The 144,179-nt window shown below is 32.1% G+C and overlaps 1 protein-coding gene and 2 long non-coding RNA genes across 3 annotated transcripts; all 3 read right to left on the reverse strand.

Annotated features, from left to right (window-relative positions):
• Window positions 1-9,234: 9,234 nt before the first annotated feature.
• Window positions 9,235-31,166, reverse strand: LOC145239930 (uncharacterized). Its single transcript, XR_013862419.1, has 2 exons — window positions 30,896-31,166; window positions 9,235-11,613 (listed from the first exon to the last, which is right to left on the reverse strand). It is a non-coding gene; the product is annotated as an uncharacterized LOC145239930 (long non-coding RNA).
• Window positions 31,167-57,143: 25,977 nt separating this feature from the next.
• On the reverse strand, window positions 57,144-75,248 carry LOC145239931 (uncharacterized). The gene is made up of 2 exons (XR_013862420.1): window positions 74,601-75,248; window positions 57,144-60,254 (listed from the first exon to the last, which is right to left on the reverse strand). It is a non-coding gene; the product is annotated as an uncharacterized LOC145239931 (long non-coding RNA).
• Window positions 75,249-140,391: 65,143 nt separating this feature from the next.
• Window positions 140,392-140,934, reverse strand: LOC145240322 (uncharacterized). Its single transcript, XM_080103903.1, has one exon. The coding sequence runs from the start codon at window positions 140,932-140,934 to the stop codon at window positions 140,392-140,394; it is 543 nt and encodes a 180-aa protein (XP_079960029.1).
• Window positions 140,935-144,179: the final 3,245 nt, after the last annotated feature.

A 144,179-nucleotide genomic window follows, 5' to 3' on the forward strand; every position in this document is an offset into this window, starting at 1 on the left:
ATATATATATATATATATATATATATATATATATATATATAAAAGGCAAAATGTGTGTGACCATTTCGTGTATGTCTTCAAAAGGCTTCTTTCACACACGCTCCCGGGGTCATTACTATCGCTTAAAACTGTCCTATATAATATCTAGGAATTAGGAAACTGCGTAGCGTGTAGATTTATTTATGTCGATTTTTACAAAATTATTGCTATTTTGGCTTCTCGCGTATTGATTGGGCTTTTTAGTATAAATAAAGTGAAACTAAACTCAAACGGACGTGTTCGCGGCATTGCGCCAGGAAAAACGTCCAGAAGCAATCAGCTTTGATCAATCTTGTATATCAGACAGTCAAATTTCGATAAACAAACTCAGACGCTTACGCTGCGTGACTTCTATTTGACCTTCTTAATTAGGTCAAATGGAAGCAGCAAAGTTAACTTTTATTACGCACGCCTGTTTGTATAGTTACATAAATAAATTCAAACACGTCTACGCTGTATGTCACGGTGGCCCAATGGTAACATCGCACTTTTTTTTTTCACACATTAATTTCCAACTCAAGGGTACGGGTTAGATTCTCATACTCACCTACCAAAACATTTTTTTATTATTATTTACCCCCGGAGTTTTGATTTACCTCAAGACACCCGGGCATTGCCGGGTACCCCCCGCTAGTATATATATAAAAGCAAAAATGTGTGTATGTTTGTATGTATTTATGTGTGGTTGTATGTCCCGCAAAAACTTTCGATACGGGTCACGGATTTTCATGAGATTGGTATCATTTTTAATTTCCAACCTTCGCCCGACAAGTATAAAAAATTGGCCAAAAATATTTATTTCTTCACCCTAAAATCATCAGTTTTCTACAGGGAGGGGTCAGCAAAAACCGTCCTCTCATGATAAGTTCGTTTCTACGCATGCGCAAATGACATCGGAACAGAATTTAGTTTAAATATTAAAAAAAACGATCCAATTTTGCCGACGTCATCTTAGGTCAGTTGCTTAGTGGGCAGCCTCATTATCTAAAGGTTTTGGGTTCAAATCGTGGTGCGAGGTGTCTTTTTCGATTTTGTTTTAAATTTTAATATTAAAACAGGGTTTGGTTTTTATTTTTCAGATTTTTTAAAGAAGTTTTAACGTTCGTTTTTCTGGTTTATTTTTCCATCACATTCGCGTTTTCTTTTTTCCGTTTTTTCCCATTTTTACATTTAACATCGTTCGTTTGCTTTACGTTAGTTTTTTTTTCGATTTTTTAAAGTTTTAACATTTTTTTTAAATATTTTCTTCGCTTATTCTTATGTCTTGATTAACACCCCCGCCCGAGCACACACACCTCTAAACACCCGGACAACGCCGGGTACCCCCCGCTAGTATATATATAAAAGCGAAAATGTGTGTATGTATGTTCGCTTTTTGTGTATGTCTATAAAAGTTTTTTTTCAGTGGACTTCTTGGTCGGCTCCTTCCTTCTTAAAACTTTTTATATCACGTCTAAATGATAATATCTAAGAGTTCACAACGAGGGTCGCATGTCTATTTAATTCGCTCGACTTTGAAAAAATAAATATCCAACATTTTTCGATCGTCGTATGTGCATTAAGCTTTTTTGTATAATAAAAGTGACACTAATTCTGGCGGCATTTTTCTGGAAACGTCCGAAAGCAATCAGCTTTGGTAGTTTCTCTTTATATCAGACAATTGCTATTCAATTTGGACAATCCCCTTTTATGGGGAGTTGGTTTTCCCCACAACATCTTTGGGAAACAAAAAAAAATCCTACCCTGCAGTAAATAAAATACTGTACCACAGTCAAAGTTGACCTCATTAAAAACGGGCACCTGCTAACTTTTAATATTTAAATAAATTCAAACATATTTCCGTCACTATTTCGTGGTGGCCCAGTGGTTAACATCGAACGTTTTTTTTTCACACTTTAATTTCCAATTTCGACTCAAGGGTTCGGGTTCGATCCTTCATACTTACCTACCAAAAAATTTTTTTTATTTTACCCCCCACCCGACACAAATACCCGGGTGTGTTGATTTGCCCCAAATCACACACACCTCGAAACACCCAGACAACGCCAGATATCCTCCACTATTTCTATATAAAAGAACGTAATAATTGTTTTCAATAACTGTTAATAGATAAAAGGTTGAAAAAAGTGTTTGCAATAAAACTTAGTTAAAATGTGAGAAACGCTTTCAGTAACAGGTAGATTATGAGTTAACTCGTTTTTAATATCAGCGTATTCCTAGAGTACCCTCACTCAAATCAGTTTGCTTTTGTCTCACGTTAAACGGGCTCATGCCACTCTTGCTTCAGTATAAATCTCACAACAGACGTTAGGTACGCTTATGGGTTCGGTCCAATATATTTTCTCACATTGGCCTTATCAAATCCAACCACCGACAACTAAAATACTCTACTACACACTCCAACCCAATAAAAAATATCATTCATTATAACCAAACGACTCGTTGTATACACATTAAAATCATCGCATGATAAGCTTTATCTCTGAGCATATATACCATTCACTTGACAAAGCAGAGGAGGGTAGAGCGGTAGCTCTAGATATATCTAAGGCTTTTGACAGGGTATGGCATGAAGGTGTTCTCAGAAAATCAGTTCATATAGTATCACTGGAAGAATACTTAACCTGATTAAATCCTTCTTAGATAAGAGGAAAATCCAGGTTGTCCTCGATGGTCGTACATCTAAACAATATGATATAAATACGGAGTGCCTCAGGAGTCTATCCTTGGACCTCTATTATTCCTAATATTCATAAATGACTGTGAGATGGGTATATATGCTGATGACACCACGCTCTGTAACAGACACGGCAGGAAAACAAATGAACACATATCTAAAGAAATGGCAGAATCACTAGAGGACGACCTCCAATCTGTAGTGGAATGGGACAAAAATGGATGGTCACATTCAATGCTGCCAAGACTAAACTTGTTTCCATCAATAACTACAAGAAACCTTCTCTACCACCAATAGCAATGGCCAAAGACTTTTTATTTGAAAGTACTTCTTTTAAACTCCTCGGCCTAACGTTCACAGGACAGATGAGTTGGAAAAATTACATTGAAAACTCTGCCAGGACCGCTGCAAAAAAGGTAGGTTCTCTGTACTGTACTAGAAAGCTACTAACGCCTGAAAGTATCCTGTACCTCTATAAGGCCACCATTCGTCCATGTATGGAGTATTGCTGCCATATTTGGGATGATGCATCTGCTGATTGTTTCTACCTCCTAGACAAGGTTCAAAGAGAGTCGCCAACCTGATAGGTCCTGAACTTCAGCCTCTGTCCCATCAACGAAATGTAGCATCCCTCTGTCTGTTCTACAAGTACTTTAACGATGAATGCTCCAACGAACTGACGCACTTGCACTCCTTCGATGTAAATACCCCGGACAAGCAGCTAAATCCCACCCCTTCACAGTAGAAATCCCTAGATGTAAGACAGCCTTCTACTCCAGTAGTTTCTTCCCCAGAACCGCTGGACTTTGGAATTCCCTTCCGGGTTCCTGCTTCCCCAACTGTACTGACATGCAGAAGTTCAAGTTTAACGTCAACTGACATCTTGCTGCCCAACTCCCCACATAGTACCCCTGTAGCTTATGTCCTTGATAGTAGCCCCCTATATCAAACTGGAAATGTGCCTTGTTGTGGGTGAAATTGTAATAAAAAATAAAAAGAATATCAACATTACACACCAAACATTTTATAACATTTATACAAAGACGTAATAAGTCGAGATTTACTAATATCATCTCTTCAAAAATTAATTCGTTTATTATATTGTGTCATGTTCATTTTCTTACTGGAATTTCCCGATGTCTTTCATATTAAGTAGGTTATAATAATCATTTATTATATCTAAACACACGCACGCGCGCGCGCGCACACACACACACACACACACCTATATAACAAATAAATGACAAAAGTCTATATTACAAATTTGACGATGCTGAATATCTTACAATTTGTTCCTTTAAATAATTAAACATATTGACTTTTGTCATTTATCTGTTAGGTATCCAGCGTTGCCCGGGAGTAGTGAAAGGTGTGTGTGAGGGGTAAATTAAAACAAAATAGAAAATACAGAATAAGCGAATGTCATAAGCAAGTTTACCTATTGTATAAAAAAATGAACGTGATGCAGAATAAAGAATGTTAAAACTTAAAAAATCGGTAAAGCAAAAACAGCAAACCTGATGGAAAAATAAAAAAAAAGAATGAAAAATGGCATATATCCCTGTTTCAATGTTAAAATCGAAAAAAATCTGACATCTCGAAAAAAATCTGACGTCTCGACTCGAACGTGCAATCTTTAGATAAAGACGCTGCTACTATATCGATAAGTCTATGACCGCGTGAGCAAAATGAAGTCATTTTTTTTAATATTTAAACTAATAATATTTTAATGTTTTCTGCATGCGTATATGGGTAAATTGTCATGAAGGAACGATTTTTTGCTACCTCTGCCTGTACAGTTGAGGGTGAAGGAATTAATGTCTTTAGCCAATTTTCCGATATCTGTCATCCGGAAGGTCGAGCTTCAAAATGATACTAATATCATGAAAATCCGTCGCCTCTGTGGAAACTTTTTGCGAGACATACATACATGCAGCAAATAGGGAAGTAAAAAGGTTAGATAAAGGGGTGCCGCATGAATTGAATGATAAAAAAATCGTCACTGTGAGGTGTCTTAGGTGTATCAGAATTTTTGTAGGAATTTTTGAAACCCCCAACACGAAACTGCGAATAAAATATAAAAATCTCGGAATTTCTCTGTTAAAAGTGGGTTATTTATTTTCTTTATGGATTATACTTCCAAAATAAACTATTAAAGTTGTTTTAAAAGTAATAGAAATATTTTTTTCTTTTTTTTAAAACAGTAATGAATTTTCCGAACTCAATATTTTTCAATTTTTAAACTTTAAAAATCTATCAAAATTTTTCTATTGATTCTATTTTTACGATATTTTCAGGGTCAATGTGAAATTTTATGTTCTTTCCAATAAACCGAATATAATATTTTAGACAAACGTTTTTTTAAATTTACATCCCCCCATTTTCAAGTTTCTATTAAAAAGTAAATAATTAATTAATGTTTCAAAGTCTTATATATCACAAATTGAAGAGAAAAGGTCAATAAATAATATATTCAAATTTAAAACAAACGAAGTAGTGTTTTTTAGAATTTTACCTGTAAAGTTTGAAGTTTAAAACCTTTTTTTTAAACCACGCTATTTTTTTTTTTAAATACAACCTTGGTCTTTGCTCCTTTAATTGAAAAATAAATTAGGGCTTGAATTACATTTTTCGAGGAGTTATAAGCTTGGAAAGACAGGGGGTCGAATAATTCACGCCTCCAATTTTGAATGTCTATTAAAAAGTAAATAATTAATTTATGTTTCAAAGTCTTATATATCAGAAATTGAAAAGAAAAGGTCAATAAATAATATATTCAAATTTAAAACAAAAAAAGAACGTTTTTTTTAGAAATTTACCTGTAAAGTCCGAAGTTTAAAACTTAAAAAAAAACGTTGTTTTTTTTGTTTAAGTTTTTAATGAAACCTTGATCCTTGCTCCTTTAATTGAAAAAAAAATTAGGGCTTGAATTACATTTTCCGAGGAGTTATAAGCTTGGAAAAATGGGGTGGAATTATTCACTATTTTCACGAAATTTCTGACACACCTAGAGGTGTCTTTTACATTTCTTCTGCACTACACAAACGACCGATTTGACGTGGGATGAGTTGATCCTCTATGACAACCAGCAAGGTTCGGCATGCTGGTTGGATGCTGGAGAAGATCCACAACAATTTCAAAAGCCAAATTGCACTAAAAAATGTTATGGTGACTGTTTGGTGGTCTATGGCTGGTTTTATCCATCATATTTTCTTGAATCAGGGCAAAACAATTACGGCGAAGTACTGCCGAAAAATTGAAAAAATGCATCAGAAGTTTTAACATATGTGCGCAAGATTGGCCAACACGAAGGGACCAATTCGCCTCCATGACAACGCTCGTCCGCATGTTGCTTAAATGACCCTGCAGAAGCTGAAAGAATTGGACTACGAGACTCTACCTCATCTGCCATATTCAAAGAACCTCTAACCCATCCATTATTACGTTTTCAAGCATCTCCACAACTTCCTTCACAAAACATGCTTCAAAGCCAATATGATGCCGATTTGGCCCTTCCAGCACTCTGTATTTCTATTCTAAAGTGATAAAAAAACGTCTTTCTCGTTGGCAAATATATGTCGATTCTAATGTGTTTTTTAGTTAATAAATAGAGTTATGATCTTTAAAAGTTAAACGTCAAAAAACAATATTATTTTTGCATAAGCTAACATATATGTAAGAATTATACAATTATAACTTTGCTACTATATTCTATTCTGTCCATTCTTCTACGTTTTATTTTACTTCAGTCGAAGTTCTCAGAAATCAAGGGGCCCACGACCTGGGGCTGACACTTGAAGTCTATATGAGATACATAGATATTCGAATGTTCCATTAAAGTTCTTTATCTCTCAAGCACTGAGTTAGTAAAGAAATTGAGAACATAATTTTCTTCTCCCCAATTAACTTCTACTGGAATGGCTTTATGTATTTCATATTAAGTAACTTATAAAAAGCATATATCTTATCTCAACACAGGGATATATATATAAATATATATATATATATATTAGACATACATACTATATATATATATAAATATATTATATTTATATATTATATATACATATATAAATATATTAGATATACATACTATATGTATAAATATATTATGTATACGTATATATATATATATACTAGATATACATACTATATATATAAATATATTAGATATATATTATATATACATATATCACCATATTATATATACATATATAAGTATATTAGATATACATACTATATATACATATATGAATATATAAGATATACATACTATATACATTTATTTTATATACATATACATATATAATAAATTAGATATAAATATATGTATTATACAAACATATAGTGTATATACATATATTAGATATACACATATGTATTATATATACATAAATATATAGAGAAATTAGATATGCGTACTATATATATATACATATTATATATATATTATATCTACTGTTATATATCATATATACATATTATATATGCATATTATATATACATAAAATATATATATATTCATACATATTATCTACATCCATATATTTACATATTATATAGATACATATAATATACATATATGTTATATATATGCATAGATACATATTATATACATATATACACATATATATAATATACATATATAAATATTAAATATATACATATTATATAGATACATATAATATACATACATATGTATATACATGTTATATAGATACATATAATATACATACATATTATGCATATACATATTATATAGATACATATAATATACATATACATACATATTATGTATATACATATTATATAGATACATATAATATACATATACATACATATTATGTATATACATATTATATAGATACATATTATATAGATACATATAATATACATATACATACATATTATATATATATATATATATATATATATACAATGAGGTAAAGATTAATGATTGTAAATTACTGATTGTAAATTATTTATCAGTTCCAAAAGGAATAACAAAACAAAATGAAATTGAGTGTACGATCGTTTCGGAAACGATATTCATTTTTATAATATTGACAAATTAAATTTTGAAGAACAAAAATAATTACCTTTATGGTGCAATGGATGCCTGTAATTGTTTCTAAGTTTGTCACTATATATATAGGCATAAACAAATACACTGAATCACTATCAAAGGACTAACGTTATTCAAACTTCTGAGTATGTTAAGATATACACATTTCGTTAATAACTTTTTCAAATGTTCATCAATTTAATTTATGTGTATATATATATATATATATATATATATATATATATAATCTGCATATATTCGTGTCAGATTTTATATATAACCGTGTTCATATAAATGTGTTTCTTCATGTGTATTTTATTTTCTGTGGTTTTCTGTGTGCGGGCGTATATACATATTCACATTGTTCATAAATGGGACAAATACCGTATGCGAGACAGTTTTTTTTTACACATGAGGAATAGATATCTTTGTGTGGCATATCACACAAAAGAGAAACATAATGTAAAAATAGATGATATGCCATAAAACAAAAACAACCAACCAAATCTATGTCCCTTTTAACAAACCACAGGAATGATCTTGTTAATTAACACCTGCTTCCTGATCGCAAAATATTCTACTTGTTTTATTTTGTACCCTACAGACGAGAAATTGTTCATAGATATTGTATAGTATCAGGTCAGGTAAGAGCATTCGTTGTAGTATATTGTTGTGTATAAAGACATACATACATACATAAACGAGCATATGTTCGTGTCAGGTTTTATAGCATCTGTATAACTATGTTAATATAAATGTGTCTCTTAAGGTCAGGTAAGAGCATTCGTTGTAGCATGTTGGTGTGTATGATGATTGCAACGTCTTGTCAGACGAGTGCCACTGCCTCAGACATTTAAAATCCAGGAGCCCAAATGTCTGACGGAGTATCTATACAAATATGATGTTACAGAGTCTTAGCTTTGTACGACAGCTAAGTCTCTCTCTCGGTTCAAAATGTTGAGATCCAGCAACAAGCAAGAGTTGTTGGTGTGTATACATAAATACATACATACATAAACGAGCATATCTCTGTGTCAGGTTTTATAGCATCTCTATAACCATGTTAATATATGTGTCTCTTAACGTATGTATATTTTCTTCTCTGTGTTTTTCTGTGCAGGAGTATACAGATCTTAACATTGTTCACAACTGGGACAAACATGCGAGACAGTTTATTTTAACATGATGAATAGACAACTTGGCATGGCACATCACACAAAAGGGAAACATATCTTATCTCCTTGTCCTTTGCTCTCTTGGTGATTGTCAAGCTACAATGAATGCATCACAAAGGTATATTATTATAAAGATCCATGACTGTGACTTTTCTTTCAGATGCACTCAATTCTAATCATTTCTAATTGGTTCATTAACTTACAAGGCTTCCAGAGATAAAAATCTATATTCACGTCCACTAGCCAATCCAAACTCTAACTAAATAAATTCTGTCTGACTTACTCTCTGACTATATGATAAGTCGTATTGTTTATTGTAAAGTGTATATTTTTATCCCAGCTTTAAAAACTATTTGTAAGAATTTTATTTTGATCAACTTTGTTTATTTTTCTGAACTGAATTTCAACTGTTATCGTTTATTTGGTAACAGTTTTCTTTATCTAAATATTTCATATTGAACAACATCTGACGACGGAGTTTTTCCGCTTCAATCAGGCAACCTGCCGCTGCCTGGAATTTAAAATATGCAACAATGCTTGGTATTTAGACAGTATATTCATCTCTATTGTTTAATCACATAGTGTCTTACTCGTTGTGGATATGGAATTTGTATCGCATATTACTTTGACTTCATTTACAATAACCAGTTTGTTGAAACAGCATTTAAACTAACAATAATTTATGATAAAAAATCCACACTCTTCACAAGAATGTGGCTTTTCCCCAGTTTTAATTCTCATGTTTCCAGAACAAGAATATCCACATACTTCACAAGAATGTGGTTTTACTATTATTTTGTGTTATTTTACTGGTGCTAACACTTTAACTCCAGTATGTATTTTCATATGTTTCACTAGATTTGCTTTTTCAGAACAAGAATATTCACACACTTCACAAGAATGTGGTTTTTCCCCAGTGTGAGTTCTCATATGTTTCACTAAGTGTGACTTTTCATAACATGAATATCCACACACTTCACACGATAATGGCACTTCTCCAGTGTGCTTTCTCATATGTCTCACCAACCTTGACTTATTACAACAAGAATATCCACACACTTTACACAATTGTGGCTTTTCCTCAGCATGAGTTCTCATATGTGTCACGAGCATAAATTTTCGAGAACAAGAATATCCACACACCTCACAAGAATATGGCTTTTCTCCAGTGTGAATTTTCATATGGGTTAGTAAATTTGATTTTTGAGAAAAAGAATATGCACATACTTCACAAGAATATGGCCTTTCGCCAGTGTGAGTTTTCATATGCCTGACTAAATCTGATTTTTCAGAAAAAGAATATCCGCACACTTCACAAGAATGTGGTTTTTCTCCAGTGTGTGTTTTCATATGTTTCACTAAATTTGATTTGTCAGAACTGGAATATTCACACACTTCACAAGAATAAGGCTTTTCCCCAGTGTGAGTTTTCATATGCCTTACTAAATTCGATTTTGCAGAACAGGAATATCCACATAATTCACAAGTATGTGGTTTTTCCCCAGTGTGTGTTCTTATATGTTTCACTAAATGTGAGTTTTTAGAACATGAATAATCACATACTTCACAAGAATATGGCATTTTTCCAGTGTGAGTTTTTGTTTTACCAACCTTAACTCATGAGAACACTTTACATATGTCACTAACGTATCTTTTTGAGAACAAGAATAGACTTCAGAAAGAATGTGGCTTTCCCTGTTGTCTTAATTTATCAATTTCTTTATGCTGGAGATGGGGCATTCTCCCGGATGCCAATCATTCACCCATTAGTTTAGTTAATCTGACTGCAGTGAGTTTTCATATGCCTGACAAAATTTAATTTTTCAGAACAGGTAAATCCACGTTGTTTTTCCTTAGTGTGTTTTCTCATATGTTTTTTTTTACATAGGCATCACCACATTATCAAGGCCAAGAGACCACTCAAGGATAAGGGTTAAAGAGTGTACAGTAGCAATTGGACAATATAGTAATCATTAGTAATGAAAATTTGGTAAATTTGATAACTTATATGGAACGGCTCATCAAGAACTTATTTACGTTAGACTTGAACACAACCATATTGTAGTCAGCCGGAAAGCAGGAAAACGGAAGATAATTCCACAGGCGTGCAGTTCTAAGAAAGAAGCTTTGTTCATGGAATCTATGTTTAGGTTTAGGCACAGATAAAGAGTGGGGGGAATTATTGATAGTGTTTACAGCTAGACGAGTGTTTCTTGTGAAAGTTTGGCGAGGGGGGACCATAGACTGAAGCTCAGTCGAACACTTTCCATGTGTCACTCAATCTGATTTTTGAGAACAAGAATATCCCCACACTTCAAAAGAATGTGACCTTTTTCTCACTGTATGTTTTACTAAAATTTATCCCTCAACAATATTATCAATGAATAGAATTTTATTCTAGCACCTTCCATTTAACTTACAATGCTTAAGCAAATCTTAGAAAATAAAAACCCTTTTTACAAGAGTACAATAGTTATCTAGTTTGACAGAGATATTTCTTAGTGGAATCATTGTCTTTTCAAAAGCCGCATACTTTTCTGCAATTTATGATTATATTTGTTCATACCTTTTCATTTATTTTAACATTAAAGCAAATTTTTTGCACACATGTGTGTTGTCTTCATTAAAATTTAGTAAAGGCCTTTAAGCAGCAACATCTGTAAATAAAAGAAATAAATAAAATTTAATATTTTTAGTGTCGTCCACACAGTTTGGTTTTTTGTTGTTAGAGTTATAGAATAGAAATCGCAAACTACAGTTTAATTTAATCAAAAAAGTCAAATGACACAAAGAAGAAAAATATTCGGGTATTTTCTAACTTGATACACAAAGAGATGGTATAGATGTTTCTAAGGATATAGTCTAGAAACAAGTATATCTAGAATTTTTCTATGATTTGCATTATAGTGAAAACACAAGAAACATTAATATATATGATAGCCACTTTGGTTGTGCGTGGCATATGAGGTTTTTACAGTAAGATTCTTCACTGTTTCAGTGATACTTTCATCGTTCGGACATTACAATCTCACCTGGGATTTCTTTTGTCACTTTGATATCTTTCGATTTTCGAAGGCATTGCATGAGAAAGTCGTCAATTCCTAGAATGTTACAGTTTAAAATAAATCCATGTTTGAAACTTTATCAGAGAAAAACACTGCACATTGTCTGCACATAATTCTGTTTGTAAAGATAAGGTTTGTCAATGTGTCGTCAGAATGGTCTTTAAATGTCTTATCTGTATAATATTGTTGTTAACACAGCCGCTTTGTACACAGTATTTTAATTTTAAGTTTAATAACACGCTCATCCACAGTCGCTGCATAAGTTTTCCAAATGCTTCACTGGCCTTTGCAATTCAATTAGAAATCTTATCATCCAGTACTGCTGGATGCATTGATTTTGCTTCAAAAAAAGGTAAAGGATTTAACATATTTCTGTTTTTCTCATCAACATAAATAGGCAGTGAAGAAATGTACAGGCGATCTGTTTTAATCTAAGAACTTGTTTTACTGTTGACTGGGGTGTATGTAATTTTAATTGTCAGTCCAAACACGTTTGATACTGTTGAAGAAAGAGTGACTGGGCTTCATTCATGAGATGGATTAACTATCTTATGATGCTGGTTTGATAAAGGATTTTTGCCTTTAATCACTAGTATTTAAAACACTAGTTTGAGCATCACATTAAAAAAGCAGGACCATTAAAACTAGGGCAATAACACATTATTGTTTGATACCATTACTCACATAAAAACGATAAGACCCCATCAGAGACAACTTAAGCTTCTGTACCTTCAACATATTAGGAAATCAGAATTTCTTTTTATGCCATCAACATATCAGAAAATCAGATTTTTTAGGACCCACTACAAAGGCATTCTATTTTGCACCTTCATTAAAGGATATGATCTTGTTCAACATATTAGAAAATCAAGGCTCTTTACGAAGGTGTTCTATTGACATTGTGACTCAACAAGGTATTCATGATTGAGTATTACATTAAATATCATGTTATTATTCTTTAATAACTTTTTCGCTGTTGGCTGAATTGATGTAATTTTAATCATCCAATCAAAGAATGATTGAGCATGTACGTTTATGAAATAATATGACGATGTTGAAGATCAGAAAATAAGGGTCCCTTACAAAGGTGTTCTATTGACAGGTCTACATACATCTTTGTTAAGTCTACTTACAATATGCAGTGCTCCTCATTCATAATTCCCTGCTGTGATGGAAAACTACATTGTGACTCAAGAAGGTGTTCATGATTCTCTATTTAGTATTACATGAACATTTTACCAACTATGTTTACCAATTAAATTCTATGATCATTACTGCATACTCTTTAGCTACGGTTCTTCTTGTAAATGGCCCTGTCGGTGGGGCATTAGAATACGCCGACTGCCCCCTGCAGAGGGTAAAAGTCCCTCAATGGGGATCCTGGATATGACCTTAAACTATATCCAGTGGTGAGGCCCAAGCTTGTGGGCTTTGGGGAGTGTGGAGCCATCCTTTAATTACCATTGCTCACAGGTCCACTCTGACCCAGAGTGGTAGTACCTGTTAGGGTCCCAACTATGGGTTAAATAGAAACCGACGTGAAAACAAGAAATATATTCTATTAAAAAGATTTTTCTTCAAAATCTTTGGATTCGGCATTAAATAACCCGAAAAGGGTTGATATGCCGTAAAACAAAAACAACCAACCAACCAAAATCTTCTTGTAAAAGTGGTTTATTATTATTGTGTGTTTAAAATATTGCGGAACAAATCCTGGTCTCCATATCTGTAGAAACAGTTCATGAAGCTTTTGTATCAATGTTTGACAACCACATTTAAAGATCTCCACTGGAATCGAATCTTTTCCTGAAGCATTACCACACAATAAATCTTTTATAGCTTTCAAAACTTCTTTGAAAATGTCTCAAGTCAAATAATTATTATGAACGGCAATTGATATGAAATTATGCAACTGAGAATTGTTTGTTTCACATACCATATCTTAACCACGTTTTGTATTATGTTAGAATTAAAATTATATTAAATTATATTAAAATTATAAAATTAAAATTATAAAATTTTGACATCAGACATTATGACATTCATAAATATTTCGTTTTTTTTTACAGAATATGGATACCATTTTTGTAAGTTAAAGATAAGTAAAGGATTAATATAATTTATATAATTAATATAATTTATATAATTAATATAATTTATATAATTAATATAATTTATATAATTAATATAATTTATATAATTAATATAATTTATATAATTAATATAATTAATATAATTAATACAATTAATATAATTAATATAATTTATATAATTAATATAATTAATATAATTTATATAATTTATATAATTAATATAATTAATATAATTTATATAATTTATATAATTAATATAATTAATATAATTTATATAATTAATATAATTTATATAATTATTATAATTTATACAATTAATATAATTTATATAATTAATATAATTTATATAATTATTATAATTTATATAATTTATATAATTAATATAATTTATATAATTTATATAATTAATATAATTTATATAATTTATATAATTAAAATAATTTATATAATTAATATAATTTATATAATTTATATAATTAATATACTTTGTATAATTAATATAATTAATACAATTTATATAATTAATATAATTTATATAATTAATATAATTAATATAATTTATATAATTAATATAATTTATATAATTAATATAATTTATATAATTTATATAATTTATATAATTAATATAACTTATATAAGTAATATAATTAATATAATTAATATAATTTATATAATTAATATAATTTATATAATTTATATAATTAATATAATTTATATAATTAATATAATTTATATAATTAATATAATTAATATAATTTACATAATTAATACAACTTATATTATTAATATAATTTATATAATTAATATAATTTATATAATCATATATAATTAATATAATTTATATAATTAATATAATTTATATAATTTATATAATTAATATAATTAATATAATTTATATAATTAATATAATTAATATAATTTATATAATTAATATAATTAATATAGTTAATATAATTAATATAATTTATATAATTAATATAATTTATATAATTAATATAATGTATATAATTTATATAATTAATATAATTTATATAATTAATATAATTTATATAATTAATATAATTTATATAATTTATATAATTAATATAATTTATATAATTAATATAATTTATATAATTAATATAAATAATATAATTTATATAATTAATATAATTAATATAATTTATATAATTTATATAATTAATATAATTTATATAATTAATATAATTAATATAACTTATATAATTTATATAATTTATATAATTAATATAATTAATATAATTTATATCATTAATATAATTAATATAATTAATATAATTTACATAATTAATATAATTAATATAATTAATATAATTTTTGTAATTATTTTAATTAATATAATTTATATAATTAATATAATTTATATAATTAATATAATTTATGTAATTAATATCATTAATATAATTTATATAAGTAATATAATATAATTTATACAATTAATATAATTAATATAATTTATATAATTAATATAATTTATATAATTAATATAATTTATATAATTAATATAATTTATATAATTGATATAATTTATATAATTAATATAATTTATATAATTTATATTATTAATTTATATAATTAATATAATTTATATAATTTATATAATTTATATAATTAATATAATTTATATAATTAATATAATTTATATAATTAATATAATTTATATAATTATTATAATTTATATAATTTATATAATTAATATAATTTATATAATTTATATAATTAATATAATTTATTTAATTGATATAATTAATATAATTTATATAATTTATATAATTTATATAATTTATATAATTAATATACTTTGTATAATTAATATAATTAATATAATTTATATAATTTATATAATTAATTTAATTTATATAATTTATATAATTAATATAATTTATATAATTAATACAATTTATATAATTAATATAATTTATATAATTAATATAATTAATATAATTTACATAATTAATACAATTTATATTATTAATATAATTTATATAATTAATATAATTTATATAATCATATATAATTAATATAATTTATATAATAATATAATTTATATAATTTATATAATTAATATAATTAATATAATTTATATAATTAATATAATTTATATAATTAATATAATTAATATAGTTAATATAATTAATATAATTTAAATAATTAATATAATTTATATAATTAATATAATATATATAATTTATATAATTAATATAATTTATATAATTAATATAATTTATATAATTTATATAATTAATATAATTAATATAATTTATATAATTAATATAATTTATATAATTAATATAAATAATATAATTCATATAATTAATATAATTAATATAATTTATATAATTTATATAATTAATATAATGTATATAATTAATATAATTAATATAATATATATAATTAATCCAATATAATTAATATAATTAATATAATTTATATAATTAATATAACTTATATAATTTATATAATTTATATAATTAATACAATTAATATAATTTATATAATTAATATAATTAATATAAATAATAAAATTGATATAATTAATATAATTTATATAAATTATATAATTTATATAATTAATATAATTAATATAATTAATATAATTTATATAATTAATATAATTAATATAATTTATATAATTAATATAATTAATATAATTTTTATAATTAATATAATTAATATAATTTATATAATTAATATAATGTATATAATTTATATAATTAATATAATTTATATAATTAATATAATTTATATAATTTATATAATATAATTTATATAATTTATATAATTAATATAATTAATATAATTTATATAATATAATTAATATAATTTATATAACAAATATAATCAATATAATTAATATAATTAATATAATTTATATAATTAATATAATTTATATAATTAATATAATTTATATAATTTAGATAATTAATATAATTTATATAATTAATACAATTTTAATTAATTAATATAATTAATATAATTTATATAATTAATATTATTTATATAATCATATATAATTAATATAATTTATATAAGTAATATAATTTATATAATTTATATAATTAATATAATTAATATAATTTATATAATTAATATAATTTATATAGTTAATATAATTAATATAGTTAATACAATTAATATAATTTATATAATTAATATAATTTATATAATTAATATGATGTATATAATTAATATAAATAATATAATTTATATAATTCATATAATTTATATAATTTATATAATTAATATAATTGATATAATTTATATAATTAATATAATTAATATAATTTATATAAGTAATATAATTTATATAATTTATATAATTTATATAATTAATATAATTAATATAATTTATATAATTAAAATAATTTATATAATTAATATAATTTATATAATTAATATAATTTATATAATTAATATAATTTATATAATTAATATAATTTATGTAATTAATATCATTAATATAATTTATATAAGTAATGTAATTAATATAATTTATACAATATATATAATTAATATAATTTATATAATTAATATAATTTATATAATTTATATAATTAATATAATTTATATAATTAATATAATTTATATAATTGATATAATTTATATAATTAATATAATTTATATAATTTATATTATTAATATAATTTATATAATTTATATATAATTTATATAATTTATAAAATTTAGATAATTAATATAATTTATATAATTAATATAATTTGTATAATTAATATTATTAATATAATTAATATAATTTATATAATTAATATAATTAATATAATTTATATAATTAATATAATTTATATAATAAATATAATTAATATAGTTAATATAATTAATATAGTTAATATAATTAATATAATTTTTATAATTAATATAATTTATATAATTACTATAATGTATATAATTTATATAATTAATATAATTTATATAATTAATATAATTTATATAATTAATATAATTTATATAATTAATATAATTTATATAATTAATATAATTTATGTAATTAATATCATTAATATAATTTATATAAGTAATATAATTAATATAATTTATACAATTAATATAATTAATATAATTTATATAATTTATATAATTTATATAATTTATATTATTAATATAATTTATATAATTAATATAATTTATATAATTAATATAATTTATATAATTTATATTATTAATATAATTTATATAATGAATATAATTTATATAATTAATATAATTAATATAATTTATATAATTTATATAATTAATATAATTAATATAATTTATATAATTAAAATAATTTATATAATTAATATAATTTATATAATTAATATAATTTATATAATTAATATAATTTATATAATTAATATAATTTATGTAATTAATATCATTAATATAATTTATATAAGTAATGTAATTAATATAATTTATACAATATATATAATTAATATAATTTATATAATTAATATAATTTATATAATTTATATAATTAATATAATTTATATAATTAATATAATTTATATAATTGATATAATTTATATAATTAATATAATTTATATAATTTATATTATTAATATAATTTATATAATTTATATATAATTTATATAATTTATATAATTTAGATAATTAATATAATTTATATAATTAATATAATTTGTATAATTAATATTATTAATATAATTAATATCATTTATATAATTAATATAATTAATATAATTTATATAATTAATATAATTTATATAATAAATATAATTAATATAGTTAATATAATTAATATAGTTAATATAAATGATATAATTTTTATAATTAATATAATTTTTATAATTACTATAATGTATATAATTAATATAATAAATATAATTTATATAATTAATATAATTTATATAATGTATATAATTAATATAATTTATATAATTTATATAATTAATATAATTTATATAATTAATATAATTTATATAATTAATATAATTAATATAATTTATATAATTTATATAATTAATATAATTTATATAATTAATATAAATAATATAATTTATATAATTAATATAATTTATATTATTAATATAATTGACATAATTTGCTGTTTGAAACTTTCTCTCTTATATAAATGCGTATTTGCTTTACTTAACTATTTTTTGTTTTGTTTTTTACTTGTTAGGAAATTACAGCTTTATCCACCACTATTTTGCCTCGGGAAACAGTATGTTAACTGACAGTTACATAGCAGACGCTGGCATATTTTTCCGACAATGTAAGGTTGGTGTGCCTTGCTTCCTTTTCTCGAGTGGGCAGTTAGTAATTGCTTCGTTTTTGTGATAATTATTTTTTGACAATTGTATCAAAAGTAATTATATGCGTGCTGTTCCACACGTAGCATAGAGTTGTAGAATGAAGAAGGTTGTCGATATGTCCTATAAAATAAACATTGCTACAATATATTTAATATATATTTACAAAAAGTAATTAAAAAATTGTAAAATGTTTTTGACTCCTAATGGGGGTATGGGATGAATGGATTTGCCAACCATTTTTATAACCACCGGCTGTGCTAAACAAACAATGAAAACGTTTCAAAATTATTATAAAAATTGTCGAAATTTGGATTCAATCAGTTCACAGTTAACTACGCCACGGACCGCATTTGATTCTTGGCCGCCATCTTGGTTACTGATCTGAACTATGCTGCCATCTTTGTTCAACACAATATCTCAGAACTTAACAGGTTAACTATGCCATGGACCGCATTTGATTCTTGGCCGCTATCTTGGTTACTGATCTGAACTACGCCGCCATCTTTGTTCAACACAATGTCTCAAAACTTAATACTTTTTTACTATTATGTTTGAACAGTCTTAAAAATATTCACAAAAAGTAATTAAAAAATAATAAATATTTAATAGTTCAGAGTGTCAGTCTCTTTCCTATTTTAAATGAAATGTTAACAATCAAAGAAGTAATAATTAGCAGTTTTTTGGGAGGAGTGGCTTATATTCGTTTTGACTTCCATGTTTTCTCAAAGGGGATGGTGATTATAGTCCACATGTTATTAACTATTTTGTACTTTCACTTAGCATTTTAATAAACTAAAAATACCGGAACAATATTGTTGTTAGCTTTCTTAAATTTTAATATTCAAATTCATATTTGATATTTGAAAAAACTGTCATGTATTTTGTTTTATATAAAAAGAGAGGGGAATCAACTTGTTAAAACTGTAATTTTAGTCTCCCCTCATTAATAATAATGTTATTATTTAGAAAACCATTCTTAGCATGTGAAAGTGGGTTCGTACTAATAATTTATACTTTCACCTAAGATTTTCATAAATAAAGTAGAAAAAAACTAAAAACTGGTTAAAAATGAATGGAATCTGGATAAGTGTTTTAACTTATTTGCACACGTTTACTTTGAAAAAAAATCATACGGAGTCATACATTAAAATAAGAAAACAATAACTGACATGAGAGGGTCATCTTGTTAGATTCGATAATCGCTTAAAAATCGAAAATGAATCAACATAGTTGTAGAAGCCCACCCAATAAATATCATAATCATACTTTTTGCAAAGTTTTGTTATGCCAAAGGATATTTTATAATATATTTTGTTATTAAATTGTTAAATGAAAGTACAGTATTATTAACAAAAAATAGGCTCTAATCCCCCTTCAGGAAAAAAATTGGTAAAGAGCAAAATCCATTACGAGCTTATACTTGTAAACAAATGGAAACTGAACGATTACATGTCTTGTTAACCATTTAATGGCCATGAAGTGGATGTTCATCTTACATTAAATTTATATAGTTTGGTTGTTTTTGTTTTACGGCATCTCAACCTTTTTTAGGTTATTTAATTCCGAATCTAGTTATTTTGAGGAACGATTTTTAATGAAGTATATTTGTTTTTTAAGTCGGATTCTATTTAACCCATAGTTGGGACCCTAACAGGTACTACCACTCTGGGTCAGAATGGACCTGGGAGCAATGGCAATTAAAGGGTGGCTCCACACTCCCCAAGGCCCACAAGCTGGGGCCTCACCATCGGATATAGTTTTAGGTCATATCCAGGACCAAAATTTATATAGGAAAGTGATCCCAAATCAAAAATCTTAAAAAGCAAATAGTTTTTTAATTGCATCTTTGCGGATTTGAAGTATAATAGCAAAAAAGTTAAATGTTTTAGTAAATTAACTAATGTATAAATTAACTAATTAACTGCTGGGTAAGATGAAAAAAAATTACAAATATTTATTTATTTAAATTAACTATGCTGGATAAGATTTTAAAAATTTATTAATATTTATTTTGGTAAACTTTTAGAAAAAGCATGAACTCGAAAAGATTTTGTGCTGAAAAAGAATCTGAAAACCATATCAAATAACATAGTCATATCTATAGCAAATTAATAGTTTTGGAGATATTTTTCGAAGGGATTAGTTTCATTGTAAAATCAGCTATAACGACGTAAGATGGATGACTGAGCATGTGCACAGACAAAAATCCACAATAAAAATGATTCATGTTTTTTCCGATACATCATTAAAATTACTTTTATTTGTTTTTTGTTTTTGTTTATAATTTTTTTGTATTTATTTTAAATTTTTTTATAATTTCTTTAGCTATTTTTTATAATTTTTGTAATTATTTTTTATAATTGTTAAAAATCTATTGTTTAAATATTTTTAATGATTTCTTTGTATTTATTTTATTTTTACATCGTGTAAACGACTTATTTCTGTTTTTATTTTGTAATTATTTTTTAGTATTTTTTAAATAATTTTTGTATTTATTTTTTTGAATTTTTTATAATTTTTGTTAAAATTACTTTTTTCGTGTATTTTTTATATTTCTTGTATTTATTTGTATTTTTTAATTTTTTAATAGATGAATTCTTGGTAAGAACCGTAATCTCATAAAATAAAAGGGAGGTGAGGGTGTTTTGTAATTATTCTGTACTTTCATCTAACGATTTAAAGTGATTATGCCTGAACACCCTAAAAACCTGACTGAAAGGAAACACTTTATTTTGAATTTAGAATGAGATATCAGATTTAGATATTTAAAAAATCCAATACATTAAGAAGCATCGTCCTGTTCTTCCTCGTTGCTGAATTAATTGATGAGAACTGGAGCAAATACACATTGTTGATCACCTTGGGGAGGGAAAGGGATGTGCAGGCTGAATTTAAAAAAAATGGTGTAAACAGCCCCCTTTTCACCTTGATCTTTTATAAATAAGTATCTTGCTAGATACTGGCATAGATAGTTGTCTCTAATGCCTGCTCGTTTGTCCCACTCTTTAAGAGTCGTTCAATGTTTTGCATGTGGACCTTGCTCTCTGCTGGATCCACCAAGTTTTCTGAATGATTCACGACATAGTGAGTGTACCCCTGGCCCTTCAGGAAGTGATACGCCCCCCCTCCCACCAGTCACTCACTATAATGGATTCTCCACATATGTATTTTTTGATTAGAGGGAGTAGAGTATTTTGTCTTTCATGTCTCCGACAAGCCCCATGAGTGGGATAACAAATTTTTTTGACACCTGCTCTATCCCCCCAAACCCCAACCCTAACCCTAACCTGCTCTATCCCCCCAAAGATCCAAATTTGTGGTAGAGGTCGGCCTTTCTGGTTTTTACAGCACACCAGCGAAGAATTTGTCTATTTTGATGACAGTGCTTTGCCCACTAATAGAGTCCTGGTTCGCAAACCAGAAGTCTGTGACCTTGCTGCAAAAAGACCACCAGTCCACATGTTGCAGTAGATATAGTTAAGCAATCGGTGACTTTCTTGTAGTCCCACCGTTTTCTCAACCAATGATTCACATATACAATTATTTTCCATGTGAGAATTCTGCAAAAATGTGCCTTTGTAGTAACTTGCATAAAAAAGAACAATGGCACCGTTTTCCGGTTTTATGGGTGATGAAGGTACTGTTACATCATTCACCAGTACCTTCATGCTTCCTAAAGGTGCAGTCTTTGTCACAATGTGTGCACCTGACGGCTGTTAGTATCACAGTGTCTTTGCAAAAACTCTAATGACATGAACGAATTCTTATAGAATATATAAATATTTTTGAAGTAGTTGTAGGAGCATCCATCACAGGCGGATATCATTTTAGAAGTAAAAAGAAAAACTGAATTAAGGTAACAAAAACTTAAGTTTTGGAGAAGTGAAATAAAAAAGAATCCAAAGTTGTTCGTAGCAGTGAAATCCAAATTTGAAGAATTCCAAATTGTGGAAAGAAGTGAAATTCAAATTTGATTTTGCGAGTAAAATTGAAATGAAAAGTTAATTAATTAATAATTTCGTGAGAAGTGAAAGAAATTAATAGTTAATCCAAGTGAAATTCAAATTTAAAAAATTCAAAGTTTTTGGGTAGAAGTGAAATACAAATTTGATTTTGTGAGTAAAACTGAAATGAAAAGTTAAGTAATTAATTAAATAATTAATGTGTTATGACGTTACCAGCTGTGTCAATGTAATTAGAGGAGCCAACCCAAATTCTGTGGTATTTGGACACTGGTGTCAAGGGAGAGTGCTACATCTATGCTGTCAGAGACATGATTGATTATAGCAGTCCTGGGTTGATGGAGAGCGATAAAGAAAATACAGGTAGCTAACGCTATGTTGTAAAATTAGTTTAAAGTACATGAAGGGCTGGTCACCTGATTCTAATTTAGATTCCTTAGACATGGGGAGGGTGTTACAAGTATAGACTCCAAGTCCATGCATATGTCTGTCAGAGTGCTCACGACAAAGTAGAACATAACCAGACATGTTAAAGGTGTTAGATGGGATGGAGGAGTGCAAGTTTCACTTAGTGCTAAGATAGAAGAAAATTCTACATCATCTAAGTTCTAAGTCATTTGATATTTGTAAATGAGAGGCTCAAGGGAGAAAGCGCATTGCTTGAGTGTGTGTCTGGTTTGAACATTTTTTTGGATTGAGCTGTCATTTCATTTTATTTCATAGTTTCAGACCTAGGGTGAGGTTCAAGGCAAAACGGATGTGCATAGCCACTATCATGGAACACGATTAGACCATCAGCTGGCTCCTCATCCACAGGAATGTGGCCTTGGAAATGCCCACCAGAGATGAGTGCAGGGTCCCTTACCATGCGAAACATGTCACTACAAACATCCTGATATCATAGAACTGATGATAGAGCAACCACTCTAAGTGCTACCAAAGAGTTAGAGCTCCTGTACTGTCAGTCGGAAGCAGCAACCAGCAACTGTCAAACTTGTACCCTCAAACCTGTCTGATAGTTTCTAATGAGTCCCTGATACCGCATCTCTGCTTCTGGCTAATAGACAAAGAAGGAGTATGAAAATCAGGCGATAGGCAGAGCCTATCTACTCCTTAAGCAGTTTAGGTTTGCAAACCGGTGATTTGATCAAGTCTCCAGATCTAGGAAGGTTGTCATCCAGGACTGAAGAGGCCTCCCTCCCCCATTCGGTGCCAAGACGTTTGAGGTCAGTGACACAGGTTTACAAATGGAGTTTTCCTTCTCCTAGATGGATGATCTGATCAGATCTACAGGTCCATCAGTACCAAGACGGGTTTCCTCATGCCGGGTTTCAAAGCCAGGTATTTCTATGCCTCCACATGGATAGTTAGGATTAATAGAGTTAGTATCAAAGAGTATCTGCTTTGAAGTTACACTCCTCAGAATAGGATTAAGATTGGAAGATGTGGTCACGTTTTGAAAGAAGGTATTATGAGTATGGGGTATAGATTTGAGCTTACTATCTACTAGGGTTAAAAAAATCAAATTTGAATTAGTGACTAATTGGAAAATTATAAGGATTAGTGTGCGTTTCGAAATGTGCTTGGGGTTAGTTTTCATGTAATTATAATCACCAGTACGTTTCCCATCTAAGTGAAAGAAAGATATAGTTTGCTAGTTAATATCGATGACTTGTAGTTTGGGCAGAAACTGTTGCTAATACATATCTATTTTATAACTATTCCAGGTTTTTTTGCCCACTAGGAAGAGGAGAGATGATATACTTACAAGAATACAGCATTAATATACAATATAGATATATAGGGATTAGGGGAGATTTTAGGAGTATAAGAGCTTATAATGTTTTCATGCAAAACAGACACAGGTAGGCGTCTTGGAGGCAATGTATTATCCTTTTACAGCAGCTCGTGTTTTTTTTTTCTAAAATAATACCTTTATATCTACATAAAGTTTCTGCTCATTAGTAATAGTCAATAAATCGGAGCTCACTTTATGTAAACTTTAAGTGATCCCAACTAGAAAATCTTAACTAGTTATTATTTATCTTTTTTAATTGCTTTTTTGTTGGTGGTTTTAAGGTTTTGAAGTGTAATAGCCGAAAATAAAAAAGATGACAGGATTTTTGGATTCATTTTTTCTTTTAGTGAATTAACTACGATGGGTTAGATAGTAAAAATTTACCAATATTTTTTCTACATCAAGTTTCTGCTAATTACTAATGGTCACTAAATGGGGGCTCACTTTATGTAAACTTTATAAAAGGAAGCGATCCCCATTCTAAAATCTGAAACTGGATAAAACATAAAAAATATAATGGATAAAACGCAAAAAATCAAATGGAAATATCTGGCGACATATTAGGTAAAATGTAGACAGCAATTCGATCAACTTAAAATTAAATTATTGTGTTTATGGGGGGCATTATAATTTTCTCAGAAATAACGTAAGTTTTAATTAAATAAACACATTTTTGGACTAATATCTAAATGTTAGATTGAATTTTTAGAAGATTTTTTAATTGGCGATTCATAGGATCTGCCAAACGATTGTGAAAAATGGACCACATGTTTTCGTGGCATCAGACTTGTGTTAACTATATGAACTATGGAAAAGCAGCAGCGACTTAATGATTTTTTAAAACCTTTGTTTTTCTTCTTCAAACTGCAATTAATAATTAATATTTGTTATAATTTTGTTAGGTTTTAAGATTTACACATTTTAACGATTAATAATATTATAAACATTTGTATATTAAATATGAAATACGGTTTTACTTAATATGTACGATTTTTAATTACCAGCTTCCATATTTTGTTCGGTAAAAAGAGACACACAAAATGTGAGGGGGGGTCTACAAAATGCTTAATATTTGTGCAATAATATTTTCAAATCGGTTTAAATATGGCGATAAAATAGCTGACAAGAGCCATGTTTATATAAAAATGTAATATTTTAAGAAAAATTATACACAATTAATTAAAAATCTATGTTGTAACGGGATATTTTTAAATATTGGAATTTTAATCGTTTCAATCTTTTAAAACTTAATTGTCAGGAAGTTTCTTTTACTTAGCAATTCAACTGATTAAAGTATATATTAATTAGAAAAACGCTGTTAAATAAAACATAATATTAAATGTATATCAATTTTTTAATTGCAACTTCAAGGTAAGTTTTTGTTCAATATGTGTATTCAAATTTTTAAAAAATAAACATTTTTTTTACTTATTTGAACTCGCATGTCATAATAAATTGAAATTTCAATAGATTTAAATATATTTTGTTCAAATTTCGAAAAAACAAATATGGAGGGGGACACGCGCTAAAAAAAGTATTTCCATTCATATATTTTGCAGAAACTGCATTTTATATGTAATTTCATTCTAAACTCAGTAAGCAACAAAATTTCACGAAAAGCTGACCATTAGTTGATTTTTGCTAGATTTATTAAACACGGGTATGTTTTCATGTTCGAAATGTCTACTACATGGGAACGTTATTTTAAAGCATCCATTATGTAAACACGATTTTGTCTGGCAATTTTATTATTTTCGTTCGATGAAAAAAATTTTTTTTTAATTATTACTAGTTTATTTTACCCTTCTTTTAAATGGTACTAAAGTTATATTGATAATATTAATTTATAATAATGTTACATCGTTTTACATATAGGGGGGGGATAATTCGGTGGTGAATTTTGGAGGTGCTTAAAGATTCATATTTTGGGGGGAACTCTTGACTCTTTTACCTCCCAATTTTTTGTCTGCTAAGATTTTAGTCACGTGAATATGATATAGCGTCAATAAAATAAACCATTAATTCAAGTGCCGCTTGTTATGGCTTTAGCTGAATAAGATATTAAAAATTACTTTATTGGTACTTACGCACTTATGTGAGCGGGTTGGCGGGTGTATTGTAACTAGTCTGTGCTTTCACCTAACAATTTAATAAACAAAAAGATATTGTAAAACTCGAAGGACCGTTTGAATACATTGATTTAAATTTAAAGTGTTATGTTAGGAGTGCCAGAAATTTCGTGAAAAATATTGAATAATTCCACCCCATCTTTCCAAGTTTATAACTCCTCGAAAAATGTAATTCAAGCCCTATTTTTTTTCAATTAAAGAAGCAAGGATCAAGGTTTCATTAAAAAAAAAAAGAAAACAAACAACGTGTTTTTTTAAAAGGTTTTAAACTTCGGACTTTACAGGTAAATTTCTAAAAAAACACTACTTTTTTGTTTTTAATTGTTATATATGATTTATTGACCTTTTCTCTTCAATTTGTGATATATAACACTTTGGTGAGTAAATTAATTATTTACTTTTTAATAGAAATTTCAAAATGGGAGTCGTGAATTATTCGACCTCCTGTCTTTCCAAGCTTATAACTCCTCGAAAAATGTAATTCAAACCCTAATTTTTTTCTTTCAATTAAAGGAGCAAGGACCAAGGTTTCATTAAAAAAAAACAAAAGAAAAAACAAACAACGTGGTTTAAAAAAAAAGGTTTTAAACTTCGAACTTTACAGGTAAATTTCTAAAAAAACACTACTTTTTTGTTGTAAATTTCAATATATTATTTATTGACCTTTTTTCTCTTCAATTTGTGATATATAAAACTTTGGTGAGTAAATTAATTATTTACTTATTAATAGACACTTGAAAATGGGGGGGGGTGAATTAAAAAAAACCGTTTGTCTAAAATATTATATTCGGTTTATTGGAAAGAGCATAAAATTTCACATTGACCCTGAAAATATCGTAAAAATAGAATCAATAGAAAAATTTTGATAGATTTTTAAAGTTTAAAAATTGAAAAATATTGAGTTCGGAAAATTTCTATTACTTTTAAAACAACTTTAATTGTTTATTTTGGAAGTATAATCCATAAAGAAAATAGACAACCCACTTTTAAAAGAGAAATTACGAGTTTTTTTTAATATTTTATTCGCAGTTTCGTGTTAGGGGTGTCAAAAATTCCTGCAAAAATTCTGATCCACCTAGTGTTGTGTAATTATATATAAAAAAAAGTCAGTTGCGCTTGTGCAATTTTGAATAATTTCACAATTATGAATGACTTCACAAATACTTTTTAAAAAGTGGTATTTTAATCAGATTATTATCGATTAGACACTAAGCTGAAGCTGGAAAAGGGATCGGAAATAGGGGTAAGCAAGGAATTAGTAATTCAGAATTCGGTACTTATGCACTAATGTTACCGGGCTGGCAAGTGTATTGTAACTATTCTGTGCTTTCACCTAACAATTTATTAAAAAAGATATCGTAAAACTTGAATTTAACTTGAAAAAACGGCGTTTAAAAAAATAGCACGGCAACATTCACCACTTTATTTTACATATTTCTTTTCCAAACGACTGTTTGAATATATCGATTTAAATTTAAAATATTGTGTAATTATTTCTAGAAAAATGGGTACTAGTGCAATTGATCCGTGCTGAAATAATAACGTTATTATTTAAAAAGTCATTCTTGACATGGGGAGGGGAGGGTGTTTTGTACCTATCCTGTACTTTAACCTTACAATCGAATTAAAAAAAAAAAACATATCATAAAACTTGGAAATATGATTAAAAAAATAGCGCGGATCAGTAAGTGCATTAGCACCGAAAGAAGTACTAAATAATTATGAGTAATGTAGGTAGAAGAGTAACTTTTATTAGTCATAGTATCATTTATTTATTGTATATTTTTTAATACTTTTGTTAGTTCGCTGGCTTCTTTGCAATATATGTGAAACCAAATAATAACCTGATTAAAATACTACTTTTTTTTGTACTCATGCAGAGAGTGATCCGTGCTGAAATAATAACGTTATTATTTAAAAAGCCATTCTTAACATGGGGAGGGTGTTTGGGACCTATTGTGTACTTTAACCTTACAATTAAATAAAAAAAAAACATATCGTAAAACTTTAATTAAACGTGGAAATATGATTTAAAAAATAGTGCGGATCATCACTGTCCGCATTAGCACCCTTTTTTTTTAAGTACACGCGCATTCATTCATAATTGTGAAATTATTCAAAATTGAAGAAATAAAGCACAAGTGCGACTGAATTTGTTTAATAACACGACACTTTAAATTTAAATCAATGTATTCAAATGGTCCTTCAAGTTTTACGATATCTTTTTGTTTATTAAATTGTTAGGTGTATAGTTTATTTTATTGATGCTACACCGTAATCACGTGATTAAAATTTTAGCAGACGAAACATTGGGAGTCAAAAGCTTAAGGATAATCTTTTTGTTTATTATTCACGTCTGTTATAAAACATAATGAAATCAACATTTGGTACTTGTACAGTTTAGTCAAGGCATTAAAAAATGAAATTATCGAAAAAAAAGTTTAAATTGTATGTATCCGTTATAGAACGAAGTTTTCCGGGGGGAAAAAATTCACTTAATTTCATCAAGTAGTGTAGTAGTTTTTTTTTTTTGTTTTTGTTTTTTTTACAGCGGAAAAACACGTTTTTATGAGAGCGCGTTGAACGCACGCAGCCATCTTGGATTAAAAAAAAAAATTGTTTGTATTTTAGAAATGCCAAAGGGAGATAACTCCAGTTAAAGCGCTGACACCCCTCCCCACCTTTAATACTAGCTTTTCTTCCTAAAAATCGAACATTTTGCTCGGTATCATAACAAATTATTTTTTCGCTGTAAAAAAAACAAAATACAAAAAAAAAAAAAAAAAAAAAAATATTTGATGAAATTAAGTAATTTTTTTTTTTTTTTCCAGAGAACTTCGTTCCATAACGGATACATACAATTTAAACTTTTTTCGATATTTTCATTTTTTAATGTCTTGACTAAACTGTACATGTACCCAATATTTGGTTATTGGAATGCAATAAAAGTAAACCTGTATTAACGTTTAAGATTAATTTTAACGTTACTGAATTAATTGTTTTAAAGATGTAAAAGAATCTGGTAAAATCCACGGTCGGTGATTCTATGAAAAAATAAAGCGGTGTACGCATTATAAATGTTTCTTTTCTGTGTCTTACGCTATACATTAGTACATTAGGGGTCATTTCGAGTTAAAAGTTTATTTACTGCACTCATCTGGACTAGAAAAAATCATGATTTTAATGTGTATGTCTCGTCTAAATAACTAACGATAATTCTCTGATATGGCCGACCAGACGAGTGATCAAAAAGTCCGATCGAGCGTACCGGAAAACGAAATGAGATCAAATGAGGTTTCATTTCGTTAGTCTCATTTCGTTTTCCGGTACGCGGTACGCTCGATCTGACTTTTTGATCACCCGTCTGGTCGGCCATATCAGAGAATTATGGTTAGTTATTTAGACGAGACATACACATTTAAATCATGATTTTCTTTAGTCCAGATGAGTGCAGTAAATAAACTTTTAACTCGAAATGACCCCTAATGTACTAATGTATAACGTAAGACACAGAAAAAAAACATTTATAATGCGTACACAGCTTTATTTTCTCATAGAACCACCGACCGCTTTCAATGGATTTTACCAAAAATCTTACCTTGCATTTCAGGAATTCATTACGAAAAATGACGGGATGAATTCTTTTTTTTTTTTTTTTTTTTACAACAGAAAAATGTTTTGTTTGTTAGGATTTCTTTAGTAAATTGATACAAATTTTGTTTTATGTCCAATTCATTAAGAAATAAAATCTATGAAAATATAAAAGAATTAAAATTTAAAAATGAAAAACACGATTTAAACGTGAAATTATTTAGAGAAAATCAAACAGAAGAAAAAAAAATCAACTGCAAAAGAACAATGATTACACCGTAACACGGTGTAATCATTATTTCGTTCCTTGCGTAAAAAATAAATGTCCGTTCATTAGTGTGTCTTACTATCAAGTTTCGTTTATATTTTTCAAGGCGTGTTCGGATTTCTTTTGCAAATTTCTCTTTTGTGTGTCCAATTCAATAAAAATAAAATGTATGAAAATATGAAAAAAGAGGGTGCTAATGCAGAGAGTGATCCGGCGGAGATCACTGATCCGGATCCGCGCTATTTTTTTAATTTTTGCCCCCCCTCCATATTTATTTTTTCGAAATTTGAACAAAATATATTTAATTTTTTTTATTTCCAAGTTTAATTAAAGTTTTATATGTTTGGGTTTTTTTTTTAATTCAATTTTAAGGTTAAAGTACAGAATAGGTCCAAAACACCCTCCCCATGTTAAGAATGGCTTCTTAAATAATAACGTTATTATTTCAGCACGGATCAATCTCTCCATGAGTACTAAAATGAGGCTTATTTTTGTAAAGCTCAAAAACATTCAATTATTATTTGGATAAATCTAACTACATCCACGATGAGAACAGTACAGTACTCCGAATAATCTATGTAATCCTCGCATAAAAAAAATGCAAAACTGAATATTTTACATAAACAGCTCAAATAAAAGAAATTGCGAAACGGCGAAATCAACAATTCAAGTAATGCATTGGCGGACGTACACGAGTGCTACCGCTCTAGCGAAATACGCATCGTCTCTGATGTTGTATGCTGTTCGATTTAGGGAGCGCCTAGTTTTTTTTTCTTATTTATCATGGCTTTTTTTTTTTGTCGTGTTCGGATTGTTTTGTTATTTATTTTTTTATTTTTTTATTTTTTGGCTTAACTTTGCGAATTATTTTGTTATTGTATGATTTTTGAACTACATATCCTTGGCCTTTTGGTCAAGATCAAAGTGTAGTATCTGTTCTTCAGATGCTGCTGCAGTGCTGCACTCTGCAGTGCTGCCTGCAGTCTGCACTGCTGCTGCACTTCTATTTCTTGTTCTGTTTCGGTGGAGGAGAAATCCTTCACGACTGAGACAATTTTTTTTGTACCTTTTCTCCACGTTAAAAAACGACCCTGGTGTCTAACTCTGTCCCGTGGGGAGGCATAGTAAATAGGTAAATATCATGATCATCAGTAGGAGAAATGAATGGTCTCATGTCGATGAGGCCAGTGAAAAAAATATTGGATAATTTTAAAACATTTTTTTAGAGCACGTGCATGGAAAATGTGGTAATTAAAAAAAAATCCCAAATAAGCTTTAGAAAAAAACATGTTTTGAACAATTGAAATTTTTATTTTTTTTATTTTTGAATAAAAAATAAAAAAAAATAAAATAAAATAAAAATAATAAAAAATAAAAAAATAAAATAAAAAAATAAAAAATAAAAAATGAAAAAAATAAATAAAAATAAAAAAATATATAAAAACTAAAAAATACAAAAAAAAATAAAAAAAATAAAAATAAAAATAAAAAAAAATAATTAAAAAAAATAAATAAAAAATAAAAAATAATAAAAAAAAAATAAAAAATAAAAAAAATTAAAAAAAAATAAAAATAAAAAATAAGAAATAAAAAAATTAAAAAAATAAAAAATAAAATATTTTTTTATTTTTTATTTTTTTTATTTTTTATTTTTTTTATTTTATTTTATTTTTTTTTAATAAAAATAAAAAATATTTTTTATTTTTTTTATTTTTTTATATTTTATTTTTTATTTCTTTTTAATAAAAACAAAAAATAAAAAAATAAATAAATAAAAAAAATAAAAAATAAAAAAATAAATAAAAAATTTAAAAAAATAAATAAACTAAAAACAATAAAAAATAAACATAAAAATAAAAAATAAACATAAAATAAAAAAATAAAAAATTAAAAATTAAAAAAATTAAAAATAAAAAATAAAATAAAAAAATAAAAAATAAAAAAATAAAAAATAAAAAATAAAAATAAAAATAAAAAATAAAATAAAAAAGATAAAAATAAAAAAATAAAAAAAATAAAAAAATAAAAAAATAAAATTTTAAAAAAAAATTTAAATTAAAAATAAAAAAACATCCCGGCCGGTTTACGTCCATATCGACGGAAACAGCGACCGAAGATGTGTAGAGCACATATTTATTTTGCAGAAGAGGCTCGCACATGTAAGCCCTGGTGTAAATAGCGAAAGAAAAAGAGCAATTTACAAATGCTACCTAATTCGCGCCCCTCCTCCCCCGCCCCAAGTGACTCGGAAAACTAGACAGGCGGACTGCGTTTGCTCCAGTAGTGCCGCCGTTATTACAAGTCTCTGCCAAAATAGGAGCATCTAAAGTATATTTTATCATAGATACAGGGGCCAGTGTTTCCATTTTACCACGTTCCGTAGTAAATGGAGTTACCCTGGAGCCAACCCCTGTGCATATCTCAACCGCTAACGGGGAGAGTATAAAATGCTATGGTCAAACGAACTTAGAAATAAAAATTCCACGCTTGAGAAGATTTTTCCAATGGAGTTTCGTGATCGCAGATGTCACTAACCCTTTGCTAGGATTCGATTTCTTGAACAAATTTCACATCATAGTGGATTGCAAAAATCGACCCATCCTTGATAACATAATGGAGCGTGAAATTACAGTGAATGCAGTAACGGGAACCGGCGATGTGGTAGTGATTAATAAAATCGACCATGAGGATTATATTACCGATGTATAATAATGTACTTTCACCACATAGCGACACAAACAAAAACTAAAGCCAGATAAATTTCCGGCCCTAAATTAGACGCAGCGCAGGCGGAATTTAAAAAGTTATTAAATACTGGAGTCATCCAGCCTTCCAGTAGCGAGTGGGCAACCCCGTTGCATTTGGTAAAGAAGGCAGATTGGTCGTATCGAGCTTGCGGTGATTTCCGTGCACTAAGTAGCATTACGAAAACAGACCACTATCCGATACCAAATATAAATTCGTCTGCACGCAGTTAACTAGCAAACAGTATTTTTCTAAAATAGATTTAATCTCGGCGTATCATCAGATTAAGGTACACCCTGACGATGTGCTTAAAACAGCAGTCGTGATACCTTTTGACTTGTTTAATTACATGCCATTTGGTTTAAAGAATGCTGCAGCTATATTTCAGCGTTTTATGGACAAGATATTTTTAAAGTTAGACTGCGTATTTATATACCTAGATGACATATTAGTCTTTAGCGATAGCAAACAACAACACAAGGAAGACTTAGATAGAGTATTTAGAATCCTTAGCAATAACAATTTAAAGATTTCCTTAGATGTGTGTATTTGGAGTACTAGAGTTAGACTTTTTAGGCTTCCACGTAAACAAAGAAGGTTTATTGCCTACTTCAAGGAAAATTAAAGAGTTGGAAAATTTTCCAGTCCCGCAGGCTATTTTCAACAGTTTACATAGCTTGGCGCATCCTGGTACGGGAGTATCTATTAAACTGGTTAAGTCCAGATACTTTTGGCCTAGCTTAGATAGAACAATTAAGCAATTCTGCGCAGAAAGTGTAGTGTGTCAACAAGCAAAAGTTCAGAGACACACAAAGTCTGTGGTCCAAGAATTCGAGTTACCATCTGCACGTTTCGAGACGGTACATATTGATTTTGTTGGTCCCTTGCCCTTAACGTGCAATGAGTCTGACCCTTACCTAAACCCTTACAAATACTTGCTTACCTACATCGACTGTGCAACTTACTGGATTGAAGTACAGCCTATGACTGAAATAACTGCACAGTCGGTAGCAGAGGCATTTATCAATGCATGGATACTCAGATTTGGAGTCCCACTGCATGTGGTAACTGACAGAGGTAGTCAGTTTGAGAGCGAGTTCATCCAGAAATTAGCCAAGGTAGTAGGTTTTTACCGATTGAGGACAACTTCGTATCACCCTCAAAGTAACGGGATGATCGAAAGAGCACAACGTACTCTTAAAGCAGCTATAATAGCTCGCAAAGAATCATGGATGAAAGCCATACCGGTGATTCTACTTGGTATACGTAGCACCCCTAACGAATCAGGTTTTTCCCCTTTTACATCTGTTACTGGAGCTGAGTAATATTTTTATTTTTTATTTTTTTTGTCTTCTCTGCTATGTTCGACGTCTGTACGGACGATGACGGTGTCTGGTCTGTTTACTGTTAATTTCTAGTACTTACTAGCATCACTTTGTCACTGTGACTATTTATCTGTCCTGTTTACACCATCAAGATGTTTATTGATGACACGACGGCTACTACTACTACTGTCACTAATCTCTCTACTGATATGGCTGGTCTACACATGGGGGCTCCTGAAAGACTCGTATTCGGCGGGAATAAGGCTGATTCATGGAACTTGTTTTTCAAAAGATGGTCCAACTATGCACTGCTAACCCGACTTGACCGAAAACCGAGAGAAATACAAGTGGCAGTGCTAGAAAACTGTTTAGGCGATGAAGCTATGAGGATATACCAGAGTATACAGTTCGACTCCCCAGATACAGACCGCACTGTACAAGATATACTACACGCTTTTAATGAATATGCTGTAGGAATAACGAATGAAACTTACGAGAGGTTTGTTTTTCGTCAGAGGAAGCAGGAGGAAGGTGAAGCTTTTAATGGTTTCTATAACGACTTAAGACTCTTGTCACGAAGCTGTAATTTTTGCTTTAAATGCTATGAGTCGATGCTCAGAGACCAGCTTGTGGAAGGCACCCGGAATCAAAACACAAAGCAGGACCTTCTAAAACTCCAAAACCTTACCCTGCAGAAAAGTGTAGACATTTGCAGGGCAGCTGAAAAGGCCTCTATACAAAGTCAAAATATGGGAACAGAGGATGCTACTGCCCGGATAATGAGGGTCAGTGAAACCAGTAAAGCTTGGGAACCAGCTCAAAAGAAGAAATGCTCCTTCTGTGGTTACTTGCATGCAGCAAAGCGCAGCAGATGTTCAGCTTTTGGTAAACGATGTAATGCATGTATGGAGAGAGGCCATTTTGAGCCAAGGTGCCCCAACAAGTCCAGTAAAGCTATGGGACAATGGAGCAGCACATCAAAGAATAAAAAGTACAGTAGGCCACGACCACATGTGCACCATGTCGACACTTCATCAGAGGATGATGAGGGAGAATATACCCACTGGGTGAATGCAGTGAAGTCAAATAAGAAGCATAGGAAAGATGCTAAGTGTCTCATGCTCCTCGACAACCAGGAAATTGTCTTCCAGATTGACACAGGGGCAACCATCAACACACTTCCTGCAAAGTTTGCAAATGAATTAACACCATACAATGGAGTTCTGACAATGTGGAACAAATCTCTTTTGAAACCACTCGGAATATGTCACAAAAATGTTAAAAACCCTAAGACGAACAAAACATATTCAGTGGAGTTTGTCGTATTCAGAGACGAATACGACTGTCAACCATTTATTGGGCCTACCTACAAGTACGCATATGGGCCTGGTTGAAATAAAACAGCAGAATTTCCACCGTGTTGCAGCAGTTAACACAGACAATAACTATCAAGAAGTGTTTGATGGAAAATTGGGAAGGCTACCAGGAGTTACAACCCTACAACTCAAGCCAGATGCTATTCCAGCTATAATGCCGAACAGGAGGACACCTGTGGTGGTACGACCAGAACTAAAGAAGGAACTAGACAGACTGACAAAAATGGGGGTCATCGAGCCGGTATATAAGCCTACTCCATGAGTTAGCCAACTAGTCCTCACAAGGAAGAAGAATGGAGCCTTAAGAATATGCCTGGAGCCGCATGAGCTCAACAAAGCACTCCTACGGGAACACTACATCATGCCTATCCTCGAGGATACCCTCCACGATATGAGGGATGCAAAGATATTCAGCAAGGCGAATCTATCTTCAGGATATTGGCCTGTCGAACTTGATGAAGCCTCCAGCAATTTGACCACATTCCAAACATGTTTCGGCCGATACCGTTGGCGTCGACTACCTTTTGGTCTAAACTCGGCAGCCGAAATATTTCAAAGGAAGCTGGTAGAGCAATTCCAGGACATGAAAGGAGTCATTATCATTGCTGATGACCTGGTGGTTTATGGAACTAACCAGGAGGAACATGACAGACGACTTCACAGCCTTCTAAAAAAAATGCCAGACAATAGGGATAAAATTAAACCCGGAAAAGTTAAAAATAGGCCTAGACGCTATCGTTTTCATGGGGCATCGCATAACCAAGGAAGGTATAATGGCTGACCCAGAAAAAATCAGGGCCATTACTGACATACCAGTGTCGTGGGGGCAAGAAAACTACCTTCCCCCACTCCACCGTGTTTAAACACGCGTCATCTCTAACATGAGCGACGGAGAAAAAGAGAGGCGAATGGACGAATAGCCTCACCTAAAAGGCAAGGTCAGCAGCTGACCTACTTATGTCTCCCTTCCAGCATCTCCGCTGTTAAAGGGAAACACTCATAAAAATTAATCTTTTACAATTAATAACGAAATGATTGTCTTTTTGTTTCAGACGGAATGAAATTAAATACAACTCTCAAACTGCCAAACTAAGTTTGACTTGTAAACATTTCGTCTGGAATTAATGACTTTCATTTATCCTTTTTCCGAGACCGACGCCAGTTGTAACACCCTGTCTCCACAAAGAAAGCGCCTCTCGGCCAAATAAGTTATTCCGGCTAGGGGGCTACGAGTCCCCTGAATTGGAGATCCAGTCACACTAGCCGACGGATCTCATGCGGTAGCAGCAGCGGTCAGGAAACACCCGAGAACCAGAACCAGTGCGTATTCAAAGAGCCCTTTTCAGGGCTAGGTTCCTAAGAAAGACCTACCACTTTGTTTACTCTGTTAGCCCTCCTCAGAACCACTCCAGGACCAGCGCCGATGCAGCTACAGCAGTAAAGACCTACCACTTTGATTACTCTGTTAGCACCTCCTGCCTGCAGCTTCCAGCTTCCTGCATCTCTTGCCTGCAGCTTCCAGCTTCCTGCATCTCCTCCTGCAGCCTCCAGCTTCCTGCAGCTCCTGCCTGCAGCATCCAGCTTCCTGCATCTCCTGCCTGCAACCTCAGCTTCCTGCACTGCACTGCATCTCCTGCCTGCAGCCTCAGCTTCCTGCACTGCATCTCCTACCTGCAGCCTCAGCTTCTTGCACTGCACCCGCATCTCCTGCATGCAGTCTCAGCTTCCTGCACCGCTACCTCGCTTGCACCTCTGGTCCGCTACCTTGCTCGCACCTCTGGTCCGCTACCTCGCTTGCACCTCTAGTCCACTACCTCGCTCGCACCTCTGGTCCGCTACCTCGCTTGCACCTCCGGTCCGCTACCTCACTTGCACCTCTGGTCCGCTACCTCGCTCGCACCTTTGGTCCGCTACCTCATTCGCACCTCTGGTCCGCTACCTGGCTCCGTACCTGTCGTCCGTTCCGAACACTGATCTCTCCATTCTCGGCGTTGTCAGTTCCTCAACACTGACCCCCGAGCGCTCAGTGTTCACCCTGCGTTCCGGATCGCCCTGACGCCCAGCTGACCGTTTCCATACCCAGCAAGCACCCTCTGAACCACACTACGTCCAGAATACCAGTCCGGACCTCCAGACCTTGCCTCCAGTGACGTGCGACCTTCCAGGCGATCAGCACCCGGATTTGAACATTTTTGTTTATATTCTAATAAAAGGCGAACCCTCGTCTTTAAATCAAACAACCTGTGTCTGTCATTCTTCTTTGCCTTGCATGCTGTTCACCTTTTGCCTGTGTTTATTTTGTTAGTTGTTGGGTCGATTGTCTCCGGACGACCGGCCCCCACAACAAGTGGTGACCCCGACGTGATCCTTAACACAGGCAAAAACAGCTGGCAGAGAAGATTGCTAAAAATACAGACGGACTCGACGCGACTTTTGATACGGGCAAATAACTGACACAGAAGATGGCGGAAGGCACCGAAGAACACGAGATTAACGCATCAACTCCCTTCATTCAACTACCGCCATATAACCCCGTGAACACCAGGAGTTGGTTTATTCAACTGGAGGCGATTTTCGCATCCAGGAGAGTCACACGCCAGGACACCAAATATGCCGCAGTGGTACAGGCCCTACCTGCAGCCGTTGTGGAAGAAGTGGAGGACATCCTGATGAATACACCCGAACACCTTCCCTACACCCACCTCAAAGATGCCATCCTTAAGCGCACAGGCCGCTCGGATGAAGATCTTATCAGAGACCTGTTCTCTCACGTGTCTCTCGGCGACAGAACCCCATCCCAGCTCTTGCGCCTTATGAAGAGTCGCCTCGGAAACAACACCATGGCCGAGCCTATTCTCCGAGGCCTATGGATGGATCGGTTGCCCTCGAACATCACTCAAGTGTTGGCCCTGGTTCCTATAGAAACTCCCCTGGAAGTGTTGGCCGATTCAGCAGACAAGGTCTATTCCCGGGGCCATGAAAGATTCCACCAAGTGGACGACACCCACGAAAGAGTCCACCAAGTGGAAAGGACTCACCAAAGAGACCACCAAGGCGATAACAGCCCTCAAAGCCTTGCACGACGCTTCGAAGAGGAGATGGCTCAGATGAGAGCCGAACTCCAAGAGCTGAAACTCACCTTACTCCAGAGGCAACGAAACCCAGACACCCACACTCGCGGTCGAAGCCCAGCCCCACGCACGCGTTATAGAAGCCGTACCCGCAGTTCGAGCCAGAGACGGAGCTATAACCCCAACGAATGCTGGTACCATCAACGTTTTGGTGACCAAGCTCGCAAGTGTTAACCTCCCTGTACACGCCAAAGGACACAGGGAAACGAATAAACCAGCAGGCAGTGGCGACAACCCCTGCTGGTACACACATGCATAGTCGTCTTTTTTATGTGTGGGACCAGAACAATGGCCTAAGATTTTTAGTCGACACCGGTGCAGCCATCAGCGTCATACCACCCACCAACAAGTCAAACCTAAGACCCGCCCATTTCAACTTCGGGCAGCAAACGGTTCCATCATAGAAACCTACGGGAACCAAGAACTAACTCTGAATATTAAGCTTAGGCGTGACTTCAAGTGGTTATTCACGGTGGCAAATGTCAAAACCCCCTTGCTCGGTGCTGATTTCCTGGCACACTACAACTTGACCGTCCACATGAAGACAAGGACCCTATCCGACAACATCACATCGCTCAAGGTTATAGGGACCCCATCAAGGTGCAACACAACCGGGATTAGCGTAGCAACTCAACACGACCAACGCTACGCGGAAATCCTGTGCCGGTACAAGGACATCACCCAGCCTATCAAGCCTACCGACGCAGGAGAACATCAAACCCAGCACCATATAAAGACCACTGGAAAACCCGCATTCGCATGGCCACGACGACTCCCCCCACACAAGCTGGCATATGCCAAGAAGGCTTTTGAAGAGATGTTGGCGGACAACACCATCCGTCCCTCAGACAGCCCGTACGCATCGCCACTACATTTGGTACCCAAGCCTGATGGGGAGTTCAGAGTCTGTGTGGACTACCGAAAACTAAACGCGTCCACCGTGCCCGACCGGTATCCAGTTCCACACATCCACGATTTCGCATCGGGCCTACAGGGGGCTCGTATCTTTTCGAAGATCGACCTGACCAAAGCATACTACCAGGTACCAGTTGCTCCAGAGGACGTACAGAAGACAGCCGTTACAACCCCTTTCGGACTGTTCGAATTCCTAAAAGTGCCTTTTGGACTACGTAATGCAGCCCAGACTTTTCAAAGACTTATGGACGAGGTTCTGCGTGGCCTGCCATATGTCTACGCCTATATAGACGACATCTTGGTGGTCAGCAGAGATGTGGAGACCCACGCAAAACACCTGGAAGAAGTGTTTCGCCGTCTGAAACACTATGGACTCCGAATCAACCCAGACAAGTGCGAATTCGGAGCACAGCACATAGACTTCCTAGGACACCACACCGATGCTCACATGGGATCACTCCACTTCCGGCGAAAATAGAAGCGATACGGGGTTTTCCCATGCCAACATCCATAAAACAATTACGACGTTTCTTGGGCATGGTAAACTTTTACCGACGTTTCATCCCAAAATGCTCAGACCTCCTCACCCCCCTGACAAACATCCTCCAGAGAAAAAACAAATCCATCACTCTGGAAGGGGAACAAGTAAAAGTTTTTTACGCAGCAAAAGCTGCTTTAGCAAACTTCACAAAGTTGGCACACCTGAACGAGGACACCCGGACGCACATATATCTCACTACAGACGCCTCAGATACTGGAGTAGGAGCTGTCGTGGAACAGGAGAGTGAAGACCAACGCAAACCTATAGCCTTCTTCTCCGCTAAACTTTCACCAGCTCAGTCGAGATACAGCACTTTCTCCAAAGAGCTTCTAGCAATCTACCTCGCTATCAAGCACTTTCGCCACCTACTCGAGGGCCGCAGGTTTACTGTTTTAATGGACCATAAACCCCTGACAACTTCTTTGTCCAACAACTCGGACAAATATTCTGCCCGTGAGATCAGGCACCTGGACTACATCTCCCAGTTTACCTCCGACATTCAATATGTCAAAGGCGAAAATAACACTGTTGCTGATGCCTTGTCCAGGTCCAACATCAACGCCTTGGAAGACAGCCCGCTCAGCCAGGACCGGATAGCAGAGGCACAGGACTCTGATACAACCCTCCCAGATGTGTTGGCAAACACATCCCTGCAGTTAAAGGAATTCCCTGCTCCCTTCAGTAGCAGAACCATTTACTGCGACATCAAACTGAGCCATCCCAGACCTTACATACCTCCAACACTCCGGAGACAGATCTTCAACCATCTCCACGGGATGTCACACCCCAGCAAACGGGCCACAGGAAAACTCATCACCGACCGCTTTGTTTGGTCGAATATGAACTCGGACATCCGGAATTGGGTGTCAACATGTCTTGAGTGCCAAAAATGCAAGGTACACAGACACACAAGATCCCCACCAGGCACATTCAGCAATCCCGACGCTCGCTTCAGTCATATTCATATCGACATAGTCGGGCCTCTTCCAATGTGCCATAATTACCAGCACCTCCTCACTATTGTGGACCGTTTCTCCAGGTGGCCAGTGGCAGTTCCCATCAGAGACACCTCGGCTAACACGGTAGCAAAGGCCGTCCTGCAAGAGTGGATTGCAGTATTTGGTGTGCCCGGCATCATCATCACCACAGACCGCGGTGCACAGTTTCAGTCCCTACTCTTCCAGGAGTTTACCCAACTACTTGGCGTCAAGCACATCAAGACCACAGCCTATCACCCTTGCGCCAACGGCCTCGTGGAAAGATTTCATCGGACACTGAAAGCTTCTCTGACCACAAGACACCCCACTAACAACTAGGTGGACCAGCTACCTCTTATCCTCTTGTCAATTCGAAACTCACTGAAAGAGGACCTAGGTTGTTCCCCAGCAGAAGTAGTCTTCGGCACGACACTTTCTCTACCTGGCCAATACTTCGAGGATACCACGCCCAAACTTACTTCAGCAAGCCCTTTCACTCAAGAGCTACGCCATAAAATGTCCCAACTCATGTACTCACCACCCAGGCAACCATCATCACCAACCGTCCACATCCCTCACCAGCTGCAGGATTGCGAATATGTCTTCGTACGAAACGATGCAGTAAAGAGACCACTAATACCAACATACCAAGGTCCATTTAAAGTCCTGCAGCCTACTGAAAAACATTTGACCATCAACCGAGGAAATCGGAACGACACCATTTCGATCGACAGAGTTAAACCAGCTTTCCTGGAAAAGACATCGCAAGGGGCAGAACCCGTCTTAACTCAGCCAGACGCCGAACCAGCCCCAACAACAACACAATCACAGCCAGCTCGCCAAGAGACAGACCAAACTCCAGAAGCGTCCAGCCCTCCCACCAAACACACCAGGCGTGGAAGAAAGGTTACCTTTCCAAGTAGATATAAGACGTACATCTACTACTAGCGGATTATACCCAAGTATCCAGAGAGAGGGCATGACCAAAAAAACCCCCATATTTGTAATTGAGTATGATCAATTATCCAGGGAGAGGGCCTTGTCGTGGGGGCAAGAAAACTACCTTCCCCCACTCCACCGTGTTTAAACACGCGTCATCTCTAACATGAGCGACGGAGAAAAAGAGAGGCGAATGGACGAATAGCCTCACCTAAAAGGCAAGGTCAGCAGCTGACCTACTTATGTCTCCCTTCCAGCATCTCCGCTGTTAAAGGGAAACACTCATAAAAATTAATCTTTTACGATTAATAACGAAATGATTGTCTTTTTTGTTTCAGACGGAATGAAATTAAATACAACTCTCAAACTGCCAAACTAAGTTTGACTTGTAAACATTTCGTCTGGAATTAATTACTTTCATTTATCCTTTTTCCGAGACCGACGCCAGTTGTAACACCCTGTCTCCACAAAGAAAGCGCCTCTCGGCCAAATAAGTTATTCCGGCTAGGGGGCTACGAGTCCCCTGAATTGGAGATCCAGTCACACTAGCCGACGGATCTCATGCGGTAGCAGCAGCGGTCAGGAAACACCCGAGAACCAGAACCAGTGCCGAAGCAGCGACAGCAGTATTCAAAGAGCCCTTTTCAGGGCTAGGTTCCTAAGAAAGACCTACCACTTTACTCTGTTAGCCCTCCTCAGAACCACTCCAGGACCAGCGCCGATGCAGCTACAGCAGAAACTCAAAGTGCCCTTTTCACGGCTAGGTTCCTACGAAAGACCTACCACTTTGATTACTCTGTTAGCACCTCCTGCCTGCAGCTTCCAGCTTCCTGCATCTCCTGCCTGCAGCTTCCAGCTTCCTGCATCTCCTCCTGCAGCCTCCAGCTTCCTGCAGCTCCTGCCTGCAGCATCCAGCTTCCTGCATCTCCTGCCTGCAGCCTCAGCTTCCTGCACTGCACTGCATCTCCTGCCTGCAACCTCAGCTTCCTGCACTGCACTGCGTCTCCTGACTGCAACCTCAGCTTCCTGCACTGCACTGCATCTCCTGCCTGCAGCCTCAGCTTCCTGCACTGCATCTCCTGCCTGCAACCTCAGCTTCTTGCACTGCACCCGCATCTCCTGCATGCAGTCTCAGCTTCCTGCACCGCTACCTCGCTTGCACCTCTGGTCCACTACCTCGCTCACACCTCTGGTCCGCTACCTCGCTTGCACCTCCAGTCCGCTACCTCGCTCGCACCTCTGGTCCGCTACCTCGCTCGCACCTCTGGTCCGCTACCTCGCATGCACCTCCGGTCTGCTACCTCGCCTGCACCTCTGGTCCGCTACCTCGCTCGCACCTTTGGTCCGCTACCTCGCTCGCACCTCCGGTCCGCTACCTCGCTCGCACCTCTGGTCCGCTACCTCGCTTGCACTTTTGGTCCGCTACCTCGCTCGCACCTCCGGTCCGCTACCTCGCTCGCACCTCTGGTCCGCTACCTCGCTCGCACCTCTGGTCCGCCACCTCGCACCTCCGGTCCGCTACCTCGCTTGCACCTCTGGTCCGCTACTTCGCTCGCACCTCTGGTCCGCTACCTGGCTCTGTACCTGTCGTCCGTTCCGAACACTGATCCCTCCGTTCTCGGCATTGTCGGTTCCTCAACACTGACCCCCGAGCGCTTAGTGTTCACCCTGCGTTCCGGATCGCCCTGACGCCCAGCTGACCGTTTCCATACCCAGCAAGCACCCTCTGAACCACACTACGTCCAGAATACCAGTCCGGACCTCCAGACCTTGCCTCCAGTGACGTGCGACCTTCCAGGCGATCAGCACCCGGATTTGAACATTTTTGTTTATATTCTAATAAAAGGCGAACCCTCGTCTTTAAATCAAACAACCTGTGTCTGTCATTCTTCTTTGCCTTGCATGCTGTTCACCTTTTGCCTGTGTTTATTTTGTTAGTTGTTGGGTCGATTGTCTCCGGACGACCGGCCCCCGCAACACCAGCACCAGAAACTATTGGAGACCTACGTAGATTTCTTGGCATGGTAAACTATGTTGGGAAATTTATCCCCAACCTGACGACAATCTTAAAGCCCCTCCAAGACCTAACAAAAAAAGATGTCACGTGGACGTGGTCAGAGTCACAGCAATCGGCTTCCAAGACAGTCAAAGATATGATATGCAAAGCACCAGTGCTCTCTTACTTAAAGAACTCACACTTGAGAATGATGCATGTGAGTATGGGTTGGGAGCAGCCCTGATCCAAGAAGGGCAACCAGTTGCTTATGCAAGCTGTTCCCTATCGAACACTGAAGGAAGATACGCCCAAATTGAAAAAGAGATGCTTGCAGTGGTATATGGTCTGTTCAAAATTTCACCATTACACGCATGGAAGGAAAGTGAATGTCCTCACTGACCATAAACCACTTGTGGCGATCTGCCAGAAGCCACTAGCGAAAGCACCTAAACGACTCCAAAACTTGCTGCTATGGGCTCAACAGTATGATTTCTCTATCAGATACAAGCCACGGAAAGAAATCCCATTAGAAGACACTCTGTCACATGCGCCCATAGACAAACCAAAATCAGAAGAGCTCATGACTGTAAATAATTTGACGATGCATTGCATCCCATCAAAGACCGCAGACTTTCTGAGATCAGATTCAAGACACTGGGGGATCCTATCATGAAGATATTAGCCGAGGTTATTGCGACAGGCTGGCCCAGTGAAAAAAATCTGTTGCCCGACTCAGTAAAACTTTTTTTTTACTACAGGGACGAGTTGAGAGCGCAAGATGGACTAATACTAAGAGGACAAAGAATAGTCGTACCTCAATCTATGAGAGTGGAAATGAAACAAAAATGTCATGCGGGCCACCTAGGCATAAACTCTTGTCTCAGAAGAGCGAGAGAGCTATTGTTTTGGCCAGGTATGTCCGCTGAAATACGCCAATATGTCCAAGCCTGTGCCACATGTGCAACATATGCAGACCGTCAATCAGCGGCGCCCCTCATAATCACAGAAATACCAAAGAGACCCTGGCAACGAGTTGCTACCGACATTTTCTCATCGGGTGGAAATGAATATTTGGTCACGGTGGACCAGCATAGCAGTTTTTTTTTTAGGTGGACAAGTTGAATGGCTCAACGTCAGATGCAGTGATCAGTCGTCTTAGAGGCCATTTTGCTAGATATGGTATACCAGACATCTTCATTTCTGATAATGGACCCCAATTCTCATCTAGCATGTTTCGGAAGTTCGCAAAAGATTGGGCGTTTACCCACGAAACAATATCCCCTGGGAACAGTCAAGCAAATGGTGCTGCTGAGGCAGCTGTGAAAATTATGAAGCGTCTAATGCGAAAGTGCAAAGCTTTGGGAGAGGACCTATTACTTGGGTTACTGAACATGCGAAATATACCCACTGAAGGTCTCAATACTAGTCCAGCACAGAGACTGCTAGGCCGACGGACAAAAGCAACAGTACCAACCACCGAGGCCCTACTGAGGCTCAGCTACACTTACTCACATTATGAGGCACAAAAGAAAGAAGATAAGAAGCTGAGGCGGCAGGGCAAAGGCAGAGAACTGAGCCAACTTCATGTGAGCAGCAATGTCTGAATCCAGCCTCTAAGACCTCACGCAAGAGAGTGGGAGGAAGCCACGGTAAGAAAAAGGTTGACTGGTCGGTCGTACGAAGTTAAAAATGCAAGCGGACAACGATACCACCGCAACCGTCGTTTCATACGCCAAACAATACAACCAAAACACTCTTTCTCCATACACCAACCAAGAGGCACCATCTACAACCACTCTGAGATAGAAAGACTCACTCCAGACAATGCAACAAATAGACAAAATGAGATGGAAACACCAGCAGATCAACAAGACCCAAACGAGAGAACAATATCACCAATACAGACAAGATAGGGCAGAGTCATAAGAAAGCCTGTCAGATATTGTGAATGATCTACCTGAATTTTGAAAAGGACACACTTTCTCTCTTCTCCTGTAAGGAGGGAGATGTTACGTGTATAAACAATACCCCCCCTTTAGGTGTTATACTCCTAGTAGAGGTACACTTCCCCTACTTACCTTTCTTGGCCGGCATAACTTACCTTGGTGTGGGGTGTCTGTAAGATAGCCATTATGGAGAATAAACTACAATGTGAATCTTGTCCCTAGCATCCGTGTTTGTTGTTCATATTATATGCATATCTACACACATAACACCGGTGCGCGTTCAACCAGCCATTTTTTTTACGTATGAAATCAATTGAATTTTACGAGTGAATTTTTTTTCAATTTTCAAACTTTAAAAGTCTATCACAATTTTTCTATTGGTTAAAGTTTTACGATATTTTCAGGGTCAATGTGAAATTTTATGCTCTTTCCATAAACCGAATATAATATTTTAGACAAACGTTTTTTTTTATTCGCCCCCCCCCATTTTGAAATGTCTATTAAAATTTAAATAATTAATTTGCACACCAAAGTTTTATATATCACAAATTTAAGATAGAAGATCAATAAATAAAATATTCTAATTAAAAAAAAAAAAGCAGTGTCCTTTGGAAATTTACCTGTAAAGTCCAAAGTGTAAAACCTTTAAAAAAAAAACACACACACATTGATTTTTTTTTTTTTAATGAAAGCTCATGTTATGCAGATCGTCAAGTAAATACCGGATGCTGACGACAATTTTTCTATTTCATTCAATGTTTTCTTTTTTTAAATATTAAAAAAAAATCACTCGATAAAGTAGAAATAAGATATAATAATCAAAACTCGTGTATTTCATTAAGAGAATTTTAAAAAATCGGTCGACTGGATTTTTTGTTTAACGGAAAAAATAGCTGACAAGAGCCATGTTTATGTAAAAAATTAATATTTTAAAAAAAATTCAAACACAATTAATTAAAAATCTATGTTGTAACGGAACATTTTGAAATATTGGAATTTTAATCGTTTTAATCTTTTTCTTGGCAATTCAATTGATTATAGTATATATTAATTCGAAAAAAAAAATGCTATTTAAAAAAATATAATAAAATTGAATTTATATCAATTATTTAATTACAACTTCAAGGTAAATTTTTGTCCAACATGTGTATTTAAACTTTTAAAAAATAAATATTTTTTTTACTTATTTGAACTTTTATAATAAATAGAAATTTCGATAGACTTAAATATATTTTATTAGAATTTCGAAAAAAATAAATAAAGGGAGGACACACGCACTAAAAAATAGTTTCCTTATATATTTTACGGAAACTGCATTTTATGTGTAATTTCATTCTAAAATGGATAAGTATCGAAAATTTCACGAAAATCTGACCATTAGTTGATTTTAGCTAGATTTGTTAAACACGGGTATGTTTTCACGTTCAGAATGTCTACTAGCGCCAATTATGTAAACACAATTTTCGTCTCGCAATTTCATTATTTTCGTTCGATGACAAATTTTTTTTTTTTAATTATTACTGGTTTATTTTGCCCTTCTTTTAAATGGTACAAAAGTTATACTGATAATATTAATTTATAATAAAGTTACACCGTGTTACATATAGGGTGGGGTAATTCTGTGATGAAATTTGGCAGTCCCTACAGTGCACAATAAAAAGATATATTAATTCTGGCATTTATAAGTCACCGTAAGATAATCTCGAAAAAAAATCACAGATTTCTCTCTCTTTATTTGCACAATCAATAAATCTGAGTTCGCGTTTTTTTTTTAAATCCTTGTTTAAAAAAGTATTTTATTTAAAAAGGACATGGAATACAAGTATAAATATGGATATATTCTTAACAATGAACAATGGAAGTACACATTAAATAGAATTTTTTATAGGTAAGTGATTTTTTTAAATTTATATGTATTTTTATAATCGAACTAAGTAAAATTTCGTTGATTTTCTTTAAATCTTTTTTTTTAAAGAAAACCGATTAAAAAAAAACAAAACAAATATTGCCGAATTTGCTATTCAACTTATTTTTTTTTTTAAATTTGGTCTTTGCTCCTTTAATTGAAAAAAAAAAAAAGTTTGAATTAAATTTTGGAAGTAGTTATAAGCTTCGAAAATAGTAAGTTGATGTATTCAAGTTTATATACGTCATTTTTAATGGCCGATTTTAATACACCTCGTCTGTCGCAGCCGATGTTTATAATATGATGGTATTATGTTTAAAATATTATGGTATTATGTTTATAATATTATGGTATTATGTTTATAATATTATAGTATTATGTTTATAATATTATGGTATTATGTTTATAATATTATGATGTTTTAATTTAATTCTTTTCTGCGTTCCGTTTTAATGAATAGAAGTTGTATAGTTAAGAAGGAAGTGCCTCACTCATAAGGGAAAGACAACAAGACACAGTAGTTAATCCCGATAAGTGACGTGCATGTGTAGCTTTACTGAGTCCGCCATGACAGTGTTTTTCTCTCTCCTCCCTGGAGAGCTTGGGTCAAGGGTACATAACTCGGTATTATGTATACATGTTATTTATTTATTTTTAATTCATTTATTATTATTATTTTTTGTATTCAAGCTAGAAGTCCTTAAATCTAGACGGTAATCATCTGTTACGGATAGGTCTAGGCCTAGCTTCAGATCTTTCGTTCTGTATTATATCTGTCATTTTCAGGGGTTCGTTCTTTATTTGAGTATCTGCTGATGAAGGTGTGGTTGGTGTTATTTGTATTTGAGGGTGTTGTTGACTGTCTGGCTGTACTGGGTTTTGCACTGTAGGTGATTGTGGGGAATGGATCCTGATCCTGTTTTTCGGTAGGTCATCTGGTAGGGTGTCATCATCAGCCAGGTTGTGGCTATCTGTGCTTATTTAGGTGTATCAGAATTTTGGGGCAAGTCACCATTGCAAGCATTTGATTAAATAGACTCTCCATGTCTACAAGCTTATAACAATATGAAAAGGTAATTTCAAACCCTAATTTTTATTGAAATAAAATGAGCAAAGACCATATTTTAAAATCATAAAACGTTTAATCGAAAATATATACAATATTCTTTTTTTCATCGGTTTTCTTTTAAAAAAAATGTCGCAAAAATCAACAAATTTAACTTCATCGAAATCTAATAAATATATATAACTGCCGAAAAATCACTTACTTCTTCAAAATAACTAAGCTATAGGTGCTTCTTGCTTCATGTATAAAAATTCGTCCATATTTATATATTATATTCCATGTATTTTTTCAATAAAAAGATTTTTAAACCAAAGGTCGCGGAAAAACGTCTTTTTGACAATTGTTTATTCGCCATTAGCGAAACCGGATATTCGTCGATTTGATATATGGAAGCATCAAAGTGACAAAAATAATTATTTATGCCATGCAGCCTTATCTCTCTTTTGTATTTTTGACATATTCCATTTCAACTACAAAATGGTCAGTATGTGCTACCATATTTACAAAATAACATTTCAGTCATGGATTTAAGCCGATTACTAAAAATTCGCTCAACCAAATTTATATCTTTTTTATTCTCTTAAAGAAATGCATGAATTTTAAATTTAATATATTTTAATTCTTCTTTATCAAGTGATTGTTTTTTTTTTAGATATTTAAAAAAAAAGAAAACATTGAATGAAATAGAAAAAATTCTCGTCAACGTCCAATATTTACTTGACAATCTAAGCATAGTATAAGGTTTCACTTAAAAAAAAATCAACGTGATTTTAAAAGAAAAAAAAAGGTGTTACACTTTGAACTTTACAGGTAAATTTTCAAAAACACTTCTTTTTTGTTGTTTTAAATTAGAATAGTTTATTTATTGATCTTTTATCTTCAATTTGTGATATATAAAACTATATGCGTAAATTAATAATTAAATTTTAATAGACATTTCAAAATGGGGGGTGAATTTAAAAAAAAAACACGTTTGTCTAAAATATTTTATTTGATTTATTGGAAAGAGCATAAAATTTCACATTAACCCCTAAAAATATTGTAAAAATTTAACTAACAGAAAAATTGTGATAGATTTTTAAAGTTTAAAAATTGAAAAATATTGAACTCGTAAAATTCAATTGATTTCATTACATAAAAAAAAATGGCTGAATGAAAGAGCGCCGGCACTTTGTAAACACTGTCTTTTTTTCAATAAAAATATTTCTATTATTTTTTAAACAACTTTAAGAGTTCATTTTGGAAGTATATTCCATAAAGAAAATAAACAACCCACTTTACAAAGAGAAATTACTAGATTTTTTTAACATATATTCGCAGTTTTATTTTTTTTTATAATTGCTTCCGTCCCGGGCGAGAAAAACTCTTCCCTTTTTCCAGCGAGACGTCAAAGAGAGCGGACCTGTTTCCTCTCTCTCTCTCTCTACCTACCTACACCGTTACGAAGTTGTTTGCTTGTTTATTCAGTAGCTTGTGTTGAAATATTTATTTTATCAGGGAGTGCCCGAAAAGCATTAACTCAACTCCCTAAAGATTTATCTCCAATAAGATCACAAAATTCTATTATGTCCTCTCAAAGCTTCCTCTGGCCTTAATCACAAACTTTCCTATGACCATCATTAACTCAAAGAGCTACGCAGAACCGAAGGAAGCCCGAGTTGTACAACGGACTCATTGATGCCAGAACTATGGCAGAAAAACCGGTAAAACTATACAAACACCGTGACAGCGAATTAACCCTACCCCTAACCCTAACCCTAACCCTAAACCTAACCCTAAACCCTAACCCTAACCCTAACCCTAACCCTAATCCTAACCCTAACGCTGTCACGGTGTTTGTATAATAATACCGAAAAACCATCTACTTATCTGCAGGAACTGATGATGACTGCCAGTAAAATAGATGTTGGAGAGGAACTAGTGCGGTACAAATTCATACAGGCGCTACTTACCGAAATAACCTCCCTGTATTCGATTTGGGTACCTTGGTGGACGAAATAAACAATTTCTGAAGCAAAAGTATGTGCATAATGGAACCACAACATCACCACCAAGGGCCAATAGACACACTGGCTCGACCTGCCTTGCCCAAGGACAAATTATGACGTAACATTTTCTATGAGAACAAAATCCTGTAAATATGTCGTGAAGACCTATACTTTGCCGATAAATCAAGAATCTGCAAACCATGGTGTAATGGCCACAGAAACTGAATTTCAAGTTCATCCTCACATGCGAGACAAACTTATAATGCAAGTTGAAGCAGCAACTGACAACTCGTAGATATTTGAGGTTGCAAGAAAAATTAAACAAAAAACTACAAGCTTCATCATAGACACGAGTGCCTCTGTAAAAATATTACCAGACAATTTGACACCCAGTCTTACCATTACTTCCACTCATGTGCGTATTTTATGGGGATATCATAAAAGGTTTTGAAGAAATGCAGTTAGGCATTGTTATTCGAGGCCCCTGTCGCTTACACTTGGACTATCGTAATCACAAACTCTTCATCACTATGGCCTAATCCTGAAGTGCAGTGATGGCAAATTGATAGATGAAACAACATGCAGTTATGTGCAAGGTGGATGCGTCGTAGCCCACAATCAAAATATTACAGTGGACAACCATGGCGATCTACCAGAAAGGATACAATTAAAAAAGTATCCAGACTCACTACACCACGCACTAAACAACTTCTAGCGTTTAACACTAGAGTAATTCACGCCATAGACACTGGAGGTAATACACTAACTTATGCCAAAGTTCGACAACCGTCTGAAGAGAAACATGAGGCAACAAAGCAGGAGTGCGCAGAACTTTAAAAAGCTGGCATAATAACACCTTCAAAATCTCCATGATCCTCACCTCTCCACCTAGCTCTAAAATCAATTACAGGTAAATGGAGAGTGTGTACTGATTTAAGACAACTCAGCCACCTGACAAAACCAGACAGGAACTAATGGTCGAGGTGATACTCGATCTTAAACATCAACATCACGGATCAAAGCTTTTTGAGTTACAGGCCTATCAGCAAATTCTGATTCAAAAGGCCGATATTGAAAACATCGTTTGACCTTTTTGAATATTTATTTATGCCATTTAGATTGCAAAATAGCAGGTTTATTTTCCCAAGCTTTATGGACAGCATATTCATGGATGTTAAGTGCGTTTTCGTATATGTCAATGGTATTTTGATGTTTTCTTAGTCAGAAGAACAACACCACTCCGATCTCGAAAAACTTCACTCCATTCTTGACGAAAATAATCTTAAAGCCTCAGTCGACAAATACTAATTTTATAAAGGCAACACTGAAATTTTGGGCTACAGTATAAGTTCGAAAGGATATAAGCCAACAGCACATAAAATTGAAGATATAAAAAAACCTCCAGAATCAATAGACTCCGAATCGCTTAGACAAATCCTGGAAATGGTGATTTATGATAGAAAATTAACCTCACAGGTTGCAGATAACCATAACCCGACTTCAGATGTACTACTATCTTTGACTGAAGCTATTAAACACGACCCTGAAGCTACAACACTGGAATTAGGCCCACCTGAAAAGGAAGCATTTACCAAAATAAGAAACATCCTTGCCGAGATATCTGCACTGGTGCACCTCAGTCCAGATGCAGCACGATACCACCTAGTCACAGATAGCTCCATTTATGCTGTAGGTGCAGCACTGCATCAAATAATAAATTGTGAATTAATACCTGTTGGAGAAGAAGACAACTTTGTTGCTGACTGTCTATCCCAGTTAATGTGCGCAGTGACTATTGATTCAAGTGAATTACCAAACATCAGCAGATCACAGAAACGATTAACTGTAAAAATACAAAAGTCAGGTGAAATCTTATGAAATACAAGGGTCAGTGATCTGGGGTGACTTACCAACATCTACTTACAGACTCTATATACCCGAACCACTACGCAGGAGGGTCTTTGGCATGTTTAATAACATTTCACATACCGAACCCACACCAACAACCAAATTAATAAAATCAATATATTTTTGGCCAAACATGGACAGAAGTATACGGACTTGGACAAAAAAAATCTTAGATGTAAACAACACAAAATTTCAGAACACACTAAAACAGAAACCACGCCATTCTCCTTACGATTTAGGAAATTTGAGACAGTACACATTGATATCATTGGCACGTTATTACTCACGAGTACATACACTAGTGTATATACACTAAGCTTGATATGTACTGGTGCCAGATTGAGTAAGCCAGTTTGAAAGCGAAGTCTTCAGAGACCTATCTACTATTATCGGATTCCATAGACTCTGTATGACAGCATATCATCCTCAAGCCAACAGGATTATTGAAAGGGTTCACCGAACCCTATGGATCATGGAAGGAAAGCAGAGTTGGTTGGATGCACTACCAATCGTTCTACTTCGGATTAGAAAGATGCCTAATAAATAAGGTTTTTCCCCAGACACTGCGGTTACAGGAACTCAATTACTCCTACCAAAACTTATAATGGGCCAGGAAGTTCTGGGTCTAGATGGAGATGACATAAAATGAATTGCCAAAGAAATGCAAAAGTTGGACATGGCTCTACTTTCAGAAGAACACCTACATACAACACAAGAAGAATTTATACAGTAATCTGCAAACTTTGTTTGGCTCTAGAACAAATAGAATTCAAAAGCCAGTAGAAGCTCCATATCTGGGACCATATAGTGTCACCCAAAAACAGAACAAACACATCCAGGTCGAAACAACATCCGAAGAGAACCAGTCTGGATAGAAAGTTTAAAACCAGTTAAATCCCATCAGGCTAACAACAACAACGACGACGACGACAAAAACACCAAACGAAAATACAGGATGTATGAGTAGGTATATCAGAATTTTTGTAGGAAGTTTTGTCACTCCTAACATGAAACTGCGAATAAAATATAAAAAAAACTCGTAATTTCTCTTTTAAACGTGGGTTGTTTATTTTCTTTATGGATTATACTTCCAAAATAAACTATTAAAGTTGTTTTAAAAGTAATAAAAATATATTTTTTTTATTTTTTTAAAAACAGTAATGAAATTAATTGAATTTTACGAGTTCAGTATTTTTCAATTTTTAAATTTTAAAAATCTATCAAAATGTTTCTATTGATTCTATTTTTACGATATTTTCAGGGTCAGTGTGAAATTTTATGCTCTTTCCAACAAACTGAATATAATATATTAGACAAACGTTTTTTTTTTTAATTCACGCCCATCATTTTCAAGTGTCTATTAAAAAGTAAATAATTAATTTACTCACCAAAGTTTTATATATCACAAATTGAAGATAAAAGATCAATAAATAATATATTCAAATTTAAAACAAAAAAAGTTGTATTTTTTAGAAATTTACCTGTAAAGTCCGAAGTTTAAAACCTTTTTTTTTTAACCACGTTGTTTTTTTTTATGAAACCTTACTCCTTGCTCCTTTAATTGAAAAAATAAGGGCTTGAATTACATTTTTCGAGTAGTTAAAAGCTTGGAAAGACAGAGGGTCGAATTAATTCACGCCTCCCATTTTTAAATGTCTATTAAAAATTAAATAATTAATTTACTCACCAAAGTTTTATATATCACAAATTGAAGATAAAAGATCAATAAATAATATATTCAAATTTAAAACAAAAAGGTAGTGTTTTTTTAGAAATTTACCTGTAAAGTCCGAAGTGTAAAACCTTTTTTAAAAAAAAACAAGTTTTTCTTTTAAAATGAAACCTTGGTCCTTGCCCCTTTAATTAAAAAACAATTAGTGCTTGAATTACATTTTTCGAGGCGTTATAAGCTTGGAAAGACAGGGTGGAATTATTCAATATTTTTCACGAAATTTCTGACACACCTAATGTATGAGACACAGCACAAGAAATTATTTCCCCACGTTCACAATGATCATATTTATTTCAAGGAGGAATAAAAAAAATTTTCACCTCCCTGCAAAAAAAGTCATAATAGTAAGAAACCTAAACATGCTCCATCAGTAACTAATACTCGGAGAGGTATTGTGAGGTTTCATGAAGAAAGTAGTAAACACTCAACCGGATGTTACAGATAAAGTATGTAAACCTGTCACTACCATAGGCTTGAGGCACCTATGCGGTCCAAAAGAGAAAACTAAATAGAAATTAATAAACCAATGGGAGAGTAGGTGGGGATAAAACTGAATCAAACAACCAACGTGTCTTTGGGAGCCAATAAAAAGAGATAAAAGCCCATGATTTTTGTAAATGAGATGAGGGAACCGGACACCAACAAAATAACATGCAGGTGCAGTCAAGCGAGACATCAGGTTTCGCTGTTGAAGCTAGCAAAGACTCCTCTTTGTAGCTGCTACTCAACGAACAAAAAGAAACAAGGAATAAGCAACTTTTATGAACATTTAATAAATTAGTATTATTTCTAATAAAAATGATTATTTATCGATAACTATCAATTCATGCTTTGGTTGATATGGATATTTGAATTAACATGATTTGCTAGAAAAATAATTTTATATCAATAACTGTCAATTTTGGAAAAATAACAAAAAATATATGTAACTAAAATAATTTTATTATTAATCAACCGAAAATAACTGAAGATCAAATTGAAAAATGAATAAAACAAAAGTTTAAAAATTGTAAAAACGTTTTAAATATTTACTAGGACTGTCATGGCGATATCTCAATATATTTGTTGAATGAAAAGCAAAATGACATAGCATTACAATGTTTTTGCTGTGTCAAAATTTGGAAGCCTGTCTTTTTAAGCATTTGTGATACTGAAATCGATCCAAATGGGTCTTTTAAACTTCAGGCATTAATACTGGATCTAGCAGTTCAGTCTTTTTTTTAATTGTAATATATTCAATATCTACTTGATTTCTTTTTTTTTAATTTAATGATACCAGAGATTCACTCGCTATCTCATTCATTGCAACCGATCGAGCTTTTTAAATTTCTTACTGCGTCTTTAAGCGCAATATTTCAAATATTTCTTGCACTTGGTCCACCTGCTATATTTGCCTGATAGTTTTTTTTTAATTTTTTACTCTGTCTGCATTTCCAGATGGATAACTAAACTTTATTATCTAGAACAAGACTATGCAATGCTTTGCAAGAACGTCATTTTTGTCTAATTTCAGAAAATGTAATGTTCACATAGTGTGCCAAAATATAGTATTTATCTATAGTTTGCTATTTTACACAAAATTCTATTTAGAAGATCTGGAATAATGACAAAGGGTGAAAGAATATATCTTTCCGTCTTTTTATTACTCAAGTCATAAGAAATCATGTGATTCCCCTTAGGAGTAAATATTTGATTTAATTATGATTTGCATATATATATATTAAGTATTGACATTGTCTTTTTTATATCTGCTGCCTGATTTTCGCAACAGCTTAGTTTTCCCATGAGTATTCCGTAGTATTTCCATATATTTTTATTAGTCTGTTTTTTCTTATAATAAACACTATAATGTTTATATATGTCGTATTTAAACCATTCTTTAATTCTTCCTATTATTTTATATTTTCCTCTAGTCTTTGGAATAGTTTCCTCAATCATAGATGCGTTTTTATATGTATCATTAAACGACAAAAGAGTAATAAAGAGAGTTGTATGTTCAGTCCGTTAAGTCCAAAGTAGTTTAGCAGCGGTTTGGTTTCCACCAGTTTTGCAAATAGCAAACAGGGTCTTGAACAGAAGCATGTGTTCTATCCCAACCATCATCAATAGACTTAAGGTAATCTCGTCAGCATCAGGATAACCAAACTTTTTGCGAATAACTTTGCATCTACATCTACCCTATGTGACTAAGGCTGCCAACCTTCAGATTTCCTCCTGTATCAGAAAGCACACAATGCGACATACAAATATCTGAGCATGATGTTGCCAAGCTAATCAACCCCCTTGATTCCAGTTAAGCACCTGGCACTGACGGCATTCCAATTATAGTGCTGAAGAAAACTTTGACCAGAACTAGCTCTCATATTTACAAAACTGTTTCAGTGTTGTCTTTAGGAAAATTGCTTCCAACACCCTGGAAAATCTCATCAGTATACCCAGTATTTAAGGAATCAGGTGATCGCCTATCTCCCTCTCAGTACAGACCAATAACCTTCCTGTGCGTCATAAGTTGCTGGAATCTTTGTTTAATAGAGAAGTAGTAACTCACCTCAGCAAAAATAACCTTCTTAATGACATGAAATATGGTTTCCGTTTTGCTAGATCTAGAGCACATGTGTTTACAGTCATATCTCACAGGATTAGCGAATCTCTCACTCGAGACTTCCTTTCTAGAGCAATTGCTCTTGACATATCAAATTTTTGACAGGGTATTAAATAAAGGTCTATTCAGAAGATATCCAACTATGGTATAGCTGGGAATGTCTTTTCAGTTATTAAATCATTTCTCTCTGATAGGGTCATAAAAGTAGTGGTGGGTGGGCAGAAATCAAAAGCTCACATTATTAATGGTGTAGTCCTTCAGGGGTCCGTCCTGGGTTCAACTCTCTTCCTGATCTACATCAAGGATTTTCCAAGATCATTCGTAGACATCTATGGCAACACATCAAAGGCTGTAAGTGACCAAGTTCTCTCTAATTCTCTCACTCGTTTTATCTTGAGAACCTGGTACAATGGGGACAGAGGTGGTTATTTAAATGCACCTAAAACCAAGAAAATGAGAGCAAACATATTTACATACTGTGCAAGAAAATGTCTTTTCCCTGGTGTGAGTACTCATATGGGTCAGTAACTTTGATTTTTCAGAACAAGAATATGCACACACCTCACAAGAATATGCCTTTTGCGTTTTTAAAAAATATATTTAAGTTAGTTTTAAGAGGTCAAGTGGCCCCCTCGGCGAGGTAACAATTGAGTTCATTAGACCTTAGACACTCGAGGACAGTGTCTAGTAGGCATTCAAGTTTTTTTTCCAGTGTGAGTTTGCATATGTATCACTAACGTTGACTTTTGAATACAGGAATATCCACACACTTCACAAGAATGTGGCTTTTCCCCAGTGTGAGTTCTCATATGCCTGACTAAATTTGATTTTGAAGAACAAGAATATTCGCACATTTCACAAGAATGCAACTTTTCCCCAGTGTGAGTTCTTATATGTGTCACTAACCTTGTTTTTTGAGAACAAAAATATCCACACACTTGACAAGAATATGGCTTTTCACCCGTGTGAGTTCTAATATGTGTCACTAACGTTGATTTTCGAGAACAAGAATATGGACACACATCACAAAAATATGGCTTTTCACCCGTATGAGTTCGCATATGTCTAACTAACGTTGACTTTTCAGAACAAGTATATCCACAAACTTCACAATAATATGGCTTTTCCCCAGTATGGGTTCTCATATGTTTCACTAAATTTGATTTCTTAGAAGAATATCCACACACCTCACAAGATTGTAGCTTTCTCTCAATGCGTACCTGCATGTTTCACTTAAATTTATTTTTGAACAAGAGTTACATAGTTATTAATAAGATGGCATTTTATCCTTACATTTCATGTTCTAATACAGAGATGTTGATGCAGATTTTATTTTATACTAAAAGAAAATTAAGTATATGGCATTTATCTGGTGTTATTTGTGTAAGAGTTATTTTAATGCAATAGTTTCCCGTGATAAAATTCTTTTCACACTTTCCTACAATTTATAATTCAAACTAATTATATGCTTTTACTTATTTGAGCACAGGTATAATTAGATATTTTGTCTACGAATGTGTTTAAGAGATCTTTGTTGTCATCCACATAAGGAAAAATGTTAATAGAATAATATTTATAACAAATGTCTTATAGTTATTCAAGTTTGCATATGAATATCTAAATTGTATTTTGTGAATATGCAGATATTTTACAAGAATATGGATTTTCCAGTCTTTCAAATATTTACATACTTTACAAGAAGTTTTGTTCCCCATATGTTTCAATATCACTCATATTTATAATGAGAATAGTTTCTTTTTCAAAGTCACATATTTCACCCGAATGTGTTTTTCTCCAGTTTGTGATATTATCTGTTAATACATTTGGATTGATTTTAACAATAAACATATATTTCAAATATGTTAATTTTATGTTCATGAAGTCTTACTTATTAAAACTATTTGCAGTGACTTCTCAGAAAATCGGTGTATACCAAAAAATAATTTGTCGCTGCTGTCTTCTGTTAGGAAACCATTTACTGCATAATTCCTCATGAATTCAACACCTGAAAAAATAAATGACATTTCCTTTCTTAGTATTTACATTCACATATAGCCATAGTCATAATGACTTGAATATTAAGATTGAAAGACGCCATAATGCGAGTCATTTTGCTCTCTGAGAAATGGATACCAGATGAGACACTGATTAAAAAACATTTTTCACAGAGTTTGAAATAATAAAATCGATTACCAGAAATAAACAAAAATGGTAACAAATGATGTCCTGGTTGTTGAACTCTGATGCAAGAATCAAACGTCAACATGAACTAAGAAAAACATAATAAATAATGAAAACAAATAAAAAGTTGCACACAGAAAATCACCCAATAACTTAATTAAAAACAAATGGGTTTAAATGAAAAGACGATTTGGTTAATCTTTACAATCTTACTTACTTTCTTCTAATAATTTAATAAACAAAATATATTGTAAACATTTTTCAATCGTAATATTCAAATTCATGTAAGATATTTTTAAAAAATGCCGTTTTTTTGTAGTTGATTTTATAAAAATAAATGTTTTTAAATTTCATTTTAGATTCAGAACATTTTTCATTACTCATTCATTTTATTTTCCCTCCTCTTTTAAATACAAATAAGCTTCCATCATTAATAATAAGGTTATTAGCTAAAAAAAAAACAATTCTGAGAATAAGTGTTCTTGCTAAATCATACTATCATCTAACAATTTAATTAAGAAAAGGGACTTTTTGTCAGTTAGACAAAAAAGAAAATGTTAAATGAATATATACTTAATAAATGTTACGAAACGCATGATGAGTTACTCTTCTACCTACTTGGATGAGCTATTTGTGGATTTTGAAACATTTATTTGATAAAAACAATGCTTAGTCTTACATTTAAACAAGAAACACATGGCTGACATGAGAAGGTTATTTAAGGAGTGCTGATAATTGCTCCGAGTCGAAAATTTAAAAAAATACTGCTAGAACCCCCATCCAATAAATGCCACGGTTACTCTTTTATGACCACCGATATTTTTATGGGATCTTTTGTTTTCAAAATTGTTAGATGACGGTATGGTACTTCTGCAGTTTAAATTCCGTTTTCCGTGAATCTCGCTAGACAATGCCTAGAAAATGGCAAAAACCGCTGGATTATACGCTAGTTAGCAGACGGGAAAAGATTGGAAGAAAAAAGAAAGGCAAGAATTTCATTGCACTTCAAAGAAAAAGAAAAGAGCAGAGTATCATTGCACTTGAACATCAAGTCTTTAATCTTTTGACAAGGAAGGAAAATGAACAATTCCAGGCTGGAATTTATTTGTAAGTCTCCCGAAACGGTCCTCACATTTTGTCAGAAAGACCGGCTGCTGGTAACAGAAAGGAGATGCACAAAATGTCATCGAAATGTAGCTTAAAACAATGAAATACAACCAATGGCTTCTGTTGGACGTGCAGTAATGACCAGTGCAGACACTGGACCTCCTTGCGCCATGGCATGTTTTTCCAGAGGTCACATCTCTGGCTACCTATAATTATAAGATTAAAATATTTGTGGGCGTATGAAATGGCTACAAACAAAAGCCTATAGAGTGCAATATCGGGTTAGAAATATCAACTGGAAAACCTCCTTGAAGGATATTTGCAAAGAATATTTTTTCAGCAGATCTAAGGTCCAGGCCACACGGTGGAAGTTAATGAGTCAGTCTTTAATAAATGGAAACATAATGTTAGTAGGGTCGACAAACTGCTCTGGGTCTTTGGAGGATACGACCCTGCTAAGAAAAATGTTTGTGTCACAGTCTCAGACTGTAAATCAGAAACCCTTCTTCTGATAATTAAGAAATGCCTGTTGTCAGAGACCACGATAGTGTCCAACTGCTGGAAAGTATACTGCAAAGTAAGATCCAAAGGTACAAACATCTAACAGTTAACCATAGCCTTAATTTCATGGATCCTACGAATAGAGTTACCACAAACCATGTAGGGAGGATGTGAAGACGGCCAATGAAATAAAAGAGTGTGGAACCAACTGCGACAGTTATTTGATTGAATTTATGTGGAGACAAGTTCAGAAAGAATCCTTTATCATAAATCATATAGCAGAAAGCTACTCGGTTCAGGAACTTCCTCCTATATTCTCTGACAACGAGACTACTTTTTCTGCCGTTTACTGCTTTTCTTCAACTGACAGAAAATACTATAACTAAGGAAATAATCTATCCTCAAGCAACCACAAGTTTCTCCTCAAAAGTGTAAGCCTAAGCCTAACCAACAATATAAAAAATACTAAATACCAAACTTAAAAGGCATAAAAAAACTATTTCCAGGAAAAAAAAAGTTTTTTACTGAAAATGTAAACTTCCCTTTGGATATAAAAAAAAATTTCGAAAATGCCAAAAAAGTACACATTTTCATTAAAAGGAGTTTAACGTAAAAAAAATAATATATATCCCCCAAATAAAATTTGTTCTTTGTACTTTAAAACAAAACAAATACGTTTCTATTAATTCAAAGAAAAACAAAAACTTTCATATACAAACAAAACAAAAAATATTACTATACAAATTATGACAGGTGCGTAAATTTAATGAGGTCAAATATCACGCGATTGGGGAATGAAATCACGCACTTAACTTTGGCTCCAAGCCAGTTTCTGCATATTTGCCCAAGATGTTGGGAAAAACCAGCTCCCCATAAAAAGGGGAGTGTCCAACTGAATAGCAATTGTCTGATATGACGAGTATTGTACTCATTGATCAAAGCTCATTGCTTTCTGGACGTCCCTGGCACGAGTGCCAGGGAGCTGCCTTTGCTACAGATTCAGTTTTGCTTATATACGGAAAAGCTAAAAACTTGTCAGTAAATACTTAAAAATAAATATTTTAGAATTTAAAATGGGGAATCAATTTTGAATATAAAATTTTAGCATAAAAGTATCACTGATTTCCAGGCCGGCAGTTTCTAACAGAATAACGTTTTAAAACCAAATGGCAAATCATTTGTAATCCTTAGGTTGACAGTTCAAATCAGACTCACTGCATTTCAATTTTCTGTTCAAGTTATATTTTATGTACAATATAGGTGATTCTTTATTGGCATAAGTGAGGGGAAGTAATTCATACTAATTCAAACAAAACTTTCATTAAAAAAATAAACAGAAAAAATCAGTTGACAATTTTTTAGGCAAATCGTTTTTAAAGATTTCTGGGTAGGGGTTAGAGTAAATGTCTTGATAACTATTCTGTACTTTTACCTTAAAAATAAATAGAATATGTTATAAAATACTTTCACCTTAATAATAAATAATAGATATTATAAAATACTTTCACCTTAATAATAAATAAAATATGTTATAAAAATACTTTCATCTTAATAATAAATAAAAGATGTTATAAAAATATCATAGTTGGCTTAAATTTTAATATTCAAATTCAATTTAATAAACAAAGGCATTTTGGGTGTGTAAACAAAATAAACGAAAAATTGGTAAAAAAATATATAAATAAATTATACAAAAGACAAATAAGCTTACTCTTCTACATACCTGTGTTAGCTTTTGTGTTTTAACTTATTTTAAAGCGTTTATGTTATAATTTTCTTGCGATAACTTTCTTATTAAAGTGACTTTCCTTTTATTTATATACCTTTTCTCACGCAACCGTGCTGTTTGCTTTTTCTTCATTTTATTATTAAAATACTTTCTTTTTTATTATTTCAATAATATGCATTCCTGGACTGTTGCCATATTTGTCGTTGTAAAATTCAGTTGAATAAAGCCATCTGAAACGGTTTTTCTTCTTTTTTTTTACATGGGTGTCACCACTTATCAAGGCCCAGAGGCCACTCAAGGATAAGGGTTAATAGGTATACATTAGTCATTGTGATTTTAGCATAGTAAACAGTGGGAATTTTGTAACTTGGATTACTTAGGGGGACGATTCAATTAGAACTTGTTCACATTGGACTTTTTCTTTTTTTTTTTCATAGGTATCGACACATTATCAAGGCCAAGAGGCCACTCAATGATAAGGGTTAAAGAGTGTACAGTAGAAATCTTCTTGCGCCTTCATTACACTGCAATTTACTTATAATAAAAAAGTGTCAAGTCTCATGTTAGTAACAAAAGACCAAGCAGGGAATAATGACCCTGGCCGTATTCATTGATAAAAGGACAGATTTCGGGTGACACCAGTTTAACCTTTACCTTGGTAAGTTAGAACGGATTTTTAAGATAAAAACTTATTTACACAGCTTTAATTAATCTTTGCATAATTATATTTATTTATAAATATAATAAATTATTATTATTATTATTATTATTATTATTATTATTATTATTATTATAATACTTAATAATAAAAATAATAATAACTTCTTTCTATTTATAAAAAAACTTTTTAATGTAAATAACAAAAGAAACGTATTTAAACAAAATTTATATTAAATGGGTGTTTTTCTAAATGCGTTTTTTTTTAAATATATTTACAGAACTTTTTTAATAAAACTAATAATAATTACACAAAAATAAATAAATAAATAAATAAAAAGAATGAGCTTTATTAATTACAAAACATTGACTGAGAATTTCGGATGCTACTTGTATTGTGGAGAAGTAAGCAAATGGCAAGCTTTTTTTAAAATAAAAATAAAAGTTATAAAGATTTGTATCTTCTGATACTACATTTCATCTTTATAAAAATAAAAGTTATAAAAAGACATGTAAATCAAATAATATATTTTTAAATCTCGATTGCTTATACTTGTGATTTTATTATGCATAAAATTGTCTCGGTCTAGAAGGATTTCTCCTTCACTGACCACCTACATACATTGCACTTTCAATAAATATTGAATTGTATAAAAAAGGCACACAGAAAACACACACACACACACACACAGACTATACATAAAATCAATCCTGGTTGCAAAACATTTGCAAAAATTCGAACAAGTCAGTTATTTTATATTTGTTTCTTCCATTAAAAAGGTTGTTTTAAATAATTTTATTTAAAAGTTTTAAAAAATATGTATTTTTTAATAAAGAGAAGAGATCAGCATCCGAAATTCTCAGTTATAAGATCGGTTTTTAATGTTTTGTGATTAATATAACTCATTTTTTTATTTAGTTATTTCTTTATTTTTATCATAATTATAATTATTCTTACTTTTATTAAAAAGTTCTGTAAATATATTTTTAAAAAAGCACTCAGAAAGACACCCATTTATTTAAATATATTTAGTTTAAATACGTTCGTTTTGTTACTTAAATTTAAATGTTTTGTGTAAACAGAAAGAATTTTTTTAATCCTTAAGAGTTTTGTAAATTTATATTTTTTCTTTTAAATCTGAAAAAGTTTTGTAAATATATATTTTAAAAAGTCTTGCTCGCAAATATTCGACTATGTCTGCAATTTGACGTGTTTATAAACAACCACCGGCAATATCAAGGTCAAACAACCGGTGTTTCTTGAAATGTTCGCCAATCTTCTTCTGCTACAGGGTATCCAATCTTTACTTGGTCGCAGAAACCTAATCAAAGGTATAAACACATGGGAAGTATCACTAGCAAGATACTCAGGACCGTTCATAGGGTGGACCAAAGAACTGAGACACATCGACCAGAAGACCAGGAAACTCATGACCATGTACAATACACTACACACAAAGTGATGTTGACCGACTCTACATGAAAAAGAAGGGAAAGAGGACTAGTTTGTATAGAAGACTGTGCATGACTAGCAGTGTCAGAAGTCGCCATTAAAAATGCGTGATAAAAACTTAAATAATTAGACTTACTATCTTTTGAAGCTTATAACTACTTGAAAAATGTAATTTAAAACCTAATGTTTTTCAATAAAAGGAGCAAAGACTAAATTTTTTATTGTTAAGAATTTATCCATATTTATATTCCATGTACTTTTTAAAGAAAAGATTTTTTAAGCAAGGATTCAAAAGTACTGCGATTTTTAAATTGTCATATCAGATGGTCACAGAGCGGGTGTATCTCCCTTTCTTACAGTTGAGAACTACAGTGGCCTATAAGCGCCATAGTTAATCTACCTTTTCTATTTCTGACATGTGTTTGCTGTCAACAAAAGTTAGTCAATATTGGTCTCTGTACTTGAAAAATGATCATATTCACTCATAAGTAAGTTTACTTTTATAAACAAACCCCTCGACAAATTTTCCATTTTTTTTATTCTCTTAAACAAATATATGAGTTTTTGATTTTAAATATTTTATTTCTTCTTTATGAAATAAATTTTTTAATATCTAAAATAAAACAACATTGAATGAAACAGATAAAAATGTTGTAGGTGTTCAATTTTTTCAGGACAATATTTTTAAAATGTGAGGTTTCACTTAAAAAAAACTCAACGTGGTTTAAAAAAAAAGGTTTTAATCTTTTGACTTTACAGGTAAATTTGCACAAAACTATTATTTTTTTTTAAATTAGATTATTTTATTTATTGATATTTTATCTTCAATTTGTGACATATAAATCTCAGGTGAGAAAATTAATTATTTTCATTTTAAAAGACATTTCAAAATGGGGTGAACTAAAAAAACGTTTGTCTAGAATATTATATATTGAAAAAAGTATAAAGTTTCACATTTAACCTGCAAATATCGTAAAAATTGAACAAATAGAATAATTTTGATAGATTTTCAAATTGAAAAAATTGAAAAACTTTTACTCGTAAAATTCAATTCATTTCATTATGTAGAAAAATGGCTGCATGCGTTCGCATGCACTTTACAAACATTTTTAAAAAAAAATCATATGTCAATTATTTTTAAAAAAAACTTTAATAGTTTATTTTGGAAGTATATTCCATAAAGAAATTAAATAATCCACTTTAAAAAGAGAACTTACGAGTTTTTAAAAATATTTTATTCAATTTTTTTTTAGGGGTGTCAAAAATTCCCAAAAAATTCTGACACACCTAGTGCGTGACACAAAAATGAGTTAGAAAAATGCATAACAAAAAACACGGAAAGGATAATCAATGGCAGAAAGAGACACTGAAAAAAATCAACAAAACAGAAAACAGAGAGATTAACGGAATGGAAGATTCATAAGAATGACAAAAGATGAAAATAATGAAAACACTTGGACATACATGCGAAAAGGACACATAAGTCGAGAAACTGAATCCCTAGTAACCGCAGATCAAGATCATTTGATAAGAACCAACCACATCAAAGAAAAGATCGACAAAACACAAGAAAACAGCAAATGCATACTCTGTGGATAAAGAGACGAAACGATAAATCATATAGTAAGTGACTGCAGCAAGCTGGCCCCAAAGGAATACAAGAAAAGACCAAGTGGGGAGGGCGGTGCACTGGGAATTATGAAAACAACTGCATCTCAAACGCACAGACAAGTGGTACAAACATAAGCCAGCAACAGTACTTGAAAACGAAAATCACAAAATCCTATGGGACATGGACATACAAACTGATAAACCCATCCAAGCAAGAAGACTGGATGTCGTAATAATTAACAAGAAAGAAAAATCCTTTTAGATCATAGAATTTGATGTTCCAGCCGACCACAGGATGAATATCAAAGAAAAAGAGGAAAAAGAGCAAATACACAGAGCTAGCCAGAGAGCTGAAAGGGATATGGAAGATGAAGAAAATAAAAATAATACCTATAATAGTAAGAGCTCAAGGAACAATCCCGAAAAACTTTGAAAAAGAATGGGAGAAATTGGAATCAAAGGAAAGACTGAAAAAGTACAACGAACAACAATAATGAAAACCTTGAATGTGGAAACTAATAAACATGAACAACAAGCACGGGTCAGACAAACTGCTGCAGATACGAAACATGAAGTGCTACATGGAACCAAGAACACTGAAGCTGCACACCTATAAGTTCTCCACCTCCCCCTGATCATACCACTGCCCCCTCCCCCAAAAAGTGAGACCGAATAGCCAAGTAGAGTCAAGGAGGAAAGAAAAGGCGAAGAGAGCACTGACCAGACCTCCACTGTATGTGCGAAGAGAACTGGAACCTAGGGGAAGCTTATTGCAACTCAAATTCTAGTAAAGACCAATGACTGCTGCCAACAAGAAATCAATGGCAAGCAGCTGTTGCGATAATGCAAATTTATTTGCAAATGTTATCGAAAGATGTGGAGAGTACTGTAACATATGAGGAGACGTTTTGTCACTCAGCTTCCAGGGAGCATCTTAGGCTGTATTCAATGAGATCTTTCATGACCTGTGTTAAAGGCCCTATGGAGGTACTGATAATAATAATAATAATAATAATAATAATAATAATAATAATAATAATAATAATAATAATAATAAATAGCTATATTATTTATTCACGACCAAAATTGATTGTTTTATAGAGAGTGCGTTTATTTAAAAATTTTATTTAAACTGTTTAAACCAAAATCGGGATTGATATTTTCCTTACTTTACATTGTCCGATTCTACTTGCTCTGACCCAATTAGTTGTATCGTTATTTCTAAAACAATGGACAATGATCTACATTCCTATCATCGTATCTAAAGTGCAATGTGTATTATTTTAAACTTTTGATTACTGGCTTTGATTTCTAGCTTTTTCCTTTAATATTATTTTCAATCCTATTTACTTTGTTTCTCTAATTGTCACATTCCGGTCCTGAATATGACTTTAAACTATATCCGATCGTGAGGCTCCAGCTTGTGGGCTTTGGGGAGTGTGGAGCCAAATATATTCTAGCATTTCAAATGTAAAGGTATTTTTTCAGATTAGGTCCACCTCCACAATTTTCTTTTAAATGACGACTTGTAAAGGTTTTCGATTATGCTGAATACGAATATCGCATTGAAATTTTGCAGAAATTAGTAGTTCTCGAGATATAAAAAGTTGTATTATGCATTGCGTTCTTCGGCGGCCATTTTTGTTATGCGCGAGCAAGCGCGCGCCATAAACAAATCTACTGAGACTGCCGTCTACCGGAAACACATTTCTGGGATTGCCCCTCCCCCTACCACGTACCAGAAAAATCCACTGTTCTGAAATAATCCCCCCCACCACCACAAAAAAAAAAATGGTGCCCGCAAAACTGGGGAAAAATCTAAAATATTTTTTGAAAACAAATAAATTTAATGACTTTTAAGGGGGTTCTTTTTCTAGTTATGAAGTTCTACTTTTCTGAAACTGAGAATACCCCCCTCTCCCTGTTAAGTATGTGTTACTAAATAATATTCCAGTTTCGCAAGAAAATAAAAATTAAAAAAAGATAAATAAATAAAAGGGTTCAACTGGCAAATAAGTAACAAACAAGAACAATTTTTGAGTTAAAACAACATTGAATTTTTATTAAAAAAAACCTTGTTTGTGTGTGTGTTTTTTTTTCGAATAAATAAATAATTTAAATGAAATATTGAAGTAATAAATTCAATTAAAAAATGTTGAAATTAAAGCAACATTGGATTTTTGTGAAATTGAACTGTTTTTTTTTGTTTTTTTTATTTGTTTTTCAAAGCAACATTGGATATTTATGAAATTGAACTGTTTTGTGGGTTTTTTTCCCCCAACAAATAATTTAAATGAAATATTGAAAATATAAATTTAATAAAATTTTGGAATTAAAGCAACATTGGATTTTTTATAAAATAGAACTTTTTTTTTTCCAAACAAATAAATAATTTAAACGAAAATCAACACTGAAAAGCGCCATGCGTTACTTTACTGCTCATGGTTCTCTGAACCATGTGTATACATTTTGGAAGCGTGACTGAAAAACTTGTGTAGTAACTTCGACTTATCACTTTCACTTCTGATAAAGAGGTATCTAGCCAAGTATTGATTCATATATTGTGATCGAATGCCAGGCCTTTTCACCCACTCTTTTGGGGCCTGTCAAAGCTCTTTTTGGACTTTCTTTCGATGCTCCCAAAAAGCCAAATTTGACTAAGTGTTCTACCTCGGTTGTATTTGCTTCTCACGATTAAGGTTTCGTCAATTTCAACTTCAATATCTTGGCCTCCTATTGGGTCTTGATTTTGCAGCCAGTTATTGCAAACTTCAGAGCAGAAAGATCTCCAGTAAACAGCGGAACAGCTAGAGATGTCAAGATTTTCCATGACAGTTTTGTGATCCAACAGCTTACTCAAAAAATGGTTAACAAAAAAGATAATCTTCCAGCACTCCATGCGTGTTTGGTCCAGAAAAGTTCCTTTCGCATCGCTTATAGTGAAGCCGCAGTATTTTCTTTTTTTTCTATATGGCTCTATACAATAATTGGTGCATCACCATAAACATTTATCCTCCCTATACAAACATGGTTGAGTACATTTAGGGCATGTTACACTTTTTGGTAACACACCATGTTGTCGGAGGAAATTTCTACTCTTTGCTTCTTGTAACATGAACCCATAAATTGTAAGAAAGTACTTGTTACAGTACATGTCACAAGTTTTTGTGGTAGAACTCATTGTCAGCTATTATTTTTATGAAAGAAAAAACAATTAAATTCTTATGATAAAATGTGCAAAAAATTCTTATGATAAAAAATGTGCAAAACATGAACTTTTTATGATAAATTATGTGCAAAAAATGTCCTGCGATTTTTTTGAAGTGAACAAAAAAAAAATGAAATTCTTATAAAAAGAAAATGTGAAAAAGTGTTAGTGGTGTTCTGTATAAAGCGATGTAACTGTTCAGGCCAAAAAATCTTTGGGGTGTGAATTTGGTTTACGCGGGCTTTATGCATGCATGCGTGCGTAAACTATCGTAGCGTCCAATTGGTTGACAATCAAATCTCCAATCTTTTTTTGATCTATGTGTACAGTAGGCACCGCCAAAAATGGCCGCAAAATCAAGTTGTTGTTGTTTTTTAAAACGAAATTACATTTATCAAAATCCATTATTTCTGAGTAACTTTTTTTTTCCAGAAAGATAAAACCCTGAATTTTATCATATAGTAAACAGAATAATGTAAAACTTTTTCTACTATTTTTAATTAAATTTTAAATGTTAAATTTTCCCAAAAAGTTAACAATTGACATCTTTTGTCTTGCACAAAAAACGTACATAAATATTTAAAAAAAAAAGAAGGTTTTTGAAATAATTAATTTATTTATTTATTGTCTAACTAAGATTTAGGATGATTTTCTAAGAGAATATGCAAAAATATTATAATATAAGTACCTGGATTTCAAATAATTCCACTTATTCATATAGGTAACCGTTATTTCGCGTCAATCTAGACTCTAGATCGACACTGTTTACGTTTGGGTTTGATAAGAAGCAAACTATGGAAGACCAGAAAGGCCAAAAAAACTTATTTTTCAGTGACAAAAATTTCAATGTATTATTAAGCTGAGGCTGGCCAGTACTAGATGGGTGACCATTTGTATGAGTTTGGTTTTTAATGTGTATGTGTGTGGGGGCCAGGCTCTCCAAAATGGGGGTGGGGGCAATTTAAAGCAGAATAAAGAAAATTATTTCAGCGCGTTTGGTCCACCGTAGTCAAAAAGCGGCAAACGTTTTCAAACGGGATAGAAAAAAAATGATGCTATTTTTAACACAAAGGGCACAATATTTATCGAATTTTTTTTTTGTATCGATTCTTCAAAGCATGCCCTGTTTAATAATGGTCATGCATTATTCGGCTCGCTAAAAAAAAATTGTTAATTTATTTATCAAAGATTTTAAAATGGCTTTTTTCGTATAAATATTAAAAAAAGTTTTTTTTTTGTTTTGCTTAACTTAAATTAATTATTTTACTTAATATATTCACCAAATTTCACAGTTCAAAACTCAAAAGCGGGATAATTAAACACAATCGAAGTTCTGATATTCAGACGTCAAAATAAGGTATGCAAACAATTTTTTTTTTTAATCTATAATTCTGTCCCTTACAACAACACAATATGTTGTGTTCAGTTTCAGATGATTATTTTAAGCATATTTGTTCCCACTTCAAAACAAGAGGGGTTTTGTAAGCAAATATATATATATATATATATATATATATATATATATATATATATATATATCGTTTATTAAAAATAAGTACACTGTTATAAAGTTCATTCTTCTCTTAATAATCGCTAAAAATTTCGTATTGATCGGATAATTACCTGATTTTTGGTAGATTTTTAAAAAGACGGTCCGTCAAAAAGTACTGACCTGCCCCCTCCCCCCAGTTTTGGCGGTGCCTAGTGTACAGTAATACAAACCCGTTCTTTTTCATAAAAATCCAATGTTGCTTTAATTCCAACATTTTTTAATTGAATTTATAACTTCAATATTTTATTTAAATTATTTATTTATTAAAAACACACACACACACACACACACACACACAAACAGAAGTTTGTTTTTTTTAATAAAAATTCAATGTTGTTTTAACTCAAAAATTGTTCTTGTTTGTTACTTATTTGCCAGTTGAATCCTTTTATCTATTTATCTTTTTTTTAATTTTTATTTTCTTGCGAAACTGAAATATTATTTAGTAACACATACTTAACAGGGAAAGGGAGATATTCTCAGTTTCAGAAAAGTAGAACTTCATAACTAGAAAAAGAACCCCCTTAAAAGTCATTAAATTTATTCGTTTTCAAAAAAAATTTTAGTTCCCCCCCCCCCCCCCCCGTTGTGCGGGCATCATTTTTTTTTTTTTTTTTGTGGTGGTGGTGAGGGGATTATTTCTTTCGGAACAGTGGATTTTTCCGCTACGTGGTAGGGGGAGGGGCAATCCCAGAAATGTGTTTCCGGTAGACGGCAGTCTCAGTAGATTTGTTTATGGCGCTCGCGCTCGCGCGTAATAAAAATGGCCGCCGAATAACACAATGCATTATATAACTTTTTATATCTTGAGAACTACTTATTTCTTCAAAATTTCAATGCGATATTCGTATTAAGCATAGTCAAAAATCTCTCCAAGTCGTCATTTAAAAGAAAATTGTGGAGGTGGAGTCCACCTCAGGTGGACCTAATCTGAAAATTTACCAATGTAAATTAATACAGAATAACCCGACCTCACAAATTGAAAGTTCCATTATGGTATCTTACTTATAAGGTAAAGATAAAATGGTGGAATCATACTCTATCAAGGTTAGGTTGATGTAAGGAGAATTCGTATCTTTTTGGAATGAATATCACATATAAAATTGTCTCCGGCATTGAATTGTTTACAAGTAAAAAAAAAAAAAAAAAAAAGAAGTCAATCCGTATTTATTTTATATATAAATGTTTAGGGGAACTTTTTCTTATTTCTCACATTTTTTGTGCGTTTCTTTGTTTATAAAGTCATTCAGCGAGCGGACTAGACGTCAGACAAATATGAACTGTTTTTTTTTTTTTTTTTTTTTTTTTTTTTTTAAACGGAGATGTTAGTATTTTTTTAACATCAAACAGAAAATAAAACTGTTATAAACAAAATTTTTACGGTTTTTAAATATATTTAGGAACTGTATTTGTCCAATAACATGTTCATGAACTAATTTTTTATCAAACGTAATTGTAATCAGAAATCATAAGTTTTACTTTAATAATAAATAATGTAATAATAACAATCTAAATGACACATTGAATAATATAATTTTAGGGGATTTTTTTTTTTTTTGTTAATCATATTTTTTTTACGTCTTTTATAAATCAATATTTTTATTAGATTAAAAAAATATTAAATGGATTTTGGGTTTGTATTACTGTACACATAGATTCGAAAAAGTTGTCAAAAAACAAATATATAACAAATAAATATTATCCAAGGCAAGATAAGTTACTTTTCTACCAAACTGGATACATTTTTTTTTTGTTTTTATTCAATGTAACATGTTTGTTTATTCAGCTCGAAAAACATGCAGTGTTTACCGATGTATTGGAAAATTCAAAATGGCGCCCGACACTCTCTTTAACATGGTAAGTTCGGGAAAAGGTGTTATAAATAATAAACTAGACAAAATACTATTAAAAAAGCACCGAATATATGTCAACTTATGTCACGGTAACATATAATGAGCGATTTTCTAACAGTATTTTGTCGAGTTTATTATTTATAACATCTTTTCCTGAACTTACCGTGTTAAAGACAGTGTCGGGCGCCATTTTAAATTTTCAAATACATCTTTAAACACTGTATGCTTTTCGAGCTGAATAAACATGTTACATTGAATAAAAACACAAAAAATATATCCAATTTGGTAGAAAAGCTACTTATCTTGCCTTTGATAAAAAAATCCATGGGTTTGTATTACTGTACACATAGATTCGAAAAGTTGTCAAAAAAACAAATATATAACGAATAAATGTATTCGTTATATATATGTTTTTTTGACAACTTTTCGAATCTATGTGTACAGTAATACAAACCCATGGATTTTTTAAAGGTGTAAAAAAAGAAGAAAAATAACTTACCGTTCATTCCAGGAATTCAATACGGGGGGGGGGATGAATTCGCTTGTTTGTTTGTTTTTCTTTGTTTTTTTCTTTGTTTTTGTTTCTGTGTTCAAAACGGAAAATTTGTTTTGTTTGTTATGATTTCTTTAGTAAATTGATACAACTTTTGCTTTGTGTGTGCAGTTCATTAAGAAATAAAATATATGAAAATATAAAAGAATCAAATTTAAAAGATGACAAACGATTTAAACGTGAAATTAATTAAAAAGAAAATCAACTGCTAAAGAACAATGAAATTAGGTCATCGTAACACGGTGTAATCATTATTTCGTTACTCGTGTAAAAATGTCCGTTCATTAGTTAAATATGCTGTTATATATAAAACAAGAATACGATAACTGAGTAAGTTAAACATATATTTATTTACCACAAATCAGATGAGGTATTGTTTGACTCATTTCCCGGCATCCTTAATAGTCACAATAAAGTCTTGTCGGGTTGTAAGGTCGTCTAGAGGCGAGAGCACGGCTCGTGACGAGCCGTCTGCTCGTCTGTTAAGACGTGGTTGTTTCGATGATGCGGGGTATAGGCGTGGCTCGTCTGATCGTAACGTTGTGAAGATGACGCCTGGTACAGTAAATACGGAATAACCACAAAAGCACACAAATAAATACCGTTCACTTGTGAATAGAGAATCTCGTAGCGGCTACGATTTTCCGGTCGGCAATATGCTCCACTTTTTCATTTTTTTTTTTCTCTCTCTCTTTTTTTCCGGAAGTATGGTCGGACTGTCCCGCAGATGTTCAAAAATCCCCTTTTCTCCGCACTCGAGATGACAACAACTTCCGTTTCTCGCATCAGGGCAAGATCTCATCTTGTAACAGTACCGAATTGTTTTTCTATCAAGTTTAGATTTTATTGGCAGATTTGCCGTTTAGTTGTACAAATTTTCTTAGAACTAACTGCACGCCTGTTCCGTCTGTTCCGTCTGCCTGCTTCCCACCGGACTACAACTTGGATGTCTTCAAGTCCAATGTTAACAAATTCCTAATGAACCGCCCTCTTAAGTAAACACTTCATCAAATCTCCACACTAACGTAATGTACTTGCAATAACCCTTATCCCTGATTTAATGACAACTAAATTCTCCCGGCTAAGTGTGTATTATAGATGTAAATTATACCGACCGGATGTTTTGTACATTATTCAATACGACACCAAAACAAACCTCTGACTTATAACAATAACAAATACGTCTCACACACAAAACCCTACTTCATATTTTAAACAACTGTCACTTCTACACCCACAGCCTTGATTAAAACACACCGTAACACAACTGATATTCCATAAAATTTATGAACCATCTCCTCATATGTGCGGCGTTTACATCTTGCCATTAGTCACTAGGGTTTTTTTCTGTTTCAATAAGAAGAATTGAAAACTTTCGAAATCTTTCTCATAGTAATGTTCGTGAAACTTCAAGTTGGTCACAAAAATTACTTGTTAAATTCAATCAAATCTATACTTTTTTAACATAAATGGCACGAAAACATGAATGAACTTTCCTGATATAAAAAAAAGCATAGCAATATTTCAAGTCACTTATAATTTCTGCAGAGAGATAACTTCCAACTGCTACTGGAGCCATCAAAATTCTTTAATCTTTGGAAATCTACCAAACAGAAACTTTTGTATCTTTTTTTCTTGTGCAAAATTTCCATTAAATGAAAACCTCATAGAAACTGTTAAGTGAAAACCTCATAGAAACCGTTAAGTGAAAACCTCATAGAAACCGTTAAGTGAAAACCTCATAGAAACCGTTAAGTGAAAACCTCATAGAAACCATTAAGTGAAAACCTCATAGAAACCGTTAAGTGAAAACTTCATAGAAACCGTTAAGTGAAAACCTCATAGAAACCGTTAAGTGAAAACCTCATAGAAACCGTTAAGTGAAAACTTCATAGAAACCGTTAAGTGAAAACCTCATAGAAACCGTTAAGTGAAAACTTCATAGAAACCGTTAAGTGAAAACCTCATAGAAACCGTTAAGTGAAAACCTCATAGAAACCGTTAAGTGAAAACCTCATAGAAACCATTAAGTGAAAACCTCATAGAAACCGTTAAGTGAAAACTTCATAGAAACCGTTAAGTGAAAACCTCATAGAAACCGTTAAGTGAAAACCTCATAGAAACCGTTAAGTGAAAAGTTCATAGAAACCGTTAAGTGAAAACCTCATAGAAACCGTTAAGTGAAAAGTTCATAGAAACCGTTAAGTGAAAACCTCATAGAAACCGTTAAGTGAAAACTTCATAGAAACCGTTCAGTGAAAACCTCATAGAAACCGTTAAGTGAAAACCTCATAGAAACCGTTAAGTGAAAACTTCATAGAAATTGTTAAGTGAAAACCTCATAGAAACCGTTAAGTGAAAACCTCATAGAAATCGTTAAGTGAAAACCTCATAGAAACCGTTAAGTGAAAACCTCATAGAAACCGTTAAGTGAAAACCTCATAGAAACCGTTAAGTGAAAACTTCATAGAAACCGTTAAGTGAAAACCTTATAGAAACCGTTAAGTGAAAACTTCATAGAAACCGTTCAGTGAAAACCTCATAGAAACCGTTAAGTGAAAACCTCATAGAAACCGTTAAGTGAAAACTTAATAGAAATTGTTAAGTGAAAACCTCATAGAAACCGTTAAGTGAAAACCTCATAGAAATCGTTAAGTGAAAACCTCATAGAAACCGTTAAGTGAAAACCTCATAGAAATCGTTAAGTGAAAACCTCATAGAAACCGTTAAGTGAAAACCTCATAGAAACCGTTAAGTGAAAACCTCATAGAAACCGTTAAGTGAAAACCTCATAGAAACCATTAAGTGAAAACCTCATAGAAACCGTTAAGTGAAAACTTCATAGAAACCGTTAAGTGAAAACCTCATAGAAACCGTTAAGTGAAAACCTCATAGAAACCGTTAAGTGAAAAGTTCATAGAAACCGTTAAGTGAAAACCTCATAGAAACCGTTAAGTGAAAACCTCATAGAAACCGTTCAGTGAAAACCTCATAGAAACCGTTAAGTGAAAACCTCATAGAAACCGTTAAGTGAAAACTTCATAGAAATTGTTAAGTGAAAACCTCATAGAAACCGTTAAGTGAAAACCTCATAGAAATCGTTAAGTGAAAACCTCATAGAAACCGTTAAGTGAAAACCTCATAGAAACCGTTAAGTGAAAACCTCATAGAAACCGTTAAGTGAAAACCTCATAGAAACCGTTAAGTGAAAACTTCATAGAAACCGTTAAGTGAAAACCTCATAGAAACCGTTAACTGAAAACCTCATAGAAACCGTTAAGTGAAAACTTCATAGAAACCGTTAAGTGAAAACCTCATAGAAACCATTAAGTGAAAACCTCATAGAAACCGTTAAGTGAAAACCTTATAGAAACCGTTAAGTGAAAACTTCATAGAAACCGTTCAGTGAAAACCTCATAGAAACCGTTAAGTGAAAACCTCATAGAAACCGTTAAGTGAAAACTTCATAGAAATTGTTAAGTGAAAACCTCATAGAAACCGTTAAGTGAAAACCTCATAGAAATCGTTAAGTGAAAACCTCATAGAAACCGTTAAGTGAAAACTTCATAGCAGGCTATTTCATTTATTAAAATTCCTACTTATACTATTTTAAATAGGTTTTTTTCTGATTTTATGACAACTTAATTCTCCCTACTAAGTGTGCAGTGGGTTTAGGGACGTCATATAATGGAGACGCATAACAGAGAATGAGACAGCGTTTGTATAATAGCGACGAAAACGATGATGACAATTATTTATTGAGTTCATATTCATAGAGATGTAAAAGAACATACACGGAGAAGGGAATTCATTATTGAGGAAAAGGACAGACGGTTAAGATTTTGAAAGGGTGTTTCATATAATGTTCATTAACAAAGATGATTGACAAAAGCACATTGCCTTTTGATGGATGACAAACGAAGACAAAGGCTTATTTATTACATGAAGATATTTTTTCCAGCTGTATGAGATGATGATCGGGTATTCGAGGCCTTGCAGAATTACATTGTCTCCCTTTGAGGTTCACTTCCAAAAGGGGCTCGGCTAACTCAACTCTCTTGACTCCCTGTCAACAAACTCTTCTGACTGACTTTGTCGGAATTTATCCTGCTTCCAGATAAATTCGATGCTAAAGTAACTAAGCTGAAAAAAAAAAGCATGAAACAAAAGAGGGGGAGGGGGTAAAGAATAAAATATAAATGTCTTGTTTTGAAACGAAGAAGAAATTTTATTTACAATAAGTTGCAAATTTTTCCCTTTGCGGGCATTAAACTTAAAACGCCAATGTAACTTAAAATGAAAAAGTAACATGTAAAGAAAAAATAACAACACTGCTGGTTCTTATAAAGAAGTTGTGCGTATCCATTACGAATACAACAAGAATATACAAAATAGTAGTATCTCCCATTCATTCTCGCATATGAAGTTAATTTCAGGAGCATACTCACAACTGAAAGCCTGTTAGGCAATTGGCCTTTTTCTTTTTTTTGTTTAAAGTTCCTTGAGAATTTTCCTTCCCTGCGTGAAAACCGTAGACACACGTATTACAGGACCAAGACCTCGTCGCTTGTCCGGATAGGAAATTCCATAATACCTTGTCACGTAAAAGGCATTTTCTTTAAATTCCACTCCTTGTAAAATAATAATAAAATATATACGTGCAGGACAGCAGCCACGTAGTTAATTTCCAGAAGCCAGTCTCGTCACAGCCGGGTGTTAATTTCTTGCCGGGTTTACTTCTTTCAAGGAGGGCTCTTCAAAATTCCATCTTCAGCGCCGGGCAAAGAACACGTTCTCTCTCCTCGACAGCAGAATTTCAAAAAAGGGTGAAATACGCGCTGAGCTCGTGACGTCATCACAGGGCTAGCATTTCTCTTTTCTCCAAATTGAAGGGAGTTTCGTACAAACCGAAAATATACAAAACTAAAAAGCATAATGGATACAAAACACAAAAATCATATATAAGAACCAGATAAACAATAATAAATGTAAACAGGGGGGATGCACCATTATTGGTACAAAAAAATTCCAACAACTTCTCTCCCTGACTGACTTTAACTTAACTGAATATATTGTAATCTATCTTTCTTTGTAACGTCAAAACGTGCTCAGACATGTGATTGTCTCCTCACGTGGAGTTACATACTCACATATCTCCAACACGCTTTTGGCAACACAAGGAAAACTCCTTACTTTACATTGTCCGATTCTACTTGATCTGACCCAATTAGTTGTATCGTTATTTCTAAAACAATGGACAATGATCTACATTCCTATCATCGTATCTAAAGTGCAATGTGTATTATTTTTAACTTTTGATTACTGGGTTCAATTCTAGCTTTTTCCTTTAATATTATTTTCAATCCTATTTACTTTGTTTCTCTAATTGTCCCATTCTGGTCCTGAATATGACCTTAAAATATATCCGATCGTGAGGCCCTAGCTTGTGGGCTTTGGGGAGTGTAGGTCCACCCTTTAATTGCCATTGCCCGCAGGCCTACTCTAACCGGAGTGGTAGTACCTATAAGGGTCCCAATTATGGGTTAAATAGAAAGCGACTTGAAAAAAAAACAAAAAACAAATATATTCTAGCATTTCAAATCTAAATTAACACAGAATAACCCGACCTCGCAAATTGAAAGTTCCATCATGGTATCTTACTTATAAGGTAAAGCTAAAATGGTCGAATCATTCTCTATCAAGGTTAGATAAAGCCTAAAAATATTTACGCATAAATATGGGAGGGGAGACTATTTTAAAATATCTTCCTAAACTTGAAATGGAGTACCGGACATATTAAGCTAGAATGCTCGAACATTCTCCATTGAGGTAGTTAAAGCCAAAAAAAACAAAAAACAAATAAAAGCATTGTTGAATTAAAAGAAATAAAAAAAATATAATAAAAAAATACAGAACCCAAGATACCACCCCACTCCAACACCAACACTTCCTTTAAGTATCCGGCATAAAATTCAGTTAGGTCAGCTAGTTCTTTCCTCTTCTTCGATATGGACTCGAGACAGCAGGGTCAAACACTTTCAAAATCTAAGTTAAGCAATTTCCTATTTATAATTTTGAAACCCACTTGTCTTAATATCGCAAAAATTTGTGTATTGCAGACATTATTTTTATTTATTTATTTTTTCAGCTTTGACTAAATCTCTGAACACTTAAACTGTACTTATCTTTTTTTTTAAATGGAGAGTGGATAATACATGCGGATGCATTATCGGCAGCTCCAGTAACTCTCGTTCCTCCGTTTTTGTCCCTCAGTCCTCATTTCCAATGAGTGATTTTTCTGACAAAGCGTGAAGAAAAAGCTGCTTTACAGGTCGGTAGTACTTTGTGAACAGTAGCCTGAGATGTCGGAAATTTTTTCTGTTTCTATGTCTATCCTTGTGGTCATATCACTAGTAAGGGTGCTGGAGGTAAACGCTTTCATCTGGGCTGACGTTACCTGCCTGATAGTCAGGGACCCGAACCTTGGGTTAACTACTAAGGAGGCTGTCCTATCAGCAGGTGCAAAGTACTGGGGCTGCTGTATTGCCATTGGGTGAATGGATTCTGGACCATGCAGTAGTTTCTGGTGCGGCCTCTCAATGCCATACTAGTGGGTAATTGTTACGGCTTTACATTATCATGTGCTACAAAAAAAAACATTTCCTGTCTTTTTCTCTCTTACTTTCTCTCTCTGTCCTACTCTAACCAAGTCTGTCGACCTGTTCCACAAATCCCATCACCAACATGAAATATCTCAAAAAACAAAACAAAGCACAATAAACCTAGAACCCCATCCTCCAATGTAGATCCCTACTACCATGTCTCCTTCTCTAACATCAGGGGTCTATGTTCCAACCTTCCAGAGGTTGAAACCCAATTACAGGAGACAAAACCGGACTTACTCTTTTTAAGCGAAACTGGCATAGGGCCGACCACTTCCCTAGATGGGCTCATAATAAAAGGATACTCTAACTTAACATCTAAATCTGACCACCAAGATCGCCATGGACATGGAATATGCACCTACATTAAAGATGGATTTTCGTGTGTTAGAGATATCTCCAGAGAAGACCCTAATTTACCTTATATGTGCTTCCGGGTTGGACTTGCTTACACCACCGCATTCATATTTGCCCTCTATCGCCCCCACAACAGCGGGGTTACTGTCCTTAAGAGCATATCTGAGAAAATTGACCTCCTCCTCTTTGCTCATCCTTCGGCTAATATTCACATTTGCGGTCACTTCAATGTCCATAATATGATTGGTTGACCCACTTAAATAAGACAGATGATGTGGGGAGGTTCTGTCATCATTTTGCCATTGCCTAGGACCTTACTCAGATTGTTCACTAACCCACCCGTGTGCCCGATACTTCCAGTCAGAATGCTAGCCTTCTTTTTTTTCACAACTTCCCCTGAGCTATGTTCATGTTCCGTTCTATCTCCCCTGGGATCCTCCAACCACTCCATCATATCAGTTAAGATAAAAATGAAATGCAATAATTCTTCAGATGTACCTCTCCACCGTACTGTATATCGATACTCTATGGCAGATTAGGATAACTTCCGTACATTCATATCTGACCTTTCTCTGCATTCCATGTTTAAAAAGGATATGTCCTCTATAGCATCAGACTTGACTGAATGGTTAATTGTAAGCATAGACCTATTCATGCCATCCAAAAATTCCAACAAAAACCTAACAGCTAGCCATGGTTCTCCCCAGAATGTGCTGCTGCCATTGCGTGCAGAAATCACTTTTTCCATAGCTACCAACGTAATAGATGTACTGAGACTAAAGCTGCTTTCAGGACTGCCAGCAGCCACTGTAAAAGAGTAATAAAAAATTCAAGAGAGCTATATGCTCAGTTCGTTAAATCCAAAGTAGCTGAGCAGCGGCTTGGTTCCCACCAGTTTTTACAAATAGCAAACATGATCCTTAACAGAAGCGCGTGTTCTATCCCAACCATCATCAATGGACCTGGGGTCATTTCGTTAGCATCATACACAGCCAAACTATTTGCCAAGAACTTTGCAGCTAATTCTACCCTCTGCGATGGAGGCAATCAACTCCGCATATTTCCTCCTATAACAGACAACACACTATGCTACATACAAATATCTGTGGGTGAGGTCGCCAAGCTAATCAAGAACCTTGATTCCAGTAAAGCAACTGGCCCAGACAGCATTCCAATTATAGTGTTGAAAAACCTGCAAGCAGAACTTGCCCCCATAGAGTATATGTGCCCAGCGTGCATCTTTATTTCGATGGATCCGAATCAAAATTCGAATTGTGGCAAGTTAAATTTCTAGGATATCTACGAATCCAAAAGCTACACAAAGTACTTCAAACACAACTTGAAAACAGAAACTACCCCAACTTCATTGAAAAGAATGCAACTGTCTTTGCGGAATTAATACAGTGTTTAGATGACCGAAGTCTATCACTGGTAATGAGAGAAGCCCTGGACGATGGCTGCAAAACATTGAACATATTGAGAGAGCATTATTTATCGAAAGGAAAACCTAAAATTATTTCTTTATATATTTAACTGACCTTTCTTAAATGAATGGAAGCCGAAACTGTTACTAATTATATTATAAGAGCCGAAACGACTGCAAATTCTTTAAAAATGTCTGGTGAAGTTATAAGTGATAGTCTGTTAATTTCCATGGTCCTTAAGGGATTACTGAGTGATTTCAAGCCATTTACCACCGTGATAACCCAGAAAGAATAACCCATGACTGTAGCCAATTCAAGGTAGCACTCATAAGTTATGAAGAAACTGAAAAAATGATCACAGAAACAAACGAATCTACAAATATCATGAAATTTAAAAATACACACATAAAAACACCAAATTTAAATTATACCCAAGCCAGGAATAAAAACCACAACTTTGCCAAAAACAATTTTTCTCCTAAGAAAAGTACAAAAATTATTTGTTATAATTGTGAACCACTTAATCACAAGAGTTTCCAATGTAGATACAGGACTCAAAATGGCGATTCCATTAAAAATGTGGAGAGCTCTCTTAGCGAACATACATTTTTATTTTCGTGTACGTTTAATGCTTCAACAAACAATAATTTTCTTGTCGATTGTAGGGCTACGGCACATGTGATTACTAAGGAATCTGATTTTATCAATTTTGACCCCAACTTTAAGCCACAAAATGATTTTGTAGAACTAGCTAACGGGAGTCGAGTAAATGATATCATTTTGAAAAGAGGCGATGCTAGAATCTCGCTAAAGAACAATAAAGGTGAACTGTGTTTCTGTATTCTAGAAAACACTCTTCTAATCCCAAAATTCAAACAAAATATATTTTCTGTACAAGCTGCCACAAAACAAGGTGCAAATATAAACTTTAGCCCCAATAAATCAAAACTGGTAAACCAGAATTGAACTGTATTCGACATTAAAGAAAATGGAAGACTATATTATTTAAATAGCGTAGTCCCATCGAAAACCGCCTGCCATGATCTACAGACATGGCATAAAATTCTTGGACACTGCAATATTCCTGATATCAAAAAGTTGCCGACTGTAGTTGATGGAATGAAAATACAAACATCAAAAAACTTCAACTGCAACGTCTGTATGCAAGGGAAAATGACAAACTATCAAAGCAAGATACCAAACAAGAAGGCCAAAAAAATCCTATCAATGGTGCTTTGTTACTTGAACGGTCCTGTGGAACCGATGGCCAGAAAACTTTATAGATATGTGTTGAATTTCGTAGATGACCATTCAGGTTTAATAATGGTTTACTTTTTAAAGAACAAACCTGATACCCTGCTAGCAACTAAAAAATATCTAGCCGACATGGCTCTCTACAGTGAAGTCAAGTGTATTCGCTCTCACCATGGTACGGAATTCACCGATAAAGACTTTGAACTTTTACTAATTAACCATCATATCAGGCATTAAACATCAGCTCCTAGATCGCCACACCAAAACGGGACAATTGAACGTGCGTGGTCGACATTTTTTGAAATGGCAAGATGTCTACTCATTGAATCAAAACTCCCTAAAAACCTCTGGGCATACGCACTTATGGCAGTAGCCTATATACGCAACAGGTGCTTTAACAAAACACTATCTAAAACTCCATATGCATCTTTCTGCGGTAAAAAAAAAACAAATTTAAGCAGAATGCATATATTTGGTTCAACTTGCTTCGCATATATAGATAAAAAGAGTAAATTGAATATTAAAGCCGACAGAGGTATATTTCTTGGATATGATAAAAACAGTCCAGCCAATTTAGTATTTTTTCCAGAAAAAAATAAAATAAAAAGAATCCGATGTGTAAAATTCACAGACACGTTTAATTTTACAGACGAAAACCCGTCATATGAAGAAGATGAAATTATATTCCCTCAAATAATTAAAACAAATGAAGACAATAAAAATGATGGAGACAAGAGTGTCCATGATGATGATGATGATGATGATAAAGTCGAAAGATATCCCAAAAGAAATAGAAGACGACCCGATTTTTTTGTGGTCGATAATATAAGATTATCAAATCGACTACTGCTATTCAATGGAAAATGCGCCAAAAAGCTTTAACAAAGCAATTAATTCAGAACATTGTGATGAATGGAAAATTGCCATGAAAAAAGAAATAGATGCCTTAACCGAAAATGATACCTATACGGTAGTGCCTCTCCCAAAAGATAAACATGTTATTTCTACAAGATGGGTCTTCACAAAAAAGACTACAGCATCAGGCGTAGAACAGTACAAAGCTAGATGTTGCTGAAGGGTACTCTCAGATTTACGGTATAGAATATTTTTCTACATTTTCACCGACCACAAACTTAACAACAATCAGAATTTTACTACAAATCGCATCGCAATATGACCTAAACATCCATCAGATGGACGTAAAAAATGCTTATTTGAATGCCCCAATAGACTGTGAAATTTATATTACCCCTCCAGAGGGATTTATAATGAAAAATAAAAATAGCGTGTGGCGACTTAACAAGTCATTATATGGTCTAAACCAGAGTGCTCAGTGTTGGAATAAAGTATTCTATGATTATATTATTAAACAACAATTTAGACAATGCGCTGTAGACCCCTGTTTATATACCCAATACAAAGACGATAAACTACTGATTTTGGTTTTGTCGGTCAATGATATTTTAATCGCATCAAATTGTGACATAATGTTAACCGATGTTAAGAACAAATTAAGTAAAAGATTCAAAATGACCGATCTTGGTTACTGGGGATAGAAGTTACTCAAAGCAAAGGACTTGTTACGATGGATCAATTTAGATACATCAACAAAATACTATTAAAATTTGGAATGGGAGAGTGCAAGAAACGCTCCACACTGGTCGAAAATGATATTGATAAAAATATACACACAGAATCTGAAATAATAAATGACAAACAATACCGCAAAATTATAGGTAGTCTTATATATTTAATGACTTCAACCAGGCCCGACATATGCTATACAGTAACAAAACTGTCACAAAAATTATCACGACCGACAATGAAGGATTTAAACAGAGCGAAACAAGTCCTGCGTTATTTAAAAGGAACTAAAGAACAGAAGTTAATATTTAGAAAATCAAGAAATCCCCTAAAAGTAGAAAGGTTTTCGGATTCAGACTGGGGAAACCACGAAGATTGAAAGAGTATATCTGGATAGTGTTTCAGACTCTCAGAAAATGGGCCTATTATTTCATGGAAATCTAAAAAGCAACAGATTGTATCTCTCTCTACGTGTGAAGCAGAATTTATCGCGATCACACTCATGACCCAGGAAGCACTCTACCTTAAAATATCCTAAAGACTATTTTAGAGCCAGAATTAACTAAAAGCCCCGTAGTAATTGTGATAATCAAGTCAGTATAGTCTTAGCACAGAACACGATAATCAACCAAAGATCTAAGCATATAGATATAAAATACCATTTCATAAAAAAACGAGGTGAAAAAGGAATCCATTATTTTGAATTACATATGATCAGAACAAAATATCGCTGATGTATTCATGAAACCCGCACCAAGAACAAAGTTAAAGCGTTTTTTTTTTTCAAAACTTGTTGGGGGATTCGACTGAATAATTTTTTTTTTCACGGCCCTGTATGCATATAAATTTCTATATATATAAAAAAAATACTCCTTGACAAGACGTTAAACTGTATCCATTTAATTTGTATTAACACTTTAACCTACTAATACGTAACTAATACTTTTGCTGAAAAAAAGAGTCACTTAAAAAAAAAACCTTTGTAATTTTCCTTTTCGACAAAAGAAAATTACAATTGACTTTTATTTATTTTTTTGTGCACATTAGTTTTCTTTCTTATTTTTTTTTTAAAATGTCCTATCTTTTTTTGCATTGTTTTAATTAACAAAAATCTCTTTAAATGGGTACATATTGCATGTATGTTTATTTTTTATGTATATTTATTTATATGTATGCGTTTTTTTCTTTTCTTTTTTTTACAAAACTGCATAATCAAATTTAAGAAATGGCCTCCTTTTCACATACCCACCCCTTTTTAAGGTCGAAATACCTTCCATTTCTTTTATTTCTCTTCTCTGTACACATATATCTGTTTTGACATTTGAACACAATTAAAAATGGCGTCTTTTTACATGCTAAAATTCTAAGATCCAAATGATTTCTAATTTTTGTTATGTATAATTGAATATAAAATATATATTTATTTTTGAGCAAGACGAACACAAGGGACTTTCCCTTTATAAAAAAATAGAGAGGATGTTGCAATATTTTGGACATATAATGAGGTATGATCCCACAAAGTCGGACGATTCTATTTATAAATGATGCTGTTAGAAACTGACGAATTGAATTAATTCACTTTCTGCTACCAACCAATCAAAAACCAGAATTGCTCCATAAATATTAAAACTTTTCTGTAGCAATTCTGCATGTTTTTCCGTCTCGACATGGTAAGAATATTTTGCTCTGTGGAGCTGTCTACTGCAAACCAGTCACCTCTCAGGACTTGGGTGTAACAACGAACCATCGGAAACTGTTCTGAAACTAAACATGGCTTACACTTCTAGACTTACAAAACTGTTTAAGCGTTGCCTAAAGAGGTGCTTTCTAACACCCTGGAAAACCTCGTCAGAATGCCCTGTATTTAAGAATTCAGGTGATAAGTCATCTCTCTCTCTCAGTACAGACCAATAAGTCTCCTGTGTGTCATGAGTAAGTTGCTGGAATCCATATTAAATAAAGGAGTAGTCAACCACCTCAGCAGAAATAACCTACTTAGTGACATGCAATATGGTTTTCGTTCTGCTAAATCTACAGCAGATGTGCTAACGGTTATATCCCATAGGATTAGTTAATCTTTCGACAAAGGCTTCCTTTCTAGGGCAATTGCTCTTGACATATCAAAGGCCTTCGATAAGGTATGACATAAGGGCCTACTTCACAAGATTTCCAGCTACGGTATAACTGGAAATGTTTTCTCAATAATTAAATCATTTCTCTCTGATAGGCTCATAAGAGTAGTGGTTGATGGGCAGTATTAATGCTGGAGTCCCTCAGGGGTCCATCCTGGGCCCAACTCTCTTCCTGATCTACATCAATGATCTCCCAAAACACTTAAATAATTTGTTGACATCTATGCTGATAACACGACCATCTATGGCAACACATCAAAGGCTGTGAATGACAAAGCTCTCTTTGATTCTCTCTTCTCTGATCTTGAGCACGTGATACAGTGGGGGAAGAGGTAGCTGGTTACTTTTAATGCATCTAAAACCAAGCTCCTATCTTTACATCATTAACGCTCTGATCCCCATCTAGCATCAATTGAAATGGATGGCTTTCATCTTGGGGAGGCTTCATGTTTTGACAAGCTCCTAGGGTTGACCTTTACTCCTGACCTGAAATGGAACATGTATATTAAGTCTGTTGACCAGGTTGCGGGGAAAATGGTAGGATCCTTCTACCGTTCCAGAAGATATCTCACTACTGATGCAATTCTCTATCTGTATAAAAGCCAAGTACGTCCAAAGATGGAGTATTGCTGCCACATCTGGGCTGGAACTGCTAAAAACAGCCTATCCTGCCTTGACAGAGTACAAAATAGACTTTGTGACTTAGTGGGGGATGCCCTTTTTTCTTCCCTGCAACCTCTCTCTCACAGAAGAGACGTTGCAAGCCTGTCTTTGTTTTATCGTTATTTCCAGGCAAGTGTTCATCCGAGCTCCAATCTCTGGTTCCCCCTTGCTAATCTTTCATGATAAACATCCATCTAGCTAAAACCACTGTCAGTAATTTTCCCCACTCTTTATCTGTGCCTAAATCAAAACATAGATACCATAAACAAAGCTTCTTTCTTAGAAGTGCATGCCTGTGGAATTCTCTTCCATTTGACTGTTTCCCACCTGACTACAACTTGGATGTCTTCAAGTCCAACATAAACAAATTCCTGATGAATCGCCCCCTTAAGTAAGACACTTCATCAAATCTCCAATACTAATTATTACTACGATACTATCCCATTGATTACTATACACACAGTAACACTTATCCCCGAGTGGCTTCGGGGCCTTGATAATTTTAAATTTTATTTATTTTTTTTCCTCAAAATCACTGGATTCGATATTAAACAACCTGAAAAGGGTTGATATGCTGTAAAACAAAACCAACCAACCAAATGTCCCCTTCCATATACATCACAAGGCCCTCTTACACACAAAACTCTACCTCACATTCTAAACATCCATCACATATACGTCTAGCCTTGATTAAAACACCAGCATAAACCACTGATATTCCATAAAATTTATGAACCACCTCTACAATTTGAATCCTCCAAATAAGAGCAAGACACGCCAGGAACATAATGAGTCAATCACTTTTACATAGCGGAGGCAGATGTCCGTGTGTCACATCCTGTCATTAGACAATGGACTCTTTTCTATAAGAAGAATCTAAAAATTTCAGAATCTCCCTTATTCTTGTTAATAGCCTAACATTATTACTAAAAATGATTAGTTATTTGTATTATATGTAAATACAAATAAAATTATTTTAAGCTAAAAAATTGTTATTTATTTCTAACTTTGAATCTTTGATGAATAAAATTTTGAAAATTATACATGGATAAAATAAATTTATTTTAAACTATAAAGTTATTCAACTGTGAAATAGTTGAAAAATTTTATTGTAAATAAAAAATTCAAAAAACTACTGCGACATGAAAAATCTAATTGAAATTAAAAAAATCTAATTGAAATTTAAAAAATGCAATTGTTGAAAAATCTAATTGAAATTAAACAATAAAATTCTTTAAAAATCTAATTGAAATTAAAAATGGAATTGTTTAAAAATCTAATTGAAATTAAAAAATGAAATTGTTTAAAAATCTAATTAAAATTAAAAAATGAAATTCTTTAAAAATCTAATTGAAATTTAAAAAATGCAATTGTTGAAAAATCTAATTGAAATTAAAAAATGCAATTGTTGAAAAATCTAATTGAAATTAAAAAATGAAATTCTTTAAAAATCTAATTGAAATTAAAAAATGAAATTTAAAAAAAATCTAATTGAAATAAAAAAATGAAATTGTGTAAACATCTAATTGAAATTAAAGAATGAAATTTTTTAAAAATCTAATTGAAATTAAAAAATGAAATTGTTTAAACATCTAATTGAAATTTAAAAAAAAATTGTGTAAAAATATAATTGAAATTACAAAATGAAATTGTTTAAAAATCTAATTGAAATTAAAAAATGAAATTGTTTAAACATCTAATTGAGATTAAAAATGAAATTTTAAAAAATCTAATTGAAAGTAAAAATGAAATTGTTTAAAAATCTAATTGAAATTAAAAAATGAAATTCTTTAAAAATCTAATTGAAATTAAATAATGAAATTGTTTAAAAATCTAATTGAAATTAAAAAATGACATTGTTTAAAAATCTAATTGAAATTAAAAAATGAAATTCTTTAAACATCTAATTGAAATTAAAAAAATGAAATTCTTTAAACATCTAATTGAAATTAAAAATGAAATTGTTTAAAAATCTAATTGAAATTAAAAAATGAAATCGTTTAAAAATTTAATTGAAATTAAAAAATGAAATTGTTTAAAAATCTAATTGAAATTAAAAAATGAAATTTAAAAAAATCTAATTGAAATTAAAAAATGAAATCGTTTAAAAATCTAATTGAAATTAAAAAAATGAAATTCTTTAAAAATTTAATTGAAATTAAAAAATGAAATTGTTTAAACATCTAATTGAAATTAAAAATGAAATTGTTTAAAAATCTAATTGAAATTAAACAATGAAATTGTTTAAAAATTTAATTGAAATTAAAAAATGAAATTTAAAAAAATCTAATTGAAAGTAAAAATGAAATTGTTTAAAAATCTAATTGAAATTAAAAATGAAATTAAAAAAAAATCTAATTGAAATTAAAAAATGAAATTCTTAAAAAATCTAATTGAAATTAAAAATGAAATTGTTTAAAAATCTAATTGAAATTAAAAAATGAAATTCTTTAAAAATCTAATTGAAATTAAAAAATGAAATTGTTTAAACATCTAATTGAAATAAAAAAATGAAATTGTTTAAAAATCTAATTGAAATTAAAAAATGAAATTGTTTAAAAATCTAATTGAAATTAAAAAATGAAATTCTTTAAAAATCTAATTGAAATTAAAAAATGAAATTGTTTAAAAATCTAATTGAAATTAAAAAATGAAATTCTTTAAAAATCTAATTGAAATTAAAAAATGAAATTCTTTAAAGATCTAATTGAAATTAAAAAATGAAATTGTTTAAAAATCTAATTGAAATTAAAAAATGAAATTTTAAAAAAATCTAATTGAAATTAAAAAATGAAATTGTTTAAAAATCTAATTGAAATTAAAAAATGAAATTGTTTAAAAATCTAATTGAAATTAAAAAATGAAATTTAAAAAAAAATCTAATTGAAATTAAAAAATGAAATTTAAAAAAAAATCTAATTGAAATTAAAAAATGAAATTAAAAAAAAAATCTAATTGAAATTACAAAATGAAATTGTGTAAAAATCTAATTGAAATTTAAAAAAATTGTTTAAAAATTTAATTGAAATTAAAAAATGAAATTTTTTAAAATCGAATTGAAATTAATAATGAAATTGTTTAAAAATCTAATTGATATTAAAAAATGCAATTGTTTAAAAATCTACATGAAATTAAAAAATGAAATTTTTAAAAAATCTAATTGAAAAATATAAAAATTTAAAAAAAAAATGATTAAAACATGAAAATGAAATTTGTAAACATTAGAAATATTCCAGTAAGAAGTTTTGTCAGTATTTTTTGATGAACCTGAAATCACATTAGAATAATTGTAAAGAAGTATTGTCAGAATATTGATGATACGCAACAGAAACTTCAATATATGTGTAATGTTTCTAGACATAAAACTCAAACTACATAGCATTACAATTATTATAGAGAAGTATTTTCAGAATATCTATTACCATGTACAAGAAACTTCCATATATGTATGGTATTTGATGAAATAAAAATCAAATTATATAGCATTACAGCAATTGTCAGAATATTGGTGATACATTTATATTTGTAGAAAAAAATAGAAAATCATATATCATTACAATAGAAACCGTAATTCTAAAAAATACTGTCAGAATATCGGTAACATTTTAGCATGTTTATTATTTATTTAAATATATCAAAATCACATAGTAATACAATAATAGAAGAGAATAATTGTCAAAATATTGATAACCACCATAAACCTCCTTATCAATCAACTTGGTGAAACACTAATTATATTTGCGACAGAGTGATGCTAGCTTCTTCAAGCATAAATTTGGTAAGTGCTATACACATTGATTTTATTATACTAAAATAAATCCAATTATATCTTACAAATTTTAGGCTCTGGCATTTCAGCTTTTTTCGTTTTCTACTGGATCTCTGGTTGATATTTCTTTTGGCTGGAGATTGGACATTACATCGGCTACTAGAAATTCACTACTTTTTATACATTGCAACTGGGAGATATTTTTAAAAAGATTCTTGCCATCTCTTTAAACACAATTGTTTAATATATCTTGAACTTAATTCTTCGGGTATATTTACCAGTTTTTTGCAATTCTTGTCTTTTGTTTTTTTTCTGTTTTACATTAAAATATTAACACTTGATTACATTACAGTTTGAATATATAGTCAACTGCTTTTTTTTAGGATATTGTTTGATTTATGCAAGCTATTTATAATTTGCACAAGACTAAGCATATGCATGACTATGAGTTTGTTCAATAGTTTTTCACTTTATTTACTGAACAGAAATAATTACGTTGTGTCCAAGAATATGGCGTTTTTTTTGTATTTGTATTTTATATCAGTTAGAAAAAAAGTGATTCCATCTTCGAGCTAACATTTGATTTCACTATAATCTAAATAGATACCAGAAGTCTATTTCAAGTATATACCTTGTTCTCTTATGGATGCGATCTAAGCCGTTTCATGTTAACAAATTTACCGAATTTCCATTACTAACGGTTACTATATTGTCCAATTTCTACTGTACACTCTTTAACCCTTATCTTCGAGTGACCTCTTGGCCTTGATAAGTGGTAAAAAAAATCTGTTTTTCCCAACAAATGAGTCTTCCAAAGATTGTATTAAGATTTTCATTAGGCCATTTGCCCATATATGTATATATAGACGTTGTTCTCTTATAGATGCCATCTGTTTTCCCCAACAACTGTGTCTTCCAAGGATTGTAAGTATTAAGATTTTTATTAGACCATTTCCTCCTATTACATAATAGAATGTTAATATCTTTCAGAGATATGTTGTTGTTAAATAAGTCTTTAGTTCCTCATATTGTGTTTTAATCTCATCTTCTGCTCTGTTATAGCAATAGTGATTTTTAATAGTTTCGTCAATTATGATTACATTCATGTTTGGTTCATGTAATAATATTTAGTTTGAATATAAGTTCTTAGAAGAAACATATGAACATATTTAGCAGGAATATTACTTTTAGCAATTGTGTGTTTTATTCATATGAATCACAAATTGTGATTGCTGAGAATAAGGATATTCAGATACTGTGGCTTTTTTCCAGATATGAATTTTAATATGAGTTATAAATAATATTTAATAATTTTTAGTAAATAATTTTTAGTAGATAATCTTTAGAAATCAAAAATAAGAATATTCACATACTGTGCAAGAATATGTTTTTTTTTCTGGATATGAGTTTTAATATGAGTCAGTAAAAAGTATTTTTAGAAATCAAGAATATCCACATATTTAACAAGAAATCTTTTAAATAATTTATTTTAATTACTTTTAGTGATTATTATTTTACTTGTGTTAGTTTTAAGAGACACATGGATTCCATCTTGGAGGTAACACTTGCTTTCTTTACAATTTAAAGATAGACGTTTTCCCCTTAATTAGTGTTTACTGTATTTCTCTATGCCTTGGTCTTCCAAGTATTTAGATATTTTTTTTATTTTGCCAGTTGTTCCGATCATAAACAGTATATTCATTTCTTTCAGAGACCATGTTATCAGTGTGAGTTCTCATCTAGTAAATTTAGAAAAAAGAATATTCAAAGAAATAAAATAATTACTTCTTTTTCAAATCATTTCCGTTTTCAGAGAGCAACGATTGATTTCATTATGATTTGAATTTCTATTCAAGTATTAATTTAAGAGTAGGTGTTGATCCATTTACCATTGGCAACTGTGTTTCATTCCAGCTTGGTCTTCGAAGAGTTGTTTCAAGTATTTTTAAATATCTTGTTTTATTAGGTCACTTGCTCCCAATCAGTATCATGTTTATTTCATTCAAAGACAATGTCGTTTTAAATCATTATTTAGATCCTGATATATTGTATATTTTCTGTGAAGCTCTATTAATGCCATTTGAAACGGTGAAATTAATAATGATCACAGTTCTTTCCATTTAACTGGGTGTGAGTTCTCATATTTTTTACTAAATTTGATTTTGGAGAACAAGTATATAGCTTTTTTTCTTTTTTACTTCGGTAAGTTTTTAGATATCAAAGTGCTTTGTCCTTGATTTCATTACAATTTGAATTTATATTCGAGGGCTCCTTTAAGAAGAAATGTTGGTTCCTTAGGATGAATTCTCAAATGTCTATCTAAAGATAATTTCTCAGAACAAGAATATCCACACATTTACCCACAACATGGCTTTTCCCCAGCGGGAGTTCTCATATGTGTCACTAAAGTTGAGTTTTGGGAACAAGAATATTCACACACTTTACAAGAATGTGTTTCGCTAAATTTGCTTTTTCCCCCAACGGTTTATTAGAACAGGAATATTGTATTTTCTCCAATGTGAGTTATCATAAGTGTGATTTTTCTGAAAAGAAATGTCAAAACTTCACAAAACTTGAACTCTATATGAAATACATAGATATTCGAATGTTCCATTTAAGTTCTTTATTTCTCAAGCACTCAGTTAGTAAAGAAATTGAGAACATAATTTTCCTCTCCCCAATTAACCATTTTTATATGTTGTAGTATATCTTTCATTTTGGTCTCTTGGTCTTACTGGATTCGAGGACAAGAATTTATTTAGTCTGGTGGAGTATCCAGCTTTTACTATTACTCGAGGTAACATCACTGGGAGAAGTTGCAACATTCCTCATAAAAACTAATGTGGGTTAGCCAAAGAGAGAAGATCTTATTTGGGCTGTGAATACTATGTGATTTTAAATATTGGGTCAGGGTTCACTTCTATGGAAAAAGTATCCTCATGCCAGGTTGTTCTGATAAACTCCTGTACAGAGAGACCTTAGACACTCAAGGATAGTGTCTATTAGTCGTTCAAGTTCTCTCCCCAGTGTGTGTCCTTATATGTCTCATTAACCCGTGTTTTATAAAACAATTATATTCATAAAATTAACAAAAAAATGGCTTTTCTTCAGTGGGATTTCTAAGATGTTTCACTAAATTTGCTTTGTCAGAACAGGAATATCCACATACTTCACAAAAGTTCTGCTCCATTTTTCAAACTTTGAATAATGGTAGCAATAAAATAAGACCTTCTTTTGTGCAACTGTCCAGGATTAGGTTTCCATTTATTGTTGCTGCACATTATAGTTTGTGGCCAGTATCTAATTCGCAATCTGTTGGTTGATCCAAGTAGATCTCTATCATGGTAGTACCATTATCTGAGGATAGAGGCTTCACATGTTCAAATACCTTTTCTCGTCTTGTGTGTGAACGAGTTAAGGGATCCTTTTTTCTCCTGGGCGATGGTCAGTCAGTATTGATTATTTTTGTTATTCAGGTTCATCCATAATTCCTCATTGTAAGCGATTTTTGATTTATTATTCAAAGCTGCCCTTTATGAATAGAGGGGTTTCCCCAATCTGCAACCTGGGGACGCTCTGTATGGCTTTAAGTGTGCGTTCTCATATGTCTATCTAAACTAGATTTTTTAGAACAAGAATATTCACAAACTTCACAAAAATGTGGCTTTTCCCCAGTATGAGTTCTCATATGTGTCACTAACGTGGATTTATCAGAAAAAGAATATCCACATATTTCACAAAAATATGGCTTTTCGCCAGTGTGAGTTCTAATATGTTTAACTAAATCTGATTTTTTAGAACAAGTATAGCCACACATTTCACAATCATGTGGCTTTTCCCCAGTGTGAGTTCTCATATGTGTCATTAAAGTTGATTTTTGAGAACAAGAATATGCACACACTTTACAAGAATGTGGCTTTTCCCCAGTGTGAGTTCTTATATGTTTTACTAAATTTGATTTTTCAGAACAAGAATATCCACACACTTCACAAGAATGTAGCTTTTCCCCAGTATGAGTTCTTATATGTCTAACTAATCTTGACTTTTCCGAAAAAGAATATCCACATACTTCACAAGAATATGGCTTTTCCCCAGTGTGAATTCTTATATGTCTCACTAAATTGGACTTTTTAGAAAAGGAATATCTACAAAGTTCACATGAATATGGCCTTTTCCCAGTGTGAGTTTGCATATGTGTCACTAAACTTGATTTTTGAGAACAGGAATATGCACACAGTTCACAAGAATATGGCTTTTCCCCAGTGTGAGTTCTTACATGTCTCACTAGCTTTGACTTTATAGGAAAAGAAAGTCCACACACTTCACAAGAATGTGGCTTTTTTCTACTGTGTACCTCCATGTTTCATATAATCTGTGATTCAATGCCTTTATTCCATTTGATGTATTAGTACATTAAGCATATATATCACAAATATCATTATCTCCGGGCGTTTGTTACATAGAAAAATATTTTTTTCACATAGATCTCTTTCTTGTTTTCATATAAGCTATAATTGTATATGGAATGACGTTTTAAAGAATGATGATAAATTAAAGTTCAATAAAGGAGTTGAAGCTGGAACATCTGTAAATAAAAATAAATTAAATATAATATTTATAGTATCACCGTTCACAAGTTACTAATGTCTTTGTTTATTGTTTAAAATATTATTGGAATTAAATCACAACCTCTAAATTAATTTAATATTGAACGTTATATGATAACCAGATATATTCTAGCTTGACACAGCCTAGTAGATACAATTGTTGCTTCAAACATGATTAAAACATTAAAACTATAAAAATGATAGATATAATTGTCTGCAGACTGTGATGAAAAAAGATATTGATACACACAAGCACACACACACACACATATATATATATATATATATATATATAGAGAGAGAGAGAGAGAGAGAGAGAGAGAGAATAGATGACTCAGCTAAAGAAATATTAAGAGATTCACTGATTGATATCAAATTAAGCAACTGATTTTGTGCTACAAAACAGATACTGTCAAGAATTACAAATGTCAACTGAATTTAAGGAATAAATTATAAGATGGTGAACATCATGAACTTTCAAATATAGACTTTTGTCATTTATTAACTATATTGCTCTTTCATTACATTTAGCTTCTTAAATAAGGATTGGTATAGATTATAAGGAAATAAAATATATTTCTACAGGAATATCTATCTATCTATATATATATATATATATATATATATATGGTCGGGTCACCAGCGACTAAACTGGTTCCCCCACCAGACTTGTTTGAAAAGGAGGGCGGCTAGTCTCCCTGAAGCATTATAAACAAGACCTTCCAAACTAGCACCGTCTATATTTGTGTGTGTGTATATGTGTATTGGGGTAGAGAGGGCTCCCGTAAGCCGTGGTGAAGGCAACCTTTCTAGGAGAAGGAAATCTCTGATTTAAAAAAAACCATGAAGCGGAAGACCAGTACGCGCATTAAGCTGGTCTGCAGTTTAATTTGTTGCTGGCTATCTTGCTCTTGCTTGTTGCTGGATCTCAACATTTTGAACCGAGAGAGAGACTTAGCTGTCGTACAAAGCTAAGACTCTGTAACATCATATTTGTATAGATACTCCCTTAGACATTTGAGCTCATGGATTTTAAATGTCTGAGGGAGTGGCACTCGTCTGACAATACGTTGCAATCATCATATATATATATATATATATATATATATATATATATATATATTAAACATAATCCATTAAAAAGAAACTTTCAAAAAGAAGACCAGAATGTACTCCTAAAGTATATTTCTCCTAAGCTCTAATTGAAAGTTTAACAAACATAAATTATATAAAAAGCATAAATAAGAAAAACCCTATCGAGATGTCTTTCAACCAACCCTTTTCAAGGTTAACGTTGGAAACGGGAGAGAAATATACTTTAGAAGTGTATTTTGGTCTTCTTTTTACGTTTAAACTATAGAGAAAAAAAACTAAACCCTCACCAATTATAATGATACTACATTCGGTGTTATTCAAAAGTGTTATAAAATTATGTACCCATAAAAATCTTCATATCTATATACTTTTTTGTGACCAAGAGCGGAGGTCCACTTGAAATATAAAAAAATAATAAAAATATTAAATACAAAAAGTAACATCGTTTTTCATGCTTCAAAAAACCCTCATAATCACTATATATATATATATATATATATACATATATAATCACTATATATATATAATCACTATATATATATAATCACTATATATATATATATATATATATATATAATCACTATATATATATATATATATAATCACTATATATATATATATATATAATCACTATATATATATATATATAATCACTATATATATATATATATATACGGTTTCCCTTCTGTTCAACATATAACATTATGACAATACAATTTTTATAATGGTCCTAGATTTGCTTTTGATATTTAAATCCTACCGGTGATTTGTAACTGACAGCAACTGCGTCTGACATTATGTACTTTATTCTGACCCTCAATCACTGTACCTTTACGTTTGAAAACTAAATCGATGTTTGTGAGCTTTCCATGGACAAAAACACCATTAACTTTGAAGCCACTTTTCAAGTGTATAATAACGTGGTCAACATATCAACCTTATACAAATTGATTTTTGTAGCAAATCTAATATTATACTCGTTCAACAGTTTATGTTTAAGCAAACCAAATTCCTTATTCCTTTGCAATTCGATTAGTAATCGTATCATCAAGTGTGCAACATCCATTGCTTTTGCTTTCCAAAATTTCACATATTTCTGCTTTTTGTCATCAACGCATCACTGATTAAAAGGCAAGATATAGTTTTGCTGTGCAAAAGTGCATAAACAGATAAACAGCCTGTGTAAAGAACGAGTTAATTTTCATCAACATGGAGAGAGATTTCAAAATGTTAACATGTTTTTGTGCTTGTAATTTTACCAATGATTTAAAGACAAACACGTTTTGCAAAAGTTCGTAATCAGATATGTGTAAAGAACGAATTCATTTGAAGATCATTTTAGAAAATAATTATTGCTGGGATTTCTGTTCACTTTCACCAGAACAATATAACAATTTACCATTTCCTAATGTCGAGATAGCAATGTGTGCTTCTTCAGTCCTAAAGCATATAATGCAGTTTCTGTTCATCAAATCTGTTGCCAAGGCTGCTGGAAAAATGGTCGGATCCTTCTATCGATCCAGTAGATTGATCACTGCTGATGCAATTCTCTATCTATATAAGAGCCAGATACGTCCAAGAATGGAATACTGTTGCCACATATGGGCAGGAGCTGCTAGAAAAGACTTGTCCTGCCTTGATAGGGTTCAAAATAGACTTCGTGGCCTGGTGGGAGATGTCCTTTTCTGTTTGCTGCAACCTCTATCTCACAGAAGAGATGTTGCGAGTTTGTCTCTGCTTTATCGTTATTTTCATGGAAAGTGTTCGACTGAGCTTCAATCTATGGTCCCCCCCCCCGCCAAACTTTCACGAAAACACTCGACTAGCTGAAAACGCTATCAATAATTCCCCCCACTCTTTATCTGTGCCTAAACCTAAACATAGATTCCATGATCAAAGCTTCTTTCTTAGAACTGCACGCCTGTGGAATTGTCTTCCGTTTTCCTGCTTTCCAGCTGTCTATAATATGGTTGTCTTCAAGTCCAACGTGAACAAGTTTCTGATGAGCCGTTCTACTTAAGATGACAAATTTACCGAACTTCCATTACTATCGATTACTATATTGTCCTTTTGACTACTCTACACTCTTTAACCCTTATTTTTGAGTGGCCTATCGTCCTTTATAAGTGGTGACGCCTATGTAAAAAAAACAAAAACATTGTCTAGAAGTGTACGAATTTCCTTGAATCTAAATTGGTTGCTTTCTAAAGCATATAATGCATATACATAAAATGTGTATTGAGTGAAAATTGAATAAAATGAAGCTGCGTTAAATGAGAACAAACATCAGTTAAGAATGAAATATGAATATCATTTTACATTAAATTTTAAAAAATTATCCACTTTAAAATTCTACCAATTCTCGCACCATTACCAAATTTCTCGCACCATTACCAAATTTCTCGCACCATTACCAAATTTCTCGCACCATTACCAAATTTCTCGCACCATTACCAAATTTCTCGCACCATTACCAAATTTCTCGCACCATTACCAAATTTCTCGCACCATTACCAAATTTCTCGCACCATGCTTATTAATGAACAATTCATTTTTAAAAGATGGAGGATTCGATTCTTATGTAATCACCTCAGTAAGGTACAATTTATTTTTAAATCCCACCCCTTCACAGTAGAGATCCCTAGATGTAAGAGAGTCTTATACTCCAGTAGTTTCTTCCCCAGAACCGCTAGACTTTGAAATTCCCTTCCGGGTTCCTGCTTCCCCAACTGTACTGACATGCAGAAGTTCAAGTGTAACGTGAACTGACATCTTGCTGCCCAACTCTCCACATAGTACCTCTGTAGCTTATGTCCCTAATAGTAGCCCCCTACATCAAAGTGGCAACGTGCCTTGTTTGGGGTGAAAATGTAAGAAAAAAAAAAGATACAGGATTTGAGCGAAGGATGTTAATCCAATAATGTATTCCTTTATTTTTGTGTGTGTGTAACCATTTCTTTTATAAACAAACATACTTTTGGTGTAAAATAAAAAATCACTTTAAAATGACAACAAATTTTAACTAAAACAGGTTTAGCAATGTGAGGTTACGATCAGGATTCGGTTCTGGGGTTCGGGAAGGAGTGAGTCACTCGCTCGACAACAGCACATTTCTGCCCTCTTCTTTTCCAATCGACCACACCTGGCCTCTCGCCACAAATGTCACACCGCACAATCTGAACGTCAGCAACACAAAATACTTTTCAAGAGAAGATGTTCACACATCTTTTCTTTTTCTGTCTTGCAGGGAATTTTTCCCAGCTTTTATAGCCTATCAAAAAAAAAGGGAAGAGAGACGAGAAAAAATAGCTTTTCCCATCATGCCCTGCCTTCCCAAGATCCCTTCAGGTATATAAATGAGCTAGCCATCCTTTCCTTCTTCTTTCTCAAAGAGCCATGCAGATATGCCCGGTACATCGTATATTACTTATTATTTTTTTTTTTGTTTCTAACCATAACCAAGTCTTAAATGATACCTTTTTTCCCTTTCGCATATACCCCACACGCCTCTCTGATCTTCAAGATCAATAAGACACTTAATAATCCTTCCTCCAAGCAGGCCTCCTCCTCTCTCATTGAGGCCTCTGGGGGACAACTTCTTGGGGTTGACGTTTTTAGATTCACTACAGACATTCTCGTCCAGTTGTAAAGCACCGCAATGTGGGGCTAAGTCGAATTGGGGTGCATCGTTAGCTTCTCGGTGGGTCTCGACTTCCTCCTCTTCACTGCCATCACTGCACACTGGCAGAGTCACATGACGCAGGTCTAGGATATGCCGAGGAACGCCATTCAGCATCATGTTGTTCTTCGACTTTGTTCCTGTTAAGACACGCTCCCCCAGCAAGTGGTACATTTTGCATTGGGGGCTTCATCCACACCTCCTCGCCCACTTTAATGGTAGCTTCTTCACCCTCAATTCCTACCGTTTTGTTGCACGGATGCTACCACTTATATGTGAAGATGGCTCTATGAGGCACAGTTGTCTTATCTTGTCTGGATTTCAGTGAGATGTTGTACCAAAATACCCCCTCCATGGATGAAATGTTGCTTTTTTCCACAGCAGCCTTGATGATGCAATGATTCCTTTCCACTATTCCATTGCCACCCGGCCGATATGCTGCCCTAAAAAATTGCCTTACTCCCCACTTATCACACACCTCTTTAAAGGCTTCTGGTCGGAAAGTGGGGCCATTGTCCATTAACAGTTTCTCAACCGGCCCTCTCCAAAAATATTTTTTCGATGACCCCTACGATCGCCCAGGCATCTTCTGCCCTGATCTCTCTCCAGATGACAAACTTCCCCGGTCCACAGTCGACCATCGACAGATACAGCTTATGGTGATAATGGGTCACATCAATGGCCAATCACTTCCAGTCCTCCACAATATGTAACTCTCCTACTTCGTGTCTGGACAGCCTGGGTTCTATCGATTGGCACTCCTGACGGTACTCCACTACCTCTTAGATTTCCTCCTCGGTGGTTTGTGGGTAAACCTCTCTTGCCAGAAATGTCCGTTCTCGACCAAAGTGGTGCATGTCATGTAACTCTTTAACTTCCTCCCCTGCACAGCATACCAAGGAAACCTCCTTTCCCTCTTGCAGCCAGGCCTTCTTTACCCGTGTCATCAAATCCACCTTGTTCTTTCCAATGGGACCAGCACAACAGATATCCTCAACTGGAATTCCGCTATCAAATCTGGGAGTGCTTCGAGCCTGCGCTTGATCAGCATTTCTGCAGCACCTCTGGTCTTAACTCTCTTATCACCAGTCACTGCCGACCTGATCCATGAAACTACCATTACTGAATTGGATTTGATTTCAATTATTTTGAATCCCCACTTCAGGACCAGATGGATTCCTTTCATAGCGGCCTCCAGTTCGGCTACGTTGTTATCGGAATGGTCATTTTTCTTTCTTAGCCATGCCGCATCTTCCACAGTTACACCTCCCATCTCTAATATGACGCCCAATGTCAGACTGCTGGCATCGCACCAAATCACCCCCGTGGCTCTGCTGCTGACACACCATTCCTCCTTTACTGAGTCTTCTTTCGTCACTCTTGTGATGATTTCTTGTAGCATGTTCGTCACCTCCTTCGTCACACGGCTCTCCCAGCCATCAGTGCCCATTTGTCATTTAATAAAGCTGCACGCTATCCTGAGCCAGCCAGCGATTGGATAGAGTCCCACCAGTCTCCCGCAGACCAAGAAGAGTTCTCGTTTTGTCAGCTCAGTTCCGACTTCAGGTATCGCATTCTCTCATCTAAAGACAAGTCAATTTTTTCAATCTTGGCATAGTTTCAACCCTAACGCTGCTCCTCCATCCAAGGACTCTGCCGGTTTTCAGTCAACCCATACCTCTCGACATGGCCTCTGACTTTCTCCGCTGTCACCTCTGCTTCCTCCATGAGAATGTTGTCAATGTACGAACTAGTGGTTTTGTCAACTATACAGTCTTTACTCAGCACCATCTTTAGCATGACAGTCATAATTTTGGGGTTGAGCTCAGCCCAAAGCCTAACCTTGTCAGGCAATACTTCTTCCCCTTGTACCGGACCAATTGATGTTGCCAGAGTTTTTCATCTACATGGATCTGAAGATAAGTCGACTTCAGGTCGTCAATCTTAGTGGCCTGCTCTATCCTCCTCCATTTCCCATTTCATATGTTTGTTTTATTTTACTGTTCCCTTTAAGTTCTTTATCTCTCAAACACTGAGTTAGTAAAGAAATTGAGAACATAATCGTCCTCTCCCCAATTAACCATTTTTATATGTTGTAGTATATCTTTCATTTTGGTCTCTTGGTCTTACTGGATTCCAGGACAAGAATTTATCTAGTCTGGTGGAGTATCCAGCTTTGTGCTATTAATTGAGGTAACATCACTTGGAGAAGGTGCACAATTCCTCGTAAAAGCTAATGTGGGTTTGCCATAGAGAGAAGATCTTATTTGGGCTGTGAATACTATGTGATTTTGAATATTTGGTCATGGTTTACTTCTAGAGAAAAGTATCCTCATGCCAGGTTGTTCTGACAAATCCCTGTACAGAGAGACCTTAGACACTCGAGGACAGTGTCTAGTAGGCATTGGCAGGCTACATGTCTGTTTAATGCTCTGAAATCCAATACCAGTCTTTGTTCTTGGTGAATTGAACAACTGCCAGTAATGGTAGCATTCCTTTTTCTTCCCCTGTCCATGGTTTCAGAATTCCCGTTTCTATCCACCTCTCCACTTCTTCCTTGAATTCTTTTCTTATTTCTCTTTGCAGTGTTTTCTCATAGCAGCTTACTTTGTTTTGTAGTTCCCGAGGCCCGGAGATCCATTTCCATTCCACCGTCCACCTCTCGCCATTGAACCTCGCCAGGAAATCCTCTTCCTCGATGCAGCAAGCCTCCAGTTTTTGCATTCTGATGTTTCTATGCTGATGACACGACCATCTACGGCAATACACCAAAGGCTGTAAATGACAAAGCTCTCTCTGATTCTCTCTCCTCTGATCTTGAACAAGTGGTTCAATGGGGGAAGACATGGCTGGTTACCTTAAATGCATCTAAAATCAAACTCCTATCTTTACATCATCAACGCTCTGATCCCCATCTGGCATCAATTGAAATGGACGGCTCTCGTCTAGGAGAAGCCCCGTATTTTGACAAGCTTCTGGGCTTGACCTTCACTCCTGATCTGAAATGGAACACGTACATCAAGTCTGTTGCCAAGGTCACTGGAAAGATGATGGGATCCTTCTACCGCTCCAGAAGATATCTCACTACTGATGCAATTCTCTATCTATATAAAAGCCAAGTACGTCCAAGGATGGAATACTGCTGCCATATATGGGCAGGAGCTGCTAAAAACAGCCTATCCTGCCTTGACAGAGTACAAAATAGACTTCATGGCTTAGTGGGGGATGCCCTTTTCTCTTCCCTGCAACCTCTCTCCCACAGAAAAGACGTTGCAAGCCTATCTTTGTTTTATCGTTATTTCCATGGCAGGTGCTCATCTGAACTCCAATCTCTGGTCTCCTGACGCCATATTTTTATGAAAAACACCCAGCTAGCAGAATCCACTATCAAAAACTTTCCCCACTCTTTATCTATGCCTAAATCGAAATGTAGATTCCATGAACAAAGCTTCTTTCTTAGAACTGCACGCCTGTGGAACTCTGTTCCGTCTGCCTGTTTCACTCCTGACTACAACTTGGAGGTCTTCAAGTCCAACGTAAACAAATTCCTGAGGAACCGCCCCCTTAAGTAGACACTTTATTAAATATCCAAACTAACGTACTGTACTTACAATAACCCTTATGCCTGAGTGGCTTCCGGGCCTTGATAATTGGTGACCACCTTGTAAAAAAAAAGAAAATCATCTTCCACTCCTGTCCTCCCTACTGCGCCCAGGCATCCAAAAGTTACTTGGCCCCCTTCTCAACATAGCGCCCCCCCAGTTGGTTGATCGCACTTACACCTAAAACCACATCAACATCACTGACCAGACGATCCAACACCAGGGCTCGCAGTCCAATGGGCACACCTTGCACCAGTACTTTCACTGTCATCTCTCCTAGGCATTTCACCTCCCTGCCATCCATGGTCTTAATGCTCCTGACTCTGCTCCATGACCTAGCGACATTCTTTGCTACCAACGTGGTGGTGCAGCCTGTGTCAACAAGGACTATGGCTCTCTTCCCATTGACTACTACCGGTTACTGAGGCAACGTTTCGTTGTGCGCCATTTCCACATAGAAGGGGGAACCACATTTCCCTGGTCCTGCAAAGTGACGCAATAGTGGCTAATGTGCCCCACTCGTCCACATCGGTAGCAGGTGACCCCCTGGTCTCGACTCTTTGCAGTCCTTGAGCAGGTGAGGACCCTGGCAGCGGAAGCACTTGATGGCATGTCTCCCCTCCTGTTGCCTCGCCGTCTGTCTCGCATCATTTAAGTAGAGCCTCATGCACGTATTTCCACTCACAGCTGCAGCCACAATTTGGGCCTTGACATTTTTGACTAGGACTCTAACGTGGACCAAGAGATCGTTCACTTCCCCACTTCCATAGTATTGATCTCAGTGATTCTCTGCATGTTCACGGAGATTTCTTCTAGGAAGCTGTTCTCGAGGTATAGCTTTACCATCATCTCCAGGCTCCTCCCCAGGTAACCAGCCAATCCTGCCAGTCTCGTGATCTCTGCAGCAAAGATGTCAATAGACTCGCAAGTCCACCTAAAATTTGCAAGCTTGCCGAGTGCTTCAAATGGACTCTCAGCGAAAGCCAATTTCAGTCTTTGCTCCACTGAGGCAAGGTCGGTAAATTGTGAGGGCTTCCCCCTCTAAGTATAGCGGCAGCAGGGTGACCACATCTATTTTTTGCAATCTTGCCACCATCTTTAATTTTTCCAGCCATTTAATTAGGTCACCTTCCCCAGTGAAGGGTCTCAACATCTGAGTGTTCAGTCTCCAGTCAGCTATGCTAATCTCCCTGACATGCCAAAATAGCTTGTGAGGTTATGATAAGGATTCGGTTCTGGGGTTCAGGAAGGAGTGAGTCACTCGCTCGACCACAGCACATTTCTGCCCTCTTCTTTTCCAATCGACCACACCTGACCTCTCACCACCAATCTCCCACCGCACAATCTGAACGTCAGCAACACAAAATACTTTTCAAGAGATATTCACGACTCTTTTCTTTCTGTGTTCCTTGCAAGGAATTTTTCTCGGTATTTATATCCTCCTATCAAAAAAAAAAAAAGGAAGCGACAAGAAAAAAAAATAGCTTCTCCCATCATGCCCTGCCTTCCCAAGATCCCTTCAGGTATATAAATGAGCTAGCCATCCTTTCCTTCTTCTTTCTCAAAGAGCGATGCAGATACACCTGGTACGTCGTATATTACTTATTTTTTTTGTTTTTGTTTCTAACTATAACCTAGCCTTAAACGGTACCGTTTTTCCTTTTCGTATATACCCCACAAGCAAGCGGAACAATTACTCATCATCAAGCAATTTTCTACTTTTCAGGGTCGCCAATCAGCAATAACGCTATTATTTAGACAACCCTTCTAAACAGAGGGAATGAAGAATGGCATGTAACTATTATGTACTTTCACTTAACAATTTAATAAAAAAATATATTGTATAAATTGTATTTCCAAATACTATGTAAAAACTAGCATACCCACCAACCCACCAATTCGTGTGGGGTCTTATGTTAGTCCCCAATGAACGGCTGACTGAGATGGTCATCTAAAGATTCCCATATTCGCACAAAATAAAAACATACTGAAAGAAAACCATCCAATAAATATCAGTTACATTTTTCTGCAAAGATTTGTTATGGCCAAAACTATTTTTACAGTGTCTTTTGTTAGGTGAAAGTACAAAATACTTAAAAGAGCATGGTCTCTAATCGCCCCTCAAACGTTAGATATATATATATATAAATAAATATATATAAATAAATATATATATATCCTTTTTTGCAGATATTTTTCAATGATTTTTAAAGGAAAGAATGTAGGTTTTTGATTTTTTTCGGGGGTAAACAACACTGGGTTAGATTGTAAAGATATTCCATTATATTTGTCTACATCAAGTTTCTGCTAATAAATGTGTGCTCATTTTATGTCAAACATTAAAAAAGAATGTGATCGCTATTCTAAATTTAAAATATTGGATAAAAAGTTAAAAACTTGAACGGAATTCTGGACCGAGAAAATGGGTAAGTGTAGACAGAAAAAGATTTTTTTCTTAAATTGTTAAAACAATTAAATACTGAAAAACAGTTTTTGTGTTCAGTCGGCAAACTATTCGACTGAATTTTAATCAAATTATTTTGTTTATCGTAAACATTATTATTTTCTCAGAAATCACATGAGTTTAAACACATTTTTAACAAAAATCTAAATGGCAGATTGAATCATATTTTGGGTAATGAATGCACTAATGCAGAGAGTGAGTGACTGGTCCGCGCTATTTATAAATCCGATTTCCACGTTTAATTAAAGTATTATGATATGTTTTTATTCAATTGTAAGGTTTAAGTACAGAATAGGTACAAAACACCCTCCCCTCCCCTCCCCATGTTAAGAATGGCTTTTTAAATAATAACGTTATTATTTCAGCACGGATCAGTCACTCTCTACATGAGTACCATATTTTTAGGAGATTTTTTTTAAATTGGAGATTCATACTTCTTTTTTTTTTTTTTTCTCACATCTGTTGTTTGTAAAGCGAAGTCGGTACTAGTGCAAAGAGTGATCCGGACGTAAATAATAACGGTATTATTTAAAAAGCCATTCTTAACATAGGGAGGGGAGGGTGTTTTGTACCTATTCTATACTTCAACCTTACAATTGAATAAAAAAACATATCATAAAACTTTAATTAAACTTGGAAATACGATTTTAAAAATAGCGCGGATCGGATCAGTAAGTGCACTAGCACCGCGAAGTCAATATCTTTTTATTGTAGTTTTTTTTTTTAAACGTTTAAGATTATTGTAAAACATTAAATGCATTTTTTTTTTTTAAACGTTTAAGATTATTGTAAAACATTAAATGCATTTTTTTTTTAACGTTTAAGATTATTGTAAAACATTAAATGCATTTTTTTTTTTAACGTTTAAGATTATTGTAAAACATTAAATGCATTTTTTTTTAGTGTAAAAAGAAAAAGAAAAAAAAAACTTACCTTTCATTTTAGAATTTCAATACGAAAAAAAAATGATGAATTCGCTTCTAAACAGAAAATGTGTTTTGTTTATTAGGATTTCTGTAGTAAATTGATACAACTTTTGTTTTGTGTGTCCAATTCATTAAGAAATAAAATATATTAAACAAAAATAAAAGAATTAAACTTAAAAGATGAAAAACACGATTTAAATGTTAAATTATTTTAAAAGAAAATCAACTGGTAAAGGACAATGGATTTAGGTCATCGCCACAACACGGTGTAATCATTATTTCGTTCCTCGTGTAAAAATGTTCGTTCATTAGTTACAATTGCCGAATTGTTTTCTTAGCAAGTTTAGATTATTTTTGTCAATACTTAAGGCTTGTTGGGATTTTATTTTGTAAATTTCTCTTTTGTGTACTCAATTCATTAAAAAAATATATAGAGATATGAAGATATAAAAATCAGGTTTATTTTTTCAACTGAATATTTCATTATTATTTCGGCCGTTTAGTTGTACAAATAGTCTCGAATCATGTAATCACTAAAGGGGACTTGTTCGGTCAACACCGGTAGAGCGTTTAATGTAAACAGAAGTTTGTTTATATAAAATTTAATTTAAATAACCACGTAGTTTAACAAAAAAAAAAAAAAGAAATAATGCAAGATGAAATTTTAAAATTATTAAATATGTTTTATTTTATAATTTAAAATTAAAACTCGTTTAATGTAAACAGAAGTTTGTTTATATTTATGGGCACAGTAGGCACCCGGACACGTTATACCCAATAATTAAAATGTGGATTTGTCACGGTATGGGAATAATTTCAGACGGCTAGGTAACATATCACGGTTTATGGGTACATTCCAAGTATAAACTGAGGAGGATGGGATTGAAAGGTAATTCTTGTGGAGACGCAGGAAGAAAGAAGAAGTGTTTCCGCACATCATAATATGCATTTTTTCTTTCTTTTTTTTTTCTTTTTTTTAAACAACGTGGTTAATTTAAATTTTCATACAACAAAACGACAAATCTGCCATTATTTAGATTAGTCAAACTACTGTTAACATCTAAGATGAGAACGAATGTCGATAAAATCCCTTGAGAGTGTACGGTGGTTATATGAAAAAATGAAACTGTGTACACATTATAAATGTTTCTTTTCTGTGTCTTATCTTATAGGTCCTGGATATGACCTTTAACTGTATCCGATGGTGAGGCCCCAGCTTGCGGGCTATGGGGAGTGTGGAGCCACCCTTTAATTGCCATTGCTCCCAGGTCCACTCTGACCCAGAGTGGTAGTACCTGTTAGAGTCCCAACTATGGGTTAAATAGAAACTGACTTGCAAAAAACAAATATATTCTATTAAAAAAATTTTCTTCAAAATCACCGGATTCGGCATTAAATAACCTGAAAAGGGTTGATATGCCGTAAAACAAAAACAACCAACTAACCTTATCTTATACAGTAGTACATTAGGGGTCATTTCGAGTTAAAAGTTTATTTACTGCACCCATCGGAACTAGAGTTCTTTTTCTGGTTTCGTTTCATGGTTCCTAAGGAATTTGCTGACAAGATAGTTTAAGGATGAAGTGGGTTTTGTCTGTTGCCATTTCACCCCTCTCCTCCAATGGGGTACACCAGACTGGCAAGGATTGCCCAAGACAAGTCGGCAGCTCATTGGTCACATTGACTAGCCAGAATGGGTGTTATCAACTTTCTCCAACTGCCTTAACAGAGCATCACAGTTTCTGGTTTTTCTGTCTGGGTTGAGCTTCCCATATAGATCCCTTCACTGTTAGCCTGAAGTTCAGTTTCATGTGGCGTCCACCTGAAGGCCAGCACAGAGTCTTGACTGACAGCTACACTTCTGTACATCTGTCAAGCTCTTGGGTGATCGGTTCCGCAGTGGTGGTGGATGACAAACACAGAGATGCACTGGATCACGTTATGGAACCGATTGCATGCACACACACACACACACATATATATATACACACACGCATATGTATATGTGTATACCTGCAAGCAGCTATATTCATAAACACACAGAAAAGTACATCCGTATCCCTGCACCAACCAGCATACTCCTATGCACAAATATATACATAAACGCATATACACATCTTAAAAGCCTCCATGAACCCTTATAGATGCACAGATGCACCTGTATATTTACAAACACCCACCCAACAACATATACATCCACAGATCCAGGGAAACTTCCTATTATAAACATTTAGTTATAAACAATCACACCACTCATGCGACCAGTGCTTATAGACACACACACACACACATCCACACATACACACATATATATGCATGACGCTAGTTGGCCGTTGACCCCCCCAAAATGGAGGGTTTGTACGCCTTTTGAAAGGTCTTGTTTTTAATACTTCTGGGAGACTAGCCACCCTCCTAACCAGACAGGCTGGTGGGGGAACCAGTGTAGTCGCCGGTAACTCGACCATGTGACAGGTAGTTCTAGGTTACATGGTACCAGTGGTATATGACATGACCTGACTGAAACATCCAAAGAGTGCCTCGGGCTGGTTGGGAAACGCCATGAGGACTGGTTGGATGAGAACTGCAAAGAAATCGAGCAACTCATCAACCAGAGAAACGCTGCAAGAAGTTCAATGTTGTCCAGGAACAGTAGATCTATCAAAGCAAAGTACGCTAAAGCTCCAGAGCAGATGTAGGGAACTTAAGAACAGTTGGTGGATGGCTAAGGCTGCTGAACTACAGATTCTGGCTGACACCAATAACATGAAGGGTTTCTATGGGAGTATGAAAGCAGTCTGGGGCCCAAATGTGAGCCATCCCGATCAACTACTTGCAAGCGACAATTCCCCTCTCCTCACTGACAAATGCAAGCTTCTAAAACGATGAACTGAGCATTTCAAAACATTGCTAAACGAGACGCCAGACATTGACGAATGAACAATAATCAACCTGGAGCAGTCCCTGACACAGCACTGGATGTACAGATGCCCTGACTCAGATGAAATCTGCAAAGCAGTGCTGATGTTACAGGTTGGCAAATCAGCTGGGTCTGAGGCATATACCCTGAGATCATCAAGCAAGGAGGACAAAAACTACTTAGCACTCTCTGCACAATCATACTAAGTGCTTGGACTACTGCAACTGTCCCTCAAGGTTGGAAAGACGCACAGCTAGTGACCATATTCAACAAGGGAGATCGCAGGCTGCGCAGTAACTACAGAAGTATATCACTGCTTTCAGTCCCTGGGAAAGTGTTCGCTCGTGTCCTCCTGAACAGGCTTATAGCGCACAATCAAACCTTGCTACCTGAGGTACAATGTGGATTCCGTGCAAACAGAGGCACAGCGGATATGATATTCTCACTCAAACAGATCCAGGAAAAGTGTGTGGAGCAAAATATGGAGCTGTACATGATCTTTGTGGATTTTACGAAGGCTTTCGACATGGTGGATCAAATCACTCTTTGGGAAGTCTTGCTGAAGCTTGGCTTTCCTGTACACTTCACCAGCCTTGTCAGATCCCTTCATTCAGGCATGAAAGCCACAGTTAAGCTGAAGGGCGAGCTCTCCGATGCGTTCGATGTGCAGAATGGTGTCAGACAGGGCTGTATCCTCGCTCCAACCCTCTTCTCACTCTACCTGTCAGTTGTGCTTCGGCATGCCTTTAGAAATTGTGATAAGGGTGTTTTTATACGATCTAGGCCGGGAGCAGACCTTTTCAATGTTAATGCATACAAATCCACAAATAGAACAACAAAGATACTCGTACAGGAGCTCATGTTTGCTGATGACACCACATTTATAGCGCATAGGCACGAGGATGCTCAGAACATAATAACTCGCTTCGTAGGATCAGCCAAGGCCTTCGGATTGAAGATTAACATCAAGAAAACTAAAATGATGTACCAACAATCCCCTGGATCACCAGCAACAAGCCAGTCAATTTAGATTCAAGACCAGGAGCTTTACAATGTCAGCAAATTCAAATACCTAGGGACCACGGTCATGAACAACAACAAAATGGACGAGGAGATTTCTACAAGAATGGCTAACACCTCCATATCCTGTGGAAAACTCAAACAGAATGTCTAGCAAAATAAAGACCTGACTTTCAGAACTAAATGCTTGGTGTACCATGCCATCATCCTGTCGTCACTCTTATATGGTGCAGAAACTTGGCCAGTGTACAAACTGGTAGCCCGCAAGCTCAAAACCTATATGATGAGACACCTCCAGCAGATTTTAAATGTCAATGCTTTGTCAGCAACAGGGAGATTCTATCACAAGCCAACCTCCCAAGCATGTATGACCTGCTCATCCGGAAAAACCAGAGATGGGCCAGGCACGTAAACAGAATGGAGAACTCCCGACTACCAAAACAGATACTGTTTTCACAACTGGAGGATGGGGTACGAGGCATAGGCAACCTAAGCTCAGGTTTTGTGACACCATCAAGAAATCTAAAGGACAGGTTGATCCCTACTGGAAGCTGGCAGACCCTCAGTCGCGACCGTGACAAGTGGAGAATGATGGTTCACAGGAAGTCGTCTTCGGACACGAAAGACAGCACATGATCTGAACTAGAGAAAATCATGATTTAAATATGTATGTCTCGTCTAAATAACTAACGATGAATATCTAATATGGCCGACCAGACGGATGATCAAAAAGTCAAATCGAGCGTACAGGAAAACGAAATAAGACCAAATTGACAACTGGCTTTTTTTTTTGTATTTATTTATTTTTTTTGCTTGAACTTTGCGTTTTTCGGATTATTTTATGTTTTATTTTCTTGGTGGATATTTTTTTGGGGGGGGGGCAGAGATTATAGTTATAGGTAAAAACATTAGAAACACTTCAAACATTGGGGAAGGCACTTAAACCATAAAAATAACGGTAACATAAGTGCATAAGCACCACAATTGTTTTTGTTTTGTTTGTTAGTTAAATCCGGCTAAAAAAAAAAGACAATAATAAAAATAAAAAATAATCAAACCAAATTGAAACTTTTATTTGTTACGTTTGAATAAAAAATAATTATTAAAGCAAAAACAGTCGTGTTCTCGTCAAGTAAGTTTTTTTTTTTATTTTTATTATTCAAGAAAATAAAAGATACTCACTTTTGTTTAGAAGTTTTCAATTTCATTTCGTTTCCGGTACGCTCGATCTGACTTTTTGATCACCCGTCTGGTCGGCCATATTAGATATTCATCGTTAGTTATTTAGACGAGACATACACATTTAAATCATGATCTTCTCTAGTTCAGATGTGTGCAGTAAATAAACTTTTAACTCGAAATGACCCCTAATGTACTAATGTATAACATAAGACACAGAAAAGAAACATTTATAATGCGTACACAGCTTTATTTTTTCATATAACCACCGTACGAACTCAATGGATTTTACCCGAATGTCCTCCAAATAATCCTCATAAAAAAAGAGCAAAACTGAATATTTCACGTAAACAACCTAAGTAAAAGGAAGGAATTATACAAAAGGCGAAGTTAACCAAAAAATATTAAAAAAAAAAAAAAAAGATTTGGACCAAGAAAGTAAACTATAAACACATAGTTACATTATGCAAATAAGCATTTATTGTTATGCAAACCTGATTTAGTTAAACTGACGGTAACCATTCTTTATGATCCACGACTTAAACTTATTCATTAGCCTGACTATTAGACATACAATCAGTACACTATCAGAATCGATGGAAGTGTAGTACCTGTTATTGATTTGTCTGCACATAATAACCATCCTGCACCCTATCGTACATTGCAGCCTCATCTGAAAGGGAAGTGGGTATTATTTAATAGCGGAGGTACTGAGCTGAGTGCTGTGCTGACTGCTGCTCTAGGTGTATCAGAATTTTGGGGGAATTTTTGACACCCCTAACAAGAAACTGCGAATAAAATATAAAAACCTCGTAATTTCTCTTTTAAAAGCGGGCTGTTTATTTTCTTTATGGAATATACTTCCAAAATAAACTATTAAAGTTGTTTAAACATAATAGAGATATTTTTTTTTATTAAAAAAAGAAAAAAAAAACTGTTTACACAGTGCCATGTTTTTTACGTAATGAAATCAATTGAATTTTACGAGTTAATTTATTTTCAATTTTTAAACTTTAAAAATCTATAAAAAAAAATTCTATTGGTTCAATTTTTACGATATTTTCAGGTTCAATGTGAAATTTAATGCTCTTTCCAATAAACCGAATATAATATTCTAGACAAGTTTTTTTTTAATTCACCCCCCTCCATATTGAAGTCTATTAAAATGAAAATAATTAATTTTCTCACCTTAAATTTATATATCACAAATTGAAGATAAAAGACCAATAAATAAAATGAGCTAATTTAAAACAAAAAAATACAGTTATTTGCAAATTTACCAATAAAGTGCAAACTTTAAAACCTTTTTTTTTTTTTTTTAAATACGTTGATTTTTTTTTTAAGTGAAACCTTATAATCTTCTTATATTGCACAGAAAGTTTCGTTTTATTACGAAAGTTCTTTGTATTTCATTCAATATTTTGTTTTTAGATATTAAAAAAAAAATCACTCCATAAAGTGGAAATATAATACATTAAATCAAAAACTCGTGTATTTCTTTGAGAAAAGAAAAAAATAATTCTTTGACTGGTTTTTTTTTTTAGGCAAAAACTTATAAGTAAAATGTGACTAGTTTATAATTATGGAGACTCAAATTTCTTCACGCACAAGGCTAGATAGCTAACGCGACCGTGTGGTTTTTACGTCCTTCTGTTCATCCGTAGTTCAAAACAAAAAGAAACACTGGTTCAGCGTTTGGCCAAACACCGTAATAATGCTTACGTAATGGCTGGGTTTTCAAATAGTTGTTTAAAAAAATTATTTTATTTAAAAATACATGTATTTTTAAATATAAATACGGATAAATTCTTAACAATGAAGAATGGAACTCCCCATTGAATAATATTTTTATAGGTAAGTGATTTTTTGGCATTTATATATACATATATTTTATCGAAGCAAGTTAAAATACGTTTTTCTTTAAATCTTTTTTTTTTAAAGAAAACCGATTTAAAAAAAATTGCATAACTTGCTATTAAACCGTTTTTTTTTTTTTTAATTTGGTCTTTGCTCCTTTAATTAAAAAGAAATATTAGGGTTTGAATTACATTTTTCAAGTAGTTATAAGCTTGGAAAGATAGGAGGCCGAATTATTCACGTTTTTATCACGCATTTTTAATGTTAGTTTTTGACACTGCTAGTGGAGCGAGGGATAAAATGGAATCGACCATTCATTTTTCGCGTACTTATATAACCTAACCTTATATTGAAATATATCTATATATTGATGAAAGGCTTTGAAATGTTTTTTTAATCCACATGATTTAACATAAACAAAAGTGAAATAGTTTTTAAAAAAAAGTATATTTGCTTAAAATATATTTTATCAATAAGCATCTTTTAGATATTGATTTTATGATAAAGAAAATTGTCTACGATAAACATCATCTCAAGCCATTTATCGTTTCTGGCTCTAATACTCCAAATGTCTGTAATGATATTAAGAGGTTCAAAGGCTGTTCCAAAATAATGCTTCCCATTATTATGCTGCCCGAATAGATCAGAAAGGATTGCAAATTGCACTGTAATGATGACATTACTTATACGTTCATAATTTTAAGGTTTCGTCTCTCTGTTGCAGGTATTGACAGTGTGAGACTCTAAGAAAGCAACACCTGTCATGGACTTGCGTCAAAAGCTGAGATGTGTCATGTAATTCTTCCATGCAGAAAATATGAATCGCTGAACATCTAACTGCGCCTGTTGAACATTTACGAAACTGATGCAGTTGATGTCAGCCTAGTTAGAAGATGAGTTCGTCGATTTCAGAGGTATGACGGAGATGCACAACCACCACCCTTGAAAACACTGCATTAAAGCTCTCCTCGATCAGTGGTTAAAGTGCATTAAGAATGTTAGTGACTAGGTAGAAAAATATATTCTGAATCACAAAAGTTCTTTTTAAATATACCATTCACTTATTTGTAGTACTGTTTTTTAAGAAATAAAAAATAATATTTATATTATTTTTTAAACGACTTTATTAGTTTATTTAGGAAGTATATTCCATAAAGAAAATAAACAACCCTCTTTAAAAAGAGAAATTACGATTTTTTTTAAAAATATTTTATTCGCAGTTTTTTGTTAGAGGTATCAAAAATTCCCCCCAAATTCTGATACACCTATCGCTCCACTTAAAAAAAAACTGACAAAAAATCAGAAACTAATTTTAATGTCATTTTCAGTATTTAATGCTTGAGTGCTTGACGATATTAGAATATAATTTTGCTTTGATGTTTCAAATCATTATTTTTAAACAAACAAAAAAACACTTTTAATCGTAAGTTTTAATTGCTAAAAATGCATAGTTTATCTTTCGCTTCTACTGAAAATGATTGTAAATTTATAACAATAAATTAAAAAACAATATTATATGAATATTCCGTTTTGCATTTACATTGATATCACTCACAGGAAAATAAATTTCTCGAACAAATTATATTGCTCTATTATGATACTACTATGAATTATTAATTGTTGTGTCAGAAATTTATCCTTTTTCGGATAAATTTGACGAGAAAATAACTAGCCTGCAAAAAAAATAAGAGCAGAAATAAAAAAGGGGGGGGTAAAGAGTAAAATATAAAGTTCTTGTTTTAAAACGAAGAAGATATTTTATTTACAATAAATTTAGTTGAAAATTTTTCCCTTTGCCGGCATTAAATTCAAAGAATGCCAAGGTAACAACATATAATATAAAATATATTGAAAAATGTCATATCTATGAACAAATACGATATAATTCAAATAGTAGTTCCTAATCACACTCTCATATGCAATAAATTTTAGGAACGTACTCACAAATTGATGGCGGCCAGGCACGTGCCTTTTTCTTTTTTTCTCAATTTAAAGTCCTTTAGAATTTTACACTCCTTCTAAATGCGTGCAAACCGTAGCCATGTAATAGTCTTCAGAAGTTTGCTTTCAATGCGCCCGGGGTATTCTTGCTGGGTGTTCTTCTTTGAAGGAGAGCTCGTCAAAATTCCACATCTGCGCCGGGCAATGAATCATTGAATCACCTCCAATATCCACGTCGCCGGAATTCAAAAGAACCGCATTTCGCGCTGGGCTCGTGATGTCATCAAGGAGCTAGCATTGCTCTTTTCTTCAAATTAAAGAAAGTTTCATACGAACCCAAAATATACAAAATTAAGAATCATAAAAGATACGAAATACAGAAAATCAAATATAAGAACCAGAATAAAAATATAATAAATGTATAAAGAGGGAGATGCATAAATATTGGTACAAAAATTTCCAACAGTTGATTCAATATTTTCATAAAAATAATTACAAAAAATATTTCATATGATTGTAATAACAGAAATGTAATATTTTTGTACATATGAACGTGTAAACATCAATGCAAGAAATTGAAAACATCATAAAGTAATTGATGTGCCGATAAATTAGAAGAATAATATAAAGAATTTGGATAATTTCTGCTACAATAAATTTGAGGTAACAGCAAATAGAATTGAAAAAGAACCTAGAAAAATTAAATGTGAATTTATAATTTTATTAGTATATACGAGTGCTATTTAATCATTAATAATTGTTTCAGCTAATTTTTTTATGAAAAATAAGATTTAGGAATATATAATGTAATAGCGAAAATTGACTTTCTGAACATTTTTCAAATAAGAGTTAATTCTTAGAAGAGTCTAATCTTGCATTTAAACGCAATTATTTCGCACATTTTGAATTTGATTCATCGAATATATTTACCAGATATTGGAAATGCTTCCTTTGTTTTTTTTCTATTTGACTTTAAAAAATCGACACTTTACGACTTTTTTTCAGAATATTGTTCTATTTATACTGCGCTACAATGAATTCTCATATGTATAAACTTGATATTATCAGCTCTCGTTTATATTCGATTTTTATAAAAAATATATTTTGCTCCAGTTGGGGTTGGGACATCCTTCAGGATGCCAGACATGCATTTAAACTGTGATTTTTTTAAAAAGATTCTAACCGTTTTAATATATTTTGCATTTGCTTCACCGTTGTTATATTTGCCAGGTACTTTTTTAAAATGTTTGACTTAACTTGATTTCTTAACACAAGACTTTATTTACTGAACAGAAATATTTAAAAAGTTTACAAGAATAGTTTTTTTTACATCAATTAGAAGAAATCAAGTGATTCTCTCTTAGCGCTAACATTTGACTTTTTTACTATCTAAATAAACGACTGAAGTATATTTTAAGAATAGACACTGTTCTTCGCAGCAGCTGAGTCTTCCAAGGATTGTGTAAGGATTTCATTAAATTTTCATTATGCTTTGATTGTAATTTCAGCTAAATGAGTGTTTTTCGTTAAAGCTGGGCAATTCTTAAAACATAACCAAGCACATGTTTCGCAAGAATAGGACTTTTACTTGTATGTTTTATTCATATTAATCACTAATCTTAATTCATGAGAACAAGAATATCTGCATATTGTGTAAGAATGACATTTTTCCGCACGTGAATTTTTACATCTCTCTTATATATCTACATACATCACAAGAATATGGCTTTTCCTTTTTTATTTTAATTATTTTTTTTAAATAAGATGTTACAATTAGTTAAACTAGATTAAGATATTTTAATAATTTATTTTAATGAGTTTTTATAGACCATTTTTTTTAATTTTTAAATAACTTTTTAAATTATTTTGATTAGGTGTGGGTTTTAAATAATTTATTTTTACTTAGATTAAGGTTTTAAATAAGTTATTTTGATTAGTTTTAATAGATTAAGGTTTGAAATAATTTATTTTAATTAGTTTTAATAGATTAAGGTTTGAAATAATTTATTTTTATTAGTTTAAATAGATTGAGGTTTTAAATGATTTATTTTAATTAGTTTTAGTAGATTAAGGTTGTAAACAACTTATTTTAATTAGTTTTATAGATTAAGGTTTTAAATAGTTTATTTTACTTAGTTTTAATAGATTAAAGTTTGAAATAATTTATTTAAATTAGTTTAATAGATTACAGATTTAAATAACTTATTTTTATTAGTTTAAAGAGATGAAGGTTTGAAATAACTTATTTTTATTAGTTTTAATAGATAAAGGTTGTAAACAACTTATTTCAATTAGTTTTAATAGATTAAGGTTTTAAATAACCTATTTCAATTAGTTTTAATAAATAAAGGTTATAAATAACTTATTTCAATTAGTTTTAATAGATTAAGTTTTTAAATAATTTATTTTAATCAGTTTTAATCGATAAAATTTGTAAAAAACTTATTTTAATTAGTTTTAATAGATTAAAGTTTTAAATAATTTATTTTAATTAGTTTTAATAGATTAAGGTTTTAAATAATTTATTTTAATTAGTTTTAATAGATTGAGGGAGCTATTTTAGGATTAAAATTGTTTCTTTTTATTATTTCCAGCTATTTCTTTCAATAATTTATTCACATATAATATTTTTCATGAAACAACTTGCCCCTATCACAACCGTTATAATGTTTACTTCATTCAAAGATAATGTCGTTTTTAAATCATTCTTAAGGTGCTGGAAACTTTTTATTTTTCTCCGTTATTAAGGCCATACTCATTTTAAATGTTTACATCAACAATTATCGAAGTTCGTTTAGGGCTTGTTGCATATGACAACGTCTGGCTTAAGGGCTTGATTGTGAGTTCTTATATGTTTTATTAAATTTGACTTTTGAGAACAACAATACGCACATACTTCACAAGAATACGGCTTTTCCCCAGTGTGAGTTCTCATATGTCTACCTAACTTTGATTTCTCAGAACAAGAATATCCACACACTGCACAATGATGGAATTTTCCCCCAGTGTGAATTATCATATGTCTCACTAACTTTGATTTTTCAGAAAAAGAGTATCCACACATTTCACAAGAATATGGCTTTTCCCCAGTGTGAGTTCTCATATGTCTCATTAATGATGATTTTTGAGTACAAGAATATCCACACACTTCACAAGATTGTGGCTTTTCCCTCTTTTTTTTTTTCATTTTTCTTAAACTTTTTCTTCTAGGGAATGGGACATCCAACCAGATGTCTGACATTTACCCCTATTTTAGTGAGTCCAACCAAGAGATCTTTTCAGGATTCTAGCCGTCCCTTTCAGTGCAATCGTTTGTATTTCACTTTTTCCAGTGTGAGTTCTCATATGTGTCACAAAACATGATTTTACAGAACAAGAATATCCGCACACTTCACAAGAATGTGGCTTTTCCCCAGTGTGAATTCTCATATGTTTTACTAATGTTGATTTGTCAGAACAAGAATATCCACACACGTTACAAGAATATGGCTTTTCCCCAGTGTGAGTTCTCATATGTGTCACTAACTTTGATTTTTCAGAACAAGAATATCCACACACTTCACAAGAATATGGCTTTTCCCCGGTGTGAGTTCTCACGTGTGTCACTAAATTTGTTTTCTTTGAACAAGAATATCTACACACTTCACAAGAATATGGCTTTTCGCCAGTGTGAGTTCTTATATGTGTCAATAAATGTGATTTTTTAGAACATGAATATCCACATACTTTACAAGAATGTTGCTTTTCTGTACTGAGTATCTTCATATTTTACAAAAACTTTTCTGGAGGAGTTCTGTATTTTTGCCAAAAAATAAGATCCACACACTTCACCAGAGTGTTGCTTTTCCCCAATGTGATTTACTCACACGGGTCTGTAAGAGTTATTTTTAATGCTATGGTTTCTTGTCCTGCATATGTCTTTTAAAAAGTAACATACTTTTCAGCAATTTGTGATTCGATTTCTTTGTGTTGGTGTATTTGTAAATGGGCTAATTACTTTATGATGTGTGATTTCCTTCACTATTTCCGAGAATTTGTTATATAGTAGCTTAATGATTAAATTTTTACATAGGTATCTCTGCTGTCTGCCACATAAGTTATAACTGTATATAGAATTACGTTTAAATCAAATGATGATCCATTGTTCAATAAAGGCGTTCAAGCTGGAATATCTGTAAAAAAATAAACATAATTGAATATGTTTAGTATAAGTTTGTATTCCCATTGTTTATTATTCATAAAATTTTAGAATGAACTCGCAACCTCTAGATTAATAAAAAAAATCCTAACTTTCCTTTGCAATTCGATCTTATCATCCATGAAGGTAATGGATTTCGCATATTTCTGGTTTTTGCCATCAATATGACAAAGGATTTCAAAAGAGCACTATACAGGTGCATTGTGTCTCACACTATGAATCTGATAAGTTGTCACCGGGAAAACTAAAGCTTTCATACCTTCGAGAAAAGAGATTACATTTGACATATCAGGAAATCTTACTTTTTTCAGGACCCTCTCTCTCTCTCTATCTCTCACACATTCTCACTTTTATAGATATAATAGATAGATTATGCTAGATATATTCCCATATGTCTGAATACCCTATATACAAATTTTCTAATGTGAAGATAAAAAATTTGTTGAATATATAGGGTGAGAATTGTACTTACTCTCTCTCTCTCTCGCTCTCTCTCACACACAAACGCACATTCTCCCTTTTATAGATATAATAGATAGATTATGCTAGATATATTTCCATATGTCTGAATACCCTATATACAAATGTTCAAATCTGTAGATAAAAAATTTGTTGAATATATAGGTTGAGAATTGTTCTCTCTCTCTCGCTACCTCACACACACACACGCAAACATTCTGACTTATTTATTGCAAGAGAAAAATAATCTCCAGTCTGCGAAAAAAAAAACATTGTGTCTCATGGTATATTTAACTAGATAGAAGGTTCCACATTTCTATTGACGATCATCATATTTTATTATCAGATGAGCCAGTATTTTATATGCTGATTATCACATACTCTTTTCGTACCCGTGTTCTATATAAATTGTTCAGTAAGTTCTTTTATAATATTTGAGCACTACATTAAATGTCTCCACGGAAATAGTTATTCCTGGGGCTTTATCAGACAGGTGTTTCCGAACAGGAAGGCCAAGAACATCAATACAAACCCCATGCATGGATATATGTAACATCAGCTTTGATTTTCAATATCATTGATGATTTCAACAATATTAATGCAATTACCCACCTATGTAAAAAGTTTAGACTGTTTCTCTATTGAGGATTACATTGCCAAGATGTTAACATGTTTTTGTATTACATTGAGGTTAACATGTTTTTGTATTACATTGATGTTAACATGTTTTTGTATTACATTGAGGTTAACATGTTTTTGTATTACATTGAGGTTAACATGTTTTTGTATTACATTGATGTTAACATGTTTTTGTATTACATTGAGGTTAACATGTTTTTGTATTACATTGATGTTAACATGTTTTCTATTACATTGAGGTTAACATGTTTTTGTATTACATTGATGTTAACATGTTTTTGTATTACATTGATGTTAACATGTTTTTGTACTACATTGATGTTAACATGTTTTTGTATTACATTGAGGTTAACATGTTTTTGTATTACATTGATGTTAACATGTTTTTGTATTACATTGATGTTAACATGTTTTTGTATTACATTGATGTTAACATGTTTTTGTATTACATTGATGTTAACATGTTTTTGTATTACATTGATGTTAACATGTTTTTGTATTACATTGATGTTAACATGTTTTTGTATTACATTGAGGTTAACATGTTTTTGTATTACATTGAGGTTAACATGTTTTTGTATTACATTGAGGTTAACATGTTTTTGTATTACATTGAGGTTAACATGTTTTTGTATTACATTGAGGTTAACATGTTTTTGTATTACATTGAGGTTAACATGTTTTTGTATTACATTGATGTTAACATGTTTTTGTATTACATTGAGGTTAACATGTTTTTGTATTACATTGATGTTAACATGTTTTCTATTACATTGAGGTTAACATGTTTTTGTATTACATTGATGTTAACATGTTTTTGTATTACATTGATGTTAACATGTTTTTGTATTACATTGATGTTAACATGTTTTTGTATTACATTGATGTTAACATGTTTTTGTATTACATTGATGTTAACATGTTTTTGTATTACATTGATGTTAACATGTTTTTGTATTACATTGATGTTAACATGTTTTTGTATTACATTGATGTTAACATGTTTTTGTATTACATTGAGGTTAACATGTTTTTGTATTACATTGAGGTTAACATGTTTTTGTATTACATTGAGGTTAACATGTTTTTGTATTACATTGATGTTAACATGTTTTTGTATTACATTGATGTTAACATGTTTTTGTATTACATTGAGGTTAACATGTTTTTGTATTTTAGTTATTTTACTAATCGTCGATGATGTGCAAGAAAACATACTCAGATAAATAGTATGTGTTGTGAAATGAACAAGGGCTATTTGAAGATGGTAGTTTTTGGCAATATTGGACTAAATCGCAAAAGCCTATTGATTGACTCAATTAAATATGTCTTAAGTTTTAATAACTCAACTCCATTTTATTAATGTGTGCTGGTGTTTTCCAACAGAAAAATTAGCTGCAGTGATCTGTCAAGTAAAATTTTAACAAGCATTCCTTTTGTCTCCTGGCTTACTCGACAACGTAGTGCTGTATGTTAAACGAGGACACGAACTGCACATTTTATTACATTTTTGTGCATAACATGGAGCAGCACTGTGCAGGGTTCGAAGTAGAGGCTGTCAGAAATATTTGTTACCTGCCCCTGTTGCAACTGTCTCATCACCAATTTCAGGATTGCATAGTACAAAATTAGTTGTTCTCACGTTGTTCTCATAACGTATACAAGATGAGTTGGATTACACATACATTATCTGCGTCAGTTTCTGAATTTGGAATTTCTCAAGTGTCCAGGTATATATATATATATATATATATATATATATATATATATATATATATATATATATATATATATATATAGTGGGGATGATAATTAATAAAAACTGAAGAAAGTGCTAATACTGTTGTAGAGCAAATATGCGTTTTATTTTTTATTACATAAAAGTCTGAGGAAGCTACAGACGGCCAAAAAAACGGTAGCTGAAACAATAATGTAACTTAACAGAAAGATACGGTAATAAAAAATAAAACGTATATATATATATATATATATATATATATATATATATATATATATATATATATATATATATATATATAGTCAGTTAACTTTTATTGGAATTAACACACACCATGCCCACTTTACAATATGCACATAAGCGGCTTTCATAGAAATACATCTGACCAGCACATATCTGACACATGCAGTAGTTTGCTTGGTGAGAATTGACAACTAACCTTCATATATGAAAGGTGATTCCTTATGTATGCAATGGATGGAGGAAGGTCTCTCTCCTCTCCACACACACACACACACACACACACACACACACACACACACACACATACATATATATATGAGAGGAGTTAAAAGAATAATAAGATCGATTCTTTAAGAGAAACTTATTGGAATAACGCAAAGCTCAACAAATTATTTGGGAGTTATATAGAGTTTTAATAAATTAGAAAATGACAATATAAAAATTTATACTGACATATATAGATTTATTAATTTATTCTACAAAGGTGATACATCAATTAGCAGTGTACGATAAGTAAGAACCTGTTATATCATGGTATTTCGAAGTCTAATGCTTCTCCTCAAAAGAGAATAGAGGATGCCAGGTAACATAAAAAGGTTGCGACATCTAGCGATAATTACATTAGAAGCGAAATAATTGTGAAGTGATGGATAAAATATTGAGACTGCATGGAAGATGGAAAACTAAAGTGATCTGTTTGGGGTTGGAGAACTAAATTGATTTCTGTGATATAGAAAGAGTATAGCTATACTCCTATATCAATGTTATTTTTCATTGTTTGGTATATTTGTATTGCTTCTCATATATTTCTCATTTTATCAATTCTATTATTTGAAGCTATGAATTTTTCAAAAGAATTATACATTGACCCCTAATTCATATGAAGATTTAAATTAAATGCAACAGATCAATCATAAAACGGACGAATATAATTTAAAAAAACACATGTGCAAAAAAAATTAAACACGAAACAGTTAAATAAATGATTAAAATTTTAAACATTGAATAAATAAATCATGAAAACAAATAAACAGAAACTAATTTAAAACATAAAATTAATTAAAAATACGATAAGAAAAGACGAAAATTATGCAACAAAAAATGAAATAGAATTTTCCGAGCTTTGATCTTTAGGCACTTATTGTACCTCATTGATATATGGAGATTCAGAAGTATGGGTGACCCTAAATCCGACCAGTTTTAGGTGAAAACCTTGATCTAATGAAAAAATGATCCGGTTACCAAACCAGACTTTCAGTTTTATTGTAAAACAAATTAGAATGAATGAAAATATAAAACTTTTGTACAGTTTTATTCTTTTGTATATTGTAAAAAAAAAAGAAACATTTGTATTTTCAAAAACAGGATATAATATTTTAGTATCATAAAAATATATTACTTTAGGAAATATTTATTTTTCTTAGAAAATAAAATACAATTTTGAAATTTTTATATTATTGTTTTGTTCTTTAAAATAGAATATATTGGGGTTTTTTTTCATTTTTGTTTTATTATTATTTTTCAAATAGGTTACAATGTTTTTTTTTAATTTTTTTATTATTATTTTTTAATAGATTACAATGTTTTTTTTTAATTTTTGTATTATTATTTTTTAATAGATTACAATGTTTTTTTTAATTTTTGTATTATTATTTTTTTTTAATAGATTACAATGTTTTTTTTTTAAATTTTTGTATTATTATTTTTTAATAGATTACAATGTTTTTTTTTAATTTTTGTATTATTATTTTTTAATAGATTACAATGTTTTTTTTTAATTTTTGTATTATTATTTTTTAATAGATTACAATGTTTTTTTTTAAATTTTTGTATTATTATTTTTTAATAGATTACAATGTTTTTTTTTTAATTTTTGTATTATTATTTTTTAATAGATTACAATGTTTTTTTTTAATTTTTGTATTATTATTTTTTTTAATAGATTACAATGTTTTTTTTTTATTTTTGTATTATTATTTTTTAATAGATTACAATATTTTTTTTAAATTTTTGTATTATTATTGTTTAATAGATTACAATGTTTTTTTTTAATTTTTGTATTATTATTTTTTTTAATAGATTACAATGTTTTTTTTTTAATTTTTGTATTATTATTTTTTAATAGATTACAATGTTTTTTTTTTAATTTTTGTATTATTATTTTTTTAATAGATTACAATGTTTTTTTTTAATTTTTGTATTATTATTTTTTAATAGATTACAATGTTTTTTTTTAATTTTTGTATTATTATTTTTTAATAGATTACAATGTTTTTATTTAATTTTTGTATTATTATTTTTTAATAGATTACAATGTTTTTATTTAATTTTTGTATTATTATTTTTTTTAATAGATTACAATGTTTTTTTTTAATTTTTGTATTATTATTTTTTAATAGATTACAATGTTTTTTTTAAATTTTTGTATTATTATTTTTTTTAATAGATTACAATGTTTTTTTTTTAATTTTTGTATTATTATTTTTTAATAGATTACAATGTTTTTTTTTAATTTTTGTATTATTATTTTTTAATAGATTACAATGTTTTTATTTAATTTTTGTATTATTATTTTTTAATAGATTACAATGTTTTTATTTAATTTTTGTATTATTATTTTTTAATAGATTACAATGTTTTTTTTTAATTTTTGTATTATTATTTTTTTTAATAGATTACAATGTTTTTTTTAAATTTTTGTATTATTATTTTTTAATAGATTACAATGTTTTTTTTAATTTTTGTATTATTATTTTTTAATAGATTACAATATTTTTTTTTAATTTTTGTATTATTATTTTTTAATAGATTACAATGTTTTTTTTTAATTTTTGTATTATTATTTTTTAATAGATTACAATGTTTTTTTTTTAATTTTTGTATTATTATTTTTTAATTGATTACAATGTTTTTTTTTAATTTTTTTATTATTATTTTTTAATAGATTACAATGTTTTTTTTTAATTTTTGTATTATTATTTTTTAATAGATTACAATGTTTTTTTTAATTTTTGTATTATTATTTTTTTAATAGATTACAATGTTTTTTTTAAATTTTTGTATTATTATTTTTAATAGATTACAATGTTTTTTTAATTTTTGTATTATTATTTTTTAATAGATTACAATGTTTTTTTTTTAATTTTTGTATTATTATTTTTTAATTGATTACAATGTTTTTTTTTAATTTTTGTATTATTATTTTTTAATAGATTACAATGTTTTTTTTTAATTTTTGTATTATTATTTTTTAATAGATTACAATGTTTTTTTTAATTTTTGTATTATTATTTTTTAATAGATTACAATGTTTTTTTTTAATTTTTGTATTATTATTTTTTAATAGATTACAATGTTTTTTTTTAATTTTTGTATTATTATTTTTTAATAGATTACAATGTTTTTTTTAATTTTTGTATTATTATTTTTTAATAGATTACAATGTTTTTTTTAATTTTTGTATTATTATTTTTTAATAGATTACAATGTTTTTTTTAATTTTTGTATTATTATTTTTTTAATAGATTACAATGTTTTTTTTAAATTTTTGTATTATTATTTTTTAATAGATTACAATGTTTTTTTTAATTTTTGTATTATTATTTTTTAATAGATTACAATGTTTTTTTTTAATTTTTGTATTATTATTTTTTAATTGATTACAATGTTTTTTTTTAATTTTTGTATTATTATTTTTTAATAGATTACAATGTTTTTTTTTAATTTTTGTATTATTATTTTTTAATAGATTACAATGTTTTTTTTTAATTTTTGTATTATTATTTTTTTTAATAGATTACAATGTTTTTTTTTAATTTTTGTATTATTATTTTTTAATAGATTACAATGTTTTTTTTAATTTTTGTATTATTATTTTTTTTAATAGATTACAATGTTTTTTTTATATTTTTGTATTATTATTTTTTAATAGATTACAATGTTTTTTTTAATTTTTGTATTATTTTTTTAATAGATTACAATGTTTTTTTTTAATTTTTGTATTATTATTTTTTTTAATAGATTACAATGTTTTTTTTTTAATTTTATATTATTATTTTTTTTAATAGATTACAATGTTTTTTTTTAATTTTTGTATTATTATCTTTTTTAATAGATTACAATGTTTTTTTTTAATTTTTGTATTATTATTTTTTAATAGATTACAATGTTTTTTTTAAATTTTTGTATTATTATTTTTTTTAATAGATTACAATTTTTTTTTAATTTTTGTATTATTATTTTTTAATAGATTACAATGTTTTTTTTTAATTTTTGTATTATTATTTTTTAATAGATTACAATGTTTTTTTTAAATTTTTGTATTATTATTTTTTAATAGATTACAATGTTTTTTTTTAATTTTTGTATTATTATTTTTTAAAAGATTACAATGTTTTTTTTAATTTTTGTATTATTATTTTTTTAATAGATTACAATGTTTTTGTTTTATTTTTGTATTATTATTTTTTAAAAGATTACAATGTTGTTTTTTAATTTTTGTATTATTATTTTTTAATAGATTACAATGTTTTTTTTTTAATTTTTTATTATTATTTTTTTTAATAGATTACAATGTTTTTTTTAATTTTTGTATTATTATTTTTTAAAAGATTACAATGTTGTTTTTTAATTTTTGTATTATTATTTTTTTAATAGATTACAATGTTTTTGTTTTATTTTTGTATTATTATTTTTTAAAAGATTACAATGTTTTTTTTTAATTTTTGTATTATTATTTTTTAATAGATTACAATGTTTTTTTTTTAATTTTTTATTATTATTTTTTTTAATAGATTACAATGTTTTTTTTAATTTTTGTATTATTATTTTTAAATAGATTACAATGTTTTTTTTTAATTATTGTATTATTATTTTTTAATAGATTACAATGTTTTTTTAATTTTTGTATTATTATTTTTTTAATAGATTACAATGTTTTTTTTTTTAATTTTTGTATTATTATGTTTTAATAGATTACAATGTTTTTTTTTAATTTTTGTATTATTATTTTTTTTAATAGATTACAATGTTTTTTTTTATTTTTGTATTATTATTTTTTAAGAGATTACAATGTTTTTTTTTTAATTTTTGTATTATTATTTTTTTTAATAGATTACAATGTTTTTTTTTTATTTTTGTATTATTATTTTTTAATAGATTACAATGTTTTTTTTAATTTTTGTATTATTATTTTTTTAATAGATTACAATGTTTTTTTTTAATTTTTGTATTATTATTTTTTAATAGATTACAATGTTTTTTTTTTAATTTTTGTATTATTATTTTTTAATAGATTACAATGTTTTTTTTTAATTTTTGTATTATTATTTTTTTTAATAGATTACAATGTTTTTTTTAAAGTTTTGTATTATTATTTTTTTTAATAGATTACAATGTTTTTTTTTAATTTTTGTATTATTATTTTTTAATAGATTACAATGTTCTTTATTTTTGTTTTATTATTATTTTTTAATAGAAAAATAGAATGTCATTTTTTTACTTTTGTTTCGTTTTTATTTTAAGTAGATTATAATTTTTAAAAAATTTTTATTACTTTCTTAAGAATTAGAATACAATGTGTTTTTTTTTATTATTTATTTTGTAAAACTAAATATAATGATTTTTTTATTTTTTTTTCTACTATTATATTTTGGGAATAATGTAATATGACGTGTAAAAAACATTCTTTTTTAATTGTTATTTTTCGAAAAATAAAATACAATACTTTTTTGTAATAAACATTTATTTTGAAAAATATAATACAATGTATTTTTCAGATTTTTTTGTATTATTATTAATTTTTGAAAAACAGAATAAAATGATTTTAAGTTGTTTGAATCGGTTTACGTATTTAAAAAATTCATTACTTTATTAAATATTTATTGATTTAAAATGATACAAAGAACTAATACAGAAAAGTTGGGTTAACTGCCCGAAAATGCTAGAATGACTCAGAATGGAAGTATCATTTTACATTAAATGTTTATTCGAAAAAGATTCTTCACTTTACAATTCTCTTAGTAATGTGGAATTTATTTTTATTTTTTTTTTTTAAAGATAGAAGATTTGAGCGATAATTTATTCATTAATTTTATTTTTTGTGCATGTAAAGTTTCTCTTTAAAACAAGAATAGTTTTGGTATGAATAAAACAGCACTTATACATGGTTGCCAACGAATTTTAACTAAAACAGGAAGTCCAGTTTTGTAAGCGGAACAATTGGACGCCATTAACAATTTTCTACTCGCCTATAATTCCGAATATCTTCTAAACATAGGGAGGGGAGGATGTTTTCTAACTATTATATAATTTCACCTTACAATTACATATATATATATATATATATATATATATATATATATATATATATATATATATATGAGTTTGTATTACTGTAAACATAGATACAAAAAAGTTGTCAAAAAACAAATATATAACAAATAAATGTTATCAAAGGCAAGATAAGTTACTTTTCTACCAAACTGAATATATTTTTTGTGTTTTTATTCAATGTAACATGTTTATTCAGCTTGAAAAACGTACATTGTTTACCGATGTAATATGTATTTGAAAATTCAAAATAAAGCCCGACTATCTCTTTAACACGGTAAGTTTGGTAAAAGGTGTTATAAATAATAAACTAGACAAAATACTATTAAAAAAAAACACCAAATATATGTCAAGTTATGTCACGGTAACATATATTGAGCGAATTTCTAACAGTATTTTGTCTAGTTTATTATTTATAACACCTTTTCCCACACTTACCGTGTTAAAGAGAGAGTCGGGCTTTATTTTGAATTTTCCAATAAAGACTGTATGCTTTTCGAGCTGAATAAACATGTTACATTGAATAAAAACACGAAAAATATATCCAGTTAGGTAGAAAAGTAACTTATCTTGCCTTTGATAACATTTATTTGTTATATATTTGTTTTTTGATAACTTTTTCGAATCTATGTGTACAGTAATATATATATATATATATATATATATATATATATATATATATATATATATATATATATATATCGTAAAACTTATACGTGCAAATATTATTTAAAAATAGCATTACACACGAACCTTAGTTAGTCAAAAAAATATGGCTGACATAGGACAGTCATCTAAGAAGTCCCCATAATCGCTCACAATTTAACATTAAATAAAATACTAGAAAAAAATTCAATAAATATCACAATTACACTTTTGTGCAAAGGTTTGTTATGCCCAACAATATTTATATGATGTCTTTTTTTAATTAAATTGTTAGATGAAAGTACAAAATACTTAAAAACGCGTTTTAATGTTTAATATTATTGTAAACGTTATTGAATGGACTTTGTACAAAGTGATTTAAAAAATATATACCTTTCATTCCAGGAAATCTGGATAATTCGTTTTTTTTCTTTTGTGTACAAAACATAAAATTTGCTTTGTTTGGAAGGATTTATTTAGTAAATTGATACAGATTTTGTTTTGTGTGCCCAATTCATTAAGAAATAAAACATTAAATATATTAAAAAAAAAAAATTTGAATGAGATAAGTGATTTCAATCATGCTTTTTATTTTAGATTTAAAATATTAACAACTCCATTTTATTTCAGTATTTAATTTGTGTATTTCTGTTTTATTAAATGCTAGCTTTTTTTCTAGTCCAATACCGGCTTCCATCTTATCTCGAAATTACTTATAACGGCACCAACTTACTTTCGGAAGAACCCCCCCCCCCCATCAGCCTTTTCTTTTATATCGTAAGCTTCTTAAAACGTTACTAGCTTAAGTTCAGAATAAAATCACGATTTTCTATTAACGGCTAATTTCAAAAAAAAAATGTTTTGAACGCTACTAACTGAAGTTCTTTCAACACAGTTTGCAATTTGGAGACGGAATTGTTTTTGTTGAGATAAGTGATTTCAATCATGCTTTTTATTTTAGATTTAAAATATTAACAACTCCATTTTATTTCAGTATTTAATTTGTGTATTTCTGTTTTATTAAATGCTAGCCTTTTTTTTTTTTTTTTTTTTTTTCCTCGTACATATGTTTATTTATCCACCGAGTTGATAGCAAAAATTACGAATTATACTCATTTTTAGTTCGTGTGAGGGGAATCTATCACCATACTTTCCCTTAAACACGTCCGTTGGACTTTTATTAAGTACAATACTTAATAGTTTTTTTTTTTTGTTGTTTTTTTTTTTTTTAATGGAGAGTAGAAAACGCATTGTGGATGCGTTATCGGCAGCTCCTGTTACTCTCGCTTCTTCTTATTTGTCCCTCAGTCCTCATTTTTTTTAAATGAGTGATTTTTCGGACAAAGGGAGAAGAAAAAGCTGTTTTCTAGGTTGGCAGTATTTTTGCGAACAGTTGGCTGAGATGGCGGAAATTTTCTGTTTCTATGTCTATCCTTGTAGCCATGTCACTAGTAAGGGTGCTGGAGGTAAACGTTTTGTCTGGGCTGACGTTATCCGCCTGATAGTCAGGGACCCGAACCTTGGATTAACCACTAAGGAGGCTGTCCTATCAGCAGGTGCAAAGTACTGGGGCTGCTGTATTGCCATTTGGTGAATGGATTCTGGACCATGCAGTAGCTTCTGGTGGGGCCTCTCGATGCCATACTAGTGGGTAATTGTTACGGCTTTACCTTATCATTAACTACAAATAAAAAATAAAACAAAATTCTTCGTTTCTTTTTCTCTCTTAATTTCCCCTCTCTGTCCTGCTCTAAGTAAATCTGTCGACCTAGTCCACAAATTCCAAAATTTCATCATGACAAGTTTCAAGAAAAAATACACGATTAAACCCGGTTCCCCAACTTCCAACGTAGACCCCTACTACCATGTCTCCTTCTCCAACATCAGGGGTCTTCGTTCTAACCTTCCAGAGGTTGAAACCCAATTACAGGAGACTAAACCAGACCTTTTATTTTTAAGTGAAACTGGCATTGGACAGGCTATTTCCCTAGATGAGTTTGCAATTTCAGGATACTCTAACTTAACTTCTAAATCTGACCCCCAAGATCGCCATGGGCATGGAATATGTGCCTATATTAAAGATAGCTTTCCATGTGGGAGGGACATCTCCAGGGAAGATCCTAACTTACCCTATATGTGCTTCCGGGTTGCTTTAGCTCACACTACTGCATTTATATTTACTCTCTATCGCCCCCACAACAGTGGAGTTACTATCTTTCAAAGCATATCTGAGAAAATTGACCAAGTCCTTTCTACTTATCCTTCAGCTAACATTCACGTATGTGGAGACTTCAATGTTCACAACGTTGAATGGTTGACCCACTCAAACAAGACCGATGATGAGGGGAGGTTCTGTCATGATTTCTCCATTGCCTATGACCTCACTCAGATTGTTCAGGAACCTACCCGTGTGCCCGATAATGATGGCCAGTATGCGAGCCTACTAGACCTTTTTCTCACAACTTGCCCTGAACTATGTTCAGTTTCTGTTCTGTCGCCTCTTGGATCTTCCGACCACTCTGTTGTATCAATTAAGATAAAAATGAAATGTAATAAGTCCCCAGATGTACCTCTTCATCGTACAGTATATCGATACACTAAGGCTGACTGGGATAGCTTCCGTACATTTATATCTGATCTACCTCTGCATTCCATGTTTAAAAAGGATGTGTCCTCTATAGTATTAGACCTAACTGAATGGTTAATTGTAGGTATTGACCATTTCATACCCTCTAAAAAGTTTCAGAAAAAACCTAACAGCCAGCCATGGTTCTCTCCAGAATGTGCTGCTGCCATTGCGCACAGAAATCACTTTTTCCACTGCTTCAAACGTAATAGATGTATGGAAACTAAAGCCGTTTTCAGGACTGCCAGCAACCATTGTAAGAAAGTAATAAGGAACGCAAGAGAGTTGTATGCTCAATCTGTTAAGTCCAAAGTAGCTGAGCAGCGGCTTGGTTCCCACCAGTTTTGGCAAATAGCAAACAGAATCCTGAACAGAAGCGTGTGCTCCATCCCAACTATTATCAATGGACCTGAGGTAATCTCGTCAGCATCAGACAAAGCCAAACTCTTTGTCAAGAACTTTGCAGCAAATTCTACCCTTTGCGACCAAGACCGCCAACCCCCAATATTTCCTCCTGTATCAGAAAACACGCTATGTGATATACGTATATCTGTACGTGATGTTGCGAAGCTAATCAAAAACCTTGATTCGAGTAAAGCAACTGGCCCTGATGGTATTCCAATTATAGTACTCAAAAAACTTCAACCTGAATTAGCGCCCATACTTACAAAACTGTTTAAACGTTGTCTTAAGGAGAATAGTTTCCCATCTCCCTGGAAAACCTCATCAGTATGCCCTGTATTTAAGAATTCAGGTGATCGCTCATCCCCCTCTCAGTACAGGCCAATAAGTCTCCTGTGCGTCATGAGTAAGTTGCTAGAATCTGTGTTAAATACAGAAGTAATCAAACATCTCAACAAAAATAACCTTCTTAGTGACACTCAATATGGTTTCCGTTCTGCTAGATCTACAGCAGATGTCATTACAGTTATATCGCATAGGATTAGCAAATCTCTCGACGGTGGCAATCTTTCTAGAGCAATTGCTCTTGACATATCTAAAGCCTTTGATAGGGTATGGCATAAAGGTTTACTTCATAAGATCGCTAGCTATGGTATAGCTGGAAAAGTCTTCTCAATTATTAAATCATTTCTTTCTGATAGGTTCATAAGAGTAGTAGTTGAGGGGCAAAAATCAGAAGCTCATAGTATTAATGCCGGTGTCCCTCAGGGATCCATCCTGGGCCCAACTCTTTTCCTGATCTACATTAATGATCTTCCAAATCATATCCTTACATCATTTGTAGACATTTATGCTGACGACACTACCATTTATGGTACCACATCTAAGACAGTAAACGAGCAAGTTCTCTCCAATTCTCTCTCCTCTGATCTTGAGCACGTAGTACAATGGGGAAAGGAGTGGCTGGTTACTTTTAATGCATCTAAAACCAAGCTTCTCTCTTTACATCATCAACATTCTAATCCACATTTGTCATCAATTGAAATGAATGGCTCTCGTCTTCAGGAGGCCTCAAGTTTTGACAAGCTTCTGGGCTTGACCATTACTCCTGATCTTAAATGGAACACGTATATCAAATCTGTTGCCAAGGCCGCTGGAAAAATGGTGGGATCTTTCTATCGATCCAGTAGATATCTCACTGCTGATGCTATTCTCTACCTATATAAGAGCCAGGTACGTCCAAGGATGGAATACTGTTGCCACATCTGGGCAGGAGCTGCTAGAAAGGACTTGTCCTGCCTTGATAGAGTTCAAAATAGACTTCGTAGCCTCGTAGGAGATGTCCTTTTCTCCTCCTTGCAACCTCTATCTCACAGAAGAGATGTTGCGAGTTTGTCTCTGATGTATCGTTATTTTCATGGAAAGTGTTCAACTGAGCTTCAATCTTTGGTCCCCCCTTGCCAAACTTTCACAAGAAACACTCGTCTAGCTGTAAACACTATCAATAATTTCCCCCACTCTTTATCTGTGGCTAAACCTAAACGTAGATTCCATGAACAAAGCTTCTTTCTTAGAACTGCACGCCTGTGGAATTGTCTTCCGTTTTCCTGCTTTCCGGCTGACTACAATATGGTTGTGTTCAAGTCTAAAGTAAATAAGTTCTTGATGAGCCGTTCCATATAAGTTATTAAATTTACCAAATTTTCATTACTAATGATTACTATATTGACCAATTTCTACTGTACACTCTTTAACCCTTATCCTTGAGTGGCCTCTGGGCCTTGATAATGTGGTGATGCCTTTGTAAAAAAAAAAAAAAAAAAAAAAAAAAAGATGAAAAGCACAATTTAAATTGAAATTATTATAAGAGAAACACAAACGCTAAAGAACAATGATTTTCGATCATCGTAACACGGTGTCATCATTATTTCGTTCCTTGTATAAAAATGACCATTTATTAGTTAAGCGTTTCGAATTGTTTCCTATCAAGTTTAGATTATCTTTGTGCATTCTTAATACAAAAGAATTAAAGAATAATGATACAGAACAATAGGCGACTCTAAATCCGCGTAAAACAGTGACAGATAAAAACAAATTTCACGCTAATTATTTATTGCATAAAAAACGGTGTAATCATTATTTTGTTCCTCGTGTAATAAATAAAATATTATTGTTTCATTATTTTGACTTCGGTTTTAGTATAATATATACTAGCAGGAGCTGTGGAAATTCCACAGCCGCATCTTTCATATGTAATATATTGCTGCTGGACATTCTATGGGCGTTCAGCATGAATGAAGACACCATCATATCATTCTAGCCTTTTTGTTAAACTTGTATTATCCCCCCTTACTAAAATAATAACTTTGATATATTGTCTGGGCTGATGATTTCATTACAAACACACAAATCAATTAACTCACATTTCATCATTTTTCATAAATCTAGGATATGTTACTAATTTCGACTATAATTTTTCATAATTTAAACCCACATTATTGCCAACCTTACTAAAATAATAACTTTGATATATTATCAAAATTATAACGAAATAATGATGTAATGTTTAGTGCGTAAACGGTTTCAGCTATTTCCGGGACTGACTTCATATTCCCCACTCCACTGTTAGAAATATACTTGAAATAAAGAACTGTTTAAATCATAAACTGTCTCAGCAACTTTTCGAAATTAACACTGTTAGGGATTAGGCAACCATTACTTCAACATGAATTTCTGAGTGTAGTATCAGTCTCAGCATTCCAGTTACTTAGATTTATGATATATATATATATATATATATATATATATATATATATATATATATATATATATATATATATATATATATATATATATATATATATTCGACAGAATTGTGTTGTTTTTTTACTTACAGAATAACTCATAAAAGCAATTATTTATTAACAACTTTTGCATGTACCAGAAAGAAAAAATCCTAAATTTTATAGAATATAAACAGAATAATATAAAACAATATATAGAATTGTTAATCAAATTTGAAATTTTAATTTTACCCTAAAAATCAATGGACACTTTTTTCACGCGCATATTAAATATTTTTTAATGTTTTAAAATAGATTAAACTATTTTATGTATAAATAAAAATTGGGAACATTTGTTATAAGAATAGGTAAAGTAAACCTTGCGAATAAAAAAAGCAAAGAAATAATTACATTTTTAATTAAATTTATTTTGTTTCGATAGACAAATAATAGAGTCATTTCTTTTTATTAAACAAATAAGAAAATAGAAAATGAAATAAAACCAATAACGACTATAATAAATCAATGTCAAATCATCTGCACGTATATTTTAAATATAAAAAAAATACTATCAAAATGCCCCTTTTTTTTAATTATGAAATAAAATAGCTTATTTGAAAGAGTAAACAGACATTTTTTAGTTTGGGAAAATTTTTGCAAAGTAAATCGTTTAATTGATCTGTCAAAGATACAAAGTTACTGTAAAAGAAAGATAGATAAAAATTAAACGACAGTCATTTGGAAGATAAAAGATGTAAGCATGACACACAAAATAACACATGCTATCGTATTGATATATATAGTATATAGAAGATAGTGGAATCCGTGTAAATTGCATGAAATATTTTCAATACTATTTATCTTGTTCCTAACTTGTACATGTTTTGATAAAATGTGATAAGATTTGAGTTGACTATACAATTAAAAAAAAAATGAAAAATACATGAAATAATTTACAAAACTTCTTTATATACAATATTTCTAGTGAAGGTTGTTCTTCTTCTCTGGCCAGTAGCCATGAGTAGATTTATTCTGAGAACAAATTTTCACTTTTACACTCTTCATAGACCTTGCTCGTGAAAAGGCTACATAAAGTTGTCCATGAGTAAAGCAAGGCTGTGGTAGGTACGAGTAGATCCCAACTTTATCGAATTTTGTCCTTGCTTTATTAATGGTCATTGAATATGCGGACAGGAAACTTAGTCCTGTGCAGAACAAATGGAATATTTGCGTCACTGGGGTTCTTGGAATTAAAACTAGTGCCTGAGCATTAGATCCACTTATGATTGAAGCTAGAATACTGTGGTTATGAAGCTCCAATACTTCTAAACGTGGTCCATTGCATAGTCCTTACGTTAATGACAGGTTGCGAAGCTACCTAATAATAGATCCAACTTTAAGATTGAGACGATGAGGGGGCATCCCCAAAGGCATAAGTGAATTTATGAATTCCATCGGATAATTATTAGCTTCCATTTCATTGCCTGCTGATACTTAACCTGTACTTATATATGTTTTGGTCTCAGTTGGTAGTCTTCGTAGAATATCTTCATTAACTTCCAAACAATCTGCATTTTTTGGTGACAAAATAACTCTACTTTTCATTTTGTCTGGTGTACAATTATCAAATATGTCTTATACTAAAGAGTCATTGCATACACATTGTTCTGGAATATCGACCGTGTCATGAGAAACATTATCAAGTGAACTATGAACTCGAGCATTTCCAATTTGTAATAGACATTGTGAGAAAACTTGTTCGTTTTCATTAGTCCTCCTATTCTGAAAGAGCTTCAGTTGATGAAAATGGTGCCACATTGGAGACTTCTTTAGGCATACATCCAATACTGCAGCAGGTGGAGCTCTAGGAACCACAGGCAGAATTTGCCTGAAGTCTCCTCCTAATATGATGACGTAACCACCAAATATACTATTATTGTTCATAATATCCTGTAAACAATTATAAATGACTTTCAATGAATATCGAGGGATCATTGACACTTCGTCAATAATGAACACTTTCACCTGCCTGAGAATATTTGCTTGATCAGAATTATGTGGAATATTGCATGAAAATGTCTCAGTCAAAGGAAAAGGAAATTTGAAAATACTGTGAATTGTTTTTCCATTTTTCAATAAAGTTGCTACAATACATGCCCAAGCAGACGTACTAACAACCACATTTTGAGCCATCAGGTAATCATGAATCATATTAAATAGAACAGTTTTACCAGAACCGCCGGGTGCATCCAGATAAAACAGTCCGTGCTTAGTCTCTAATCCTCTATCTATTGCACTTACAGCGTTAATGACACTCAAAAACATTTCTTTGCTCAATATTTAGTACTTAAGGATTAACTTCTTGAATTTCTTCTACATATTGAATGACAGGAAAGCCATTGATTGGTTCTGGCAGACCATGTATCGCACAATTCATGCCATTTTCATTCAGAATCATGTTTATGTGATGCAGAGCGATATTTTCTGCAATATTATTATCGTATTGGCGTAAAAGGTCTTCTATCATAAGGTATTTGTTATTCTATGATTGTAAAGCATTTTGTGGTGTATTGAATAAACAAATCATTGCAAACATGTTAAGAAGCTGCCGTGGCATTTTATATACAGCTGCCTCACTCAAGGCCATTTGTAGTTCGCTGTCATCTTCAAGCAGTTGTAATCGAATACAGGCATCCTTAAAGGTCGGCAATTCTTCACCTCCTACAGTTTTCAAGTCATCAAAAAAATTTGCACCTGGTACATGAAGAAGGAGCATCCTTAAATGGAATTTCTCAGCATTTCTATGACTGGCAGAGTACATTCGTGTAAAAATATGACGGTGACGTTGTCTTCTGGTCCAGGTGTTACTTTGCTTATTAAATACATAATATTCAGGGATATCAATATAAAGGTGGGCTCTTGCATCCACGTCACTTTGGTTAAGTTTGAACCATGCAGTTAATTGCGTGTCGCATCCTTCTGCAAGGGCAGCAGCCTGTCTTTGTTCACCTGGCCTATAATAAACTTGTTGCTCATCAGGTAAATGAAGCGCCAGTCGATAAACTGTGTGTGACTGTCCATACATTTTATATTCTGACAAACGCCAAAAATGCTTCATGCGGGGATACGTATCTACACGAAATATATTGCTTAATTTCATTATATTCATGTTCATTAGTTTCATTGTTATTTATATTCATTTCCATCATCGCGCAATCATGTCCTTTATAGACATATTTGAAAAGATATTTCACACTTTTTACCGAGATACGTACTTCTACATTAATGTGAGAACCATATTTTCTGAGTAAATATTTATTATATGGTACTACAAACCTGCGGTCCACCTCATGGACACCCACTCTAACAGAATCTCCATTACTTCTGCGGCTATATAGAGGATATCCACAAACATTTGTAATAGTCTCCTCCTGATATGACATAGGAAATTTCTTCTGATACTCTCCCTCTACCATACAGATTGAGTTGGGATTAAATGTATCGCAGGGTCCATGAATCATGTTTTTTCACTAATTGTCTCAATTCTGGATCATGTTTTGATGGTAATTCAGCTGAAACAATATTATCAATTTGTTCTTTAGTTCTAATCTTATCTTCTGCAATAAGCATGATTAGCATGTGACAATGTGGGAAACCTCGTTTCTGAAATTCAATTACATGTATCACAGCAATAGGTACCCAAGTTACATGTCTGTCCTTTATGTCAATCATTAATTCATTGAGATGTTGTTTAAAAACTCGTGCCAAAAAATCATGTCTGTTCTGTGCAGTTTCATGCGGCTGTAAGTTTTCGATTACTTCTAGACATTTTGGATTGCAAGTATATGTTATGAATAAATCAGGCCTTCCAAATTTGCAAACTATTACCATTGCGTCTTGATAGCATTGTTGCATATTTCGTGGGTTCCCTGTGAAAGATAATGGTAAAACGACAGGTATTCCAGGATCTTCAGTTTCATTATTTCTTGCAAAGTGATCCATCAAGCAATAATACATTGCAACTCTTAGTTGTGCTTGATTTTCTGCAATGAATTTCGAACGACAACCTTCTACTTTAACATAAGCATCAACTATATATTGTTGAAATAGTTTTCCACCACTATGTATTGGACTGAAGCCACATCTTATCGATAGACGATGTGCATAAAGTTCCTGCATGGAAACCTTGTTACAAAATCTAGTTTGCCTATTTTCTACATGAAGAATGTTTATATGCCATCCAAATTAACCATGAGGAAAGAGAAAAGGGTAAATCATTGCATCAATATGGCAAGAGAGGTTAGATATCCTCCTTCTTAGTACACTATAATGTCACGATGGAATTTTGATGAGCCTCCTTCAAAGAAGTAAACCCGGCAAGAAATTAATACCCGGCTGTGACGAGACAGGCTTCTGGAAACTATTTACGTGACTACGATTCTGCACGTATTTTGGGAGTGGAATTAAAGAAAATACTTTTTACGTGACAAGGTATTATGGAATTTCCTATCCGGACAAGCGACGACGTTTTGCTCCTGTAATACGTGTGTGTCTACGGTTTTCATGCAAGGAAAAATTCTAAAAGAACTTTAAACAAAAAAAAAAAGAAAAAGGCACGTGCCTAACAGGCTTTCAATTGTGAGTACGCTTCTAAAATTAATTTCATATGCGAGTGTGATTAGGAGATACTACTATTTTGTATATTCTTATTGTATTCGTTAATGGATACACACAACTTCTTTATAAAAACCAGCAGTGTTGTTATTTTTTCATTACATGTTACTTTTTTCATGTGCTACCTTGGCGTTCAAATTTAATGCCCGCAAAGGGAAAAATTTGCAACTTATTGTAAATAAAGTTTCTTCTTCGTTTCGAAACAAGACATTTATATTTCATTCTTTACCCCCTCCCCCTCTTTTGTTTCATGCTTTTTTTCAGCTTAGTTACTTTAGCGTCGAATTTATCTGGAAGCAAGATAAATTCCGACATTTTTTGTACTGTGCTAAAATAATAATGTTATTATTTTGAAAACCATTCTTAATATGGGGTGGTATTTTGTAACTATTCTGTGCTTCCACCTTACAATTAAAAAAATATATATATCGTGAAACTTTAATTTAACCTTTAAAAAAATATTCAAAAATAGCGTGGCACCAAAAAGTTTGGTTTAATTTTACAGTAGATAATGTTCCTGGATTTATACGATGGAAGATGGTACCGCACTATTTTTATATAGTTGTTTTTTTATTTTTATTTCCAGCTTAAATTCACGTTTCACGATACCTTTTTTTTTTTAATTGTAAGGTGGAAGTACAGAATAGTTACAAAACACCCTCACATCTTCCTTCACTAAGAATGTTTTTAAAAATAATAACGTTATCATTTCAGCACAGACAGCGCCAAAAATACAAAAAAGTACCCAAAATTTCATTTTTATTGGTCAATGTTTTTAATTTGAAATTATAAAATAAAATATATTCAATCATTTTAAAACTTCACCTTGTATTATTTTTTAATTTCTTAAACAAAGTGGTTAATTTTAATCACATGATTACATTTTCAATTTTAAAGTTTGTGAAACAGAAATATGGAAACGAAAAAGCTTCTGCTAAGATATCGGTGTCGACCTTTAAGAGTTCCTTTTAGTGATTACCTGGTTTGAGAATATTTGTACAAATAAACGGCAAATCTGCCAAAATGTCTGTTTGTGGGCTAAATTGTTTTCCTATCAAATTTAGATTATATTTGTCCATTATTAAATGTTGGGTGTTTTTTCTTCTTTTTTTTTTGTGTCAAATTCATTAAAAATTAGAAGATATGAAAATATAGAAACCAAGTTTATATTTTACGACGGATCATTTTAATAAAGAACAATGAATTTAGGTCACCGTAACACGGTGTAATCATTATTTTGTTCCTTGCGTAAAAATGTCTGTTCGTTAGTTAAGTGTGGCGAATTGTTTTCCTATCAAGTTTACATTATGCCTTTTCTTGGCCCTCGGGACAAGATCAAAGTGTAGTATCTGTTCTTCAGATGCTGCACTTCTATTTCTTGTTCTCTTTCGGTGGAGGAAAAATCCTTCACGACTGAGACAATTTTTATTTTTGTACCTTTTCTCCACGTTAAAAAACGACCCTGGTGTCTAACTCTGTCCCGTGGGGAGGCATAGTAAATAGGTACATTATATATAACAATGCGTAAGGCTTGTTATGATTTTTTTTTTTTTTAGTAAATTTCTCTTTTGTGTGACCAATTCATTAGAAATAAAAGATACGAAGATATACAAATCAGGTTTATTTTTTAAGACATTTTCATTAGTATTTGGTGCA

The sequence above is a fragment of the Euprymna scolopes genome, chromosome 19 (genome assembly GCF_053919585.1).
Source record: "Euprymna scolopes isolate OS-2025 chromosome 19, ASM5391958v1, whole genome shotgun sequence".
Taxonomy (NCBI): domain Eukaryota; kingdom Metazoa; phylum Mollusca; class Cephalopoda; order Sepiida; family Sepiolidae; genus Euprymna; species Euprymna scolopes.

Coding starts and splice junctions, on each gene's coding strand:
- LOC145240322 (XM_080103903.1), bottom strand. CDS start 140,934: ATGTATGGACAGTCACACACAGTTTATCGACTGGCGCTTCATTTACCT.